The 140,917-nt window shown below is 49.1% G+C and overlaps 2 protein-coding genes across 3 annotated transcripts; both read left to right on the top strand.

Moving 5' to 3' along the window:
• Positions 1 to 33,230: 33,230 nt before the first annotated feature.
• Positions 33,231 to 45,103, top strand: NPM1 (nucleophosmin 1). The gene is made up of 11 exons (XM_064724903.1): positions 33,231 to 33,386; positions 34,080 to 34,159; positions 36,911 to 37,030; positions 37,766 to 37,859; positions 38,578 to 38,678; positions 39,143 to 39,204; positions 39,653 to 39,707; positions 40,676 to 40,765; positions 41,639 to 41,740; positions 43,709 to 43,783; positions 44,755 to 45,103. The coding sequence occupies exons 1-11, from the start codon at positions 33,323 to 33,325 to the stop codon at positions 44,791 to 44,793; spliced, it is 882 nt and encodes a 293-aa protein (XP_064580973.1). The 5' UTR covers positions 33,231 to 33,322; the 3' UTR covers positions 44,794 to 45,103.
• A 10,083-nt stretch (positions 45,104 to 55,186) lies between these two features.
• Positions 55,187 to 118,607, top strand: FGF18 (fibroblast growth factor 18). 2 transcript variants are annotated; one of them, XM_064724924.1, is made up of 5 exons: positions 55,187 to 55,414; positions 55,692 to 55,728; positions 77,324 to 77,504; positions 102,456 to 102,562; positions 117,643 to 118,607. In XM_064724924.1, exons 1-5 carry the CDS (start codon positions 55,383 to 55,385, stop codon positions 117,907 to 117,909), a joined length of 624 nt encoding a protein of 207 aa, XP_064580994.1. In that variant the 5' UTR covers positions 55,187 to 55,382; the 3' UTR covers positions 117,910 to 118,607. The 2 variants fall into 2 exon arrangements, with proteins under 2 accessions (XP_064580994.1, XP_064580995.1); XM_064724925.1 differs by lacking the exon at positions 117,643 to 118,607 and adding an exon at positions 115,298 to 115,368.
• Positions 118,608 to 140,917: the final 22,310 nt, after the last annotated feature.

The raw sequence follows: 140,917 nt of genomic DNA, 5'->3' as shown, positions 1-140,917 counted from the left end.
CCGATTTCCCCGCAGTTTTCCCCAAACTGCTGTAAGCCCAGGAGCAGTGTATTCGCGGAGAACAAAACGCTGCTGCGCTCTTCAGGAGCCAGCTTTGTGACGGGCGAGGATCCTGCGCAAAGCCACGGCGTGCTGTAATGCCCTGTAATGAACGGCAGTGCCGAGTGGGTCCGAGCTCGGCAGGGACAGCCCAGGAGGTCCCCTCGCCACGGCTGCCCATGGGCTGTGCCACAGGCAGCGAGACTGAGCCTCAGGGCACCCCAATTTGTTAAAGGATTTCATAAATCACAACCAAACTTCCATTTCAACCATCTCAGCAGTCATCAAATAGCGGGATTTACGTCCCGGGAGCTGCCTTGGGCTGGCTGGTGTCCGTGCCTGGTGCCTTTGTTCCCGAGGAGCTGCCTCCAGGTGCATTTTGGGCTGTGTGAGGACGAGGGGCGCAGGCTCCCCGTGCATCCGCGGCTCCTACGGCAGGAGAGCGGGGGCGGTGCAGGGGCTCGACGTGCTGAGGGGGACACAAGCGGGGGTTCCCTCCAATTACTCTGCCCAGTTAATCCAGTGCTTACAGGAGCCTCAGGGAAACACCAGTTGGAGCAAACACAGGGTATTTGTCCCTGTGAATGAGAGCAGTGTTCCCTGCCGGCCTGGTTCGGGTGTGACAGGATTGTCTGACGATCCCTGCTGTGTCTCTCTGAAGGTCTGTCAACAGAGAGAGATGCCTGAAGGGACCTGCACAGACTTTAGACCCTACCAACCTGAGCCTTTTCATCCCAGGAATTGTAATTGTGAAGCATTTGGGTGCCCGGTGGAGGAGAGGACACATTTTTGGGGAGGGCTGGCTGTTGCCCTGATCCTGTTGATTGTCCTGCCCACATTTTGCACTTGGGCTGTGCAAACAACTAAAGTGGAGCTGTTGTGTATGGGGCATCCGTTTGACTTCCCAATTTCTGAAACACCCTTCTGGCAGCACCGGCCCTGCCAGCCGTGGGGGAGCACTGGGGAGCATTGTGTGTCTCTCACCCCCCCACTCATCACTAAATGCTCCTTTGCGTCCGTGGGAGACTCCTTAAGGGGCTCCAGTCAGCCCTGGAAGAGATCCGTGGTGTGCAGGCAGGGCGAGGGCAGCAGGAGCTCCTGCAGCTGTACTGCAGTGTGGCTGTTTCAGGGCAGGCAGTGAAAGTCATGATGGAGATGTGGTCTGAGAGTGCTGAAGATGCTGCACATCCCATCGAGCTGAGTTTTAATCTGTTGATGCTTGATGCTGCTATGAAATTGATAATTCTTAGCATTCGGATCTTTCCCAAGCAGCCTTAAATCTACAAGTGAAATACCTCTGTGAATTTATGTTTTGAAAAGCCCATTCTATGTACCTAAATTCCTCTGTTTGGAAGTTTTAAGCCCAGAAACACTTTTTTGAACAAGGATGGAAAAATGCAATGAGAATTAAGGATTATTGAACTGTCAGTGGGACTTAATTTTGGACAGGTTGTTTTCCAAGCTTTGCTTAATTGTTTGTGTGAATGATCTCCCGGGTAGGGCTGAGCAGCTCCGTGGGTGGATGCAGAAGGCAGAGCTTGGCAAACTGGAGGAACATCAACCATCTCCTCAGAGCTCCTCCTGCCTTTGCTGTGAGCCCCAGCCCAAAGCAGCCCCTGTGCCATGCCCTCGTGCAAAAACACTCTGGATAAAAATGGCTCCACAATTTGCCTCTCTCAGCATTATTTTGTGCCCAGGGTATTAGATGTTACAAAGTAATGCGTGGTGATCAAATCTGTATAGGCAATTCTTTTCCTAAATGGGCCCTAAAATCAATGGGTTATTAGCTCTCCTCCACTCCGTGATGAAAGCCTGGTCCTGTTAAACATGCAAACTACACAATATTCAATGGCTTGGTTTACAAAAGTGTTTTGCTCAGCTAGGTTATAATTTAGCTCATTTATAGATGACATAAATAATACTGAGATTTACATCACACCTCTGAACTTTCCTCGAAGCATTTATTTCTGCACCAAAATCACCCCCACTGCTGAGGAGTGATAATTTAAGGGCTGTGACTCACTCAGGTGAGCACTTGCTCAGGTAGCTGTTCCTCCTCAGTCAGTAGATTATGTGCTGCCAGAGTTGGACCAGGTGGGTGAAGTATTTTCTTCTGTGCAGGTGAGCATTTTTTGAGGAAGAGGTATTTGCACCCTTGGTTTAGGCTATTTGGAGCATTTCCCTTCAATGCCATGTGTTTCCCTTGCCCAGTCTTTTGAGTCTTTTAAGCTCCTATCTTTTTTCTGACTCAGCAGCAAAATAAATATTTCTACTTGGTGCCCACTTGTTTTTGGGTATCTGGATTTTCCTCCTGGTTGGCACCCAGGTGGCTTTGATGGGCAGAGATATAGTGCAGTTTGTGGCAGTTTGGCACCTATGTGCTTTTCTCCCCTTTTTGAGAGGGTCTCAGCATTTCTAAACATTTCACATATCTTAAAAATCTGTTGTTACGATCAGAGCAGTAATGGTATTTAGATAAATACTCCCATTAATTTAATTTAAGTGCAAGAAATAAAATAGTCTTCCCAGATCATTGTGACAAAATAAGCCAGCTGCCTAAAGGCATCTCTGCATCATTTATTCAGAACTGTCCACTTGTCCTTTGCAGGCTGTGCCCAGAGCTGGAAATGCTGGGAGTGCCACGCAGAGACATTGAGAGGGCTCTGTGCTCTTCAGGCAGCGCAGATGGAAGTTCCACACTTGTGCAGGAGGGGTGTGAGCTGTGCTCCACCTCAGCCCCACAAACTGTGGGATCACAGAATCATGGAATGGTTTGGGTTGGAAGGTGTAGGTGACGGGGGTCATGCACGGTAGGGACGGACGGAGACGAGATCTCTTTGAAGCCAAATCATATAACTTGTAGTTTATTACAAAGGGCGTGGGTGCAGGGCCCTGTTGCGAGCTGCCAGCCGCAGCTCGGAGCAGGGCCCAGAGAAGAGAGACTTAAAGTGTAAGAGAGTCAACGGCAAAGGTTTAAGAGCGGAGAGCATGTAGAAAGGAGGGGGTGAAGGAGTGCAGAGGGAAGACAAAGAGACAAAGAGAGAAAAGGGCGCGAAGAGGAGCGCAAGAGTGGGCAAAGACATAAGGGAGACGAGAGATAAGAAAGCGCCAAAAGAGAGCAAAAAGAGAGCAGAAAGAGAGCAAAAAGAGAGCGAAGCTCCCGTTACAACACAATAAATGGTCTTCAGTGTTGAATATGCAGATTCTCATTAACCAATCTACTACAGCATGCATATCTTATAGCATTTCCACACAACCTATAAGAATCACTACTTTACCATACTATGTTTATGTGTTAAACCCTAAATCTTATTCTTTGGGCCCCATCTGCCAAACTGCAAGGCCTGCTCTGACTCTTAGGCCTGCCTGCTTGCAGAGGGAATTGTTTCCTCCAGGGGGGATTACATTCAACTAGTCCCAACTAAGGTATCTCAAAGGTTGCTTTCATTTCAATCTCCCTTATAGTTTCTATATTCTCAAAATCTTTTGCCAGGCAGTCATATTTAAAAGGCTTTCTTGTTTCATCCTCCCCAACAGAAGGGACCTTAAAGCCCATCCCGTTCCACCCCTGCCATGGCAGGGACACCTTCCACAGCCCAGACTGCTCCAAGCCCCATCCAGCCTGGCCCTGGCCATTTTGGAGTAGGTGGTGTTGCGTGTCCACAGACTGTGCTTCACTGAGTGGGGCACTGAGCTTGCTGGGATGCTGAGTTGGGCAGACTCTAAACAACCTCACAAGCTCAGACTTTAGGTCATTCTTCAAAAGACAAAAAAAAAAGCAAATAGTGAAATCTGCCTGTGGATAGTGGATTCCAGAGATCTCCCATTAAGATCTGCAGTATCTACACAGATATCAAGGATGCTGAGCTGGTCCTTGATGAATGTTCTGAGCTGTGCCTGCAAATATTTTCCTCCTGGGAGTTCAAGGGACTGATTTTGCACCTCTGTGGAGCATCTCCCACTTCTGTGTGAAGAGGCAGAGAGAGCAGGACCTTTGTTATTACCAGCATGTGCAATTTGCTGGATCCTTCTCTGCTGCTGTGCCCAGTGGCAGGACCACAGGGATCAGCCCCAACTTCCTCTGTCCCTGTGCCTCCCCCTAGCTTGGGCCAGTTTGCTGGAATGGGTGGGTGGGAGAAAACTGCCCTGTCCCCAGCTCTGCTGCACATCTGAGCTCCCTGAATGAACCTCTGCAGCTCATCAGGTAATTCTGGACAGTGCACATTGGCAGTGAGATGCATTTCACTCCATGCTGTGACCAGTGTTCTCCTAAATGAACTAATACAAGTAGGAAGCAGTGCTATGGTGATTGGTGTGAGCCCTGTGGCCTGGTGAAGGTGCTCACATTTAGCAGGAGGTTGAACCATCTGGTCCATTGTCTGTGTGCCTGAACCTCCAGCTCTCTGTTCAGGTGAATCTGCATTCTTGTATTTCTTAATAGGGATACCAGGTATGATCTCACTGCCTTGGTTTTATTGTCATTCATCTTTGGACTGAGCAGCAGCTGGACAGCGGGGATAAAATTCATACCATGGCTTGCCTACAGAAGTACTAGGCTTCCTCAATCTTTTGAAAACAGAAGGCCATCAACCCCTGCCAGACTCCTTAAATGACTTAAACTCAATGCCACAAGTGTTCCAGAATGCCCAAATGATCCCATTAATTTGGCATCCAGTATATGCTGCATTATACATACCGACTTCCATTGGCACATGCCACATCCAATCCATTAGTTGTGCACAAATGCACTTAAGTTTTTTATTGCTCTTAGTTTTGTGTCATCAGCAAAGAAAGGTAAAGTTGATCTTCATCTAAATCACTGACATGGATTATTGCAATTGATTACAACAAAGAAAGAGCTTTTCAAGTTTCAAAGTTATGTTTTCCTTTATTTCCCCAAGTAGTAATCTGTACTGTTTAAGTTATTGCACAAGAACCGTCTCAGTGAGAGCTGCCTGTATTACATTCCTTGTTGAGAACATTTGTGTGCCAGGCTGTCGTGATTCCCCAGCTCTGCGCAGAACTTGTATTCCTTCTGGTGGCAGAAAGGCACTCGATGTTCTTCACTCAGTCCAGACAGAGAAGGAAGAAGAGGAGCATTAGCTGAAGCTAATATTTGGGAAGTTGTGTTTTAATCTATGATTAGAAAAATCCTATTTTATTCATAGCTTTATCCACCATTCTTCCCAAGCTTAGCCTCCTAACTGGACTAGTGTGTTACCCATCTCAGGACACTTGTGACACCCGGGTATGCAGAGACCAGCACACAAGGGAAGGATGTGACTCAGCTTCACAGCATTTTTCTGACTAGTCATTTTGTACAACTGAAAAAAAATGAGGGTAGCTGTTGATCTGTCCTCTCAAATCATCCTGCTTGCCCTGTGCCTGAGCTGCTCAATGCACTTGGGCCCTGCTTTATAGTTTGATGTCTCCCAGCATTTACACTGTGCCCTGGTCAGGCAGAGACTTGCACCCAAACTAATCTTTGCACAGCTCAGGAGCCTTGTTGAAATTATGGGGTTAAAATCACCTCTGTGTTTGTGAGAGTGATCCCTCAGCTGGAATTCGAGGTGCTGAACTCCCAGGTACTTCCACAGGGCAGTGGGTGCCAACATGGCTGTGAAAGACCCTCTGCATCTTCAGGGCAGCCTGGCAGCCCCTCTGCTCTGCTTGTCTCCAGTGCTTCAGGTCTCTTCAAAACTCCACACCAGCTCTAAGGGCAGCAGTTCTTAAACATGACCCTGAAACTTAACTGAAGGACTAATTATTAGTTAATAAAGCTTGTGGTTTATGGACTGGAGTGATAGAGAAGGCTGGCTCAGTATGGAGCTGTTAAACACCAGGGCTGCTGGAACGTTCAGCAGTTTTTATACAAGGCAGAGGGCCAGCCCTTCAGAGGGTGTAAATCAGCAAAGATCCATTAACTTCAGTGCATCTCCCCTGCTCTACATCAGCTGAGGACTCGGCCCTGAGAGCTCACTTGGTGGAATAATGTAAAGATATTCCAGCCTCTTGTTCCCCTGCACACGCTGTTCCCATTACTGGGATGGGAGCAGCCTGTGGGCAATGCCAGCCGCAGGTGGGCACGGCTGGTGCCAGTCCTGGGCTGCTCCCACCAGGGCTGCTGCCCTCTTAGGCTGCTCCTGGCCTCCAGAGAGCCCATGCTCTCAAGTAAAGAGGGAAACCAAAGCAAAACAGTTAATAATTAAAGAAGCCTTCAACTCCCTTGGACTGGTGGGATGGAGCAAGAGCTCCGAGGGCACCTGTGAGCGCTGGGCCTGTGCTGTGGGCCTCACCAGGTGGGCACCCTGCCAGGAGGGCATGAGACTGCAGTGGCTGGACAGTAGCTTCTCTCATGCCATTGCTGCAGGTAGGTATGTCATGAACCATGGCCTGAGCTGTGTTTCCCTTGGACATCTGGAAAATAGGGAATTTTAGCACAGCTAAGATGTTTCTAGATCTGGACAAAAGGTATTCCAAGGGCAACCTGAGATGAAGCCTCCTGACTGCAGCCCACAGGCAGAGGCTCCAGGTTGCTCCTCCATGCCAGCTCTTCTGCTGCCCCCCCAGATGTGCCCAATTCTGGCTCTAGCAGCACAGAGAAGATGGGGATGCTTTAGCTGTCACAGAGCTGTAGACTGGGAAGAGGAAACAGCGATCCTTCTAGATCTTTCATCAAATCCCTTTTCTTATGTCTTTTATACTGTTGAGGTTGACACATGGGCAGGCAGGTGGATGCATCTGCAGGGTGATGTGTAGGAGATGGTTCCTTCACAGGCAACAGAGAAAGTGTGGTAATTAATCTTGTTTTGGTTCTGGCACCTGGGGAGCTGCAGTCCTGCGCCCTGCATCATGGATTACCCTGATCTGTGCTCCTCAGCAGAACTTCAAAGCAGTACTGAGTCATGCTTTTCCTGGAGTTTCTAAAACTACTCTTTTTCATCCTTGTGACATGTCTTCTGTGGGCATCCTGTCTCCATACTGCCTTTCTGCTCCTGGCTGAGGCACATGTTGTTGTCCCTCAGGTCACAGCCTGCCTGTTTCTGGTGTTGTGCAGCTCCCCAGCCTTTATTTTCCATCAGCTCTGGCAGCTTCTGAGCCCCCTGCTCCCAACTTTCCTCTCTGCACAGGTGCATGGTTGCTCTCTGCCTGGAGCCAAGAGACCCCCTCAGCATTTCAAGGCTCAAACGGCACTCTAATGTTGCTCTGTTTTCTTTTGTAGGGTTGGAAGGGGAAAAAAAGTGGGCTGTTGCTTCTTGCCCAGAGAAGCTGAGATGGGTAATTGATTCTGAAAGCAGTTTGCACAGTTGGGGACTCGCTCGCTGAAGCTGTCGTGTTGCACTGGGGAGCTTTGCCTCTCGGTGCTCCAGCGGAGCAGCTGTTGTACCCAGCATTGCTTCCAGACTGTCATGGGCTGCGGAGGTTCCGCTGTCCTCAGACTGTTCATCAGGAATGCTTTCAACTCGAATTTGTCCCCTTTATTCAGCAGGAGGTCAATGGTGGACCTGAAAGCCTGAGCAGGGAAAAAGCCTTTTCCACCCTTTCTAGGCTGAAGTATTTTGGAGTACCTGAAATAAGTGAAGTGTTCAGGATAGAAATGCTTGCAGGACCTTTTTTGGAAATCTGAAATGTGATCCTCCTCTAAATCAAGGGTAGAAATTGTAGGGGTTTAGGGGTTTTTTTCTGCCTTGTCATGCTCGTGGCTTTCCTACATTGATCTCTGTGAAGCTGACCTCTGTCTGCAGCCAAGTGCTCAGAGGGGAAAAGATGTACTTTGCTGCATGGAGGAGCTGGGGTGAAACCACTGCCCCTTCTGCCTGCCAGAAGGAATAAGGCAAGAAAATAAAGCAGCCTGTGTCCCTTCCTCATGTCAGGATTTTCCTTCAAGCTGCAGGCAGTTTTCCAAAAACATTCTCAGATGGAGCTTCCAAGCCCTGTGTGACTGACTCTGTCAAACTGCTCTGAGGGAGATCCTTCTGGCACAAATCTCTCTTTCCTGTTAAAGCTTTTACCTCCCTGTGCTGCTCAAGGTTCACATGAACAACTGGTTTCCCCTGTTTGCTCTGCAGGGTCCCCAGACAGGTCTGCAAATGCCTTTGTCACACCACACACAGCAGAGTCTGTCAGTCCTTTGTCCATCCAGGCTTGTGGTCCTACAGATGAGACTTCCATGGGTGGGAGCAAAACCGGAGGAAACTGGGTTGATGTGCACAGCACAAATCACTGTTCACTAGTTCAGATGGAAAAAAGAGACCCTCCCTCAGTCTGGTCCATCTCTGTTTACTTCTTCTTCCTGACTTGCTTTGGATGCCAGGCCAGATTCCCAGCTGCAGCTGGAACACCTCCCACAGTGCTGGCTCATTTTCTCGGAGGTGTTTGTTGCTTTGCTCTTGTCTTCTTCTCCAGCCAAGACTTTTCCTTCTTATCAATTCAAATTAACAATGGAACAGAGGCAGAAATGCACGAGGTGTGATCCACACTCTGACCGCATGGGTTGTGCCACTGGGTGAGGTGAGAAAACTCTGATGGGTTGAAGGGGAATGGAGCACGAGCTGGTGGGACTGGAAGGCAGGAAGGGATGGAAATGTAGCAACTGGGAAAGCTGCAGGGGGAGATCAGAGAAAGGAGACATCCCTGACCTCTGAGCGTGCACAGAAAACTGAGAAGGAGGGGGAAAGCCAGGAATGAACAAGAGCAAAGCTGGAAGTGGGAGTGATGGAAACACCTGGGAGAGAGCAGGGGAAGGGCTGTGCAGAGCTGCAGTGGTGAGGAAGAGACATGAGGGTGCCTGGAGCAGCGGGAAGCTGCGCCGTGGGGCTCTGCTGGACTTTCAGGCGGAAAAGGATTTTTTTGTGTGTGTTTAAAACCTCAGTGCAGTGGGGCTGTATGTGAGCAAGCAACCAGGTACTGCCTTAGAAATGGAAATCGCTCGGCATGAGTTCCTGCTGAGGGGCAGGGAGGGAGTGCACAGTGCACTCGCACATAGCGAGCACTGGGACAGCTCCGTGGAGAAATCACCATCCCACTGGGCAAGACAGAAAACAGCAAACAGGGTAAAACTCGGCAAGAAGGACCCAAAAATCCCGCAGAATGCAGTAAGCAGGGGTTACGGAACAGCTGAAGAAAGTGGGTGGAAGCAAGAGAGAGAAATGGGGCCCTCGGAAACGCAGGCGAGCCCCCGGAACAAGGGGAAGCTCCGAGAAGCGGCTCCAGCAGCGCCTCGCAGCGAGCGGCTGGAGCACGGCCGGGCGAAGCGGGGCCGCGCTGCCCAGCCGACATCTGCTCTCGGTGACAATAGCACGGCCTGACAAGTTCATTGTGCCTCGGCACGGGGCAGCAGGTGGGAGAGGCAGCGTGTGCAGCCACCTGCTCGGCCGCCTGCGCGCCCGTCCCCCGCGGCAGCTCCGCCGCACCGAGCCCCGGCGGGGCGGCCAGCGCTGCCCCCGGGCACGGAGGGACACTGACACCCACCGATGCGGGCTGTGCTGCAGGAGGGCTCTTGAAGCAGCTGCGGAAGGGTCGAGCTCGTACCTTTTATAGGTTTCACTCGGGTAGAGAGCAGCATTTTTTTTTTTCTTCATCCCAAAATAATAAATCTCCTTTAAGATAATTTTTGTGTCTGGAATTCAGTGACGTGTCATGGAAGGCTCAAACATGTATGAAAATAGATGAGGCAAAAACAAAGCAGCCAAGCCAAATCCTACACCTGTAACTCTTCCTGAACCCACCAGGCAGTGGGAGAGCTCAGCTGCTCCCAGCGCTTGGCTGGTGCCGCCTGAATGTCATTAGTGTACAATAGGGTTTGATCGGAATTGGCATCGCTCTTGCCAGGGAGTGAATGGGCTGAAAGCGACTGAAGCAGCCGAGGATGCAGCCCTCTGCACCGAGCTCAGTAAGTACTCGAGCAACAGTCAGCTTTGGCGTAGAGGCCAAAGTGAATTCTGAATAACACCAATAAACTCGGACTATGTACTCCCGATCAGCCCTGTCGTAGCCCAGGCAGACCCAGGAGGGAATTTCCCCCTTCTCTCTGTTTAAGTGCCAGGAACAGCAGGGTCTGTCAGATTCGGGGCAGCATGAGGAACTCGCTGTGTCGTGATGTTTGCTGCACAGGTCTTTTCGGAGCTCTTCGACGATGCCTCGTATGCTGGGATAGAGCGTTCATAGAGCTGTTCTGATTTACTGAAAATCTAGCTCACGGGCCCCATTTCACAATCCCATTGGTTGCCAAATGTTTCAGTGCACGTTTCAGTTTGAGTTTTCATCTTCATAAATGCGTGCGTTCGGTTTGGCTGGTGGCGGGTCCAAAGGCTGGTGCGGAGCGAGCGCCGGGCGGGAACGGCTGCGGCTGCGGCGGCTGCGGCTCCCCCCGGGCTCCGGCTCCCCCCGGGCTCCACCCGGGCTCCCGCTCCCCCCGGGCCCCGAGCCCCCGAGAGCGGCGCTGCCTCGGGTGCCTCGGGCTGAGCTGCACACAGCTGCAGGGAGCGAACACACACCCGAGCGCGCAGATCCTGCTTCTATGGTGGCATTAAAATAGCAGGCTTGCTTCTAGCGCGACAGCCAAACCCCCCGCTAATGGGGAGGGGAAAGAGAGGCTGGAAATGTTGCTGTCTTCGTGCAAAAGCCAAGCTCCACGTTGCTGTTTTTGATGCCAGATACGGTATGGCCGAGCTGGTTTCACAGGAACCAGCTGTGAAACAGGAGCTGTTCCTCCTGCTGGGAGCCCGAGGGGTGCAGCATCTTTCAGGGGGGCACAGCCTGTCTGTCCGTCCTCCTGTCTCCCCATGCCTCCCGTGTTAAACTGCTTCTAAAAAGGACTGCAAGGCTCGCTGCTTCAGCCGTGCTTGCCCAGCTCACGGAGTACAGCACCTGAGTTCTCTAATTAAAAATGTATTTCCAGATTTCAAGGGATCTCAGGGTTACACGCTTTTTGGTACCAACCTCCGGCGTTTTCAGATGTTCGCTCAGAACAACAGGAAGATTTAAACGGGTGTTTAAAAAAAATCAGCCTTAGGTATTTAGAGATTTGCTTTTAATTATGAAGAGTAAATTAAAATGTAGTTGTTCCATGGCAAGGTCATCTTAATTCAGTGTCTAATTATACAGGTATTAAATTTCTCCCAAATAAAGCCTTATTTGAGCTAAGATAATTCGTTTAAATAGTAATCCAGTCTTGAATGAAATATCCCTAATGATGAACAATCGATTCAAAATTTAAGTACTTAATCACAGCCACAATAAAAATTAATATATTGCTCCTAGTTTTTTTGTTTGTTTGTTTTGTGGATTTGGTTTTGTTTGTTTGTTTGTTTGTTGTTGTTTTTGTTTTGGTTTGGTTTGGGTTTTTTTCCCCTAGATTTGTATAATTCTAGCTTCTAGCCCTTGGAACCAATGGCACACTTGTTTACTCAATGCTGCTGAGTCCTATACAGGAGACTCAGGTTTACATCACCTCCTGGCTTCTCTTTGTTCAACTTAACAAACTGCTCCCATCCTCTGTCTTTACTTCCAGAGGGATCTCTCCCGCTGGAAATGTACTTTGCTGGAAGCCAAGGCAAAGTCCTGGAGCAGAGGATGTTTCAGGAATAAGTGTGATGCTTCCCTGCTCCTCCCATATTCTCTTGAACAGCTTCAGGTTTTGTCCTGTGGCTCTTCCAGTGGCTGAATTAATCTTGCCAACATCGAAAATTAGCCAACAGTCTGTTATCAGAATGGCTTAAATTTGGCTCCCTAGGAAATGATACAAGTGACCTTATTTTATCTTGGGATGGTGTGAAACCACATCACAACCCAGAAATTAGTGGGGGACAAATTGGAGAGCTGAGACTGCTCCCAGCAGCTCTGAGACCATGAAGGAGTCGTTTTGGCAGTGTGGGATAAGAGCTGTAGTTAGATCTTGATTATGCTAAGTGGCCAGGAGCAAAATAATTAAAATATAGATATTTGCTTTCTCCTGAGTTCCAGCGTTAACAGCCCAATCTGCCAAGCAGGGCTACTTCATGTGTCAAGGATCCTGGATGTTTCAGACATGGAAAGTCTCAAGAATATTAATCTCTCTTATTCTCGAGACTCGGGGGTAGTCTGAAACCAATTAAATTAAAGTTTAATTCTTGAGCTGGATTTGTTCGCCAGTTCCATGAGCATACGCGCGGCGCCTCAGGGTAAAGCCGAGTCCGGATGTTTTGTGCTGCTGGGCCGGGCAGGGAGCGGGGTCTGAGCTCGGGGCGATACCGGCCCGTGTTCCCCGGGCAGGGGCTCAGAGCTCACCCGGGCCGGTCCCGTTCCCTGGGCAGGGGGCTCAGAGCTCACCCGGGCCGGTCCCGCTCCCGGGAGCCGCGGCGGGGCAGCCGGACCCCGGTAACGTGCGGGCTGCAGCTCCTCAAAGGCGCTCTTGTCCTGCCTCGCCAGAATTTATTGGTGCGAGGGCTGCTAAGGGACGGCTCTGAAAGCTGCATTGTGGGGCTCTGCCGCCGCAGAGGGGCGCGTTAATCGGGCATTGTGCGGCCCCCGAACCCGACATGCGCTGCCGGCTGGGAAAAGTTCGCAAGGAGAAGCCTTGTTCCAGCCGCGCTGCTCCGCTGATTTACGGCGGCTCCCCTGAGCTCGGAAGTGCTGCGACATTCCCCACTAAATAGGGATGTATGAACGATTCTCTTTCCCTCCTCTTATCCGCTCTTCCCAAACATGTAAACTCTGAGCAGGCTTTATTCTTCTTCAATGATCATTCAATTGTCTCCAGACTGTATCTTTTGGTAAATTTATTGCTGGCTATTTAAAAAAAAAAAACACAACAAAACCCCAACTGAAATGCATTTTGCATATTAACACGTAACTCTTGTTCCTGTCTGCTCATTTTGGAAATGGCTGTATTGCTTTTATCAAGGAAAAAATGGCTAATAAAATTGGCCTCAGCACCGTTGCTTTGCAATTCTTATGAACAGTAAAGTGCCTCTTACAGTCATTGATGTTAAAAGCTATTTCTAAATTATGGTGCCATTTATTATCTCTAGTGTCCAAAGTAAGTTTAAATGATGCTTATAATTCATGTTTTACCAAATTTCCTTTTCCCCCTGAGGATACCTCTGATTAACTTATGCACATTTAAGCGCTTTTTAAAATCTTCTTTTATTGCCATTATGCTCTGAAAATCTCAGCAATTCTCAAAAATGGGTAATAAACTTGAGATAAAATGCTGCAGTTTTAGATCAATGCTGACATATCACTGTGGTGATTTCTTCAGAGCTAAAGTGATAATGCTTCATATTTACAGAATATATACTAGGTTATTACTGCAGTATTACCATTTTGTTCTAAGATGAAATGAGTAATTTACCAATTTATTAAACAGTTACATTTAAGTATTGCTTAGGACATTACCACACCAATCTGTTTACTTAGCTTGAAGAGTTACCATTAAGAAACCCTGTTTATTTAGGTAAAATTTGTAATGATCATCCCCTTCATTAAGAAACTTATTTTTCTGCAAGCCTAATTGCCTGGAAATTAGTTTCTCCTTATTTACTATGGTGAATTTTGCTAAGCCAGCTAAAACCATCACCCTCACAAGAAGTGCTGGAGAAATTAATAATACATACATGGAACAGTTTTAATTAGTATAATACCAAATGTTAATAAAAGATTTATGATCCAGTTAAAAGTTCTAACGATCACAAAGGAAAAGGGCTGAAATGTGGTGGTGGTGATCTGTTAAAAATAAACAAATGCTGCCAAACTCTACAAATTGAGGATAGAGGAGATGTTTTACTCTTCTCCTGCCCTTATGTGAGTCCTGGCTCAGTGATATGTAAGGTCAGGCTCTGACCCCATGGAAAGCAGAGTAAATCCAGAATGGCAGGAGGATAGCCGTGGGGGTTATCCTGTGTGACAGCAGGGCAGGAGACACCCAGTGCAGGGGTAGAGACTGCATTTAACTCAGCTGGTGCCACTGCCCTGGAAGCAGCCAGCCCCAGGTGCGTTTAGCAGAGCTCCAGCACCACTGGCACAACATTTTAGCCCAGTTCTAGGAAAGTAGTCCGTGTTCTAAGTAGCTCAGAAGGCCAGTGGCAGAGGATGCAAACAGAACCCGCTTGGGTCCAGCCAAAGGCAGAGGCAATAAGCAGTGGCTGAATTTTCAGAGATTATTTCCTCAGGAGGAGCACACGGAAAAGCCTCTCAAGTGCCAAGTACCTCAGATGCACCTTGCAGACAGAGGAGCCCTCAGAGAGCCGGGCTGGGGAGGGAAGGCACCACAGCATCCATCCAACACTGAACATTGGAATGAGCATCTCAAGTGAGAGACCCTCTGGAACTGTATGGATGGCGTGGCTGGGAAAGGAGCTGTGTGGGGGGACATCAAGGGACACTGGTCACTGCTGAGACTTGCTCTGAGGGTATTTAGTCAGATTAGATAAATTACGATCCTGCCTTAAACCCCCTAGAATGTGCCTGGGGGGCACATCTCACTGGTGTCTTCAAGATGAAGCCCCAAAATGTGATATTGGAAACATGAAGATTCTGAGCAGAAATGGATATTGCTTGCTTGGATTTGGGGGATTTTGGAGTAGGAACAAGTGCTGTGATCTTTGTTGTTTTCTTGAATGTCTCCTGGACTAGTCTCCCAGCAGCACTGACAGGAGTGGGACTTCTCTGGCACAGTTTGGGGATACTCAAAGCCAATATCAGAAGCCAGCCTTGTGCTGCATCCCATCAGGGTGCTTAAGCACAGACGACACGAGCTGGATCTCCCTCCCTGCATGGTGCACAGCAAATGCCTTACCTAGGGCAAGTACCTGCACATGCCAGCAGTGTGACTGACCTGAGGGGCAGCAAGGGCAGAGGAGAATGCTCATTCCCAGCAGATTTGCTCCAGCTGAAGTCCTGCCACTGGAGGATGAATGTGTAGAATGTGTAAGATCACAGAATCACAGAATTAACTAGGCTGGAAAAGACCTTTGGGATCATTGAGTCCAAGATGAATGTCTTGCTGCTGGGGCTGGGCTTCCTTGCTGCATTGAATGAGACCAGTACTCCAGAACAAATAATTGATGGAAAAGTTTGTGTCAATTACAAAATTGGATGTCTTATCCATGTCACAAGCTTTGCTTTTGGAGCAGTAAATGGCTGAGCAGTAGCAAACCAGGATCACTCTGTCATTTCCTTTTGCCAGTGTGCTGGGCCAGGCACAGCTTGGGAAGGGTTGGTGAACTCCTCTCGCTCCTCAGCAGTAAAAGCCTTCATTGCTCAGGGTGCCAAGCCCTTCCCCTTGACACTCAGCATGCTGGAGTGGATCTGCACTGTCTACTGGGGCATGTTTCCTTTTTTAAATTTCCTCTTAGGAAGTTCCCTGTGAAAAACCTGAACTGGAGTCCCAGGATGAGTCCTCAGTGTTGCCTGTGCAGCCTAGGATGTACTTCCTCTCCCCTGGAGAACAAATGAATGTCAAGAAATTTACTGAACTGTCTGGGCAATGTGGAGATTTTATTCATTCCTAAACTTCAGCATGTGACTTTCCTTATTTGTTCTTTCCAAGGACAGAAAAGGAAACACCATATTTATTCTTGCTAATGTAGCAATATTGATTAAGTCATAAAGCACATACAAATACATATTGACTCGCATTAAAGTATCTATCACTTACTACTTGTTCCTCAATAGCACTATAGTTATATTAAAAAAATGCATTAAAATTGGCATTACTTCAAGGAAAGTAGGATCAGCCATCATTATTAATGTTAGGTTTTAGGTGGGGGGAAAAAAGCTTTAAAGAGGATGCAAGTGTTAAAAATGGAAACCCACCTCCCTTTTCCCTAAACAGTGCAGATACTTCTGGCTGTCCCAGCCATTTGTTCCCAGGTGCTGAGCTGTCAGGTCAGTACTTTGGTTGTGTTGGAAAACTTTGCTGTGTATGATGTGCTGCACAGTGGGACGAGGGGTTGGATATCCCTCAGTATCAGCACATCCCAGCAGAACTGGGGGCTGTGGCTGTCCGTGGTTGGAAGGGGAGGGCAGGTCTGTCAGAGCACAGTGGGCAGCCTCCTGCCTAAAGATGGGTTTGCAACTCATCTGCTCCCACTAAACTGATGTTTAACTGATGTTAACCTAAATTTATAATTGAGATCCTCACAACCTCCATTTAATTCTAGAGATTCCTCCCAGTGCTGTGCTCCCTGCTTTTTGCCTCCCAAGTCTCCCAGGTGCCAGGATTTTGGCAGATGCCAAAGGCTGTCACAGATAACCTCACTCTGGCTGTGTGCAGCAGGCTGCATCCACAGGGACCCCGAGCAAGGAAGAAGCGTGGACAATGCTGCCATGTTTTCCCACTGGTAGCCATGTGCTTCTTCTCAGAAGCCAGAGTGCCCCTTTTCCCTGGCTCCAACAATGACATGAGGTGGTATGGAATAGCCTGACCAAAACCAGGTAAGAGAGCTAAACCTCAGTTCTGGGAGTATTAATAGGGCAGAAATTGCAGGAAAGGCACTCAGTTTCTCTTGGAGGGAAATCAAGCATCTTTGGACATCGAGGCTGTGTGACTGATGAACACACCAGGCTGATAAGGAACTGAGTGCACCCAGGCTCCAGGAATCTCAGGGGCCTCTGTGGCTGCTCCAAAGGAGGAACATGGCCATGGCAGGGGGGTGAACAGGAGGTGGGTGGGATGGGCTGGGCTGCCCCACTTCTCTGCAAAGCCTCCAGGACCTGCAATTGTGCTCCAGGTTGATTGTGCAGGGATTTAAGGATTTCTGTTCGTTTGAAGAAGCTTGGTCTGTATGAAGATCTGGCCACTGCTTCACACAACCTGGAAGGTTGTCTGAACATGTGCTGCCTCCTCACGTACAGCACTAAATTAGGGAAACCAGGAGAGAAATTGTTTTAATACCCATATATCTTTTTTGCAGAACATGTTCACAGCCTTTTCTGTGTAAAGAAAAACTCCAGCAAAATACTGTCCACATGGCTATTTTATGCTTCTGCCTGTCTTTTCTTCTCTTTATAATTAGCCTAATATGATATCTGATCCCTGCTCTTTTTAGTGTTTGTGTGCCAGTCTGACAGCCCTAGTGCTGTTATTTCTTAGATAAGTTAATCACTTCTTAATGACTGGACAAGGTATCTTTATTTAACTGCATAAAGAGATTTCACTTTTCCCGTTAAGATGTGACCACTGGTTTATGTTTTGTTAATGACATGTAATGTTGGTGTGAGGCTCAGGTGGTACACATGTGTCAGAGAGGGCCTGGGTGTCTGGTTTTAGAGGCTGTGAAAGGGGTGGGGAGGAGGAACTTGTTCTCTATTAATCTGAATTTATTAGGAAAGCCCTCCTGTGAGCCTGGCTAGCTGCTTCTATGGCTTCACGGCCCAGCACGTGGGCCACAGGTTGTTACTGCAAAATCAGGGGTGGGTTTAAGTCACCTCACCTCCCTTGTGCTTATGGTTGAACACATACACAACTGCTTATTTGTAACATAATTTAAGTGCTTACTGCAAGATTGCTGTAAGATTATTATATTCTTATAAACAAGCTAAACATATCCCTAAAATGTGGAAGCACAAGGAATGGTGCTCATTTAGATCCATGAGTGTGCAGTGCATGCTGGCAAGGTGCTCACGGGAGCAGGGCTCTCTGTGCCGGGCTGGTGGAAGCTGGAAGATGCTGCTGGGAGCAGGACTGGGCAGAAGACAACTGAATTTAAAAGCTTGATCCCCATTGCCCCAAGATAAAGAACCCAGACACAGAATGGGCTGTTCACCATTGTGAAAAAATGGGCTTTCAGGGTAAGGTATAATCTGTAAAAATGAAAGAACAGAATGAGGCCAATGAGAATAAAGCAAAGCATTTATCTGAGCCCCAAGAAGTTATTGGAGATTTGTCCAGGAACAAGACTCCCAGCACATCTGAGCTTAGAGCTTCTGAGTCCTCCTGCTCCAGCTCCACAAGCCTGCAGATACAAGGGGGGATAGGTTTGAACTGGGTTTATCTATCAATTGTCTTTGTACATGTGCTGTTGAGTTCTGGATGCAGCTAAGCTCACTGTGGGGCTCTGAGACTGCCTTTCTTTAGCATCGTTTAGAGCAGAGCTTGTGGAAGGCAGCAGAAACATGAGATGCTCCAGCCCCAAAACCAGGTGTGCTGGTACCTTCTTGGGGCTGGGTCCCCTTCTGGGCCATTAGAAGGAGTAATCAGATTGAAGCCAGGCCCTTTAAAGCATCTGAAACTGGTCTGCCAAAACTGAAGGCAGCAGAAGCCCTTCCCTTCTTTATTTGAAAATTTTGTCCCTAACATTTATGAGTATCTTAAAGCGTATCTTTATGAGCATCTCGAAGTGCTCAGCAGGAAATCTGTATACCTGCCTGACAAGAAAAAGGCAGGCCATTCCCTGGAGTTTTAATTTTACTGGCTGCTTCTAATGTCAGTCTTATCAAAGATGTCTTTTCTTCCTCGGTAGCATATTCCAACAAGAAACTAAATCACAAAAAAAGCTTCTGGCTTCTCAATTTGTGGGCTTTTACCTCCACCTATGGTATGTTTACAAGAAACATTAATTGCTGGAGTGTTTGCTTGCAGCACAGAAAGAGCTGATCCCAACATCTTTGAAAGCGGGGTCCTGCTTTGCTCCACAGCCTGGTCCTGGGCTCAAACCTGGACCAGGCTGCAAACCAGACCCTGGAGCTTTGGGCCTCCAGGCTGGGCCTGGGCAAGGAGAAGCAGTTGGTGAGTCACTGCAGGGGAGCACAGGAATCATTCAGCTGGATGTTTGCAAGTGGGTTGTGCATGCACAGAGCAGAAATGGTGCTGTTTGGTCGGGTTTGTGAAGGTTTCACACCTGGAGCAGTGAGGGTGCTGAAGTGGTCTGAGTGTGAGCAATGGAAATTCAGTTCAGAAATAAAAAATTATATCCTAGCTGAACCCTGCTAGGGGCACAGGAATGCAGTGGCAAAGGGGAAAAACATCTGATAGTGATGTGTACTGTAAGGAGCTCTTCAAGGCAACAGAATGGGGAATCTTAGGATGTTTTCAGGCTGCGCTGTTGCAGAGCTGTGAGCAGGGCTGGAACAGCCCGTGTCAAAGCCACCCCCACCCCCTGCCTGCCTGTGTGTCAGGAGCATTAATTCCCTCTTTGGAGATCGGAGAATGGGGGTAGCAAGAGGTCAAGTGGCTTCATTAGGCCCCGGAGCTCTGGCGGCGGGAGCTGAACGCGGACGTGGCGCGGCGGGGGCGCTTTGTGCGGCTCTGGCCCTCACGGGGCCGGGCCCTCACGGAGCCGGGCCTGCAGAGCCCTCTCGCCCTCATCGCGCTTGAACTCGCACTGCTGAGGGTTTCTGAAGGGGCTTTGCAGGCTCCAGGGGTGGCTTTGACACCTCGCCATGGGGGATCCCTGCTGGGGACACTGCCCCTGTTCGTGGTGGGATTCGGCCTGCCCCCAAATCCCGCAGGGGCACAAGGAGCAAGAGGCATCTCTGGGCAATTCTGGCATCAACTGCAATAGTAATAACAATTAGCAATTATGCAGAGTTATACGCCTTTGGTGCCTGTTACAGGCATCAGTGAAGAGTTCTGTTTCTGTTTCCTACTTGTAGCTGGCCTGATCTTGCATTTTAATGGCAGATGCTCTGAGATAATTAGAGCGGCTGCAGATGAAGCCCGGGGCTGGTTTGCTGCTGCTGCAGTGTGGCACGGCCACTCAACCTTCCCAGCCCCCCAGTATGTGCCAAACCCTCGATGGTTGAAAGCCACGCGTCATACAGCCTGTATTATGGAGAAGGAGGGCAAAAAAAGAGAAACGACTTCTGCTGCCCACAGCAGAGTTGTGCTGGGGTCCATTGCTGGGTGATGGAGTTGGGTGGCAGGTACCCCTCTGGAGCTGTGGGGATCAGCGCTGCCGTGTCCTTGCCTGCTGTGCTGTCTGGAGCTGTGGGGCCCGTGGGGCTCAGCGCTGCCGTGTCCTTGCCTGCCGTGCTGTCTGCAGCTGAAGCTGCTGACAGAGAAGGTGGAAATGAGGGCTGGGAGGCTGCAGAGCTCCTGCCAGCCCGCAGCGCTCCCTCCCCGCCGGCGCCGGGAGCAAACGCGCTCTGCGAGCAGAGGAAACGCAGATCTGCGCTGCAGCTTCTCCTCCCTCCCTCCAGTTCCCAGAGAAAAAAATGGTTAATGTAATATTACATCAGATTGGACTCTAAGGAGCAGAAAGCCAATTTTGGGGGAATGTGAGCCAACCTACATTTAACTGGGATGCTGATATTTACTGTTGCAGTGATCTGGGCCTGTAGCATGGGTGAAGTCGCTGGCTGGGGATTCAAAGTCCAATTAGACAGTGTTAATAGAGGAGGCAGCAATGCTTCATTGAGAGAAATTACTAAAATTGTACTTTCAGGACAGTCAATTAGCTGTGTTTTGACAAAGCAACAAAAAGATGAAACTGAAGCCCTTGGAAAAAAGAATGAGAGAATTCAGAGGGAACATGTCTGTTTGGGGAATCCTAATATTTTTTGTTGAAATCATTAAGTGAAATTAAATACTATTTTAAACCAAAGGGATAGAATATCTAATTAAGATAGAAAAAAGGTTTGGGGAAGGGTATTGTTGAGGGGATTAGAGAAATGGTTTACAATTCATGTTGACTGAGGCGGGGCCCCCTGAATGTATTAGCTATGTTAGTAACGGGTATGGGGAAAATCTCTCAACAAGCAGATCTGAAGTTTAGGAAAGGGTTTCTTTAGGGTGACTCCAAGGCTCAGACTCCAGAGTGAAGTGTGGGAACGAAGCCAGGGAAATGAAGGAGATTGAGGACAAGGTGTGCTTTTGGAGCTGTGCTGGGTCTCCTGGACTGTGCCGTGCTCCCAGTGCTGCTGTGGAGTCGCTCCAGCAGCAAAGAGGCTGCAGGGCTTGGGGAGCCCTGGGATGGCCAAGCAGCAGGATCTGGACAGGCCAGGGCCCCATGGATGGTGGGGGAAAGGGAAGTGCTGCCATGCGAGAGGGCAGGCAGTGGCCCCATGGTACACCCTGGGCTGCAGGAGCCCGTCCCTGAGCTTGGCTGAGCTGCTGCCAGAGCCCTGGAGAACACATGGCAGGAGCTTGAGTGTCTCTGTGGGCTCACACACCCACGTGTGTTCATTCTAAGGCCTCCACCTCTGCTTTGCCATTACGGCTCCAGGACTCGGGCTGAGCCCAGTGTGCTCTTCCAGAGCAGAGGGTGGGTGATGGGCTGGGGTCCCTCCCACCCATTTCCATGATGATTTGTGAGACCCTTGCACACATCAATCCCTGGAGCAAAGCCCCAGTGCATAGACAGGGCTGGCTGGAACTGTCAGGAGGTTTCTTGGGCAGCTCCTCAGTAACCTGGGATGATTTTCCCATATTTTGCAGTCAGTGTTCCTACTCTTAACACACAGCTCCAGTAAAACTCTTCTGCCTAAAGACCTCTCTTTAAGAACTCCATTTTTGACTGATATCGTCCTACTGTTTAATTCATTTGATATACAGAGACAGTTAGTGAAATATGCATGCTATATTATATTAAAGAGAAATGTAACCTTCAATTGGTATCTGATGTGCACTTTGCAATAACTGCTATTAGTTGTCTATAAAACTCCTAGACATCATTTGATTTTATTACCATTATATTATTTTACTTGGGAACGTATATAGGAGGAGTGGTGATTTCAGGTCTTCAAGTGCTTACTGGGAAATATTTAACACAGAATGTTTTATTTATTAGCATAAAGAGACACAACGGATTGTTGGTGATTAAAGTGATGATACTGCTGCCATACTTGTCAAAAATATAGACCTAATTCAATAGAAAGGCGACAGTCAGTCTCCGTGTTGATCTATGCTGCAGCAAACTGCCTCCGAAAGCAGTACAAAGCCTGAATTGGCCTCTTAATTTTATGCTCTAGGGCATAGTATAAAAAAGGGAATTCTTTCTAAGTGCCTGTAATTGCATGTTACCAGAACCTAAAATATAAGCCAAATTTTTGAAATCATAAGTGTTAAGTTTTCCATTTCAATTCCTTCCCTTCCTCCTCCTAAAAAAATCATCAAAATAGAAAGCTTTAAAATGCCTCGCTATCCCACATCATTAATAAAATATAGAGTATACTCAGTCTTTAATTGCAAATGTACATTTTGAAAGAAAATATTTTTTAAAAAAATAACTAATTTTCCTTCTCTCCCGGGCATCAGGCACTGGAGCAGGGACCCGCTGGCCACACTGTACACGTCACACTCTGTTTGGCAGTGGTGCATTTCAAACAACAGCCATGTCCTGCCTGACTTGGCTCTGCTTGGGATGGGCTGGACCACTTCTTCCCTCCCTGAGCTGGAGAAGGCTGGGAGTTAGGTAAATCATGGAGGTGATTGTGTATGAAAAGGAGAGAGGCAGCCCCACAGCCCCCAGGTGGGTTTGGGGTCCCTTGACCCAGGCTGGTGATGTTGGGGCTCCTGCCACCTCCCAGAGGCTGAGTGGGTGTGCTGATGCCAGGGAGGTGGGTCAGCAAGGTGGGTCCAAACCACTCAGGTGGAGCAGCTTTCCACTGGGAGTCTGGAGTGGGAAGGGTTTGTGTCCTTCCTCTGCCCTGTGCTAAAATTGGATTCGCTTTGCACAGACACAAATCAGCATTTGCCTTGAAAAAAGTTCAGTGTATCTCCCCTGCCACCCTCCTTGCATGGATCAGTGTTTACAACTTCACTCCTCTGAACAGACAGCAGGGAAAAAAAAAATAAGATTAACCATTTTGTACACTTGATGGCTTCATTGGACAGGCAATAAATCAATGCAATTGAATTGAAGCAGATAGTGTTCAAATGCTATTATCTGTCTCTCTGTTATTGAGCTGGGATCCTTGGAATGACACAGAGAGATCCCTCCAGCTCCAGGATTCCCTTCCCTAGGAAACCTGCAGGATTTGACCTGCTGCAGGGCTCACCCGAACCCACTGGGCAGCCCTGCACTTTGCTGCAGATTTAATCCTTTCTGGGTTTGTGACTCAAACCTCCTCCATTCTGTGTTTGCTGCTCCATGGTTCAGTTGTTGCATACAAGCAGAAAATCACTCGAAGTGCTAACGCTGGTGACAGTGTGTGACACTGTGCTCATCCTGAGAGGAGAAGTCTGCTGGCAGAGCTGAGGGTGGCAATGCCGTGTGCTCCAGGAAGGGTTTCCAGAGCTGGAAGCAGAGGTTTTGATAAGTCATCTGCTCCTGTGTGTGTTTGTTGTTGCTCTCTAGCAGTAAGACCACCCAGAGAAGGTCTGGCTGCTGCAGTCTCTGCAATTGTGGCCATTTATTTATCCAGGCCTGCTTGGAGAGCACAGGGATTTTACCAAGGAATTTCCTGGTGCTCCCTGCCTGGTTCAGGTGACTGTATTTCCATAGAGTCTCAGGACAGATTATGGTACTGGGAAGTTTGGTTTTGCCGAAAATAAGAGTCATCTGTAACAGCTTAATATACCCAAAGGGCCAAATTTAATGTTGATTAAATTGGCCTGACTGCAGCAGAGTTGCAGGTAAGTTACACCTTCATAAAAGCAAGGTAAATCCAGCTAGAACCTGGACACTGCAAGGACTGAGGCTGAGTTCAAGACTTTGGCAATGTTTTGTTAGCACAATGTTGTGTTTCTCTAGCACAGGGTTCAGTGTTCGCAGGCCACGCTCCCGTGAGGATACAATCAGGGTGCTGTCCCCGGTGTTGTCCCTGGTGCTGTCCCAGGTGCTGTTCCCAGGGGCTGTTCCCAGTTTCTGACCCCAGGTGTTGTCCCCATTTTCTGTCCCCAGGTGCCGTCCCAGGTGCCATTCCCAGGTGTTGTCCCCAGGTTCTTGTTTCTAGTTTCTGTCCCCAGGTGCTATCCCCAGTTTCTGTCCCCAGGTTCTGTCCCCCCGGGCTCTCTGGCCCCAGGTGCTGTCCCTAGTGCTGTCCCCAGGTTCTATTCCCAGTTTCTCTCCCCCCGTGCTCTCTGTCCCTATTTCTCTCCCCCTGGGCTCTCTGTCCCCATTTCTGTCCCCCCGTGCTCTCTGTCCCCAGTTTCTGTCCCCATTTCTGTCCCCCCATGCTCTCTGTCCCCAGTTTCTGTCCCCAGTTCTGTCCCCCCGTGCTCTCTGTCCCCAGTTTCTGTCCCCGTTTCTGTCCCCCCATGCTCTCAGTCCCCAGTTTCTCTCCCCCCGGGCTCTCTGTCCCCATTTCTGTCCCCCAGTGCTCTCTGTCCCCAGTTTCTGTCCCCATTTCTGTCCCCCCGTGCTCTCTGTCCCTCTCCCGCCCGTTCCCGGCTCCGTGCCGGATCTGCGGTTCCACAGCGCCCTCTGGCGCCCGGAGCCCGCCGGGCCCCGCCGGCCCGGCCCTGCCCCAGCGCTTGCTTTTTAACCCCTTCATGCCCGAGCCACGGGCGGCCCACGGACCCACGAGGGGCCGCAGGTGCGAGCCCTGAGCCTGAACTCGGCTTGAGTCCCCGGGAGCTCCCAGACTTTGCATTAGTTAGGGAAGAGTTCTGCTGATCTGATGATGATTTCAGAGCCCAGAGCCGTGATGAAAATGGTTTCATGTTGCTACTGATGAGAAGACCTGGAGCACAGGGCCTTGGAGAGCAGGGGGGCTGTCTCAGTGGTGACACTTTTCTCGCTCAGTGGAGATCCCGGGCAGAATGGGGCTGCAGAACTCATCCAAGTATTCCAATATATTAATAAGAAACCAATAAACCAAAATCACCCTTGCTCTACATCCAGTGGGTTTATCTTTAGGTTGATACTCTTACAGAGACTAATGACATTTATATTAGCTGAGACTCTGATCTGTTCTTCATTACATGGAATGACTTTTTTAAAGGTCTATTAGTTTTGGAAACATAAGTCTTCAACAACGCTATGTGCTGTAAAGTAAAGCCAGAGGAACCTCTGTGGGCCAGAGGCCTCAGCCCCACAGGGAGGAGCAGGTGTGTTATGGGATGGTTCTAGGAGCAAGATGGTCCTGCAGGGACCTTGGACCTGCTGGCAGCAGGTGGCAATAAAAAAGTGTGCCAGGTCTAACAAATGAGTGTCAGAGACCCCCTCAGCTGACTCCTCTATGGCCAACATATAAATTGTGGTTTGCAACTGCATCTGTTTAGATTGTGTCTGATACAACCTGTTGTGGACACCACGGTGACCATGACAGCACATGGAAGGATGGCATTGTGGACCTCAGGGACCCTCAGGAGCTGATCCACTTGGTGTCCTGCTCAGCTGCAGCACTGCCATGTGCCACTTGCTCTGAGGGATGCCTGGGCACATGGGAGGTGTTCCAGCAACATGCCAAGACCAGAACATACAAGATGATGCAGGTGAGTGTGACACATTGACAGCATGTGGGTGTGACACAGTGGCAGCATGTACAAGACAGATAGGAACTCTTATTTTAATGTTGCTGTCAGCACTCAGACTTCCAAATTTTAGATGAAATTGAAGAATTTATTCTTCAGGAAGCTGGAAAGCCTTTCTGAAAGGAAGTTATAGGTTATTCTGAGAGCTAACATACCACAGGGCCCCAATCACTGGTAAATCCACTACCCTCTTTTTGAAAGCCTACATCTCCCAAACACGTACCATTCACGACCAGGTTCCCAGCTGGTTTGGGAAATGCAGAGAATTAAACATGGGGTCTGTGTGTTTTTCATTTGTGTCATCCAGGAACCAGGGCCCTAGGTAACCTTCCTCCAGGGATTAGTTTTCCCCACTATAGGATAGAGTCGTGAGATGAACATTGAGATAATTGTGTGAATATTTTGTCACCTGTCTTTACCTGCTGCAGATTATCACCAGCAGTACAACAGAGACTTCATCTGAAGTAGGTTTCCAATGCAGGTGACAGTACCGGCATGTAGGAGCCTCTGCTATCACTGAACAGCCTTGCACTGTGGGACTGCACCTGGATGGAAACAGCTGGCCAGAATATCCTAAACCTCTGCTCTGTGTGAGCAGCCTCAAAATGGACTCTGTTCTGGATGTGGGCCTTGCACCCAGCACTGTGGGGCCCACGGGGCTGGAGCCCTGCCTGGGTGCCAGGGCTGGGGACATCTGTCCCTGTGGCACCAGGTTATGCTGCGCGCTCTGCCAGCCCAGCCTCTCCAACAGTGCCTGAAGAAATGTGTGAGAGCAGACTAAGATTACAGTGATCTTTCCCCCAGAATATCTTCCAAGCTATTCAAGGATTTATTGAGCCACAGAACAGTGCCTTTTGCCTATTCTCCCTTGCTGCTTTTTCTTTTCCCATGAGCATGTCTGATGCTCATGAAATTCTGACGTCCCCAGCATCCTGTGGCAGTGACTTGCACAGCTCTGCTATGTCTTGGCTGAGGAAATGCCTCTTTATTTTTTTTTATATTTAATCTGACACCTACAAGTTTCATTTTATGTCCTCTATTTCTTGTATTAGGGGAGACATGAGGCACTTGTTTCTTGCTCTCCATGCTTCTTGTTATTGAATAGCCCTTTATTTTGTCTCTTTTTCTCCCAACATGCCTATTGCTACCGACAGTAGTCAAGATGGGGTTGTACCCCACACTCATACACTGACCTAATGATATTTGTTGTTTATCTCCCAGAGATCCCTACTATTAATTTTGATTTTTGATATTTGCAGTGCTTCACACAGACCATACAGCTACATATTACATCTCCAAACTCACCTGTGATCAGAGATCCAACCAGAGCTCATTATTTCATCTGTAAGATTTTCAAAACTGTAGTTTGAAAATGTGGTAAATGTTAATTTGTTCAGTAAATATCTTTGTCCAAAAGCCTGCTGAAGCTTATAAGCACATATATATACATATTGATATACATACAATCATATCAAACGATCTGCAGGTGTTTTCTGTGCAGGAGCCAGTAACCCACCCTGGAATGCTGCTGTGATGATAAAACCCCATACTGCTGCCCCAGCTGGTCACACTCATCCTAGCCTGCACAGTGGTTTCATACTGTTGCTCACATTAGATAAGCTCAGGGAAGTCCAGGAAATAAATTGATTCACATGTATGGCTTTAAATATACATCATGTTCTGCATGGATTTGGAATGGTTTTGAAAGAACTTTGCCAGGTTTGTCTCTGCAAATGTGAGAGCTGTGATCCACATCCACGTGTATAACCACATGGCTTCAGATTCCTGGTTTCCAAGAGTGTCCTCTAGCACAAACTGGGAACGTGGAACCGTTGTAGCCTAACAATCAAGTAGAAACACAAGAGCTTGCCACAGGAATCCCACATAGTATGGTTTTCCTGGCACGGCTTCCTTGATGGAGGAGGTGCTTGATGGATCAAAATTCCCCAGCAAGAGCAGTCAGAAACTTGGTGTCCTTCTGTTTCCTCCCCTGCAGCACCCTGAGCCTCCAAGATGCCCTGATGAAGCACCAAGGAATTGAGAGAAGGCAATAGTGAAATTTGCACATTGTCCCAGCTAGGAAGAGTAGAGGCACAATATGATACTGCCATCAACATGATACCCTTCTGCCTTTTTATCCACCACAGGGGCCCCAGAGACTCTTGTGGAGAGGGTGAAATGCAGCAGTGCAGGAGCAGGATGATATCAACTCAGAAACCTCTCCAGGCTTGTCTATGGATCCAGCAGATTTTTTTTTTTTGGTAGGGTATTTTGCAGGGGGTGTAATGGGAAAAGAACAGAAGGGCCCACTGCACTTTGGAGGTGTGGAGCTGCCTGTCTGCCTGTGCTCTAAGCTGAGAGATCAGAAATAATGTTGGCCAAGCTTTTGACTCTCCTGACATCTGTGCTATGAACTGTCCATGCCATTGGGACCCTGGAGACAAAATGGCACCTTTGACTGGTGTGCTTGAGGTCCTTACACATCATGGTGGCACAGGTCAAACATAGCAGAGACCCAAGGGAAGAATGAGAGGGATTATTTTCTTTCCCTGGGCAGATTTATTTTAAATGTGGAATCTGCCCAGGAGGGCAGGAAAGTTTCTCACTGAGCCAGATGGGGTCAGGAACACAGCTCTTGCATGTTTTCTGGCCTGGGATTTAGTTTGGATCCTGCCATCCCATCTCTGAGGTCTGTGACTGTGGCCAAGGGCAATCAGCCTCCCCATGCAAGACCTTCCAGCAAACAACCCTCTAGCAGGAAGGGTGCAGTAGGCAGGCATAGACAGGCAAAGCCCACCTGGGACACCTGGGGCGTGGATGAAACGTGAGAGAGGGCAGGCAGCCATGTAGGAAGCTGATCAGGGATCACTAGATGGTGCTGTCGACCTTGAAATGGGAACTGACAGTGCTGAGATGAGGGAACATCTTTCCTGAACTTAGAGCCAGAGCATCCTCACACAGCTATCAGAGTAACAGCATCCTGCATGTTGCTCAAACACCAAATGGACCTGCCCCTCTGGCCCTGGCAGTGAAGCTGTGGAAATGGAGCATAACAAACACAGGAAAATCAGGAACTGGACACGACTGTGCTGCGCCCCACTCTGTGGCGTTATATCTGCTCTTCTAGACCCTGCAGGAACCATGGGGCACAGGGACAATATTTCAAAGCTTGTGCTGCTGTAGGAGTAGATGTGAAAAGGGGCCACCAGAACAGGCTACTTTGATGTGGAGTACCAGGTGGTGTCTCCCCTCTCCACGGTCCTGGCTGCCTCTGGGTGGTCAGCAGAACTCATGTACCCTGGCAGTGATGCAGAACATATTTTTGGGGTTGAGCTCATGGGGTGTAACAAGCAGAGCAGTGCCATGGGCTGGCAGCAGGTACATATCAGTGAGCAGCAAATGATATTGCAGCTCATGGGACAAGGGCATCTGGCAGGGCTGGGGAAAGGACGTTGAGTGCATTCTGCCTCACCAGCCTTACACACACAGGGCTGATGGAGCTCTTTGCTGCCACCCCCTTCCTGCCCCGTGTCAGCCTCACCCACTCCAAACTCCTGCTGCTCCTACTGGGAGGTGGCCTCACCTTTGCGACAGAAAGTTTTAAAGTTTTAAAGTATCCTGGCTTTTCACCCAGTTCCAGTCAGGACAGGGTTAATTTTTGCAGTAGCCAGGAAGGGTCATGGCCAGATGGCCAAGACCCAGAGGTTATTCTGTATGGAATATTTAAAGAAAAGGGACAAAAAAAAAAAAAAAACCAAAACCATACACACACTAAAAAAACCACAAACAAAAAAACAACTGAGAGAGAGAAATTTCAGGCTATCTCAATTTTACTGCTGTGGACACTCGGACACTGACACCTGTAATCTATCTGTGTAACCTTACCTCTTTTCATCACTGCAATACCTGAGTGCCTCCCCTGCGGACATCCTGGCTCACCTGTCATTCCTCCCTTTTACAGTTGTATGTCTGAAATTGGGCCCTAATAGGAGAAGGATCCCCTGAAAGGTCTGTGCAAAACTATAGAAGAGATGGAGCAGCACCAGCTTGTGCTGCTATAAGCAGAAGCTGGGTCACCAGTCTCCCTCTGCTCCCCTTATGCAGCATTCTTTGGTGCTGAAGGACCTTCTGATGCAGCTCTTTATGCTGCTCTGCATGAATAATGTTCTACGGGCAAAGCTGGGGATGGAACAGGCACTACAGAAAGAGGGAAGATGAAGAAAATTTCAGCGCCACTTACAGCAGGGTCAGCAGCAAAAAGCAGACTGTGGGTAAGAAAGAAGACAACCAGGTAAGGATAGTCCCTCCATCACAGCTCCCTGTCCTGAGCTGGCTGCAAACCAGCCTGGAGGTGAAGGGCAGTTACAAACACAAGGCCAAATCCTCTCGAAGCAGCCCCAGGAGATGCAGCTCTCCCCTGTGCTCAGGGTGTGCACCTGGCACCCAGCAGGGTGCCCTGTCCGTGCTGCCAGCGCAGTGCCCAGCCAGCACTTTGCTCCTGCAGATACCCCCAGCTCATGGGGTGAGCACAGCTAACACCTGCCTCTTGCTGCCCTATCTGGGGATGGCAATGTGCAGCTAGTTCAGGCTAAAGTGAAATATTTGGGTTTTCTGGCGTGCAAGTGATCTTCTTTTGAGATCAAGAAAGGTGTTTTGATGCCAGTTAAGATTTTGGCCCTTCATTCACTGGGACAGAAACTGTTGGCTAGTGAAGGGAGGAGGAGCCCAGTGGAGAGGTTATGTGACAGCCACGGGACAGGGCAGCTGAAGATTATTTCGTTATGTCAGCATGTAAATTAAGATTGCATAGGAAATCTCTACTGTCTCTATAGCTTCTGATTGTTTGACTACAACTGCACTGTGGTTTTAACCATGCTTAAAATACAATTTCCCAAGTTTTGTAAAAGCTCACTAAAAAGAGAATTCCATTAAGGGAAGCTCTGATTTTCCCCTAGTTGTCCCTGTACAGCTGTTTCTAAATCACTTGTAAGCCTTTTCTGCCATGCTGAGTATTACACAGCATAGAGCCGAGCAAAGTAAAATGATCGATATTGTAATGGACTTCTCATCCTAGTACCATGGCAGAAATAATAAATGTCATGATATATGACAGCCCTTCTAAAGCCCTATGGAGCCAAATGAGATGCAGTAAGCATATATCTCCTACTTCCTACCCCTGTTTGGCTTCTCTGCGTCTGTCCTTTGTTTCCTCCCACATTTATTTCCTCCATAATGGAAGACTGTAATTGTGTTAAAAGTGACTCTGCACACAGGACATGCTGTGGTTGCACTGTTCCCTTCAGCAGGATGCAATCCAGCAGGGTGTATTCTGGAGCTGCAGTTTGTGAGCTGCTCAGTGCCCTGGGGGCAGGGCATTGCATGGGTTTAACCAGCAACCATGTCCTCCTGAGGGCATTACAGGTAAACGTCATTCACTCCCTGCCACTATTACTGTGTAGGATTCGCCTTCCAGCTCCTGGCTGACATCTGGGTCACACCATAACTTCATTTGAAATTTTGATACTAGTTCCCATTTTCAATCCAACCTGTTGAGGAGGATGAAACAAGAAAGTTTTTTAAATAAGATTGTTTAGCAAAAGATTTTGAGAATACAGAAACTATAAGCGAGATTGAAATGAAAGCAACTTTTGAGATACTTTAGTTGTGACTAATTGAATGTAATTTCTCTTAGAAGAAACAAAACTCTTTGCAAGCAAGTAAGCTTAAGAGTTAGAGTAAGCTTTGCAGCTCGGTAAATGGAGCTCAAAGGACAAGATTTAGAGTTTAACATGTAAACATAGTATAGTAATGTAGTGATTCTTATAAGTTGTGTAGAAATGTTATAAAATATGCATGTTGTAGTAGATTAGTTAATGAGAATCTAAATATTCAACACTAAAGATGATTTATTGTATTGTAACGAAAACTTTAGTTTCTCTTTTGCTCTCTTTTTGCACTTTCTTATTTCTCTTCTCTCTTATCTTTTTGCTCACTCTTGTGCTTTTCTTTGCGCCCCTTTTTTTCTTTGTTTCTTTGTCTTCTCTTTACACTTCTTCACTCTCTCTTTTCTACATGTTCCTTGTTCTTAAATTTTTGTTGATAACTCTCTTACACTTTAAGCCTCCTTTCTCTTTCCTTTACTTTGAATTGCAGCTAGCAATTCATAACAAAGCTTTGCACTTACGCCCTTTGTAATAAACTACAAGTTATACAACTTAGCTTCAAAGAAATCTCATCTCCATCCGTCCCTACCGTGCGTAACCCCCCAAAACTCCTACACAACCCAAACAAATGCCTCATTTGCATTTTTGCAGCTCTTGAGGCTGAGGTGTTTGATCAGTTAATGATGCCTCTCTCTGCCAGGGACACCAGCAGATGCACTTGAAGAAATCCACTTGGAGGGATTTCTGCCTCTGCTGCTCCACAGATCCCTGGGTGTATCTTCCCATAGCTGCCACTCTTCCTACCCTAAGGGCCACCCTCAGCAGAAATTACTTTGTAAAGATAATAAGAAATTAACCAAACCAAATGTTAGAAAATGAAATAAACACTTTGTTCTCTGGTTCCTTGTGAGACTTTAAGGGGAGTAAATCACAGAATCACAGAATATCCGTCTTCACTCATATGCTAAGCTGTGCTTCAATTTATTTCTGTACTTTGTTTTCACACACAATTTAACTATTATTGAATTTTAGTCAGCCTGTGGCACCCCACCTGAAACACCTCAGTGGACAACTTGCTCTAAAGTTAAGAGGACAGTAAGGGATCATATCCTGATGAAACCATGTGTATCCTGTGGAACTGCACTTGCTGTTTGCAAAGGGGCCAGCTTCATGGAAGAGTGAGGAAGGGGAAATCTTTCACAGGGTAAGTTTCACTTTCCCATTGTGACAGTTATTCTTCAGTTTGTCTCATTTTCAGCAACACCATTTAATGTTGTTCCTATTGTGAATGTGAATGAAGGTAACATGACTACAAGCTACACATTACAAATCAGTGGAGAGATAAGAGTACCAAGAGCCTATATCCTTTTATTTTTGCAGAGTAAGTGTTCAGGTAAGTGTGAGATTAGCACACAAGGGACCTGACTGTTGCAGATCAGCCCCGGGACACGATGACCTGGAATGTGTGGATGGTGAGCCCAGCCCAGGGCCGCTGATGGGCTCCCACCTCTGAGGCAAACAAGTCTTTCCAGCACTGGTAGCTCTACATATCAAATAACCCTGTGACTTTAAGGTTTGTTGTGACAGGGTGCCAATTCACATTAAAAAGTGGTTTGCTCCCATCACATCAGCTGAAAAGGAGGTTCCCACAGTGTTGTTGTCCCTGGCCTTCAGAGCCAGCGGCACAGGGAGCAGTAGCTCGGGGTGGGTGCTCATCCTAACGGGTAATGCACAGAAAGGGACCTGCTTTCGTTCATTCATTATTTTAGTCAAAGATGACATCAACAAGCAGCTCCCGTCACACAGCGAGGAGGGCACGTTCCACTGCAGCACGGCTCTCCAGCTGCAAGCCCTGAGCCAGGCCCGGGGCTGTGGCCGCGCCCCCATCGCTATCCCCACGTGCAGCGCGGCCCTGGAGCGGAACGCTGCGATCCCCGCCCATGGCTCTGCCCCGCATGTGATGCGGCCTTGGAGCGAAACGCTGCGATCCCTGCGGCGCCGGGGCGACCCCGGCTCCATAACGGCGGTCCCAGGCCCGGGCGGGGCCCGGCCCCCTCACACGGCCCCGGCCCCGCGACGCCCCCTGGCGGCCCGCCCGGCCCCGCGCGCGACCACCGTCAGCGTGCGCGCGTGCGCAGGAGCGACGCGGGGACCGAGGGACGGGCGCTCGGCTCTCGCGAGAGCACGAGGCTATATCAGCGAGTGGGCGGGCACGGGGCTTCCTTTAGTGCGCGTCCGCCCGCAGCGCAGCAGCCTCGCTCAGTCGTGCCTCAGCCCCGCGATGGAGGACAGCGCCATGGACATGGAGAGCATGGGCCCACTGCGTCCGCAGACTTTCCTATTCGGTAATGCTCGCCGCGCCACGCTCTCCCGGGGCCCGCTGGCCCCGTCGCCCCCGCAGGCCCCGGGGCCGAGCGCCGTGCGGGTGCCGTGCAGGGCCGCGGCCTGTGCCGGCCGAGCGCCGCCCCTCCGCGCGCGGGGAAGGGCCGAGGGGGGCTCTGTCGGGCCGGGGGCGCGCAGCGGCCGTTCCCGCGCTCTCGCACGTGGCGCGCGGCCCGCACGTGGCGGGGCCCGTCCCGCTTTGTCCCGCGCTTTGTTCCCGGTGCCTCCCGCCGTTCCTAAGGACGCGGCGCCCCGGCAGCGCCCGCCGAGCACATGGCAGCGCGGCCGGGGGCGGAGCACGTGGAGCGCCGCGGCCGCGCGCGCCTTGCTGCCCGTAGCTCCGGGGCAGGCCCGGCCGCCCTCGGCGGGCGGAGCCGAGCTGCCATGGCCCCGGGCACCGCGGCGGGCGCCGGGCGGGGATGGTTTGATTGAAACTGCTCGGCTCGAGCGGGCCTCGCGGGGAGCTGCGTGCACGGCTGCAGGCCGCGCTCGCTGGGCTTTTCCTCCCCACGTGTTCGCTCCGTGCGTGCCTGGAGTGTGCCGCTACTTCCCTGCAAGAACGAGGCCTGGAAGCAGCGAGCTGCCAAGTAACGGGTTAGCAAATACTTATGTCTTAAGTGAAACAGAAAGCTTATAATTGAATTGTTTTCTTACAGGCTGCGAGCTTAAAGCGGATAAAGAGTTTCAGTTTAAAGTAGATGATGAAGAAAATGAACATCAGTTATCTCTGAGAACGGCAAGTAGTGTTTAGCTTTTCCGTTTGAAATGTAGTGGTGTGCTGTGATGTTGAGTTTTTTACCTGTTATTTACTTCTCCAGTTATAATACCGGTGATAATTGTTACATAAATCTGTTTAAAATAACTATCTCTTACTGGCAGTGGAGCGTATTCTGTAATTTCAGCTACTTTCTGTATTGAAAACGTTTTTCCACTGATGTTTCATTGTAGACAGCAAGTAACTGCAAGACTGGAAAAGGTTAAAAATCAACTTACAGTGGGTTAGTAAGTATATGCTAAATGGAATTAAATGCTAAACTATACACTGAGGCATCCCTAAAACAAACAAGGCAGATGCTGCAGGAGCCGAGGGGGAAGGATCGACTTGTGAGAGTTATACATGGGCACACTCTTGTAGATTACTAGGAACTTGATTTTTAAGAATCATTTCAGTGTGTTCACAAACATAGCTGGGATTCTTTTTCTTTCCTAGAAGCAGATAATAAGTAAATCCATATAAGAGAGTAGAAGCTTTGTTTTGATTTATTGTCCTTGGTTTGCCCTCTCCAAGGATGTAACTGGGAAACCCCATCTTTCATTCGGACCAAGTGTGGACCATTACAGCCTCATTACATCTGACAGACTCCCAGGGAATTCCTGGATGGGTCCTTAGGTCTTTCTGGTGCCACACAAGTCAGACACAATATTTCAATGCTTTTGTTCTCGACTGAGCATGGTTTTTTTTGAATAGCAAAACAATAATGTGCCACATCCTAACAGGCAAGAAATTAAAGAGTTGTAGCATCTTTATGGCGTTGTGCTGTGTTTATTTAAATGCAAGGAAAAGCTTTTATACCTGGAAACAAGAGTCTTTAAATTGTGGACTAATTCCTACAGAATAATTGCTTCCTGGAGGTCACTTGCATAACAAGTATCTCCAAGCATTTCGTGCTGTTACTTAAAACATTTCTGTCTTAGCTATGTGAATCATGTTTTTCATCCTTGTATCTTATGAAAACTACAGCCTGGACTTGACCATGAGTAATTGTTTTTTAATTAAAATTCCCTTTGATAGAAGAGTATAGCAATGTTTAGGGCAAGTCCACATGCAGGTTTTTTCTGTCTGAATGTTTGTTATGCAGTTAAAATTAGTGATATTTAAATTGTATTGTTTTACTCAAAGCTCTTTTTCTTATTATATTTTCGAAATTACCTGTAGCATGTCTTCTGATGTTGTACTCTAAAGGATGAAGTAAAAATCCACACCACTGCTTTGTTGTTAGACTTGTGGGGGGAATGAAGTTTTATGTCAGTAACCTCTTCGCTAGAATTAAAGAGACTTTAAGACTTAAAAGGTGTGGGACATGGTTAAACCAAAAAAGACCTTATTGAGTAGAGGAAGGATTTAAAGAAAAGGTGTAAATGCAGCAAATACCTGGGGGCTGCTCTGTGCCCCCAGATCTGGGTCTTTACACCACCAAGTGTGGTGGGAGACTTGATCATAAACAAGACGGGGAGAAAAGGGAGTAAAGAGGAAAGGAGGAGAATAGATGCAGAGGAGGTAAAACTGGGATGAATTTCTGTAAATGTCTTACTAATGGCAGCTAAGAACGGGGATGGTCACTCCTTCATGACCTATTTGGTGTGCATTCCTTCAGTGTAGAAATTAAAGCATGTGCATGGATGCTTGACAAACACACGAGAAATCAATGAAAAATGCTGTAGTATTGAACTGGGGCAAATGACAGGACATGGTCTAAAATTTTTGTTCCACTAGCTGAGCAATTCAGTGTTGTTGACAACACATTTGAGAGGTGAGATCAGAGCTGCAATTTCACTTCTTTGCATTGCTAATAACAAAACTTGCCAGAAGTAGTGAATCCAATGTTCTATTTTCCAGCCTTCAGTCTGATACATCTTAAGTGTGGACCATTACAGCCTCATTAAAGCTCTTCAGCTCCTGAAGAATAGAAACTTCTGTGCCTCTGCCTGAAGTGTTCACACCCACATCTCCCGTGGGGGTTGGAAAGCTTTCTTTGTTTGGGCTTTAGGGAAGGAAGCACAAAGCCTTGTGCACTGCTGTTGGGAAAAGTTGCAGTACGAAGTATTTGTGGCTTTCACATCTCCTGCATGTACCCCTGTTAGAGGGGCCCAAGGTTCAGTGAACTAGAGTTTCAGGCCTCATCACTGTCTCCTTGCAGAGTTTTGACTCTTCAGAAAGTGCCAGACTCAGAGTAAGGGATCCAGGTACTTCAGTTTAGAAATGCCTTGGGGCAGCAGTTCCTAGTCTGGGGTGAATTACAGCAAAAGGCATGTGCGTAAATCACAGTATTCAGCTAAGCTGCTGGTAAAGTCCTCAGTGAATGTCAAGTAAGCAAAAGGTGCACAGTGTGGTAAAGGGAAGCAGTTGGCAGATAAAATGTGGCAGGAGGGGGAAAGCTATAGGTGTGATTCTGTAGAGGAGATAATGTGTTTATACTTCTCTCCTTGGACCAGCTGTGGAGCTGACTGAACTTGCCACTGCCCCTTTTTGGTGCAGCGATCCAGCAGCAAGTGACCTGATTTCACTGTCATCAGAACATGCCTGGAGGTGCCCCTTGGAAGTTTCAGTGTAGTGGAGAAAGGGTGTCAGCTTAGGATGGAGTCTGATGGAATAATTTGTAGTCAGAAATGCAAATTTCAGTATTTAATAATGCAGAATAGTGAATGAAGTTTAGAAGATTTAAAATATTTGAGATGCTCAGACTGTGTCCTGTTCTTGACTTCACAGGTTACTTTAGGTGCTGGAGCCAAAGATGAATTACACATTGTAGAAGCAGAAGCACTGGACTATGAAGGCAACCCTACAAAAGTAGTACTGGCATCTCTGAAAATGTCAGTGCAGCCTACAGTAAGTGCAGAAACTTAGAGAATCTACTGTAAATTTGGTCTCTAGTGAGAAAAAAGATAAAAATGGCTTGGGTCAGCTAAATTTTAGTGAAGCTGAACAGTGTGTTCAGAGAAGTGTCTGCATGTAGTAAATACATCTTTTTTGTGTCTGGTAGAGTGCTTGAGTCATGTGGAGATAACAGACATGTTCAAATTACACATTTTTTAAGCAACCGGAATTATTCATGCCATCTATAGACAGACAAGTCCAGGCATATGCAAGCAGATGCATCTTTAGGTTGTGTTGCTTTCGTTAAACCTGGGATGGGAGCAATTTATTTTTTCTGCAGGTCCCAAGCTCTAATGCCACTCTGAAGATGATTGCTCCTCTCGGAAGGGCATCTTGTTGTCATTTCTGCTATCTGGAATGTGGTTTGCCTCAGCTGCTGATAGTGTCTAGCTACACAATGCTGGGGCAGGTGGGATGGATGGTGTTCAAATTGACATTGCTGCTGAGTAAAAACAAATTGGTGTGCTTTAACTGGGATAAGCAAGGAGTGTAGTAAACCCCTGTGTGTGGCTTATTGACACTGAGCTGACCTTTTAGGACTGATAGAATTCACCTTTGAGAGGGAACTTGGAGCAGCTGTTAGCCATGGAGTCTCCAGCTGTTGATGCTGTTTCCACTGGGGTGGAATGTCTGTTAAATACACTTTGCCTGGAATATGCAGCTGAATAGCAATGCTTTGTCTCCCAGGTTTCATTGGGTGGCTTCGAGATCACACCCCCAGTGGTGCTGAGGTTGAAATGTGGCTCAGGGCCTGTGTACGTCAGTGGTCAGCACCTCGTAGGTACGTATGGCTGCTCACTGCTGTGTCCTGGCAGCACCTGCAGAACTTACAGGATTTGCAGCTGGTGCTGCAAGCAGTGCCTGTGCTGGTACTGAGCCTCTGAATCTAAAGGCACATCCTCAGCATAAAGGGGCTGTAGGGCAGAGGTTGGGAGGAGTGCTTGCATGCCTTGGCTTGCCACTTGGTTTTTGTATGGATAAGAGGCATTTGTCATCCTTGGAATTTCAGTTCTAATTTCTCCCTTAGAAATGAACGTTGGTGTCCCACTGTAGGCTTTCTGCTTATCAGCTGGGTGTGAGAAGACTGCCCATGAAATAGTTCTGGTTTTTACCTAAACTAACCCAGGACCGGTCTTCTCCTTTAGGAAACTCTCTTTGACGTTTCTCTACTAGTTTTCAAAAATGTCTCCTTAGGATTGGAGAAAACATTATTTTTGACTTTGTGTTATCTGTTGTACATGAAAAGTGTTCTGACCAGTGTGAGGGGTGGTAGTTCACCTGGCTGGGATTTCCCTATAGTAGTACCTGCCTCAGTTAGGTGGAAAATCTCCTAGTCAGAGGTTAGGTCACTAGTGGGAAGCTTCCTGATACCAATTCAGCACCTCAGCCAGGCCAAACCTACTCAATTGTGGGTAATGCTCTTTGTTCCTTACTAGCAGTCTTGCTTTATATTGTTAAGTGAGGTGAGGTTTTTTTACACTTTACCTTTGCTTTATCAGCGTTAGAAGAAGAACCAGAATCAGATGAGGAGGAAGACGATGCAAAAATTGTTAATGCTTCAGCAAAGAGACCAGCAAGTGGAGGAGCTAAACCACCACAGGTATATGGACTTGCAGTCACTTTGTTTGCAGCATTTTCTTCTTGTTTGGTATTAGTCCTGCCTCTAGGAAGAAGTAGTTAGATGCCTTGCTGTTACAAGTGGGATGGGATTATTTTGTACTAAATTACAGAAGGTCCCAAAATTTTGCTGAAGGGGTAGATAAAATGGCTACTTTTGTGGAAGTTCTGTCTCTTGTAGTAACTGCACGTTCTGGTATAAACATCAGTGTACTGCAACACTTCATGCTGATTAAAGCACTGGACTTTCCTAACAAGGAAAGGTTCCTAGGCTCAGAGCAATGCAGAGAACTAGTCAATAGCTTTGGACTTGGCAGCTGTAAGTTCCTGGGTTTAGCTAAAGTGATGGAAAGTAGCCTTGTACTTGTGCCATAGTTGTTTTGTATGCCAGTTGCTCTTTATTACCAATAAATGGTATCAACACTTAACAGACTTTCTTTCTTAAAGAAAAAACTAAAATTAGCAGAAGATGATGAGGATGATGATGAAGATGAGGATGACGATGATGAGTATGTATTCCTGTTTTGATAATGTGTTTTAAAATACAGGGCTAACTTTCAGAACATGAATTGTGTGACACAACTGGATGCTAAGTGAAAAAGCTCCTTTATCTTGGCTGGGGAAAAGGCATCCTTGTCTTACTTATCTCTACAATGCTATGTAAATTAATGTTCTTCAGATATGTTATACTGGGCTTCTTGTTACTCATTAACTTCTAAAAGTAGTAGTGGATGTCCCTAGGGATATATCCCTTCAGTATTGAAGGGAGGGGAGTGCATTTAGCTGCTTCAAAGGTAGTGCTTGCCCTAGCACTTAGCCATGTGTTAAGGTATAAAGTAAAGTTTAGAGGATTGCTTGCTTCCTTCATGAATAAAACATTTTATTGGGAGGGAGGGGGAAGATCAATTCCTAACGTGGATCTTGAGTTATGGTAAGTGACTTCCTTTTTAATTGTAGTGATGAGGATGACTTAGAGGATGATGAGGAAGAAATTAAAGCACCAATAAAGAAAGTAAGTGGCTAATCCTGTGATACCATAGCAATCCACCAGGTAGTCCCTTAAATCAATGAGCTTTATCACAGCTCTCTGGAATGTGTGAATGGGGGATGCACTAGGTTTAGCTCAGCCTGTGTGAAGAAGTTGTAATAGGGTGTGAAAACACTTCAGTGTGAATGCACCCATCCAGTCCATGTTCTACTTCCTTGGCTGCAAAGGGGTGACTGGGTCTTACCAGCACAGGGATGCAGCTGTCAGACTGGTGTGGGCCTGGATGGCTGTTAAACAGCAAATGAAATCCTGCTCAAAGGGGGTTGTGATTGGCAGTTGCAGTCCTGCCTGCTGTGGAAAGGAGCTGTCAGCGACTTCAGACGCAAAGGCTGTGAATGTGTGAGCCTGCGGCCGGGTTCGCTGCGGCAGGGATGGGCCGGGAGTGCTGTTCCCTCAGCCCTCGAGGGCCATCTGGCGGTGCTGTGAGCGCACTGCAGGGCAGCTGTGCCGCGAGGGGGGAGGCATTTGCTTGTTCTCACACTTGTGTACTTCAGCTTGAATTTTTGTGTTCATACCTACTGTTTAAAACCGGATATTTATAGCTTTACTTCACCGTGTGCTGTTCCCTCCCTACTGATTTGCCATAAGTGACAGTGCACAGTGGCCTGGTAATGAGTCTGAAACGCAGATTCCAGCCATGTGAGGTAATCTGGGGTGACTGAACAAAACTGTCCTGATTGATACAGGAATTGTAGACTCTGTGTCTTGGTATCATGTCCCATGCACATCCCAGACAGTATTTCTGGATGAAATGCCAAATGAGATAATAGTTGTGTTACAGAAAAAAGACAGCACTGAATGATGTAACAGAACTTGTTCCTGGGTGTGTTACTGTTGTGCATGAAGAGGTTTTCCTTTGTGTTCCTGTAACATGCTGTCTTGAGTTTACTTGCAGTTCATTTGACAGATGAACTTGTGTGCTTGCCTTTCAGCCTGCTCGTGAGGTTGCAGGGAAAAATATGCAGAAAGCAAAGCAGAATGGAAAAGACTCTAAGCCATCCACACCAGCATCTAAATCAAAAGTGAGTGAAAACAACTGAGTAAAACAAAGCTTTATTCTACTGGGGAAGCTAGTTTTTTGCCTAATAGTAACTTCAAACAACATACTAACATTCAAATTAGGTTTTTAGATCTTGATATGAAGCATGGTGAAGGTACTGTTCACTGCTTCATGTTTTCTGTGAAATCCTTCAGTGATCAGTATGTACCTACAACAGTCTGGATCTGAAATCAGACATGCTGTCCCTTGGGAATACTGGTAATTCTTTGGTTTGAAACACTATATCTATTGGTTTTGTGCAGCACCTAGTACAAGAGGGTGACTGCCAAGTGTGTTTCCACTGGAGAACACTGGAGGCTGTTTTCCAGTGGAAACACAGGAAAAGGGGCTCTCATGACAATGACCCACTGCAGGACTGGCAGTTTCCTTCCTTGCTAATGCAGTGTGATTGTGATGCCTTGTGCAGCTTCTCCTTGCTGCATGTTCTCTGACATGGTGCCAGGAGGGTTCATACAGACATGAGCATGGGATGCATGGCAGGACAACAATGAGAAGCACTGCAGGTGTGCCTTTTAAAGCATGACCTAATCTGGCTGCAGATGTGGAGTAAACTCTGAATCACTAAAAATTTTGGCTATTTTTGGTTTCATTTCTATTCAAAGAGCTGTGGAGGCACCTGCCCAGAAGCATGAGACACCAGCTGTGCTAACTCTAATAATTCCAGATTTGAAAATCATGATTTTTCATGCTTCTAAGGAATGGGAGGGAAGCATAAATTTAGGTTTTGTGACTGTCTAAAAACTGTATGGACTATCAGTGTGATAGCTAGTTTTATAAAATTTATCTTATATTCTCTGTAACTTTATGTGCAAGTTACTAATGAAATAATTTTCAGACTCCAGATTCCAAGAAGGATAAAACTCTAACTCCAAAAACACCAAAAGTCCCTCTGTCAGTAGAGGAGATAAAAGCAAAAATGCAAGCATCTATAGATAAGGTGAGTGTTTGGGAATGAAGTTTCTCAGCCTTTCTTTTACACTTCCACAGATGAGAAGAATTGGATGTTTCAATAAATGGTCATGATGTTGCTGATTCCTGTGCTGTTACTATGAGTGGGTGTTAATGTTGAAGCTCAGAGAAATGAAACCACATTTGCGGGGAAAAGCTTCTACTCAAGAGAAACAAAACCACTTTGTTTGTATTTTTCCAGTAGTGCTGATTAGTTTGGTATTTCTTGGTGAACTGTCTCTGTTGAAATTTTAAAAAACCCCTTAGGCTATACTTACTGTTAAGATGACTTCAATAGTGCATTATACAGTTTGGGTTGCTAAAGTAAAAGTGGAGTGAGTTCTTCACGGGGCTGGAATGCTTTGGTCTTGAAGCAGTATCCTGATGCTTGTAAGGCTCAGTAACTTCCAGAAGAGGGAGATAGGTGCTTGTGGTATGAGTTCAAGCACTGCTGCAGACCTGGAAGCTTTTGCTTTCTGCAGGGATCCAGGCTTAAATCCCTTCAGTGGATGCTTCACCCTTCTAAGGTGTCAGGCCAGTCACTTGCTCTGGCTGCTACCAGGTGTCAGTAGTGTTATTAGCAGCTATTCAGGTATAAAATAGACAATCCAGTTGCAGGCTGGTTGGGTGTAGCAGGTGATTCTTTACTTCCTGAGCCAGGGTTGAGGTTTGTGCCAGCCAGGGCTGTGTTGTGAGTATCCCTGTGCTTGGAGCACATGGGAGTGAGGGCCTGCCTCTTGGCTAGCTCACAAGTGCTGATGTGAGTGCTGGGCAGCATTGCTGGTTTGCTGATGGGGTTTTTTAATTCAAGATAATACATTTCTTAAACCCATAAAATGGCAAACAAACGTCACCTAAAGAATTAGGATCTTCTGCTTAGATCCATTAGTGTTTTGGGGCTGCTTTTTTCCAGGAATGCCAAATGAGACTAGAAGTGTTTAAATACAGGGTGGATGCAGAATGAGCAGTGACAGGCTGTGATGAGGATGGAAATGCAGAGCCCTGGCCTGTGAGCCTGGTGTGATGCATGGTGGGTCACAGTAAGCCAGGGAGGTGCTGTGGTGTCAGGAATGGCTCAGGAGCTATGATGAGTGGTGCTTGTGCAGGGTGAGCACAAGTGCCTGAGCTGCTCCCAGTAGACACATGCAGAGCAGCTAGCTGGCAAAAAGAGCTTTAAAATAAATTACCTGGTGCTGAAGGGTGCTTCTACAGGGAATACTGTCTAGCAGGGAACACCTAAGTGTGCTGTCCTAATTGACATGCAATATTTCAATTGATTCACCTGAGAAATTGGGAAGTATTTATTTTGGGACATGGAAAAGAAATCAGTGTCTCCTAAAGTAGCATGCTGTATTATTTTCCCTGGAGATACTAGGAGACAAGATGATGAACCTGTATGTATGATTTAATAACTGAATCTGCATTGTACATTAGAGCATGTGCAAACACAATTCCAGGAATTACAAGGAAATGTTTCCAGAACAGTTCTTTAATTTAGTAAAAGTCACATATTAATGAGTAGTGTATTAGTGAGTTTTAAAAGATAGGTGGAAGGTCAGTTCATGTTTTGCTTAAGAGAGCTGAAGTTAAAAATCTGCCTGTGAAGGGTGGTCTCAGGTTGTGTGTTGCAGTAAGAGTCCATAAATAAAGAATTTATTGTAATTTATCTGAGTAGCATGGGATTGTTTACTACAAACAGTGATTTTAAGTGGTGAACACTGTTATGCTCTTCAGCATCAGCAAAGAATCTTGGACAGCAATTCAGTTTGTAGCCACTTCTGTCAGAAATAGCTGGGCATGGTAGAAAAGCAAACTTCCTAAAATGGTTTAAAGCAGACTAGTGTGGGAAGTTGCCAGGTGAGTTCCAACTCCATGTATTGCAAAGGGTTTTCAGCATCATATGTTGAAAGCATTAAGTGACCTGCAGACCCTAAAGCTTGTTTCTTTTTCCTAATAGGGTACTACCCTTCCTAAGCTGGAGCCCAAATTTGCCAACTACGTTAAGAATTGCTTCAGGACGGAGGACCAGAAGGTAACAGGATTCATCACAGCTTGATAAAGTCCAAAAACTTTTATAACCTTGGGGATTCTTTTCCACTTTTTAATCTTTACAAGCTTTGGACTGTTTTAAATGGTTGCAAACCACAAACAATACTTCAGGTTAAATATATGGGAATGGTTTTAAGGGTTTTAGTTGGCTAAGATGGGAAAGCTAATATTTTATTGCATTTTTCCAGCTTTTATATGGTTGGTAAATTATCTCTTGCTTACTAAACCCACAGAATTTTCCTTTTGGCACCATATTGGCTAAGGAAATGAGCTGTGGTTTCCCTTGCTGCTGAATTTGGCCACCTCAGCCAGTCTGGTGTTCAGCCCTTTGTTGGGAGGGTGTCTGGGACAGCAGAGCTGTTTTGTGATGGAGATTATGGCATTCTTGCCACATTCTCTCCCAGAATCAACAGAGCTCTTGAAGAGAGCACAAGCCAAATTGTGATATCAGGAAGCAAGTTTCTGAATCAGTTATTACTTAACACAGACTAAGCTGAAAATGTGTCTTAGATTTCCCTATCAAAATTCCACCAAGTCAGTTTTGCAGTGACAGAATTGCTTATGCTTTCCTGCTTCCCTCAGTGGTTTGGTGTAAACTTGTCTGATGGACAAATTGATATGTTCCTGAGGGAATGTTGAAAAGCATCAGCCTCAGCTACTGGGCCTGCTGTGGCATTAGCCAGGGTGGGCAGCGTTCAGCCAGTATTTGCCTCACTGATCCACACCCATCCTCCCAGTTAACCTGCACTGAATTCTTACTATTGTGACCTAGTGGGAATAATAATCTTCTAGCAGAAGGATCCAATGTCATGCTTTCAACTTGATTTTTCTCTGAAAGGAATGTACTTTGGTTGCAATTTCTTGTCAGTATTTTATGAAATAAGTGGTGATAGTAAGCTAAAAATAATTTTTAAAAGTGGATTTCAGTTTCTAACTTTCTGTGTACACTTCCAGGTCATTCAAGCTCTCTGGCAGTGGAGACAGACTCTGTAAGAAAAGAAAACAGTTTAAACAGTTTGTTAAAATCTGCAGTCTTACTTCTGTAACCATTATTTGGCTGTTCTTTTTACAAATACTGAAAGAGCTTTCCCTCCTGTGTCTGATAAATGTCATCCAGATTACCTTGCCAAGAATGTGTTGTCCAAAATGCCTGTTTAGTTTTTAAAGACAGGACTCCACCCTCAGCTTCATTTTAAGTATGTATGGAATGTTTTGATAAGGCATGGTGGTGGTCAGACAAATGGAAATGGTGGGGAGACTAATTGTATGTGAAAGAAATAAAATTTAGTATTTTAATACAGTACTATTGTTTCTTTTTTTATGGATGAGGGTGATCTGCATACTGAACCCAGAGATAATTGGGCTTGAAAGTTCTCTGAGGAACTACCTTTGAGTATTTTAGCTGCTTCTCTTTAGCAAGTACACATAAACAATGTGTGTTGTCAGCTTCAAAAACAACTCCAGTTCCATGAGCTTTGGGGCTACGGAGCAGATGATTGGGAAGAAGACTGAAGTGGCAAGGGGGCTTTTTTCTTGTCTGAAAGTGAGCACTAATTATATAATTGCCCAAAACAGCCCTTCCTGCATCTCAGTTTCTGACCTGCTTCACTGCACTTTGGTTTATGGTTTCTCTCTAACTACTGGGTTTATAGGGCCTGGAACTGCACTTGTAAAATGCGATACTTTTGATCTGGGATTTGCTGGCTGTGCTGTTCCTCTGAGGAGCTGCAGAGTCTGAGGCTGCCTCCCATAATGACTCCTGTGAGGATTTTGTGGAGAGAAGAATTAGCTTGAATGCTGTAGGGTGTGCCTAGAGAGCTCACTGAGTTCAGAGCCTGTGGATAAATTCCTGGGAATGCTGAGACTGATCTCCAACAAATCCAAAAGTTTAGATGAGCAGGAAGTCCTCTCTGGTCCTCTCGCCTTCACATGATGCTCAGAGCCAGAGTTCAAATTTTGGGCCATTCTTGTTACATGAAGTAAAACCATCAGTGTTTGTAAGGGCTTTCAGGTGAAGGGAAGCAGGGATGTCTGTGCCTTGAGGATGAGACTCCAAAGCTCCTGTCTGCTGTCACATCAGTGCATGACTGTTCCACCTTGTGTCCAGTAACTGCAGTCATGGAGACTGGAGGAATACTCAGAAAACATTCAAACACTGCAATGGTAACTATCAAACTCTGCTTTAATCCTTGCTGTCTTTGGGAATTAACACAACTGACTTGTGTTCTCATAGCAGAAAACCCCCTAGCTTGAGTAACACAGGTTGAGTTTTCCCCACTTGAAGACTTGGCACACTTGGGTCCTGCAGCAAGTGGCTTTGCAAGACATGTGAACACACACAAGGTTGTGCTGATTGGGCATGGGGTCTGTTCTACTCAGCATTCTTTACAAGTTGTTTAGGTAGCATAGACAATTTGGTTTGCCACTGAATTTATTTTTTGATGTTTGCTGTTAGAAAACCCTTAGCTCCTATAGTTGAGATGCTGGGTGCAATGGAAAGCAGTGCAAGTCTCCAGAAGCAAATAGTTCTTTTGGGGAAAATAAAGCCAAGGGAAGTGCATGGTAGACAAGCAAAACTGCAAGTCTTGTGTCAAAGATTCGTTTAAGCACGAGTATAATTGCAGCATGTGAAATGGCAGAGTATAACGGTTTGAAATGCCTGTTTTGGTGGGGTTATGTCAATAGATGATGTCATATTCACAAGTGAGAGCAGATTTCCCTGGTGAAACAGCTAATGGCACAGACAGGCTTATTTAAGCAAAATTGCCCTCAATTTTGGCTGAAAGAAGTGAAAATTGTACAGTAATTTCAGCAAGAAATTGCTAGCCAGTAAAATACTCTGATTGCTAAAGTTTTAAGAGAAGCCAGGGTGTTGTCTGTCTGTAGGTGACTGACCAAAACAGGTCTGGGGTGCAGCCATGCTCTGCAGAAGTGTTGTGGGGGAAAGGCTGAGCCTGTATGGGCAGCTAAAGGAAATCACTGCGGTGCTGGTGCTGAGGTATAATGTAGGTCAAGTTGTCAGCTGCTGTTGAACCTCCTGAGGCATCTTTGAGGCACCCTGGTGGCAGAACAATAATTTCACTTGGCCCTGGTTGGGTCCTGCACTGTTCTCTGCCAGTTCATGGGGTAGTGAGGGGTGGTCACTGCCCCACTTCTGCCTGTGGGGCCTTTTCCCTACCTCTGCTGTTGTGCTGCTCGCATCTCCAAAGCCAGCTCCTTTTGGGACTGGCTATCTGGTGACTCTGGATGCAGCTGTATCCTCTTGGACGTTCACGTGCAGCTGCCAGTTCTTTCACTTTGAACAGAGCCTCAAAGTTTGATTTTAAAATAAGCTCAGACATGAAAATACCTATTGAAAAGACAAATAACAGATGTGGGTTTTTCAAGTACTGTTTTTGACTTTCTGCAGTTGAATCATGTTCTTGCCATGGCAATGATGGCAACAAAGCTGTAGTGTTTTGATAGCTGTGTTGGGGGTTCTGAGCCTCTGTGTGATCCTGGTCCTTGAGGATGGCTTATTTGAGAGTGTGGAGCTCTGCAGCCAGATGCATTGCTATTTCCTAACACTGTGATGGGAAAACAACTTTACAGGATGATGAAATGCCTCTCCAGGTAGTGGTGCCTTCACCTTTCCTTTGTACGTGAATTGCCCCTACTGCTGCTTTTCCTGTTGCAGATCCTGTCTGTTCCAGCTTTTTTCATATTTCATTTCCTTCTGCAAGTGTTTCATTCCCTACAGTGAACAGGTAGCTGGTGTCTCCCTGTGTGGGACAAAGGGGAGGCCACGCAGCTGGGTGGGGGTGTGTGCTGCAGATAGAGCTGCTCCATTCAGATCTCTCTTGGCATCTTTCTCCAGAAGAGGTGATAACAGAAGGGCACCATCCTGTTGGGAGCTCTCAGTCTGTGCCTAATTCCTAAGGGTGTTCAAGAGAAATGTTTGTGCCCGCCTTAGGTCTCTCCTGTGATCCAGCAGACCTGCCAGAATGGCTTTCCAGAGTGCAGGGGCTATGATGAGTGCATGGCTCTTTGCCTGTGCTCAGCAATGGTTGCAGCCTTTGGAGAGAAGCAATTCAGGCATGGCTGGCAGCAGGGTGGGAGTGTGTGTGGGCTGAGGTAATGGCAAACAGGGCAGGATGGGTGGTGGTTCTGGGCTCCTTGCCACCCAGACGGTCCCTCAGGGGCTGAGTTCATGCTCCTACCCAGATAGCCCAAGCCATGTCCTGTCTCTTTTGCATGTGCATTACTGACTAGCAGCCAAACTCTCAACTTTTCCTTCCTTCTCTGTGCAACCAGCACCTAGATCCTTATTCTCCTCACTGTTTTCCCAAAAGGGCGTTAAAGACTGGATCCTACTTAGGAATGTCAGATAAAGCTACAAAAGAATGGGGTGGTTTGGAGCTCAGTGCCTTTATTCCTGCCCTTGGCTAGTGGGCAGTAGTTTCTGGCAAGCAACAGCAAGTGCAATTGATTGTGTTGAGTGAGGTTTGGAGGTTTTGTGATCTGGTATTTATTAAGGATTGCCTTGTCTGAGCCTGGTTCTCAATGTGAACACAGAGAGCTGAGTGTGTGTGATGGGGTGCAGGAAAAGTGATGCTGGATTTGCAGGTGTGCCTCAAGGGCCTGCCTTGTCCTCAGTTTGCAGGTAGCACAGGGAACACCCTCCTGGCTGCTCACTGGTTTACCTGCATGGACACTGTTGGGAACAATTCTGTGTTGTGGATCAGCTCTTCAGTGACTGGCCTTTGGATCGTCTTACATAAATGAATTTTAAGCAGTGCCTAATTGGGACCAAGTAAATCAGTCAAATATATCAAATGTTAATTAAGATGTGTGCTGTGGGGACCACATGTATGGCCTGCATCCAGTTGTATGAAGATGACTTTTGCTCTTCTCCTTTCATCAAAAACTTCTCTTCTTCCACCATTTCTGTCACCTCTCCCTGACCAAGCCATAAGAGCCTCTATGGGAAAAGAATCCTGGGAGAAAACAAGCAAGAAAGGGCAATGAATAAAACAAGGGGGGAAAAGGTGGCCAAGGGTCAAAAGTGAGAATGGGAAAAGTGAAGGCCCTGTGAGGGATGCTCAGCAGGGCACCTCTGACAGTGCCCACCCTCACTGAGCTGGCCGTGCCAGCGCCCTGTGCTGCTGCCTGGAGCCTTGTCCAGGACCCTACATGGCCACCACCCTGCTCGTACTGCAGATGGCAAAGAGAAGGAGCAGAGCTGGAGCTCTCAAGAGTTGATGTGCCTGATTCACCTCAAGTGATTACACTGGTACTAGAAACAGCCTTTGAAGGCAATAGAAGGCAATTTTGTTAGAAGGGTCTTGGAGTCTTACTCAACCAATTTCTGGGGGCCTGAAGCCTGCTGAGCCCCATCCAATTCTGTTGACTTACTGTTTCTCTTTCTACAATTTAGAGAAAACAGTTTTTCTTGCCTGTTTTCAAATTAAGCCTTAGGTTTTACATTGGTTATGGTTTTTCTTAATGAGTAATAATGGCAGGGAAAGTTAAAGATGTATTGTAGCTGTTGAGGTATTTGGCATTTCACCACTGCAGCCACCTTTATCTGTGCCTGTTCATGAAACTTTTCCCACCGCTCCTTACATTTGTCTCAAAGCTTGTAATTGTGCTATTTTCCCAGGAATGTCCTTGATGAAAGGCTCCTAGCAGCCCTTATCGTGCTATTTTGAGGCAGTGAATGTTATCTGGGCACTGCTTGAGTGGTAGAAAGCTGTTCCCTGGGTGTAAATGTGTGTGAGGACACCAACAACACTGCACAGCTACAGCTAATAAGTAAAGCTTCCAATTTAATTATAAGGCCACCTCTGGTGTTTAGGCCATTCTTCCCCGTTTCTTAAATATTTTTCTCATATTTTCAAGCCTTTCCTTCCAATTTTCTACATGGAAAATAGATTTTAATTCAATAATTGTAGCAAAGGGCAGTAACATGTAATTGGACCACTGAGTGCAGGGCCCTCAGCCAGTCCTTGTGATCTCCAGAGAGCACAGGACAGGGAGATTGGGGGATCTTGGCTTCATTTTTAGGGTCTTGAACTAGGAGAGATGCTTCTACTTGTTCCCTCTGACTTCATGATTCCAAATAGTCCTTTCCAACTCCTTCCTATTTCTACATCTTGCTACAACCTTCTTGCTTAGTCCTTCACTGCTCTTCAGACTTTTCAGTCTTCTGATCCTTTTCAGTTCCTCCTCCAGTCTGTTGGAGCAGCATGGCCTTTCCCTGATCTCTGGGAAAAGCTTGGACACCATGGCAAACATGGTGCTCCTGCATGAATCTGTGCCCTGTCTGGGTTGCTTGGCCGTGTCCCTGAGAGCCCAGCTGTGGCTGGTGTCTCATTGTGGCCATGGTGGAGAATGCTGATAAGAGCCCTGCTGCTGTACCTCCTCTGCTTGCAGGAGATGTTTGTGCATGCCCCAGGAGAATGGGGCTTCCAGAGATGTCTCTTTACTGATCTGTGACATTGCAGAAAAATGGCATTTTCCAATATTTTTTTGTGTAAATCCACCCATATGGCATTTTCTAAATCCATGCTCTGATACAGAGTGTGGCTACAGTTCCTCTTCAGAAAGATCAGTAGAAACACAGGTTTTCCAGCAATGTTTGCAGAACCTGAGCTGTCCCACAGCCCACCCTGAGTTCCTCCAGGGTCACTCATTCACTTGTGTCACCTCTGGGGCCGGTGACACAGGGCATTGAGAGGTGTGTGATGTCAGCAGGCAGTGCCTGCATCAGCCCTGCAGTGTCCCTGCAGTGTCCCTGCAGCTGTGGGGACAGGGGTGCTCATGCACACTGGGTGGGGTCCTGCCCTGGGGCAGAGGGCAGGAGCCCAGGGTGCTGCTGTGGGGAGGGATGGGTCATCCCACAAACAGGACTTGAGCTGGGGACTTGCTGGAGACAGCCTGATTCAGAAGACTTCAGTCAAAGAGGTTTATGTTTAAGAGCTGTTGAGCTGAAAAGCTCTAAGTTAAGGAAATATTAAGTTTTGAAGCTTAACAGCTTGTGGGGTTTTTTTTAATTTTTTTTTTTTAGGGAAAAGTGAAACCATAGAGGAATATAAATCCAAGGAGCCAAGCCCTCAGATTTAATGCAGTGCAAAGGCTGAAAAGTGGAATTTCCCACTGGTTTGTGTAGGGTTGTCTGCAGAGGTTGGCCTGTTCTTGCCTCCCTTCAAAAGCATCCTAGCAGCTGTCTGATGCTTTCAGAGGGGAGCTGCCATGCTCCTGGGCACTGGGACCAAGGCAGGCCCATGTCCGTGTGGACCCTGTGCCAGACACTGGGCTGGGGGACACAAGCTGGGGCAGGCTCTAGCTGAGGGGCCCTGGGCACTGCAGAGGGGCTGGATACCCAGGAGAGCAGGGTGTTGAAGCAACCCACTGGTCTTCCCCTTAGCTTGAGATGTCCATCATTGTCAGGGATTACCCTCATTGCTCTGCTGATAAAACACTGGGATTTGTTTATGAGTACGCTGGAGCTTTTAGAGGGATCTGAGGTTTCAGTCCCCAAATCCCATTGAAAATCCAAGGGGTGTTCCAGTGGAGTAAAACCTTTATAAACTCTGAAACCCTGCCTGCTGGATAATGCCTGCCTCTCTAAGGTTTCTTTTCTCTTAGAAAGTAATGATGCACATCAGAATAAGGGCTGTAGCATGCTGGGTTCTCCCTCTGCAAGGGGCCACGAGACATCCCTGTGGCTGAGAGCTGGAAGGGATGCTGCAGTTGCCTCTGTTCCCAAGAACTCCAAGCTGTGATAGCTGAATCCAAGTCCTGACTGTTCTTCACCATATTCCTTCTGCAAGACTGTGCCTGAATGTGGAGGAGCTGAGGCTGAAGTCCTGTCCTCCTGGACAGCTCAGGGTCATTTTGAGGTGGCTCTTCTGTCAAATGGCAGTAACTGCACAGCATCCCCTCCTTCCCTGAGTGTCCACACTATGTAGCAGAAGCGTTCCTTACCTTGGGATGAAGTTGTCTTTCTGTGTGTAAACTGGATATAGGCAGAACATGCACCCCAGTCAGTCTGAAAGTTGTCTTTCCTTTTACCAAGGCTTTCAGATTCAGAAAACCTCTTCAGCTGGATTCTCTGTAAGGAAAAGTTGGCTTATAGAACAACACAAGGCTGGAAATGCAGATAACAGGAGAAAACCACAGATTTGCTCACTGGCAGCAGGGCTGGGATGTAGAGCTGAACTTGGTCTTTGCACAACATTAGCCCAGGTTTTTGAGTTTAATTTAAATCTTGGTGTGCCAGATGCAGCAGGGCCAGATCCTGGCCATTCCTGCTGGCTTCTCTTTCACATTCCAAAGGGGTATCTGGGGTAGGAAGGCTTCCCATTCAAGCATGCTCTTAAGTCCTTGGCCCCATTGAATGGGCTCCATGCTCTGTGAAATGCCTGCTCCTCGTGGGATATGGACCAGTGGAGCAGGGCGAGGGAAGCTCATTTCACTGGGGGCACCTTCACTGCCCTGCAAGGGAAAGGTCAGGCTGCTCAAACTTTGATTTGAGCTGCTGAAGGGCGCTCACTAATCCAATAAGCCAGCGAGGGACTGCAGGACACAGCCTCAATTCAGGCATTTGCAAGGGTGAGTGGAAGGCAGTAACCCCAGGAGCTCCCAGGGTGTCCTGCAGTGCCCGCTCCTACCTGGCCCTGTCTTGGTTTATACAGTGCTGAGAACGTCAGGCTCTCAGGAGCTGCTGTGCCAGCCCTCACACCCTGAGCGTGCTGTAAGAAAAATAAACACCCTTAAAGGTTTTCCAGTGGGGAGCAGCTTCTCTGGCTAGATTTGTGCTGGGAATCTGATCACACTGGAGCCTTCAGCAGTGGAGCAACAGGTTTGGGTGTGGAGATTTTAATGTTGTGTATACACACACATACACACGCTCGTGTATATTCATAACAGCATGCTGCTAAATGATATTTCTGTTTTTTCAGAGACATGTATGAGCTGTCTCTTCTCCATTCTGTGCCCCCTCTGTGTTGTTCAAGACTGGTAGTCTGAAATTCACCCAATATTGGTATTATTCTCCAGGTAACTATTTGGATATTGAAGATTTAGGGGTTTTGTCAGACTACCGAGCACAAAGGATGGATCTATTTTAAAAAAGAACTTTTGTGATTACAAATACAGTAATTGAAAGAAGAAAACCCTCATGTGCTGTCTTTAAAACAACCCCTCATGTTGCCCTGGCAGTTTTTGCTGTTTGACATGACCAGGTCCTTCTGGCCTTGGGGTCATGGCTGTGGGGGCAGCTGTGCTACCAGCACGTGGCTCCTCAGCGTGCTCTGGGCCAGCATCACCTGGGATGAGTTTTTCCATGCCTAGCTCACAGCTCTGTTGTAGCTGCTGTAATTTTATGTGCTGTTGGGGCAATTAAAATGATAAATGTTAGCAGCAGCTTTACAAATTCCTTTTTGAGCTGTTCTTCCAGCCAGGTGCAGCAGACCTGGGCCACCTTGGGTATTGGGCAGAGCCATCAGTGGCCATCTGTGGAGCTTTTTCTTGGAGGGAAGTGATGGAAAAGCCTGAGGAGCAGTCAAAGCTCATGTTGACAGGTGACTGTGAGGCTTTTGGAGCAGTCACTGCCCCTGGCTTTGCAGAACTCCTGTGTGTGTTGGGCAGCACATACTGGAGTTAGCAAGGTGAGGGGCTGTGGTGGCCATGACCCTGTACCTTTCCTGTGGGGCTGAGCAGCACCTACTCACATAAGATGGCACAGGCTGGGCTTCTGCCACCCAAACTGCTTCCAAGAAATGAGGTACTGGTGATGATTAGGGATATATGGAATATTTTCACATCTAAGTTAAATACTATGATCTTGTGAGTCCCCAAATTCTGAATGGTTCCAGTGTAGGCATCTCGGTGAGCTCAACTTGTAGGGCTCGGGATGGTGGCTCTGATAGTCTTGGCCATGTGTGAAAACAGCTTTCAGCTGTAGCAAGGTGCCATGGGACTGCCAGGACAGGGATGCATGGGGCCTCTGATGTTGGTGACATCAGCAATTGAGAGCAGTTTGGGGTTTTGGGTTTTTTTTTAACTTGCAGATCCATAAGACCAGAAGTGTGAAGTCTGTTAGATACATCACAGACATGTGTTAGTGCTGGAAATTTTATAAGGACTTGCTTTGATCACTGCTTTAAAACTTAAGGTTTTCTGTGCCTCTTGAGCCTGAAACTATGGGCCGAAAAACCCTGTGACTTGATACCTGAAGGCTCCCCAGTGATGAACTCCAGGGATTAAAGATGTTGCTTGATTTGTGGCTGAGAGTGCCAGGGGAGTGAGCACCTCAGACCCTGCAGGGGTGGGAGCAGCTGGGCCCGACACGCTGCGCTGATGCACGCTGTTATTTGAGTGGAGAATTTGGAAAGCTCGGAGTCCTGAGCTAGGGTTATGTTCTCACTTAATAAGGTGTTAACTGACGCTGGGTGCTCTTTGGAGAGTTCGGCTATGTGTGGAGGTTAACGGTTCCTGGCATCGTCTGCTATGAACGAGCTTTCAGACAAGAGGAAAGAGTTACCACACGCTATCAGCGTGTGATTTTTTTTTTTTTCCTAAAAAAACCAAATCCCCAAACAAACAAAAAACCCTCCCCGAAGCTGAGGCGGAGGAAGCCTCTGGGCTTTCCCCGGGGCCGCGGGCGGTGCGGGGCGGCGGCGCGGCCGCTGGAGGGCAGGCGAGCCGTGCGGAGCGGCGCCGGCAGCGCCGCGCTGACCCCGCCGTCCGCGTCCCGCCGGGGAGCGGTGCCGGGCCCACGGAGCGGGCGGCCGCGGCTGCCCCGGCCCGCGAGGCGCCGCTCCGGGGCTGCCGGGCCCCGCTGCCGCCCGCCCGGGGCTCGAGGGCACGGGGCGCGCTCCTGCCCCGTGGGAGGTGAGGGCGCAGCGCCCCCGGGCAGCCGCGGCCCCCGTGCCGGTGAGCGGGGCAGCGGCTGCTGTGCCGGGCGTTCCGAGCCCCTCGCGTCCCGGGCGAGCGGCGGCGCCGCCCGCTCTGTCGGGCCGGGCAGGGCTCGGGGCAGCCCGACCCCCTCCCTCGCTTTCTCTGTGGAAAACGCTTCCCCGGGCGGCGCTGCCCGCGGCCGGGCGGTGCCCCCTCCGCGCAGGCGGTGCCAGCCCCGCTCCGCCCGGGCGGGTCCCGCCTCCCGCTCCGCGCCCCGCGCATCGCTATGCCGCCCGCCCGGAGCGCGCAGCGCGGGGCGCCCAGCGGAGCCCGGAGCGGGGCGCGGCGGCGGCCGAGAGGCTCCATCCGCCCGGCGGGGCTGGCCCGGCCCGGGGGGACGCGGGGGGGCACTTGCTGATGATCGGAAGTTACTGACAATAAGCACCTTCATCCCCCCAAAGGCGGAGAGAGGGAGAGGAGGAGGAGGAGAGACAGGGGGAGAGGAGAGCTGATGCCTGACGAGTCACTCGGCGGAGGCAGAGCGGGCGGTACCACAACTTCCCGGCGGCGCGGAGCGGCGCGGAGCAGCGCGGCGGGGATCGGAGCTCGCCGGCCGGATCGCTCCCATGTCAGCGCGGCGGCGGGGGACTGCGCTCCGCTAGCGACCAGCCGCCGGCCAGCCCCCTCCGCGCCCAGCGATGTATTCACTGCTCTCTGCCTGCACTTGCCTGTAAGGATTATGGCATATTTCTAAATATTTTTTAAATGTTGTTTAAAAATATTTTAATTTTTTTTTTTTAACTTTCATTCTGGAGGCTCCGGTTGCATTTTCCTTGCAGCCAGGTGGTAATGGGGACCTGAGCCTTTTTATAAGCAGAGCATCGCTCTGAACCCTTTAAAAATTGCAAACAAAAACAAAGAAAAAACCAAACAAAACAAAAATCAACTTTAATCATTCTACCGCATCATTTGATCTTTTGTTGTTTTTTTTTTTTTCTCCTCTCCAGATGTTTACATTTCCTGCTGCTGTGCTTTCAGGTACAGGTACGTGTCCTTTCTGTCCTCTCTCGCTTTTGGTTGTAAAATAGAAACAAAGGCGGCGTGCTGACCTCGAGTGCCAGGCAGGTTTGGCTGGGGCTTTCACTTGTTTCCCTCTAGTTTTTATAGCTGTGTTAAACCGAGCCCCGCACCAGATGCTGGAGTGTCACTTGCCCTGGACCGGGGCTTCCCCAGTGCTCCGCTCCCGTGCCGTGCCCCGCTGTGCTCTGCCGCCGGTGCGGGCAGGGGTGCAGCCGGTGCGCCGGTAGCCTGCCGTAGCAGCATCCTCTGGAGTGCATTAGCCTGGCTAATGATGTGAGAGGGAGTGCTGGACTCTCCTTGCACAATGTTGATTGATGCACTTGCCTTGGAAGAGCAGGCGCTCTCCCGCTCGCCCTTTTTTCCCATTTCTTTTTTTTTTTCGCCCCTCTCTTTTTTAAAATTTTCTTTTTCTTTTCTTTTTTTTTTTTTTTTTTTTTCTCCCCCTCTTCGGTAACTCACTCCCAAAAACCGATGCTTTGAAAAACACAAGTTTTCCTAGCCAAGAGAAGGAGGCTGCGTGCTCCCTCCCCATTATTCAGTAGAACGCCGTCCAAGTCAGCTCCAGCCTTTGATCCTGTCTCGGCAGGAATGAGGCCGTTGCAGGAACACCCTGAGCGCGGCTCTGCAGCCCAGGTGCCCCGGCTGGGGCTGGATGGCAGCTGCCCCGCTGCCCCGGGGGTTTTAGCACAGCAGGTGCCACTTGGGTGGCGCTGGCCCCTTCCCGCCGGAGCTGGGGGACACTTGTGACACCCTCGGCCCTGAGCTGTGCCTTGGCCGGGATTGCACCTGCTCAGCCTCTCCGGATCCGCAGCGGCAGCAGGGCATGGTCCTGGATGAGCACAGCCTTGGAGGGGCTCCATCCCTCTGGCCGAGCTAAAACCCGAACCGGCCCCATCCCCTGCTCTCCCACCCATCCAAAAAATGCCCGATCACATTTTTTTCCTCATCCCCTCCAAAAAGAGCAGCTCGAACCCGACACCAGCAGAGCCTCCGCTGGTGGAGCAGCCTCCCCGGCAGGAGAGGATCCGCAGCTGGAATGACCCTGCCGCTGGAAGGTGTTTGCTCTGTCTCTCCGCTGCGGGTTTTTTTCAGCCCGAGGAATCACAGGCTGCGCAGGGCTCGCAGCTCCGGAACCCTTTGCAGCGGGGAGAGGGTTTTTGCGCTTGTGCGGTAACTGAAGTTAATCAGCCCTCCAGCCCCCTTCCTCTCCCCCTCCCTTCGGTGCTTTTAGTGAATCAGAAAAAGTTTGGCTGGCTGCCTGGAAAGCACTTGCTAAAATCTGATCTCTTACTTCAGCAGCCTTAAAACAAAGTTATTGGCAGTTATATACAGTTGGAGCTTGCAGGCTTCCAAAGCAATAAAATAATAAAAAAAAAAAGAAGAAAGCTCTGTGCTCTGGTGCTATTAGAACCATACTTGCTACCTTTTGTGCTGATTTTGCAGCGTTTGGGGGCTGTGGGGTGGGATGGGCTCTGCGGAGGTGTCCTGGCCGGGCTGGAGAGGCGGAGGAGCCGGGGCTCGCTGGTGACACACGCACACCGAGCTCCTCCGGCGATTGGTGTGCGGAGCCAAAACATTAGATTAGTCATACTCGAGGGCCTTCGAGTGAGTGTTTACAGTATTAATGGTAGATGAAAAGATGTGAATGCTGTAAGTTTTTATTGCCCATTTTGTTACACTTTCTTTCTGGATTTATTCATGGGATTACATGTTTTGAGCCTGAATGGGACCAAGGGATTATAGGATTTCTTTAATAATGATCAGTTTGGGTAGGAGTTAGCCTTTGGTGAACTGGAGTAAATTAATGCATCACTTAGGTTTAATATTTATTTAGTCTAAAGGAAGTTGTTTAGTTTTGCTTAAAGGGCTCTGTGTTGTATTGGGGAGATTTAGGAGTTCCTGAAGGGGATTATATTCTAAGGCTGCCTTTTGCCCTGCGTTCAAGCCATGATCTGTGGCTCGTCCTGTGTGCTGGTCTTAGAATTACTGTGCTGTGCTGCTGCCTGGTACCTGTGGCTCTGTGTGCAGAGGTAGAAATCCCCCCAGTGTGTGTGGGGCTGGAGGGATTCTGAGACAAAACACCAGTTTGGGTATGCTCTGTGTGTTTTGTGGATCCTTGTGTACAGGGCTGTGGTGCATTGACGTGTGAGCTGCTGCAGTTCTGTGCTGGGGGCTCAGCTCTGGCCAGAAGCGTTCCCATAGACCCCAAGGCAGCCCTGCAGCCGCCAGGGATGATGGGGCAGGTGTAGGATCTCCTGTGGGCAGGTTGTGGCAGCACTGGGATCTCCTGTGGGCAGGTTGTGGCAGCACTGGGAAGTGTTGCCCAGCCCTGGCCACAGGGAGGTCGGAGGGTCGGCAGTTTCCAGGAGCAGGATTTAGAGCCCTGGACGAGTCGGGCTCCTCCAGGGCTTTGCCATCGTGTGACATTTGCGCCATGAAGCGCAGGGATGGACACGTGGTGGATCAGAGGGGAGCACTGCTGGAGCGTGGGTGCAGCACAGCCCTGGGAGCAGCCCTGGACCTCACAGGGCTGCCTGGAGGAGAGGTCAGTCACCTTCCCCTGCGACAGCAATGCCCCTGTCTTGTTTTCTTCTCTTGCCTCTTAGGAAGTCACTCTGATGCTTGGAGTTGCTACAGTTCCAAAGCAGGGACACTGGATATCCTTGCAGACCCTGGAGACAATAATTTATTTATGCAGGTTGTTCTTAGGAATGCTCTTTCACTGATGGTTACTGAACTCTCCCTCTATCACGTCTTTAGCATTTTTGGATTTATTCTCCTACCTTTTCACACTTCCAGGAGCAATTTCTCTTCCATGTGCTTTTTTGTTCTTTATGCCCCAGAGTGGTTTTGGGTTTCGCTTTGGCTTTGGAGTCAATCTCTGCTCTACAAGCAGGTGAGAAAGCCCAGAAGCACCTTGCAGGGTTGGAGGGGATTGCCCCATGCTGTGCTGGCTCTAGCAGCACCAGTGACCCTGAGGATAACAAATGTGGGGACATGAGATCTCAGAGAGCCCCTTTGCCAGGGCAGGTGGGGGCTGGAGGCAGCTTCAGTGTAAGTTGAGCAGTAGGATCCGAGGTTCTGAGTGCTGTCCTCGTTTGCAAGAGCTTGCAGCTCTTCTGTCCCTGAGCCACGTCAGGTGCATGGGCAGGCAGAGCACGGGGCAGTGCCAGCATGGGCTGCCCTGGCTGTGCTGCAGAGCAGAGGGTGGTCCTGCCCCAGCCCCTTCCCTGCCTGATCAACCTCGCCGTGTTCTCCTACACGGAGTGCATCTGTCTTAGATTATGAAGAGGTCCCTGATAGGGCCAAATCCTTTGCTTTTATGGCTCTTGTAGGTTAAGATCCAGCTTTGGAATCTGATCCAGAAGCAAACAGGAGGTCAGAGGAATGCACAAGGCTGCACTAGGCTATTTTCACATCTGCTGGTGTTGTGTAAGAGGAAGGTTGCTGTGTGCCATGCCAATAGCAACTTGTGTTTCTCCTAAGCTCCTGTGCAGCGACAGACAGTTATTGTTTGGGACATTGTAAAGTGAGACACAGAGAAGTGTTGCTTCCACACGTTCAGTGAGCCAGATCCTGCGGTCTGGCCAAGCCACACGCAGCACATGTCAGAGGCGTGAGCAGCTCCCTCCCCTCTCCCTGCCTGCTGATCCAGGGCTGTCCTCCCTGGGACAGGCAGACGAGTGGTGAGTGCCACCAGACAGCTCTGGGGACTGAAGCCAAAGCAGTTCCTGGTCACAACCCGGCCAGTTTGCCTTGGCTGGCCACTCCTTCTGTGGGTGTGCAGCAGCGCCAGAGCCACAGCTCCGTGCCTGCCCTGTCCTTGCCCTCCTGGTGACAGCACCAAAGGCAGGGAGCTGCACTGCACATCACCAGCAAGGTTATTCTCATGTCTCCCGTCCCTGCAGATGGGCACCTAGCTGCCCTTGTCCACTCTGGGTGGCACAGTGCCTGTCCTGAGGCACTGCCAAGGCTGTGTGTGCTGCCAGTGATGGAGCTCTGGGCATCCCCACATTGCTCCTGAAGCGCTGTGGGATGGGGCAGGTGGTGCCTCCGTGGGCTGCTCCTTCCTTGTGGTCAAGCCCTGCATGCCAAGAGTCCTTGGGGCCCAGAGCCCCCCAGGCTGGATGATCCCGTGCCTTCCCCTTCTGCTCAGCCTGGACTGGGAACACCATGTCCTCAGCACAGCATCCCTGTGCCAGTACCTGCCTCCTGCTCCAGGAGGATGGAGAAGTCATCCTGAAAAGGACAGAATATGGCAAATGTGGTCTGTGCAAGGCTGGGCAGCTCTCTGTTGATTTTTCGGATTGCACCTGCCTTGATTACTAGGCAGTGAGAAGAACCAGAGAAACTGTGTAAGCAAAGCCTGAGTCAATGAGCAGAGGAGCTCAGCCACGTGGAAGTGCTTGGCCCCATCATGGGCTGGAGCTGATGGGATGGGCCCTGGCTTTGGCTCCGTGCTGTGCTGGACTCCCAGTGGTGGATGCACAGTGGTGGTATGGCTCAGCTGGCCTGCAGAGGCAGGGTTCTGTTGTACATGAGAGCGTTTGTTCCAGTTGCAGATGCCCTTGCTCTCCAGGAAATAACCATGTGGCTTTCCACAAGGGATTTTTATTCCCTGCTGCTGACTCATTGCACCAGAATATGAAGTGTTGTGTCCTGAAGCTGCCCCATGTATCCTGATTCTGCCTCCTGAACTTTGGAGAGCTTGGGCTTGTGGAGGAAGAGGAGACACACTGGAGCAGGGAAGCTGAGTGGCAGTGGGCTGGTGCTTGGGCTGGTGTGTGCTGAGCTTCTCCTGTGGGAGGGGTGGGACTCAGCCTAGCTCAGGTGAGCGTAGCTGTGGGTCTTGCTGCTCACAGACGGGGATGTGCAGCCTGTGCCCCACCAGCTGCCTGCCCTGGGCACACCACGCCTTTGCCTCTCACTGAAGGTGCCCAGCCCTATGGGTTCTCTGCCACAAAGACCCCTCAAAGACATTTAGCAGGAAGATTTGCAAAGCTGTTTCCAGATTCTCACCCCAGCGAGGCTGACACAAACGTGAGCTGCTTCAGCATTTGGGGGCCTGCCTTTGCTCCTTGGGGACTCTGCTCTGCCCCCCTGCGTGAATGCAGTTTGCTTTTCCAAAGCTCCAGAGATGTGTGAGGTGCTTCAGAGGAATAGAGATGGACATGGGCATTGTTGAGGAGAGTGCCTAGAAGGACACCATGAAGTTCAGCTTTTAATTGGATGCAGTGTGATGGTTGTGTTGTATTTTGCTTTTGCTTTCCTTATTGCACCTGACAAGTACAAGACTGGATGGGGGCGAGGGGCGTGGGGTTTGGAGCAGTGCTGGGTTTGGAGTGGTGTGAGGTTCAGTGCAGTGTGGGATTCTGAGAGCTGCTGGGTTTGGAGCAGTGCTGGGTTTGGAGTGGAGTGGGATTCACGGGAGGGATTCCTGCTCAAACTCAGAATTACTTTTTCTTATAGAGTAGCTTGGCTGTAGCACACCAAGGTGGGAGAGAAAAGAGCAGAATGGGCAAAGGATGGCACTGCCCGAGCTCTGTGGCTGTGGCTGGCATGTGGGATGCAGCTGGTGCTGTGAGTGACTGCTGAGGGTGTAAGAGGCTCAGGGAGGATGAGCAGCACTGGGGGCTTGGGCAGCCACACTGAATACTTCATTTTGCTGTAAGCTGATAGCACCGAGCTGGTCAGCCAGGCCTCTCTGCTGTGTGAGACTGAGCTCAAGAGAGAGACTCATCTGGGACTGAAAATCATTATTGTGGATATATAAGCTGCTCCCCAGATCCTTGAGAGTATTTTTATGTATCTCTTCCTTTCCTTAGACTCTGTTGTGCTCTTTCCTCTTCTCCCTTGCAGAGCTTCTTTTGCTTTGTTTTTCCACAGATTTAGATACTTTATATTACGATAAGTGCAGGTGAAAAAATGTGTTCATGGAACATGATCTAAAAAGGGAAAAGAGGGATGGCTGCTGTTGGTGCCTGACAGGGATGGGGATACCTCGTGCCAGGGTCCCTGCCTGGGGTGGGCTGTGCTGGGGGAGCTGGGAGCCCTGGGCCCAGGGAGGCACCCAAAGCCCTCCTGCCTGTGAGATGCTCTGCGGCAGGGCACGGCCTTCCTGTGCTCTGCTGCTGAAACCAGGAGGCTTCCACCTGGGTACTTGTGGCCTGGAAGGTCCAGACATGATTGTTTTTCTTTCCTTCCCTGGGTTTTTGTGTTTTGGTCACCTGCTGTGCCATAACAGCAGGTACAAGCAGAAATTATGCAGAGCTGTGCAATGTGCTGCCTACCTAGCATGTCGCCTCTGTGTCCTGATGCCTCTCCAGATGTCCATGGAGGATTAGGCATCCTGCAAAGCAGCTGGAAGGAAAGTAAGAAAAAAACCCCCAAAATATAAAAGACCGTCTGGCTCTGCAAAAGTATTTTGCTGTTGCCATTCAGCAGCCTCGCCATAGCATGAAGAGAAAGAAAGGGGAACAGAGAGGAAGGAGGAGGCTTAGCCTGTCATGGTCTGTGTGTTTCCCTTTGTGCTACCTCCTCACAGCCCCAGGGGCTGCGGCGGGTGGGAGCCGGCTGCCAATCTTCCCCTCCAGGGCCGGGCTCTGTCTGCCCAGCCCCAGTGCTTCCATGTGGGGCTGGTTCCGGGCAGCGCTGCCCCAGCCCCTGCCGGCTCTGCCCGCACAAACAGCTGCAGCTCAGGCTGAACCACACGGCAGGGCCAGCACATCCTCCCCTAGGCCAGGCTCTCACACCCTGCTCCCTTTGCCATTTCATGGAGTTACTGTCTTGGTTCTGGAGCTCAGGGTGCAGAACAGCTCTGACAATGTCCTGCACATGGCTCCTTGCCTGGGCTGGTGCTGCTGAGTTTGCTGCTGCTGCTGCTGCTGCTGGAGGTCAACGTTGCTTTGGAGGCTGCAGGAGAAGAGGGGAAGATTTGAGGCTGTGGCATTGGGGTAAAAGGCCTCAAGTTGTGCCAGGGAAGGTTTAGATGGGATATTAGGAAAAAATTTCTTCAACAAAAGTGTTGTCAAGCACTGGAAGAGTGGAGCCACCGTCCCTGGAAGTGTTCAGAAGATGTGTGGGTGTGGCACTCGAGCCCCTGGTTTAGCCATGGGCCTGGCAGTGCTGGGTTAACAGGTGGATTGGTGATCTTAGAGGATTTTTCCAACCTAAATGATTCTGTGATGAGAAGTGGGCAGTGGGGAATGGCCCAGCACATCCTGCTCACTGTTGTTGGTGATGGACAGGAGATGGGGCAGAGCCCAGCCCGTGGGCTCACCCATGTGGGGATGGCAGCGGGGGCAGGCTGGGGATGCTGGCACTTGGCCCAGGCACACCCAGACCCTCATGGTGCCAGGCTAAGGGGCTGGATCTGGAAACAAGGAGGAGCTGGCATTGAGGGAAAGCAGGGCGGAGAGGGGCCGAGTGTGCCCTGTGATTCCTCTGCTCGTCTTTTAAAATCCAAATGGATGGATGATAAATCTTGGTGAAGGTCCCAGAGAAGTGCATATTGTGTGGATAGAAATGTTAGGATGCAGCAATTAATAGCTGATTGCTTTTCCTACAAGATATTCCCAGCACTCCTTAGTCCTTCCAGTTCCTTTTTCTCCTTTTTCTCCTGTATTTCAGATCCCTTTTTTCCTGCTAGAGTACTATCTTTGGCATAATTTTGAAGGACAGCTTGTTAAAAAGCTTTTGTATCTTTTGGAATACTCTGAGCTGCTCTTGCACAGAAATCCAGAATTACCAGAAAAAGGCAGGAAGCAGCGGTGAGCCTGGTCAATGGCTGTGAGCAGTGTGTCTGCTGGGTGTCTGCAGGCATGGCTGCTGGCATGGGAAGGCCCGGGAAGATAAATTAGGAAGTGGGTGAAGGACATTTTTCATAGAAGGGCATTTTGCTGCTTCTCTGGTGGTTTTTATCCATTTGAGGAGAGGGGTGGTCTGAAAGCTGGCAGTGATGTGACCACCAGGACTGGGGTCACTTCCCTCCTGTCATACCCTGGGCGATCTCCTCTCAGCACAGCTCCATTGCTTCTCCCACTGGAGTATGGGGTACAATCCTGGTCAAATAATTGGATTTCCCTTCCCAAGCTGGATTCAAACCACAGGTGGAATTGGACTGCATTGTAGGAACGAGCAGGGAGTGGAGTCTGTGCTGTTTCCAGCCGTGTTCCAGCTCTAACACGAAGCTGCTTTTGGCCCCCTTACTCTCCCAGGCTGGAGGGTTACGACCCTGCATGAGCAGCCTCAGTGCCTGGGTGTGAGGCTGCACTGTAGGACTGCACAGGGCAGGGCAGTATTGATTAGCTGTACAATAAATTGTGATGTATGTAGGTGCAGGTTTCTGACCCTGTGGTCGCGACCTTGCGGTGATTGGGAGCGTCCGGCCAGCTGAGATCAGACAGCGCCAGCAATCGATGGGGACAGCACTGCTGCTGCAGGGACAGCACTGCTGCTGCAGGACAGCATTGCTGCTGTAGGGACAGCACTGCTGCTGCAGGGACAGCACTGCTGCTGTAGGGACAGCATTGCTGCTGTAGGGACAGCACTGCTGCTGCAGGGACAGCACTGCTGCTGCTGCAAGGACAGCACTGCTGCTGCAGGACAGCACTGCTGCTGCTGCAGGGACAGCATTGCTGCTGCTGCAGGACAGCACTGCTGCAGCAGGGACCGCATTGCTGCTGCTGCAGGGACAGCATTGCTGCTGCAGGGACAGCATTGCTGCTGCTGCAGGGACAGCATTGCTGCTGCTGCAGGCACTGGCACCTTTGTCCCAGGGAGCAGGCAGTGCTTCAAGCTTCCCCTGCAATTGCACCTGGAGCTCCGTGCTGGGAGCTGGGCTGTGCCAGCCTGACCCAGGCTGTGGGCATGGGAGGGACTCTTTGTGTGTTTCCATTGGGATTCTCAAAGCTGCAACATCTCAGGCTGGAAGGGAGGAGTGAGGGCAGCTCTGGCCAGCATGGAGAGTGTGCCCTGCTCATCACAGAACCAGACTGATTTGAGCTGGGAGGGACCTTAAAGCCCACACAGTGCCACCCCTGCCATGGCAGGGACACCTCCCCCTGTCCCAGGCTGCTCCAGCCCCAGTGTCAGCCTGGCCTGGGTCTCTGCCAGGGATGAACCCCCCCGAGGCTCCAGAGCTCCAGGGGTGTTTGGACAGCACAGGGTGGGACTGGTGGGGTGTCAGTGCAGGGCCAGGGGTTGGACTGGATGATCCTAATGAGTTTCTTCCAATTCAGAATATTCTGTGATTCTCTGGGCAATCTGTGCCAGTGTGCGACCACCTTCCTAACATCTTATCTATACATCTCCTCTTTTACTTTAAACCCATTCCCCCTTGTCCTGTAATAAATGGGAACAGTCTGCCAGCAAGGCAGATGCTTGCTTTGTGCTGTTTATGTTGAAGGAGTAGGTAATAGGAATTAAATTGCTATTTAAATGTAGCAAACAAGAAAATGGAATTGATTTGCTCAGCTTTCATTTCTGGGAGCCTGATTTCCCCAGTGTGCACCATCACTGTGTGAGCCCAGACACCAAGCACCATCAGGGTCAGTTGTGGGGTTTCACTTCCCAAGGAGATGGTGCAAAGTCTGATGTGAGGTCAGCAAGGCTGAGCTGGCAGAGCTGCCCTGTGCTGGGTGGTGGCCCTGGGGGTGGCACTGAGGGTGTCCCCAGAGCAGGCAGGGACCGGGGGGTGTCTGGACGAGGCACAGAGCCCTACATCCCCCCAGTGCTCAAGGAAAGGCTCCTGGGGATCCCCAGCTTCAGGCCCAGTGTCTCATGGTTGTGTCTGCCCATTCTGCCCTTGTCTGGCCTGAATTTCCCCCCAGCAGCATTTTCCCACTGCTGGTGACTGGTGATGGATGGATCAAAACGTGTGGGGTTCTCCCTGGTACCCCCAGGCTGTGCAGGGATGCAGCACCCAAACCTCAGTGATTTTAACACCACTTTATTTTTTCCCTTATTTAAAATATTTAAAAAACAGATTTATTTTCCAAAACTGTTGAGAATTTTTCCCTGAAAATGGGAAACTTGCAATCTAAATTAATTAAAACCAAATGAGACTTTTCCCTAACTCAACAAAGCTGAAAGATAAGAAATCCTATTTGCCTGGTGTTTGCAGTGTAAATATTTCCAGGCAGAAGTGTGGCTAATAGAGATCAGAACAAATCTTCTATTAGAAAACAAACTCTGCTTTTCTTTTCTGGCCCTAGGCTCATGTTTGTTATATGGGATTTTGAAGGCAGATTGACAATTTGGTTTGGATTAAAGTCAACACATGGTTTATGCCATATTTTTGATAAGGCTCAGTAGTAATCTGATTTTTTTTTCCAGGCTGTCTTTAGTACATAAGTAGTAGACTTGTCCATTCCTGGGAATATTTTTGCAGTGAAGATACTGAAGAATTTATTTCTGGAGGGAAGATGAAATTTCTTGTTTTAAAAACTCTTAAAATCCCAAGTCAAGTTAAAATCCATTTACTGCAAGCTGTAAACTTGATGTGAGCTGGGCAAACTTCAGGCCATTTTATTAACTGATGTAGACAGTGTTTTCTTTAAATGCCTTTGGAAGGGCAGAGAGGAGGAGACTGGTTCATGCAGGGGGAGCAGAGCAGGTCCCTGTGCTTTACCACCAGCACCCAGTTCCCACCAGCAGGAGCAAAAACTGCCACCATTTGCCCCTGTATGTGCTTGTGAGCTCAGCTTCTTCCTGGGAATGACAGGCATTGCCACATGCTGCTGGTTCCCTCCTTGGTGAGCCCCAGAATGGCCTTTGGTTACCCTTGGGTACAAACAGCTGTGTATTTGTATGGTGTGGATTCATCCTGTTTATAAATAAGCTTCACTCTCCAAAGTGAGTGTCTCTTTGTCATTACTGTGTTTCCTAGAAAGAAGGTAGGGGAAAAAAAGTAGAAAAATTGGGAATGGCTGGGAATTGCTCTCTGCCTTTGAACTCTGTGCCTGGAAACCCATCTGCAAAACCCTGGGCCTGTCCTCACTGGAGGATACACAGAACTGGTGTGGCTCATTCTGTGGCCACCTCCATCTCTGATGCCAGCGTGGAAACTTTCAAATGGGATTATTTGATCAGGATTAAATGGCTCCCAGAGTTGTCTTTGAGGGTAACTGGTGCTGGCAGGACCCATTGGGTGATTGTTCAGTGCTAGAACTGGACACTGGGAAAGCTCTGACTCGATAGTGATGCTGAAAGCAAGTGAGATACCTGTGCCAGCTGTACATGAACTCCCTTGAAAGTGGAATTAGGGGAGCTGAATGTTGCCTGCATCTGCATTCATTTTGGCTGCCTGCAGCAGCAGGGTGTGCCCAGCCAGGGGCTCAGTGAGCTGTGCCCTGAGTGGCCCTGCTGGGACAGGGATGGGCTCAGTCCCTGTCCCTCAGCCCGTGGAGGGGTTCCTGCATCCCGAGGGCTCCGGCCTGCCATGGAAATGTGTTTGCACAATTAGCGTGGCCCCTTCCTTCCCTGGGAGCAGAATGGTTTATTGATTTCTGTGGCCCACTCACCCCCACGTATTCAGCAATAATGACCCTTCCACCCCAACTCTAAATCATCCCAGCATGCCTCGCCCCTAAGCCCTCTAATCTTTTTGGGTTGTTGTTGGTATTTATGCTCGTGGAGGTTTATGATCTGTCGGTGCTGGCTGCTGAAATGCTTTATTTATCCATAGGCTGGGCCACACAGGGAGCGTCCTTATTCTGGTATCATGTTCAGGATGCTGTAGTTAAGGGTTGTGTCAGCACTTCCATGCACAAATCTTGTTATTCAGGGGTTTTGCAATTCCGTGGAAAAGCAAACCAGCGACCTGGCACGGCAAGGGGAGGCTCGAAGGCAAACATGAAAGCCCAACAACCCACTGCTCATTTAGGGATTATTAGATGGGCAACCTTTTTCCTTGAGGAAAGGAGCCAGAAACATCCTCCTCCCTCGGTTTGATTTTGTGCAAAGAAAACCCTCTTTTGTGTGCTTGTGTTGGGGTCAGATGGGGAGAGCACAGTGAGGCAGGACACGGGCTGGGATCCTCTTGGATGCTTGGGAACAAACCTGTGGCTGGTGCAGAGCAGAGCTGCCTTGTCCTCAGAACGTGTGGCTGTGGAGAGCTGGGGAGCCACAGCCCTGGAACAGCAGGTGATGGGTTTTATAAATGTGATTTATGGCCCTGTTAGTGCAGGAGCTTGTGGGCTTATAAATTATTTGGAGATTTCTCAATGATAGAGGGAGTGTGGTATAAACAGGAGAGATAACAGGGCTTGAGAATGTATTTCAAAGGGCTTTTGGGGAGGGAGAAGTTCCATGACTGCTGGCAGGGATGGGGTGATCCTGGCTGTGCTGGAGGAAGAGCCTTTACAGACCAACCCAGCCAGCGTATTTTTTATTTCTCCCTGTTAATGCTGATGGGTTTTGTGGGCACTGCATGGACAGCCTGGAGCAGAGTTCATAACTTGGAGCAAAAATGCTCCAAGCATGGCCTGGGACAACAGACTGGGGCTGGCATTGAGGGTTCTGTGCAAGCAGAATTGATCAGTGCTCAGGCAGGAGCAGGCAGTGGTGAGGCAGTGAGGGAGCTGACAGAAAAGATGGAGAGACAATTTACAAGGTGATGCAGTGCCAGGACAAAAGGGAATGGCTCCCACTGCCAGAGGGCAGGGATGGATGGGATATTGGGAAAAGTGCTTCCCTGGCAGGGTGGGCAGGGTGCCCAGAGCAGCTGGGGCTGCCCCTGCATCCCTGGCAGTGCTCAAGGCCTGGTTGGACACTGGGGCTGGGAGCAGCCTGGGATGGTGGGAGGTGTCCCTGCCTGTGGCAGCATTGGAACCAGGAGATCTTTAAGGTCCCTTCCAACCCAGGTCATTCTATGACTCATGCTGTGGTCCCTCAGGAAGGGGACTCTGTCACAGAGGGAAATCAGGATACCAGGCTGCTGCTGGATCCCTTTGTTAGCAGCTCCGAGGCTGGTGTGAATGGCAGGGACTCCTGAGGAGGTTCCTTTCCGCTGGCACCATTCCCACAGATGGTCACTGGGTGTGACCTTGTCAGAATGAGCAGCAGTGGAACTGACTGGAGCTTAGTAAAAGATTTCCAGAGAGGACACTTGACAGAGGAAGGTGATGCTGGGATAATTCAGTCAGGTCCCCAGGTATCTCTGCTGAATCAGCTTTTAGAGAAGCCACCTCTCACCTGAGGTCAGGACTTGGGAGCTGCTGTGGGGACAGTTGGTGGCCAAGTCTCTGTTTTCTTTGCAAATGCAATGCAAAAAGGTAATTTGTGAGTTCTGCCCTGGTGTGCACTGCTCGGTAGTTGCTGTGTTTTACCCTAGAGGGAGTTGCTTTTCTGCAGTGGGAGCAGGGATCTGTGTTCCTTGGAGGATGTCAGGGGACCAGATGAGAGGAGCTCCCAGGATGAGCACGGCATCACTGCTGAGGTGCTGCCCCTGCAAATGTTTGTTCTCTTATGAGGAGGTTGGTCTTGGATGATCTTCCATCTCCTTCTGATGGCAGGGTTTTCCTGAGTATCCCTCGGGTTTTCCTGAGTATCCCTCACATTTTCTGTATCTTGTGCCTTTGCTCCTGTTTTTGTGGCGGTCTCAACTGGGCTGGCATCAAGCAGAAGAGCAGAGATGTCACCTTGAACCTGGCAGGCCCATGCTTCAAACTGACATTTTAAGTCCTTGTGGTGAATAACTCTGCCTTTTTCCAGGGTTTAGGAAATGCCTGACCAGTTTCAGGCTAGTGGGCTTGGGGTTTCTGCTCTGCCCTGCTGCTGTGGCCAAACAGGTTTGCAGCAGGAGCATCTCCCCTGGGGAAAGTGGAGAAGAGGTCAGGGGTGCTTTGAACCTGGCAGCTTTCTCAGTAGTTGGACTCAGATCCAATTGAAGAGGGGAACAAATTGCTGGTAAGTATTTTTAGTGGGTGCTGCAGCTTTTGTGCCAGGAACACCCCACTGGGAGCTCTGCAGCCCCACTGCTGTGGCCAGCCAGGCTCCTGCAGCCCTGGTGAGCAGCAGCACCCTCGGGTGGGGCAGGCAGCCCCTCAGCCCTGTGCTCACCTGTGCAGAGCCACCTGTGCTGGGCAAGGGTTTAATTCCTGCTTACCAGGACAGGTTATTTCAGCAGGAGTGCTTTCTCCATCAAGAAAATTTGATTTTTTGTTAAGGTAGGGGAGGCAGTTGTAGCATGCCAAGCTCCCCGGTCCATGGTTTCACAGGGGTTGATTGGGGCTGTTCTGCAAAGCCTGTTGCAGATTTCTTTGCAGCAACACCAATGCTGTGAGGAGGGACAGGGACATGAAATGACTTCTGAGAAGCAAACCTGTGTGTCCTGGAGTGAGCAGTGAGGACAGCAGCATGGAGCCTCTCAGGGATGTGGGGCCCAGCGTGGCCCATGGGAAGGGTGGAGGACGTTGCCACTGGTCAGCAGAGTGCAGGGGACATGGATGAGCTCAGATACTTCCAAGGCTGGAGGCTTTCAGCCAAGGCTGGAGTGGTCACACCTGTGTGGTGTCAGCCCAGACCTCCCTGGCAAGCCCTGGGCAGCGGCTTGGGGCGGCAGCGCTTGGCCAGGCGCAGGGGAAGGCAGAGGGACCACCCAGTTCTGATAAGGGCAATTTAGAAAGGAAGGGGAAGATTGTGAAAAGAGGGGCAAAGGGGCACAAAGGGAAGAAAAAACCCACCCCACTGCCGAACAAAACTGAAGATCAAGACTGCTGTTAAACACACTGCCTGTGAGGGAGGTCTCACCGTGCCTTTTCTAATCTAGAGCCAGCCAGGATTGTATTAACAGCTTCAACGCAATGGAACAAATTAATCCCTGATGTAATTGAAATCGGTGAGGTCTCACAATAGGTGAGTTTGACCCAGTGGGATAGAAATAGAACAAGTATTGGAATGAAGGAGTGAAACGAAGTCACACTGTTCAGCCATTGGTATTTCATTCCTAGAAACAAAGGCCAGACAAATGCAGAGAATACATGGCTCTGCTGGGCATGGTTGAAAGCTGCTCAATAATATCAAGCTTTGAAGGGATATTTCTGTGTGGAGAGGAAGTATATAGCAGAGATATAACAAGCATTAAAAAAGACAAAGAAAGAAAGGAAGAAAGAAAAAGCCCTGCTTGCTCCTTGCCTGATGGATAGCATGGTAAAATAATACCAGCTGTTAACTAATAATCATCATTATCATCAAGATATATCGGAATTGGAGAAAAATAAGAAAAAGAGTTAAGGTCTAAACTGTATTTCTGGAGACTGGAACTGTCAAGAGGCCATGGCAAGCTGTGGCCTCTCGCAGATCTCCCTCAGCTGAGGTGCATGAGGTTGGTTTGGCCCCTTTGGTGCTGCAGCCCCAGGGCACAGCTCAGGGGCACGGGGGCACCGGGGCTGCCCAGTGCAGGCAGCTGAGCTGCTGCTGCTCGTGGTGACAGTGTCAGTAAGGTGACCTGGGAGCTGCTGGCAGTGACCTGTTGTGAGCCAGTGAGGGCAGACAGGTGCAGGGGGAGATGAGAGGCAATGAGCCCCAGCTGGGCTCCTAAAAACCATTCATCAAGGCCGGAACCCTGCTCTTCCCCAGGATTAACCATTTCCCAGGGTGCAACAAGTTTAGAATCTCAGCGTATCACACGTGGTGCATTTTCACAGTTCTGGCTATGGCTCATTCCACCATCAAAAGGAGAAACTTAGTTTTCTTGAAGGTGGCATCATCTTTCTCTTCTCAAATACTGATTGATGGGCCATAAAACATTCATTTCCTCAAACTCTCAGGTTCCAGTTGTTTGGCACTCCCTCCAGCCTCCCTCCTGGTTTCCTACCAGGCTCAGTAACACCGTGCCTGCCATTCCAAGGCCGACAGATGCGTTGCTTTTGCAGTGGTGCATGGCTTGGACAGCCAGCGGCGTCTTGGAGCTGCTGGAAGTGTGGCTGGCTGAGTGATGGCTGAATTTCTCAGAGGTTGTGTGTTTCAGAGGGAACAGAGGTCTGGCACTGCCCGAGGAGATTCAATCTGCCTTTCTGAGTGCACAAGGCAGCTCTCTGGAGGAAAGGAGGCTTCGCTTGCAGAGCAGTTTTTGGATCCAAGTATGTGTCACCTCATGGAGCTGTGTCCCCTTTACAAGCCCTGGAAATGTGTTCTCCTTGGGTCTTATTTAACATTTCTGAAATCCAAAGGGATGGACAGGCTTGACCCCCGCATCACCCCATTTCCTTCTCCTTTTCCAGCTTTCTCACCAAAAAGGAATACCAAAAAGAATTTCAATGTAAATGCCATTGGTAAAGTTTTTTGTGGAATCTCATATCTGATCACTTTGAAGAGCCATTTCCACAGTGCTCCATGCCCTTTGTCACAGACTATCCCAAAAGGTGCACAGTCACCATCCATGGTGACATCTCCCACAGTTTAAGAGTGCAGCTTAAATTTTTGGAAATTTATTTTTCAAGACAAAAATATTTTTCCATGGGTATCAGGAAGAAACAAACACCAAAGCAAAGCTCTAAGTTCTGTTATTTGGAAAGGCTTAGCTCCATTTGGGGAATTCCGGCACTGTTGCACCATGGCCTCTCTCCCATTGAATATACAGAGCTTCACTGTAAAGTACCTTCTCTGCATATCTGAGCATGGAGCTGCTTTTCCAAAGCCAATGCTCCTAAAGCCACAGAAGGGACCACACCAAGCACTGCTCATCCTCTCCTGTCTAGCTGTGGGAGGCTCTGTGACACGATGGTAACAACATCCTGGTGGTAGGTTGACTTTGCAGTGAAATGGAGGAAAAAGGAGTGCATTGTGTTTCAGTGTGTGCTGAGGGTGGCTGTCATGGGGAGCTAGCAAATCCTGCTGTGATTTGTGTACAGGAATTCTGCCAAAGTCATGGAAGCAAAGTGGTTTGTTACTTGCCTTTGAGGGCTTGAGAGAGATCTGTCTTGGATTTCCTCTTGTTGACCTTATTGAGTTAACTTTCATGTGTTTAGAAGGTCATGGAGAAAATCATTAATATTAGGTTGATTTGATGGCTGAAAGGTAATAAGTATTTCCTGCTTATCAGATGGGGTTTGAGAGGACTTTGAATAGCCTGATTTGTTTATCTTTTGCAATCGGTATGGCCCTTAGCTAGAGGGATTTTGTATTCCTGGTTCAGCTGGGGGAATGACATATGGTTGAGTGACATAGGGAGCTCTCTATTGAGTGGTCTGTAGCATAAATAGCAAAACACCAGGAAATTCTCAAGTCCAGCTCCCAGCTAACTTGGGTATGCTGTGGGCCTTGGACATCTCATGCTGTAACGCTTTATGACACGAACAATAACAGATTAACATCCCCCGTTACTGGAAAGCTTGAAATAGAAAAATCCAAAGTGCTGGAAGTTGGTTGGGTGGAAAGCCAAATCCTGCAGACGTGGCTTGGCACGGCCAGGCTTCCATTGACCTTGGCGGGGCTGGGATTGCTCCGTGCACAGGAGGCATCTGTGAGTGCAGAGATGGGGCACAAGCCGTGCAGGGCTGACATCACAGAGCTGCTCTTGGAGCTTTTCTTGGATTAATGCACACTGAAACCTTAGGCTGCATCAGCAAAATGGTCCTTCCCTCACCCTCCATCTGGGATTTAACAAAGAGGGCAGTCGTTCTTTAAGCTGAAGGATCATTGTAAAGCCATTTAAAATGAAATCCACTCTTATTTGAGACTCATTTGGCAAAAAAGCACATGAAAATCTCCCATTGTGGACTTGCTGGAAGACAGATGTAGTTTCTGGTTCCTTTGGCTGTTGGGAAAGGCGGTGGAACTGAATGCTCCACCTTGAATTATTGGGCAAGGACAACAGACAAGGGAGAGCAGCTTCCTTTCATGAGCAAGGCATTTCTGTTGCTTCTGGGGCTGGAGGTGATGGTTATTTTTAATGTAAATGCTGTTTATTCCCTTGTATGAACTTTGGATAGCCAACTGTATTTGTAGCTGGATATTATCACTGAAAGGTGATAAGTAGTGACAAATAAATAAAAAATGGATAAGAAACTGATAGAAAAGAGAGGCAGAGTGAAAATGAAATGAAATTCAATGCTCTGATTTAACAGCTGGAATTTTGCTGGTTATAAATTGTTGCCAAGGAATGAGATGGAGTTACACAAAACCACTATCCTGAGATGCTGAAATCATGCACAGACAGCAGCCCATGGCAGCTGGACAGATGCCAGACAGGACAGAGCCCTGTGTCCTGTGTCCCACAGTGCTGCTCAGGGGCTGGAAGGTGCACGCAGCCCTTCCCTTCAGGGACCTGTTGTGTGAGCTCTGGACCCAGGGTCTGTTTTGCTGCCTATATGGAGGTGTGGATGATCAGACTGAAAGGCAAAGAAGGGCCTCATTTTGTGTATGATGTGTTATGTGCAGTAATAGCATTTCAATAGTCAAGACAAAAAAGGAAAACTTGCTTTGGTGAACAGGAGTGAAAGCCCTTCAGTTTAAGTCACTTAGAGACATTTCTGCATTCAAGTGTATTTGAGGGTGAGTGTACTTGGTTTCAGGTGACCTCCCTGACTGAGTGTTGGCCATCAGTTGCCAAAGGAGACATATGTTACTAATTTTTATGAGATTTATAGAAGAGTCTCTCTTTTGGTATACATACATGGACTTCCTTATCTCAGAGAAGTTTGCTGCTTGAGGGAGTGTGCCCTGTAGGGAAGGGGTCCTGTGAGAGTGAATTTTAGCAACAATCAAACAAGTTTTATCTCATAAAGTCAACACTGCATGAAACTTTTTTTTGGGTACTGATATTCTGTGCTGCAGGCCAGATGCAGCCCAGGCTGGCATGGGTAATTCCCTTTGGCCACCCTCCAGCAGAGCATCCTGTTTCCACAGGGTGGTTAAGTGTGAGCTTATCTTTAAGCAGGTGGCTAAATCCGGGTGGTTTCACTGCTGCTCTTGCCACGGCTTCTGGCCAGGAGACAGCTCAGCTGCAAGGGGAGCCTGCAGCCTGTTCCAGGATTTCTGCCCTGGCTCAGAGCTGGGCACGTCTAGGGAAGTGCTGGAGTGATACAGGCTAGGCTGGCTGTGTTTCAGGGCCAGCATCACCTGCTGATTCCTGCATCAGCTACCTCAGCTCTTGGCTAAGGGTGGGGCCAGCCAGCTCCTTGGACAGGGGAAGAGGAGATGGCACCCCTGTGCAGCTGGTGCCCTTCTTGCAAAGGGAAGGGGCGCTTGATTAGCTGATCTCAGGCAGGACAGTGGTGACAAAGGGGTGTTGGTGACATGTTGGAGCTGAGCACTCTGCAGGATGCTCATGGGTGCTCCTGGGCCCACCGAGGCACTGCAGCTACAGCCTCTGCACTGTGAGTGCTCCAGAGACAATTAGAAGATAATTAAAACATGTTTTGGAAAACAGATTGCATTTTCTGTTGGGAGTTTCCAAAAAAGCAAAGCAACCTGCCCTTCCCCCCACTTCAAATCCCACCTGTTTTGGTTTTTTCCTAGAAAAATGTGAAATTCATTAACATGTGGTGAAAGCAATGTAATGACGTCATCTTGATTTAAAATCTGTTTTAAATCTTAAAATAATGGAGCCAGAATTTTAGCTGCCAATAGCCTTGCTTTGCGGGCACAAGGCAGACTGTCAGCATGACTGGAACCTTTCTGGGTTTGGTAGTTCAGCATCTTTTGCAACAATGGGATTTGAAAAGAAAGGAAGAAAAGACATTGCAAGGAGAAAAATAAATTAATATGATTTCTGTCAAAAGTCAAGTGCTGTGTGCTTCGCTCAGGTGTAGCTGTGGTGCCTGGGGAGGGCAGGGCAAGCAGAGCCCTGCTCTCTGCTGGCCAGAGCCCTGTCAGCATCCTGATGTGGCACCCTGCCATGCCCTCTGGCTAGGGGCTGCTCCTCCTCTGACTGCCCAGCTCTGGGTCACAGCTCCTGGCCACCCTGTTTTCTGGGAGTGGGAAATATTGTGACCCCTGTCTGTCACCTCTGACATCGCTGTGAATGTCCCAGCATTGCCCTGAGCCTCCCTTGCCCAGCCTCTGCCTGTGCCTTCAGCTCCCTATGGGCTTCTGACAGCCAAATCAGAGATAAATCACTTTCTCCTCAAAACATCAATACCGGAATCCCAGATTTTACTAAGAGCACCGAAGGCAATCCCACAGCATCACTGGGAACCTCATTGCTGCTGCTGTGCTGAGCTTGGGCTTTGGCCCAGGGTGCTTTCTGAAGGTCTGGTGCTCAGCAGCACTGCCTGCCTGAGTGAGCTTGTCTTCCTGCTGCAGGCTTGGGTGTCCCCAGGATAACTGGAAATGCTGCAAAGTTCTATTGAGGTTTTGACTTTCAGGCTTCACTGTATCTGCTGGTATGAGATGATGTGCAGGAGGCTGAAGTGGGGCTCTTTGGTGTGTTGTGGCCACTTTCTTTATGTGTTTTAGTCTGGAGTGGATCTGAACAAGGATTTATTGACCTTTTCCATTTTCATTGCCAGTTCCCTCCCCACACTGATACATCAGAACACTTTTGCTTGCAGGCCATGTTTCATGTCATTTGTTGTCCTGTAAAGTCTGCCACCAAAATGTTGCCCATCTGTGAGTTTGGATGTTGTGGTGCAAATGCTCCACAGATCATAGATGGACAGTTCATGGAGCAATTTTTGGGCCTTCCTGTTGTTTGGGTGTGAAGAGCTTTTTGGGTGCATGCTGCCCAGTCTCCCCTTTGGGAAGGCATCTTGAGAGCAGTGGTGTTCTTGGGTCCTCTGACCTTGGGCCAGTCAGAATGACTCTTTGGAAGGAAAAGTGGGACTCCTGTTTTGATATTTCTTGGGGATTTTAAAATAGGAAACAAAATGAAAAGTTTATGTTAATAATTTAAGCTGTAGTGAATTAAGGTTAATTTATTCCCTTGGCCAGACAAACAGATGAGGTGGCTGAGGTTGTCAGACCCCTGCTGATCACAGCCACTGGTGGAAAAGCTGGTTTGATTCTCATCACTCCTCCTGTGGCCCTTTTGAGGTGGACAGAAACACATCCATGGCTGGTGATTATGGTGTGGCTTCACTGCAGAGCAGAGTTGTGAAACAGTTAAGCTGTGCAGTGTACAAGTGTCACTTCTATTGTAGTGGACTTTATGCCAGTGTGAAGTTCAAGTCCAGACTGCTAAGGGCAACACAAAGAGTTTTTTCCCTTGATGTTTTCCTGCAGTTAACTCAGAGAATCAGTGCAGCTGCTGAAGGTGATGCACCAAGTCTCTGAGAAGGGTTCGGCTGTCTCCACTCTCCAGTTTGGGCCTGTGTAACCAGGTAGAGGCTGTGCATATGCAGTGGGGAGCCTAATTTATGATCAGCATGGCTGACTAGGATTTAATCAAAGCAGGGATGAGCAGAAGTTTTTATTTGAAAACTCCCGGTTTGATTGCAATGGCCCAGGTTTGGTTTGCTGTGGAGAATCAGCTCTGGGTGGCTGCTGACACTGCTGCCAAATGAAAGGCAGCCAAATCTGAGCCTCCCTTGGCAGGCCAGTCTGCAGTCCCTCTGCCCCAGAGCCTGTTGTGTTCATGCTCTGTTCTGCTCTCTCTCCCCACTTCCCACCATCCCAGATGTTTGCTGCTGAGGAGAATGTGGATTTTCGGATACACGTGGAGAACCAGACGCGAGCGAGGGATGATGTGAGCAGGAAGCAGCTGCGGCTCTATCAGCTCTACAGCAGGACAAGTGGGAAGCACATCCAAGTGCTCGGCAGGAGGATCAGTGCCAAAGGAGAAGATGGAGATAAATATGGTAAGAATATTTACTGGGATCCCCCAGACTTCAGGTCAAACGTTTTAATCCAGAGTGTTGTGCAAAGAACCTCTTGGGAGAAAAGTAATAAGAGCAATAAAAAACAAAATAAAAGGAAAAATAACATTTCCAGGTTAAGAACATGAGATTTATTTTGCTGGTGCTGCCTCCCAGCTGCAGGCAGTTCCCACAATACTGCCATGCCCCAATTTATTAGTATGTGGTTGAAGAAAAGAATATCTTTCTCCCCAGGCCATAAGCTCTCAGTGTGTTTACTGCAATTCATAAATGATACCTAAATTGGTGGTTGGGGAAGTCCTTTCCCCATGAACTCTTGGGCTCATGTTTGGTGAATCCAGCGTTTGAATGAAGCACTTTCTTCTTTTCGGGTGTGGGATATTTGGTTTAAACTGAAAGTAGACTTTGAGAGCTTTGAGAGTACCCCAGAGCTCAAGCTGAATCTCGAGTGTGTGGATCTTGCAGGAAAAACAGCACTTACCCTGTGCTGACAGCACATTCAGCTGTTCTTGTTGTGATTTGCACACAAGCAACATGCTGGAAACGCTGCTAGAGCCTGGGCTATGAAAAATGCTGTAATTCTAGTTCATTCTGAGATGATTTCTGCTGAGATGCTTTTACTCTAGTTGGCTGCTGGGAGGAGTTTAGGGCTGTTGAGAGCACTGGTCCTGTCCGTGTTTGGGATGTGCAGCCTGTGCGTTCCTGTGCTGCTGCAGAGGTGTGTGTGAGAGCTTGCTGGCTCAACCATTCGCATGGGATTGTCTGGTGCAGCACTGGTGAGGTAGAGCCGAGCTTCGAGGAGGGCAGGTCAAAATCTGGGAGCGGTTGTTCCCTCGGGAGGCCTCGGGAGGGATGAGGCACACGCTGAGCACCGAGGGCAGCCGCTGCCACTGCAGGTGCGGGAGGTGTGCCGCGGGAAGCGACAGCCAGAGAGCGCCGGGCAGGGAGGGAGTGACCCCCAAAGCACTTGTGCAGGGTCAGCCCTTCTCTCAGAGAAAGCCCTGCCCTCACGTCTCGTCAACCTTGCCCTTTGTCATTCCCAAATTTTTTCCCAGATATTACAGGAGTGAAAAGTGCCACTTGGCTGCTAATTATTGTGTCATTTTATGGCATTCATCCTCCTGAGCTCTGATGTGTAAACGAGGCGCTGGGCGCTGCCGCGGCCGCCCGGTGCGGCTGCTGCCCGCGGTGCCTGTCAGGTGCCGTGATGGAGTTTTCCTGTCGGTGAAAGAAGGCGGCATTTACAGTGGGTGCAGCAGGGAAGTGTTCCCGGGAGCAGCTGACAAGTGCTAATTTATGTGTCAAAGCCCATCTTGTCCCCTTCATACATATGCAATCGTGTCTGAACAACAAACCCCGCGTGCGGGAGCGCGCTCGTGGCCGAGGGCGCTGCTGCCATGACAGAGCCCGAGATTCCCGGCCGGGAGCTCCTGCATCCTTGACTGCCTCCAAACCCTGCTCCTGCATCCCTGCCTGCATCCTAACCCCGCTCCTGCATCCCTGCCTGCCTCCAAACTCCGCTCCTGCATCCCTGCCTGCTCCGCTCCTGCATCCCTGCCTGCCTCCAAACCCCGCTCCCCATCCCTGCCTGCATCCAAACCCTGTTCCTGCATCCCTGCCTGCCTCCAAACCCCCCTCCCCATCCCTGTCTGCCTCCAAACCCTGCTCCCCATTCCTGCGTGCATCCAAACCCCACTCCTGCATCCCTGCCTGCCTCCAAACCCCCTCCCCATCCCTGCCTGTCTCCTAACCCCTTCCCCATCCCTGCCTGTCTCCTAACCCCGCTCCCCATCCCTGCCTGTCTCCAAATCCCCGTTCCCCATCCCTGCCTGCCCCTCCAGACCCCGTCCAGCTCTGTCCTCAGAGCCTCTCAGCAAACGCGCCGAGGCTGCAGAGCCTCCTCGCCCCCAGAGCTGTGAAAGGTTATGGAAATCTGCTCTTGGTGCTGCTTGGCACGGAGCATTCGGAGCATGACAATCGGGGCGACAGTGAGGTGGGACACGGCGGGCCGGGATGGAACCACGCAAAGCTCCTGTCTGGGATAATGGAGGGGGGAGAGATGTCGGAGTTACTGGAGTGAGAACCATCTGTGTTACAGCCCAACCTGGACACAAAAGCAATGACACAGGGTTCATTATGTGCCAGGAACCCCGCCCCCTGAGGCATTATTATGGAGTAACCTTTGATCAAGACCAGAGAGAGGCTTAAACCGGGTCTGGGGATCTCAACAGTTGTAAACTTTTGATCCACATCTCCGTCCTGCCAGTCAGGTCTGCATCTGGAGGAGGACACCTCTCCTCCCTCGCAGCAGATGGCTGAGGGTCCCCCTGCCCTTCCCCTGCCCGTGACAGAGCCGGGCTGTGCCACCCTCGCAGATGGCACCGGCTCCTGCCCCGGCCCTGCTGGGGGAGCGCACGGCGAGGGCCGTGAGGGCTGGTGGCCTAAGGACTGCAGCTTGGGGAAGGTTTTGGGAGGAGAAACACGTCTGAGAAATGTCTGAGAAAAGGCAAGAGACGTGGGCAAAGTGCCCGTGAGCTGCTCCAGCCGTGCATCCTCTCAACAGCCGGGTCCAGTCCGGAGATGGTGACATCGGGCAGGGCCACGCCGGCTCAGGGCTCACTGTGTCAGGGCGAAGGTCCCTGGTGCTCATCATCAGCCCTTTAGCACCAGCCCGTTTTAAGGATAGCGGAATAAACAATGTTTTAACACCTCTTTCCCGTCTTCCCTTATATTCACAATAGTGTCCAAATGTTTCTTTTTTCCCTTTTTTTTTTTCCACATATCCAGCTTCCAAATGGGAGGGTTGTCCTGCCTTTGAAGGGAGGTTACTTTTATTGCAAGGCTTATTGACTTCTGTAAAACTTCTCACCTCTTGGTTGCAGAGAATGCCCAGAACAGAAGGGAGGTGGCCGATCTCAGGCAGGGAAGTTCTGCTTTCCGAGCAGCCACCCCAAGTAGAGCAAAATGAGCAGCCAGCCCTGGTCAGGGAGGAATGCTGCTGCAGGGCTGGGGGACCAGCCAGAGGAATCCCCTTGATGGTTTTATCCAGGTGTGTAAATGCCATGTGCAAGGCAAAATGCATGCTCTGCAATGCACAATTCTGCTGCCATAACAATTCCAGTGTGTAATTTTTGGTTTATGCATTCTTTGGGGCCAAGATCTGGTTGTGTGTGTCAGATTATTAAATGTCAAATTAAGTCAGTTAATAGAATTAATTGAGTCGATGTAATCCATTTAATCAGATGGATTTGATCCCTTCTCAGATGAATTAGAATCCATTAACAGATAAGTCAATTATTGGACTAAATTAAATCTAATAATAATGCCTGCTGCTCACAGCAACACTAATTAATCTAAATACACTTACCTATCTCCCAAGGTTGTTTTTTTTAAAGGCTTAATTGATGTTCCTAAAGTGCTCTGAGATCTTTAGATAACAGATGATCTGTGTGAGCAAAATATTATCTCTTAACAGACTATAAAGTAATTAAAGGACTGATGTATATACAAATTGCATTTTTACTTTAATCCCTTGAACCTATTCAGAAAGAATTTGCACTGGCCCAGAAAAACAATATTTCTATTATAAGCTTACTATTGCTTTACAGGTTCCTAAGTGGTCCTTTCATTCAGAAAATGAAAGGATGAAAAACAACCATTAAATTGCTGACAAAAAAAAAAAAAAAAAGGACCTGGAACCTTTATAATCTACCTCCGATAAATGGTACAGATAGGGAAGAGAGGGATCAGTGACCTGAAACCTTAGATCCTTTCATTTATTTTCATTTCACAAAAGGCAGAAGACATTCTATCCTGTTTGTTCACGATCTGTGTATCCGGCGCAGTTGGGCAGGCAGAGCTCTCTTGGTTGGGTGAAGGCATTTTTTGCCTCATTTGTATTTCAGAGGTTTTTGGTTTAATTTGTTCGCAGTGCTGCTGTCCTGCGGGGCACGGAGCAGCGATAGCCATCAGCGCGGAGGTGTGAGAGCCCCGTGCTCCCCTCGGTGGAGGGAACTTTAATGTGCGGAGCGTGGGGGTGTCCCGGGGCTGGGCTGGGCACAGGGGCACATCTCTGATCGGCACCTCCAGGTGCTGTGTGCTCCGTGCATCCATTCCTCACAGCTTCAAAACACTCCCAGGTCCCTCAGGAGGTTACAGACCCTGTGCTTTATAAACCTGCCTACCGATAAGCTCTCTCGTCTACAGCGGGGAGGCTTTTTTGGGGCAGGGCACAGGTGGGACCTCAGCCCTGGGCACTGAGGCGGTGCCAGCCCCTGGAGGCTCCCCCGGCTCAGCGGGGGCGGATCAGAACCCCCGAGGGACGGGTTTGGGTCTTTGGGTTTGTCAGGGGGGTCAGGAGGGGACGGGAAGGGGAAGGGGAAGGGGAAGGGCGCTCTGGGCACAGACATCACGCCCCACACAGATGCGCTGCTTTGGGTGGTACGGGGACAGCAAGGCGCTGAGGCAAACGGGTGTCACTGCCCGGGGCCGCTCCAGCCCTGCAGCCTCCACCTCCTGCCCTGAGATGCCAGCGGACCTGCCCACGGAGAGCACATTACTGCTGTCTAGACATCAGCCACACTCCATCCTGCCAGAGATTTCATTTGTGGTAGAAGTGGGCTCTGTTCCATGAGGAGGTGTAATATGTGTGGAAAATATTATAGCAAAATAGCCTCCTTTAATTGACTCTAAATTTTGCAGGATTCCTTCCTAGGTTTGGGTAATCTGGTGCTCTCCAGAATTAATGGCTGACATAGCACTTCTTCGGGCTTGGCAGCCTGACAGCTAATTTAGAACTCCCTAAACTCATTTCACTAATGACTCCCATTTGTTCTATCTGAAAGCCTGGAAACAAATGCAAAATACCAGTGCCATTGTCCCATCTTTAGCAAGTCATTCTTTCCCTCAGTATTTCTGGCACCTTAACAGCAAGCTGCCTTGGGAAATCTGATTAACCCTTTCCCTTCCTGGAATAGTTTGAATCAATTTTGATTCATCTCCTGAAAAGAGCAGGAGTAAAAAACTAAACTCATTGTGGCTGGAAGGCTCAGAATTTCTGTGCAAGAAAGATAAGAGATGTAGTCCGAACATCAATTTGGATTTGTGAAATATCGCTGTATTTCCGCAGTTTTTCCACATGTATTTCCAAGCTGCTTTTCTTGCCAGGAACAGGTGCATGCAAGGTTTTGTCTGTCAGTGCAGCTCAGCCCCAAATCCCGCATGAGCTGGGATCTGCCTTGTAATTTATTGTGCTGACCCATCAGAATGGCTGTTTCCCATTTTACCGACGTATCGCTGCCTCCAGTCTCTTCCCATTACAGTTTTGACATCACAACAAGACAAATAAATTTTTTAAAAGACCTTTTATCTTCTAAACCATTTATTTTCACTTACTTAGCCCGGGGGCAGAGCTGACCTCAGCGCAGGGGATGATCATTCACCATGGCAGCTGTACAGTCAGATGGGTCCTGGGGACAGGCCTGAGCCAAGCAGCCTTTGCCCTCCAGCTGCTGTGCTGTGGCTCTGGGCTTTTCCCTGCTTGCCCAGCAATCCCTGAGAGCTGTATTATATTTTGTTCCTTAAAACGTCTCCCCTTTTCATCTGCAGTGGGGCAGTGGTGAAACTGTTCCTTGAAAGCAGATAGGGATGAGCTGAAGCTTGAGGCAGCTCAGGGTTTTGCTGAGCCAGGAGGAGCATCTGTGTGAGGCAGAAACCTGAGCTGGGGCTGGGGCTGGGGCTTCCAGCTTGCTCTGGGCAGCGAGGACTCCTGGTTGCCCTCACCTTCCTGGTGGCTCTGAAAAGTTCTATTTGAAACACTCTGTTAGCATCTTATTAGCATCTGTATATTGAAGACATTTTCTGGTTTTATTCTGCCATATTCTGTGCTCGTGCCAGGGTGGGGAAAAGCCTTGCTTAGGCAGGATGAGAAGTTTGAGAAAAATCCTGGCCTTTTTGATTCATGACAAACCTGTTTTGAACAATTAATTTGTCGCCAATTTCCTTTACTTTTGATTTTGATAGCTGCTATCCTGAGCTCCTGCTGCAACCAGCATCACACCTGAAGCCCAGTCTGCACCAGTCCTTGTTTTGTACCTGCATAACAGCAAAGCCTTACGTTTATTTTCCCTCTGACACTGCACTGATTTTAGATTTCCCTCCTCCTGGATCTTGAGATAGCTTAAAGAACCTTGACTTTCCTTTTAACTGTGTGTCTGTACTTCACAAGTCTCCACAAGCACTGGTCAGGGTTTGGAAAGCATAGGCCTGTCTGTCAGCAAATATCAGAGACTCAGAAATAACGAGGAGAGGTAATTTAGGGATCTGCTGATAATTTGTCATTTTTAATTCTTGTGTGGAGTGGAAAGTGAGCTACAAAGTGAAAAATCTTTATTTGCATGTGAGTCATAAAAGGGTTTTTGTTAACAGTTTGTGTGTGTGTGTATAATTCCGCACTGTGATTTAAGTGTTCCCATTAGAAATGCAGAATAGGAAATAGGATCCCATCTGTGAGCAATTTAAGAGGAAGTGAGACAATGGAGTCGATTGCTGCTTCAGTTTAGATAATCAATACAAATATTATTAGTATAGTGATTTATCTTCTTAGACACTTTATGAAAATGTGAATGCCAGCCCCTGAAGACAGGTCAATATGATGTTATCTGCTCCTGCCTTGCTGTGTTTATGGTGCTTTCCCATGAAGGTCAAGCATCTGCTTTGTTAAATGTTCTTCCCTGGCTCTGATGAAATAACACAGAAACAAACTTAGGGCTTCCCTTTCTCCTCCATGGCTCCGGAAATGCTCTGTGCTTGTCAGTATAGTGATTACTTCTGTCTGAAATCTGTACTGGGGACTGCTGCGGGGACACTGGGAGGTGATCTTCAGGGTCTTTCCAACCCAAATCATTCTGCAATGAAGTTCTGGAAGAAGTTTGCATAATTTTAAGTATATTTCTAGGCCAGGAGTGATTCTGTCCACAAATGCTGAGAGCTCCATTGGGTTTACTGCAGTTGTTTTGTGTTGGTGCCTGTTACCAAACCTTGTTTTGTGCTCTCTGAGGTTTTCCCATGTCTAAGCATTTGGCCAGTCATTGATTAATTCAAGTCGGTTCTTGGGGCGCAAGTAAAAGTACCCTACAAATAGTCTGCCTTTCCAAAAAGGTTTTTAATTGCCTTTACTTTGAAGAAGAAGGAAGGAAAATATCGTCAACAAATGCTCTTGTACATTTTGCTTTGTGTACATTCCCATACATGATGTCAAGTGGCCAAAGAATTTTTTTCCTTCACAAGAAACATTTGGAAAGAATGAGAAATGTCAATAACCCTGTTAAAAACTGCCTAACTAAAGACAGGATGGGGAATACAAAACTTGATGTGAAGATTACACTTCTCCTTGAAGTTATCATGGAACCTCACTCGCCTGTTGTTTGAGATTCCTAAAGTCACATTCCTGGAGACTCATGGTGGTGTTGGCATTGGCCACTCACTCACCTGCAGCATCTCCTACTCCAGGAAGGGTGATCTGGGGTGGTGGAACGCTGGGGCTGGACCCTCCAGACACTGGACACAGAAGGAACTTTTGTTCCTCATATATAATAAAGTAGCATGAATTTCATCATCTCAGTGTCCTCATGTGTCCCTCCCCAGCCCTGAACCCCCTCAACCCACGGTGTGCCAGCAGGATGAAAGCTTTGCAGAAGGAGAGATGCTGAGGAGACAGTGCTAACGGAGACCACACTGGTAGCCTGGGTAGAAGTAATTATTTGGTGCTTTGAGATGCTGTGAGACTGTTCCTGTTTTCAGGTTGGGGAAAGGTGTTAAATTTATAAAAAACAAGGCACTTCAGTCACTCGAATTTCACCTCAGCTCTTTGAAAAAACAGATAGTCAGGAATTTCCGCAGCTGCAAGGTGGAGCACAGCAAACATTAACAAGGCCAGTAGCACTGCCTGGCTGTCTGCAGGAACAGGGAAGAGCCCAGGCCCTGCAGAACTGCACCGGTGTTCGGCAGAAAGGTGAAAAATAACGAAGATGTGAAGAGGAGAAACTGCTGATGCATGGTGCTTGGAAAGCTGGAAGAGTCCAGAAAGGGAGCTGAAAATACCCCCCAAAAATGACTATCTGTGGCTTGAATGAAATAGTGTCCGATCAGCATTCAGAAACCGCTGAATCCAGGCCGTTCCAATACTGGCATTTTCCAGACTGCTTGCCAGTCGGATGCAGAGGAGAACACGTGTGGAGCGTCTGCGGTCGCAGTGCTCACAAGAAGTGGAAGGTGAGCTGGATGTAAAGGCAGTGAGAAATCCCAGTAAAAAATAAGAAACACCTACTTTTCTTCCAGTGAGGAAGTGTGGGGCTGTTGGGGTTCAAGGGAGCTGCACTCAGCAAGCATCCCTTTTAATGAGCTGTGTCAGCAATAAATAGTGTCCGCTTTGGTCCCTGAAGAGCTTTCAGTAATTTTGAATGCCCATAATAGACAGTTCATGCTTTCATGGTGAACATAGGGGCTGAGACCTTCTCAATATATCCTGAGCTTTGTGTCCCTGAGTTGTGCTGTAGCTGCCTTGGGGATGTGTCTGTCCTTTGCTGATGCTGCCTGGAGTGGTGGAGCTTGGAGCGTGACTGGGTAGTGCTCAGATATTTTTGCCCTTCTCTCTGTGAGCTGAAACGTGTGCCTGGAGGCCTTCTCCTCTTCTGCTTTTGCAGCTGCCAAAAAAGGTGCCTTTCTTCCCAGAGCAATACGAACAAAACCCCACCATGCACTGTGGCCCTGCCTCTTTCAGCTGTGATGAGTTTTGGGTGTTCTCCAGCAGTGACAGCAGCTGTGCTGGCTGGAGGGGTCTGGCCCCAGGTATTACTGTGGAGAGGAGTCCTTGTTCTCCTGCGCTGCTCAGCTGCTCTGGGCTTCTCTGGTGGAGCAGAGAAGGAGCAGACATTGCTCCTGAGCAGCTCGATGGTGATGTGAGCCTTTGGTGTTTGACCCACATGGTGGGTGACATGCTTGGGATCCTGGCTTCGATTTGGTGTGCTTTGGTTTGTATCTGATGTACTCAAGTGCTTTTGGAAGGACAAGCAGGAGAGGAAATGGCTGTTGGAATGTGAGAGGGGAGCTCTGAGGTACTTTGTGAGAGGGATGTCACCCCCAGCCTCTGGAGGCTGTGAGGACCTTACAGTAGAGAAGCAGCATGGAAGGGCTAAGAATAGGATGGCATATAAGCACCAGATAAATCTAAAAAGTATTGTCCAGGTGTCCCCAGTGCTTGGCCAGGGACAGCTGCAGGGGTGAGTGCTGAAACAGACTGGGGGAAGCTTCAGGCTCCTGATGTCGAATCACATACTTGGTTAGTCAGAGGGCGAACCCTGCAGCTCCCAAAAGCTGGTGTTGTCCTCTTGGCATCAGTGATGTAGGCCCAGGTTCCAGTGCCAAAGGAACTCGCCTAAAGGTAACTTCAGCACAAATCCCTAATAAGGTTTCTGCTGGTTGCATGGAGGGATCACAGGGCTGGATCTCTGTTACAGCCAAGGCTTGATTATCCTTTTTCCTACACTCCCGAAACTCCACCGACTTCAACAGAGCCATTCCTGGAGCTCCTGTGTGAGACTGAAAGGAGATTAAGTGCCCAGCAGTGCCTCCCATTCCTCCTGTGTCTTGCACCTTTGTTCAGACCTTGCATTTCAAACCATTTTAGCCGGTGGGAGGCAAATCAAAGCTGTTAGGTTTGAGCCGGTGACAATGGCCTGGTGCTGTGTGGTGTGCCCAGCCCCTTGCCTTTGTGCAACGTTTGTGATTCTTGCCTTTATTTCATTTGCTTCGGCATCTGCATTTGTAACCGTTTTTTTCAAGTGAAGTTTCTGACTGGTGACTCATTAGGAGTAAATAGGCAAAAGGATATTGACTTTACACCTACTAATTTGGGGGTGCTAACAAGCACATGTAAGAGCTTTATAGTCACCGGGTAAATTGTCCCACCTGGGGGGGCTGGAGGAGGGGAGATAAAAAAGGATTACAAAGCAGCAGCGCTTTTGTTTCTAGCTCCTAGCCTTGGCTGTTCCTGCTGCTACTGGAGCTGGGCTGGACGTTTGATGGTCACCACTGCCGGAGCCTGTTCTGAGCTTCCCCAGGATTTCCCAGCACCATTGGACCCATGTGGGCACGGGACTGAGATCCTAATGATAGGATGCTAAATGTGTCCGCTCGGAAATGAGGCGGCCTTCACATCGCCCGAGGGAACAAACCCTCATTCCCGTGGTGTGAGTGCAGGCCGGCCGTGAGGCAGGTGTGCTGGGCCTGAAGGGCGGCTGCAGACACAGCGTGGCTTGAGCACGGCCCAGCAGTGAGGGATGGGTGCCTGTGGCCTGAGCACAGCCCATAGGGGCTCTGCCAGCACAGCCCAACCGTGAGGGATGGGTGTCTCCTGGCAAGTGTGACTCCCTGTGCCTGTGAGGGCACCGGGGCCTCATGGTCATGGCCGGGGACAGCTCACTCTGCTGGGTTAGTGCTCAGCCCTGCTGGTGGTGCTGGGACCCCTGTCGGCTGCAGATGTGTCTGTTCCTTTCCAGCTGTGCCTGTGACACACTAATGCCACCCTTAGGTGTGCTTAGGTCAGGATGTCACTTGCTCAGAGTGACCTGTTGCAGGGTAGCTGGAGCACAGCTGAGAAGTGAAGGTCCCCAGCCCTGGTGGTCCTGCTCGAAGCAGAGGGTTGAGCTGGGTCACCTCTTGAGAGCCTTCTCAGCCTGAATGAATGTCTTGCAACACTGATTGTCAGAATAGAACTGGCAGGTAAAGCCATTGGTGATCCCTTTCTCTGATTTTCCTTTGGATGCATTCAGAGGGACCCTTGGGAAGTGACTTTTGTGGTTTGTCCCCATTTGTGATTTTTGTATTGAGATTTTTAAGAATTACATTAAAAATTGGAGATAGGCAAAGTTTTTCATCCTCCCACTTTGGTCCTTCTGCCCTTTTGCTCAGCTTGGGGTGACCTCCTTGTGTGGAATGGATGATACCATCTGCACAAGGGTGTGTAAGCTGTAGTTTATCTCAGAAGATGTGTGCTGGGGAGGGGAGAGGCGTGCTGTGTACCAGGGTGAGACCCAGCACTCATCTCTGCTCCTCTCTGGACACAAGCCTGGTGTGCTGTGTGCTCGGAACAGAAGGAAGCCGTCCCCACTGGCTGTATCTGATGTCAGGCTCCCACTCAGTGGCTGTGACTTCACCCTCACCCCTTCTCCTCCTCTGTGCCTGACCTGGCTGCATCCAATATCTGTCTCTCAGCAGGAGAAATCTGAGGAAATGCAGCAAACTTCAGCTCCTGGGGCTAAACTGTTGTGCTCTCTAACAGCAAACTGTGTTGAACTAATTGACAACCAGCTTTAAACATACCCCAATCAAGCAAGCGCATTGATTTATTTTTTCCTCTCTTGCCAAGCACTAAGCAGCTTCCAGCTTGGTTTCCTCCCCAAGAAGTGGATAACTCATCTATTGTGTAGTAAAACTGATGGGCAGTGTTGACTTCTATACAATCTTTTCAGTATGCTTAGGGAGGAAGGAGTTCTTATGCTTCTATGAATGTTTGACCACTTAAAAAAAAGCAAAACAAAAAAAAGCCCAACCCAAAACCACACACAACAACAAAAGATGATCCATTTTCTCTGGATGTCTTTGAAAGAAGCTTAGTTTAGAGACAGACTGGAGAGAAAGGCTATTGATTTTGTTTGACCTCCAAAGAGACTGCGGTCAGTATATTTTCCCTGTTGGAGGTGGTTCAGGGCTCTGAATTTCCGTGTCAGCGTTTGTATCCTGAAGCACGCTGAAGCTTTTGCTGCTTCTTCAATAAATAGCAAGCTGTAGGGAAAGGTAATGCTGGAGTAAATTTATTTCCCTTTGGATCTGCCCTTCCTTTCTTTTTCTTTCCTATGTAGCTTGGTCATGTTGCTGATGCAGCATTTACAACCTTTTTCATTGAATGCTTGCAGGTTCGTGGGTTATGATGAGACTACAAGCATAGTTTTGTAATCCCTCTCTTGCTTTTTCCAGGGCTGAGACAGGTCCTTTCCCAACCTCTTGCCTGCACCAAAAAGGAGCAAAATACCTTTCTGTGTAGAGTAATAAATGTTCTAAAAATTGCCATCCTCTCTTCTACCCTGATTATTTTCAACCTTTGCAGAGGAAAGCCTTCCTGATTTTTGCTTAGGCTCCTGAAGAGAAACAGATTATTCTTTCTGGGAACTTGGTTGTACTGGAAGTGCTCTGCTTGGTACAGGTCTGTGTAGTTTTGTAGATGTTCTTGTAAAACGGCTTATGAAAACTGATGTGCCCTTTCTCTGGTAGCCACCTACCAAAGGATGGCTTCCAGAGATGGCAATACCTGTGGGATAAGTCTGTTGTCAGGTCTAAAGGAGCTTCTTGGAGCTCCCTGTGAGATGAGCAGTGCCCATAGGCATCTCTCCATGCCAAGATGTCAGCTGTGTTATCTGTGTTATCACCTCCTCATTTAACAGAACGCCTCACGTGCTGTGGGTTTGGGGTGTGTGCTTCAGCCTGAGTGGCCACAAGTTCAACACAGGCAGTTTGCTGCTGTCAGCACATCAAAGGGCAGCCTGATAAAGCTGCCACAGCGTAATCGAGTCATGGCAGAGAGTTGCTGATGTTGGGTACCAGCTGCTGAGCTCCCCTGTCGCCTTTGCCAGAAGGAGCTTCATTTCTAACCCACACAGACAGAGCTTCTTCTTGGAATCCCCTCTTCAGAGGAAGGGTTGGTCTTCCTGCCACTGCCAGCCTCACCTCTGCTTCTGGCTGTGCTCTGGGTCAGGGTGGAGGCTGCTGCTGCGGGTGTGTGAGCCCTGCAGTGTGTGTGGGCTGCTGACAACTGCATGGCACCAGTTTCTAACTTAAGCACTCCATTGCACTGAGAGCAATGGCCCAGTGCATCCCTAAAAAACGAATGGCTGAGGATTTATATGTGCACCCTGGGCCAGGCTGAGGCTGCAGCCTGTGTTGCATGTGTAACGCTGCTGAGACCCCAGAGCAGGACTTTGAGAGTTCCCCAGAACCTTTCACTGCTGTCTTCAGCCAAAAGCCCCACTCCCCACATCTGAATATTCAATTACATTAGCCCCTTGCAAATGGCTCAGCAGTCATCTCCGGGAGTGGTGAGAAGAGAGAGCTGGAACTGTTAAGCCTCTGCACAAACATGAAGGCCAGGAGCTGATGGGAAGAGCTTGTGGGAGGGGGTGCATTTGCAAACAGGTGTCCTCCTGTTTGCACTGGACCACTGAGTAGGACAGAGCAATGCACAGCGGCTGCCATGAGACAGTTTAGTCATATTTATTACTAAATTAATACAACAATTATTATAATTATTGTACCAATTTATAATTATTACTTATAATAATATGTACAAATAAACACAAACATTTTTATTAAATTAATACAACATTCATCAGTGCGCTGCTTGCTTTGGAAGTAAGTAGTCCTGAGCTTGTGGTATGAGCACAGGCTGGGCTGTTAGGTATTGCCCACCTCAAGGTCATCATGAAGCTTTGTTAATTAATAAGCAAGAAGTTTTGCTCGGAGTCCTGAGCAGCAGGTGATAGGCCAGCTGAGCGTGTTGCTGGAAGGATAGGTAATCACAGGGAAAGCAGCAATGCTCTGTGTTACCCTGTTGCAGAGGTTTTCAGCGTGTGGTCAGCAGGACATTGTGATGATGGATCAGAAATATGACAAATTCTTGTTAATGATCAACATCAAAAACTAAGAATATGTAGAAAAGCAAAGATGTCCTTGTGTCCTAAGTGCCTGTAATCTGCTTCTCAGAGCTGGGTACCAGAATATCCCTTTGATTCTCAAAGGTAATTGCAGCTCTTAATTAGCTGGAAAAAAAAAATTCCCCGCAGCCTGAGATCTTGCTATATAAATTATAATTAACCCCTTGGCACTGGAAGTTGAGATTTCCTGCCCCCGAGCACAAATGCAAAACGCATTAGCAGCACTTGACATCAGGCCCCGAGCAGCCAGGGGTCAGGCTGCCACCCCAAAATCCAGCTGCACGTCCCAGTGCAGCGGGGAAATGGCAAGGAAGCCACAGGAACCCAGGGGGAAGCTCTAAATACACCATTTGAGGGGCTTCGACCTGCTTTCTTTTCAGGGCTGCAAATGTCCCAACAGGAAGGACAGCACAGAAAAAAACAAATCCAACCCTGGGGAAGAGGTGGGAGCGAGAGAGGAGTGGATTTGTGAGGCGACATGGCTGGGTGCCCCGCCGTGAGAACGGCGCTGGCGCTGCCGCCCCACACACCTCCAGCCCGAGCATTGTCTGGTGCCAGACACACTTGGCTGTGCCTGTTGTGTGCAGGGCTGGGCCACCCACTGCTGTCATTCACCAGCATCCTGCTTTTTTGTCTCCTTTTCATCGCGCCTGCTGGGGGATGAGCGCTAACTCCTCACACCAGAGGTGACCTGTGCTGCAGTGCCAGGTTGGGCAGCTGGCGGCAGGGAGGTGACAGCACGCCTGGGGGATGGGGGCTGCCCCCGCCTGTCTCCACCTGTGACACTTCCCTGCCTGCTCCCTGCATCCACACTGTGACCCCAGAGGAGGGCCAGGCCTGCTGAGCACCTGGAAAACCACTCCACAGAGTCACAGAACAGTGAAGGAAGGGAAGAATGGTTTGGAAGGGATCGAAAAGGTCAGGTAGTTCCCCACCAGGAACTTGCACTGAAGCTCCTTAGTCCGTGTTAGCTGGTTCCTTTGCTCCTTTGGGGTCCTGGATGGAGAAGTGGCTCCCTTCTGGCACAGGTCAGGCTGCAGCTTTGTGCTGGGCTATAAAGCCCTTGGAGAAGGTGGTGTTGGCCAGGGGCTGTCTCTTGTCCCACCACTGTGGTGTGTCCTTGGGTTGCTCTGTTCTGGTGGTGCTGGCCGTGAGTGTCCCAGCAGTGGTTGCTGAATTCAGGTGGTGGCAAACATGGGGAGACTTGGTCACCTTGGTGGCATTTGAAGGTGGCTTTGTCCTCCCATGCCAAAGGTGAGGGCAGCCTGGTGCTCAGGCTTGGCACACAGATGCCTTGGCCAAGGGCTGCCTACAAATTCTCAGGTCTGTGTAGGTGTAGGAGTGGGCAATTCTCTGTGCACTCCAAAGGCTGAAGAGAGATAACAGAAAGGGAGTGAGAAGGTGTCCTGGTGGGGAGGAGGGATGTGCTCTCTGCTGGAGGGTAGTGAGTGTTGGGAGGAGCTTTGGGTTTGTCCTCTGTCTATGAGTGAATTCTGTGCCCATTGCAGAGCTGATCACAGAGCCCTCCAAGCTAAGTGAGCTTTGTCAATCCCAGTTTGGATGGGTGTGGGCTGCACACCTACAGCAGAAATGTCCCCTGCCAATGTGGCACCCACACCTCCAGGGATCTTTTGCCATGCAGGTCCTTGGGGCCACCCCTTCAGGGTGGGGAGAGGAGGGCAGGATGGTCCATCCCAGGGAGAATAAGAAAGAGTTGAGAGAATTTTGGATGGAAACAGGGGGCTGAGTCTGAGCTTTAAAGGTAGCCTGAGTCTCTAGATAAACTGAAATAAATAACAAATAATATAATATAATATAATATAATATAATATAATATAATATAATATAAATATGAGATTTTCTGCTGTCAATGCTGCTTCTCTAAACTTAGAATGCCCCTCCCAAAAAAGCTATTGGAGATATTACCTCTTTGCTGCTCTTGATAATGCCACAGATGAGGACTGGCCTAGTTCTGTACTTGACTTATTTTTTATATTAAGATTTAACATGGGATCTGCTTTTCTTAATCCAAACACTTATGGTTTGAATGCAGAATTATATTTGAGATTTTTAAAGTACCTTTATTAAAACATAAAACTAATTTTACAGTTCTGACAGGTCTTATTTAAATACCCAGTGCCAGATGCCTTTTGTCCCAAATGACTTCAGGAAAGAAAAAAAAAAAGACTTTTAAAACTTCTCATGCAATTAAAATGCAGTAAAAGGGAAGTATATAGTCTTACATATGCTGAGGACCAGGGGTAACAGTTTAAGAGAAGTCCCGTGATAAATGTTTCCAAAAATAAATACGTGAAACCAAAGGTGTTAAAGGGAGAGTTAATGTGATACCTGATTTTTGGTGGTCGTTGCGCTATTTCTGTTGCTCATGCCCTGAGAACAGTTGTAAGAATTGTGCCGTGTCCGTAGGGAGAAACCTCTCCAAAGGGGGTGGTGCAGAGGGCTTTTCTCCATGCTCCTTCCCCTGAGGCACTCTTCAGGGTGCAGCTGGTTCCAGGTGTCCCCATGTGCTGTAAGAAGATCATTCCTTGCCTACATGTTTTAACCCTTACTCCAAAATAGTCACACTCTTATATCCTCTGACCCAAGAGTGACGATTTTCTGTACTTCATTTAATAATAAGTTATCTTTTATCTGGCAAAAGGGAGCTTCAGCAACACAAGCATTAAGAAGTCAGGCATCTTTGAAACTGTGTTTGTGACCATGTCTAAGAGCAAATCCTGCTTAAAATCTTAAAACAGAAAGGAATTTTCCCTGTGTGCCAGAACATTTTCTTCTGGTAGGTTGTGCTGCTGCCTTTGCTCCTTTGGGTTTCAGAGCCACAAGAATCCCACTTAAAACACCAGAGCATCCTGCAACCTTATTTTCAGCATATTTTTCACTTGCTGAAAGAAGTGAATGTTACAATGAGTCCCTTTGAGAAAATGCATAGACACACTTCTACTTTGATTCATAAAATTAATTATCCTAATTTCAGCTTTTACTGGTGCAGAATAAGAACCCTGCTTGGTAGAACTTAACATCTTTGTGTATTGGGCATGTCTAATAATTCAAGCTGTACTGCAGATGCTTGACACATTTGTCCCGATCAGCCCCTTTTGGAGCACTCACAAACACAGCAGTGGAGCCTGGACAGGCTGGCTGCTGCAGTGGGTGAAACCAGCTGGGTGTTGGGATGTGGGAGAGATTTATGTGTTTGGGACTCCTTGGAAGGAGGAGGTGGTGGTGCTGACATCACTCCTGCTTCATCCCTGGGGATGAGCAGCCCGCCAGCAGCTGCCTGGGGGAGGTGGGCAGTGCTGCAGGGTCCCTGTGCTCTGTCCTGAGCTCCTGGGCACACACAGAGCAGCTCTGCAGAGACACGAGAGCACGTGGGTTCCTGGGCTGGTCATTCTCTCCTTATTGTTATTTTTGTGTACACCAGTGTTTTTATTGGGTCCAGCTGAGACTGGAAACAAGAGAGTCAAAATACCTTCCTTGGGGTTTGTTCTTGCAGTAATTCTAACCCTCTGTGGGGACGGGAAAGGTTCACGCTCTTTCCAGACCTGAGAGACTCCTGCGCTTTGGATGCGTTTCAGTGAGGAGCTCAGGGCCAGGTTCTGAGGTCGTTGTCTGTTGGGCTTGACTGTGTCAGTAGGAATTTATTCAAATGAGAATGATCAAAGACATCAGGGTTTGGCCCTTTATTTTTCATTTTAGGTGCTTTTTCAAGCATAACAGATCTTCTGAACTTTTTTGAGGCTCATCCTTAGTAATTCCAGACTCAGAGCCTGGCAGCTTGTCAGGCAGTTTTCCTGCCTCTGTAGAAATACTGTCCACTTGAGCTGTGCTTGGAGGCAGCGGGACACCCTGGTGAGATAGAGGAATTTCTGTGCTAACATTCTGAACGTTTCTCTTTCCAGGCTTATTTCTTAGTCATGGCAAGTTTGCAGGTGGCAAAGTTTGGGGCAGAATTTGTTCACAGCTGTCCCCGCCCAGGCGTTTTTAAAGCACACAACCTACCCGCCTCCCTTTTACTGAATCTTGTCTAGAGAAACTTATTCACCATCGTTGAAGCAACTGCCAAAATATTTTTAGTGTCTCTTATGGTGAATTATGTATAAAACATCTGCAAGAGGTCAAGTCTGATTCCCACTGCTTAGTCCTGTTTTCTTAGATGTCCAAAAGGGTGCAGATGGCTCCCTGTTAGAATGACAGTATTTTGCATTCATTTCTCACATGGCTAAGGGATGACCAGCCTCTGGGTAGTACCAGCCTGGGCCAGTAATGTGGTACTTACAGCTCCAATGGGGGGGTGTTTCTGTGTGTGTTTATTTTTGTTTATCACAGAATTACAGATTCAGGGATTTACTAAAGTTTTATTTAAGTTGGACAAAAATCTCTTAGACCTACCTTGGCATTTATTCTGGTCTGATTCTGGTCTTATATCTGTTGAACTCTCAAACAATTTTCATATGTGTAGGCTAATAAAATACCTCAAATTAGCACATTTTCATTTAAGCTTCTTGCAAGATGTGGTGACTAGAGTGAGTTTGTAGGGACTATGTTTGGAAGCTTTGTCATCTTATAGGAGCCTGGCAGTCTGGGGAAGAGGATTGTATGTTTTAGAACCTCCTTTTTACCTTGATAGTGCCATTCTGGCATAAACAACACATCTCTACAGGGTGGGGAGGCAGAATCTGCCTGAGATGCTTGGGGAACACCAGCTCAGCATCGTCTCCTGGCTGTGTTTTGTTAGCTACTGCTGAAGTGGCAGGGGAATATTTTGGGTGGGCATCCCTGCAGGTAAGAGCTTTGCAATGGTCCAGGCCAGGTTGGACAGGGCTTAGAGCAACCTGGTCCAGTGGAAGGTGCCCCTGCCCAGGGGGTTGGGACTGGCCGAGCTTGAAAATCTCTTCCAACCCAACCACTATGTGATTTCATGTTTCTAGGAATGGTGTGTCAGTGATATTAAATAGTGGAGAATGACACCAAAGAGCCTGAGAGCGCTACTTTCTGTGCTGACCATCCCGGGCCGTGCGGGCTGGGCTGACTGCAGCACAGCGTGTCCTGCCTGCACAGCTGGGCACTCGGGCTGGTGTGCTTGGCACCAGCACGGAGATTCCTGCGTGTCTTGGCCCCGAGTGCCGCGGCCGAGCCCAGGGAGCGCCGAGGGACAGCTCAGAGCGCTGGATGTGGGACAGGAGCCGCCCGGGCGTGAGGCGGGGCTGTGGCAGCGGCAGCGCCCAGAGCAGGGCCCGGAGGCCGAGGCTGCCGCGGCTGCTGCGGGTGGAGGCCCGAGGGAAGTGCCAGGAGGGGAAGGGGGCTCCGTGCCGGGATCCTGCACCTTCCCCTCGGGCTGGGCAGTGGGCAGCACCCAGCCCTCGGGGTGGGCAGTGGGCAGCACCCAGCCCCCGGGGCAAGCTGTCCCCAAAGCCCGTCCCAGGCTGTGCTTCCACCCCGCCGCCGCTGGCAGAGGCGGGACCCTGCGGCCTGTAGGGTCTTTATCAGCACTCGAGGCACTTCCGATGTGTGTGAAGTCCTTTGTGTGGAAGTATTTACAAGATCAGGTTGCTGTAGTGGAAATGGCTTTGAGGTCTTTGCTGCATTATAGATTTTCTTCAGATGTCTCCCATGCAAATATTTAACCTGTCTGGTTCCTGAGAGCTACTGAGGCAGTTGTGCGGGTGGCAGGTTGTGTCTGCAGCCTGTCCTTTGTGCATACAGAGCCCTCACTCCTGCTTCCCTTCCCACCCGGGATGGGGCAGGAAAACTTGCCGGGCGGGACCTGGCACTCGGTGAACGTGTTGGTGCCCTGAGGACCGTACACCCCAAAAAGTCTTTGTCCCCAGGTGCAACAGTTAGGGTGCTGACCGAGTGAAAGTTACAGCGTTTAAAAGAAATCCTCATTTAGAGTAACAGCATCTTTCAAATCCTGGGCAGGACTGGGAGCTGCTCACTGGGCAGCCTCTGTGCTGACACCGAGCACTTTCCTGGCTCCTGAAACACAGTGGCTTAAAACAGACAATATCTGGAGCCTGGGTCTCAGAGCTGCTCTTAGTCTTCCTCCCACGAACATACCTTTTAATAATTTGATGTGCATATGCTGTGCTCAGGAGAGACAGGATGAGCTCAGGGCAGTGGTATGTGGGTCAGAGCACCAGCCTCACTGATTGGGGTGGTTACTCCTAATTTGCACCTGAATATTTGAGAAGGGAGCTGGGTTCCGTGGATTATAACTACTAAATACCATTCAGTTTGCAGGACTATGCAAGCGTGCAGACAAAACTTAGGGATGCAGCCTTGATTCCCTCACTGGGCCAAAGCCTGCAGGCTTCATTAGTCCTGCCAGGCTTTACCTAATTTTGGTGTTATTCCCTCATCATTACATCATGACTGTGGAGACAGGGTCATTCTCTCCTATGTTGTGGTCGTGGAAGGGATTCATGTGGTTTTGGTAGGGGTAGGCAGTGTTTGAACAGATTTCAACTATTTCAAGCACTGTTGCCCATGCTGGGAGTCTCAGGAGAAGATTCAGTCTCAGCAGAGTGGATTTTGCTCTCCCATCAGATGTGATCTATGCACTGTGAATGATGGGAATGTCCTGGTTCACAGCTCCAGGGTAACAAACTAGGAAAGCTGCCCTCCATCCCAGGTGCTGTGCTCCCAGCCTCAGTGTGTCAGTGCATCCTCTTCATTAGCTGGAAATGGTTTCAAGTCTGAGAATGGTTCCCCTGACTTTTCAGAAAAAGAAGTGCAACCAAAGCAACAAAATCTTTGTCCCCTCTGAGATCCTTTTCCCCAGTGTCTTGCCAGCTGCAAGGTGCCTGTGGACAGTGTAAGCAGCTGTGTTCCTTCTCCCTGTGGCTCCCTTTGCAGGGGTTTCACCTGAAAAAAACACAAACCAGTGGATAGACTTGAAGTATCTATTCCTTCTGCACCCTTCTTGTGTTTTCCCCTTTATCTCTTTCTTTATCTGGACCTGAGGATTTTGTGATTGGTACTTGTAAACCTTACACTTCTCAGATGCCCTCTTTCTCCTCTCTTTCCCTGTGCTTTTCTGGCTCCTGTCCTCCCACTCCCAGGAAATATCTGAAAGATAATTTGGCATATTTTCTGCCACCTTCACATATCTCCCTGACTTCATGTTTTCTTAGCTGGTAGATAGCTTTTCAACATACATATATATATATGTATATATATATGTAATCCTTTTCACCTAGACTTGTGAGGAATTCCAGTCTCTTCCAGTGGGAGTTTTCAGGAAGGTTTAGGTTAAATGGGCCAATAAGGCAAAGCATGTAGCAGGAGATCTCACCCTCTAAAGACATCTTTTCTCTTTTGCTCTTTATTTTATTCCCCTGGAAAATATATCAGAATATCTAGCTGTCAAGGAATTTAAACAATAACACCTGATCTGAAGATTGGAGCACAGGACCTTTGAAAATAAAGATTGTAATCTCTGTGTGGTGTGTCCAGGGACAGATGGGGCTGGAAGTCGGGGGTGCTGAGCAGCAGAGTGCTGTGGGGCTGCTGCTCTGGCATGGTGGCTCTCATTTCACCTGAACTCTCCTGTACATTCTCTTGGATTTTCTCTGTCACTTCCATTGTGCTATGGCATATCTATCACAGGACAGGACAGCATTCAAGTCCAGTTTGAATTAATGTAAATGTGTTGGCTGAGCTTTTCTCCTGCTGTGTGTGAGTGGAGGGGGAGACATGAGCAGCCCCTGGGTGCTGGGTCAGCCTCCACCCCCTAGGAACTCTGGTTGCATCCTTCAGGGCTGGGATTCATCCCAGAGGATTTCAGATGTGCTGTTTAAGGTGCCTGTCCCTGCTCCTGAGAGAACTTAGGGAGATGCCTGTTGCGCAAGGCAGCATCAGGTGTCAGGGGTGCTGCAGACCCCTGGGTTATAACCCACCCTAGAGCTGCACTGATCTCTCTTGTAGAAAAGAGGGTCAGGGATCCCTAGAAATAACATGTTTCCTACATCTTAAGACTCAGATTTTGCAGAAGTGGGAAACCTCTGTGAGGCCTTGGCCTCTCCTAGGGCAGCTCAGGTCACAGCAGGGATCAGACATCCTCTGCTGCACCTCCTGGCCTCTGTTCCCACTCCTCAGCACGGGGTGCAGGCTGGTCCTGGGGGTTTGGGCTGGCTCTCAGGGCCCTGGGATGGATGCTGCTGTGTTTGCCAGCACAAATGTCTCCCTGGATGCCTGCTTATCCTCTGGTGCTCAGGCTGTGCTGTGGCACTTGCCTGGGAGGAATAACCTCCGTAATTGCCGTAACCTCTGCAGCCTGCAGGAAAGGTGACTTCCATCTACTTCTAAATTATGACATTATTTTATTAGATCTTTAAACTTTAGTTAAATTTTTTATTTAAAAAAGGGGAGGAAGGTATCATATTTTAATTAGTAGCGGTGCCAAAGGAGTCCTAGATTAATTATTTGAAATCACTCCATCCAGATGGTTTTAATTTTCACAGCAGGGAACCGGCATCTTTTTAAGGTGATATTTTTCAAATTAAAATCAGCTTGGATATTAGTCATACTGGCTGCAGAGTGAGGGGGTGGGGAGCATGAGCCAGTGTGCCCCGTGCTTGTCCCTCTGAGCAGGGGCTGCCACGGGGACCTGCGTCAGAGGGGTGGGAGCTGCTGCCAGTCCCGTGGGACCACAGCTCTCATGTGGAGGATTTTGTCGGTGTTAGCTCCTCCTTTGGCTGGCCGCAGCCTGTATCTCATGTTCAGTCACTCTCAGCAGCTTTTTACTCTCAGGCTGGAGTGGGCAGGGAATGCCTCGCATGCTCAGAGGGAGCTGTGCTCTCCTGTTCTGGCCTGTGTGGAGCCCTGTCTGACCCCTGTGCTGGGTGGGCCCACACCAGTGTTCATGCCCGGGTGGTTTGGCCACTGCACATCTGTGGGCAGCTCCTTGGTGCTCTGGGTGTTGGCCATGGCTCCTGGACCAGCCTTTGCTGGCTCCACAACCTTTGCCCATGTGCTGGCTGCTGGACTCCCACTCTGAGGCTGACCTCCATCTTCTGGTCATGTGAGGAGAAGCCCTTTCAGAATCACCTCTTTAAAGGCAGACAGTCCCACCTTTGCTGTTCCCTTGTCTGTTAATGCTGCATTGCACCTGAGCAGCCTCCCTGAGCTTCCTGGAGCTGTAAGCACTTACCGGGTTCCAGCCTGCCCTGGAGGAGCTGGCCTGGCCCTGTGCCATCACCCCCTCCTGGCTGGCTCACCTTGATAGCCTCCCTTTGAGGGGTTATTTCTGGCTCAGGGCCCTGCCTCACAGAAGTGGTCACAGGTTGGATACTGCCCTGGCAGGTGAAGGGACAAAGTGGGCAGCACCCAGTTGTTGCTTCAGGCTACTCTCCATCACAGGTACCTAAACCCATGAGGTGTTTCTGAAAAACTTCCATAAATATCCATATCTGTGCATGATTGCAAGTGATATCCTGCTGTAATACAGACATAATCCCACTTGCTGTCAGAAAGCAGTTATAATTTAAATATCCCCTGTGATAACAGGTTTAACAAATAGATCTAAATAAATGTAAGCAGCTAGTAACTGGAAACCCTTGAACTTACAGATGTGACTGAGCTGTGAGGGGAAAATTGTTTAGGGCCCTTGTGAGTTCAAGGTCTGTGATATTTGCACTGCTGCAGAAGCCAAAAGCTGACTTTACAAGTGGGAAAAATATTAATGTGTTTAAATGAAACAAACTCCTATTTCTATCCCCATGGCAAATCCTTACAATGAACATATTTGCTCTTAGAGGGCTTTAAAGTTTGAAATATGAATGCCAAAAAGAATGTGACTTTTTGCAGCACAGATCAAACATTCTCCAGAGTTTGGCAAAAGCTGTATTTCTACGGTGGGGCTCAGCACTCACAGGCATGAGTATTTCCAGAGCAGGAGCGTGGAGCTGCACTTGCTGACACTCACACATTCTTGCATTGTGTTTCAACCATGTCTCCTTTCTCCTCCTCCATGGCGGGGATGGATCTGAACCAAAATGTCCAGTCTGCCTGTTCCTGCCTCTCTGGGGAAATTCCTGGAATCTGAATCTTGAGCATGACTGGAATTTGTGTTTAGATTAGAGATGGAGTAAAAGGCTGGGTTTGGATCTGTCTGGGGTTTTGAGATGATGATGATGATGATGGCAGCACGCTGCTTGTCTGGGTGCCAGCCTGACCCCTTCTGCAGGTACAGCTGTGGCAGAGCAGGGCATTTATGGAGATGCAGCAGGAATCTGTCCTCTACCCTGGCTTCTGCTGCAAACCAGCTCTGGCACCAATACCCTGCAAGACACTGAGATTGGCCACATTTCTCCCAGCTAGAGCTGGACACCTCAGTCTGGTCTGCCAGAAAGAAATTTCTAACCTCCTGGATGCACAACAAGGCATGGAGGACATGTGCAGGGTGGGTGTGCATCAGACAGAACAAGCAGTGCCAGATTTCTCCCTGCTGGCTGTTGTGGTGACCTTCAGGAGGTCACTGTAATGTTTTGCACTGGAGTGTGTGGCTGAACCACTTCTGTGCAGGGTATGAAGGCTGCTGGCTGTGGGGAAAGGATTTTCTTTCTCGTCATGCTACTCTTTCATCTTCATGAGAATAAAATCCACGTTTTAGCCTCCAAGAACCCTCCTGCAGCATGAAGGAGAGCGTTGTCATTGGAACAGCCTGCCCGGGGCAGTGGTGGCATCACCATCACCAGAGGTGTTTAAAAGCCATGTAGATGTGACACCTGGGGACAGGGTGTGGTGGTGGCCTCAACAGTGCTGGAGGAACAGTTTTGCACTTGATGATCTCAGAGGTTTTTTCCAACATAAGTAATTCTCTGGTTCTATTAACACTGAGCTAATATTGCTGGTGATGGTGGAGTTGGTGTGACAAATGGAGCCCACACGTGTTATATTGTGTTTATTGTTGGTTATTCTGTGGTTAAGCAGCTTTAAATCTGGGGTATCTGTGTGGGAGTGACTGGAGAGGTGTCAGTCCTGCACCGAGCCACGAGCTCGGCCCCTGGTGCTCCCTGGGGCTGTGCCCTGCAGGGCACCTGGGCATGGTGTGGTCCAGCTGGGCACTGGGACAGTGCCCAGGGACTCTGCACCCTGTGCCTTCATGGACCACATGGGTAAATGCTTTCTTTTCTTCTTCCTTTCCAAGCCCAGCTTCTAGTGGAAACAGACACTTTCGGAAGTCAAGTCCGGATCAAAGGGAAGGAGACAGATTTCTACCTTTGCATGAACAGGAAAGGCAAGCTAGTGGGGAAGGTAAGTGTTTCCTATTAATTCATCTGTAATCTGAGTGTTACCTTGAGCAGCTTCCTCAAGGCTGTAATGCTGTGTTTGAGCCCTGTCTGTCAGCCTCAGATGAGGAGCAGGACGGCGAATGTGGGGTTTGCAGGGAAGCTTTTGCTCTCCCAGGGGTCCCCCCACGCTGCAGAGGAGCCCTGCAGCCTCACAGGGCTCTCCAGTGCTGCTGCAGGTGTGCTTGGGGTTGTGCCTCATGTGAGGTGTCACCTTAGCATCCCAGTGCCACGGCCACCTCCACAGCACCTTCCTCACCTGACCTTTCTTTGGGGGGACATTCAGATATGAATTTCCCCCAGAATTCCTTTTGGGAAGAATTCAGAGTAGAAGGGCAGGCAGAGCACTGTGCTGTGGTTTGTGCTGGGCAGCAGAAAGCTCCTTCCTGCTCTCCAGGAGCCAGGGACTGGCATGGCACAGCCAGGGCTGGAATCTGAACATTGGGGGTTGCCTCCCCAATGGAAGCATGTAACAAATTACATGTTATTAACAGTGTGTTCACCCCTTCAGCCCAACTTGTGTGCTGAAGTAGTATTTTTGTAGTTCACACAGTCCTTCTTTATTGCTGGAAAGGCTGGAGGCTTGCTAACCAGGAAGAGGCTTGTGCAAAGCTGAAGTGCCATCAAAAAATAAATGTCAAATAGAATATTCCAGCCTTCTAACCTTGGTTGCGCTCACTTTGCACCTCCAGGAGCTCAAATCGAGCATCTTTGTGGCTGTGAAAAATGGAAGCAGAGTTTTTTTTTAGTCAAGGCAGTGAAAGCCATGCTCCCAAACAGAAACCAGAGATCAAATGGCTCTGATGAAAAAATGTTTACTGTTGTGGTCCCAGGAGTGACACCTGTGGGACACTGCCTTTCCTCTTCCACTTGTGCTTCCTTGGGGATCAGATGCTCTGTGGAGCCTAAGACCAGGTTATTTGCTGCTAGCCAAGGCCCTGTGCCTGACCTGCTTTGGAGCTTCCTGTCGAGGCAAGAGGCATCCAGGGCACTGCTTCAATCAGGGGGAAATGGAAATTAGCACTCTGAGAGGGCTGGGGCAAAGCAGCCAATTGTCTCTGCTTCCTGCACTTGTGTTACCACCCTGCATAGGACCCCATTGTTTGGTCTTGGACAGGGAAATTATTTTAACTGGTTTTAAACCATGTTGGATGCTTTTGAAGGTTGCATTGGACACAAACCTACCTTAGATTTTTCTGTGCCCTAATTTTCCATCCTTTAAATGTGATCACAGCATTTTCCGCAGATCTGAGCATTTTCCCCAGAAGTGTTGTAAGGATAATGTTGTTAATGTTTATGAGGTGCTGATGCCAGTCATGGAGACCTTAGAAGCACTCAGGTGGGGTAAATTGAGCACAAAATCTTAGAAAAATCCTTTTCCTTCAGCAGACCTTGCCCCAGGTGAGTCAGCAGTGGCACAGGGCAGCCCACAGCCTTTCCTGTTCTGAATGGAGTGGCCAGGAGCATCTTGGCAAAATCAGGATGCTCCTGGGCACTCAGTTTTTCCAAATATACCATATATTTATATGGAGTGTGTATTTAAGGCTCATCCCTTGATTTGGCCCACTGGGCACTGAGGCAGGACACTTGTTTCACTTGTCACCTTTCAGGGAGTGTGAACCTCTACCCACTTCCCCGTATGCTTTTCATGCTTTTCAGGGTGTTAAGCTGGCAAATGTTTTGTTACAAAGAATAAATAAGTCTGTTCTTGTAAATACTGCTGCCCTCCCAGCCCAGGCTGTGACAATTTCCCAAAGCAGCCGAGCTGGGCTGGAGGGAAGGCGACGCTGGGCAGGAAAATGTTCCAGACGTGTTGCCCATATTAACAGCTCCTCATGAGCAACAAAAGAAAACAATAGCATGTCTTCTTGATACCAAAGAGTGTGGTTTTAATTAGTGTCATGGTTTCAGCTCTCTTTGTGGCAAGAGTTTGAGGGAATGCGTTTTAGCCTGAATGCTCTAAACAGCCAGTAAACCCCAAGGAAAACATGAGATAAAAGTTACGCCTGGGCTTATACAAATATTTAAGTTCAGTCTGGGGGTGGAGGGGAATGAAGCCCATGGAGTGATTGTTCCATGGTTGTCCTGCTATGTTCATTTGGCAGGAGAGGAGCCATGGGACCAATCCGGGCCTGTCCTCTGCTCGTTTCCAATTGCCTTGCACTGCAGAATCCCCAACCAGACCAGCACATGCCATCTGGCTTTGTTCTCCTCCTCACTCAGCAATTTTGGATCCCCCCCAGTTGAAAATCTGCTTTGAATTTAGCCCCTTTTGTGTCCCATAATCACCTACAAAGAGTGCCACGGTCAGGAGCAGGTTGTTGTTCTCAGCTGGAACTCATGATGAACACAAGAGCTCCAGAGGTGGACAGGGCTTTTCCCCACCTTGGAGCTGGCTGTGCTGCAGGGAAGCAGATTAACCCCCCGGGGGTGAGAAGAGCAGCCTTTGTGTCCTTGTTTCTGATGATTTCCCAGCAGAGCCCTCGGATGGAGCCTGCTCAGGAGCCCCAAACCTTGTGGGTTTTGCCTGTCTCAGGTGCTGCTGTGTGTGTCCACAGGCAGCAGTGACCAAAGGGCTGGGAGCTGCTTTGGGCAGGCTCCTGACTCTGTTAGAACAGCAGCTGCTGCGGTCACTGGTGTTCTGGGATGCTTTGGAAAACGAGACAGGGGATGTGTTGTACAGCAGTCACTTCTCTGTCACAGGTAAGCAGCACCTGGGGAAAACAAACTAGAGTGTGTTTTTTGTGGATTCTTGGTGCTGTTTTGAAGAAGGCCCAAGAAACATTTAAATTTCTTTCTTTTTACTTCTGCCCATCTGTTTCTTAGACCATGGTGTTTTGGAGCTATATAAAAATTGTAGGTCCTGAGTTTTCTGGTCTTCCTGAGGTTTTCTGTGGACCATTGAACTTTATTATAAAATCACAGAATTTTTGGGGTTGGAAGGGACCTTAAAACTCATCCCATTCCACTCCCTGCCATGGCAGGGACACCTTCCAGTGTCCCAGGCTGCTTCAGCCCCAGTGTCCAGCCTGGCCTTGGGCACTGCCAGGGATCCAGGGACAGCCCCAGCTGCTCTGGGCACCCTGTGCCAGTACCCTCAAAGCAAAGAGTTCCTTCTTTATATCTGGTACTAATTTATCTTCTTTTAGTAAAAGCCATTACTCCCTGTTCTACTGCAACAGGTCCTGCTAAAAGGTTTGTCCCTGTTTTTTTTCACCTTTTTTAAATACTGAAAGGCTGCAATAAGTTCTTCCTAGAGCCCTCTCTTCTCCAGGCTTTATGGTGGAATCACACTATGGTGGAATCAGGAGAGAGATGAAAATATGAAAATTCAGAACAAGAACGCCAGCTGCTTTTCTGAGAAACTTTTTTGTCTTTAAAAAAAATTACTAAACCTGTTTATTTATATCAGGCTTTTTACAAACACAAGGGGAAGAGGACTCAGAGGTGCAGTTCTTCTTCAAAGGAGAGGCACAATGTGACTTGTCCACTTGTGACAAGTCATCTAGAACACAACAACTCTGAATATTGGCAGTAATTCACTGTTAGAGGCAAAGAGGAGCTGATGGTCTCTTTGGAGGTGCTCTTGAGCTTCTAACTGGTTCTCCTGGGGAGTCCTTCTGTGTTTTCTCTCTCTGCCTCAGCTTCTCTTATCTCATGCATTTGCACTGAGATGGTTTGTGTTTGCTGAAGGCTGGCAAGGGTAAGTCACTGAAGTCTCCCAGAGTGAGGAGCAGCCTGGGCTGAGCAGGTGGCTCTTACCTGAGCTGGGCTCCAGCTGCTCTTGCTGAGCCTGTCCTTACACACATCCAGCTTCCTAGAACTGCAGGATGCTGCAGAGATTGCCTTTCCCTGCCCTGTGCCATCCTCTGCCAGGGGAACATTTGCAGTCAGGAGTCTGTGTGAAGCCTGAAGCACCAAAGGATGGACAGAGCCTGCCTTTCTTTTGGGCACAGCCAGGGTGGGTGGCTGCTGCATGGGGAGCAGAGCAGAGCATCTCCTGAGCCCAGCACTGCCTCCAGTGAAGTTCCCTGACACCCCCTGAGGGATGAGGCAGTCTGGTCAATGCTGGTGCTCAGGCTGCAGCAGGTATCTGTGGGGAGGGTTCTTCACACTCCCACCTTCTCTCAAAGATCCTCAGTGATATGGTGTCCACACACTCCCAAAATCATGGTAGTATTGGGGGCATATAGGGGCATTATTTTTGTAAAAGCATTTTAATGGGTTTGATTTTATTCCTCCATTCTCTGAGCTGAATGTGAGCAGGGGCAAAAGCTGTTTGGTGAAGGGTAGGAGGCTGTGGGCAGCTGTGTGGCTGAGGCAGAGCTCCAGACCGGTGACAGATCCTTTGGGTGCCTCCTGGGGATGTGTCCCTGGCACCACGTCTGCAGCACTGGGGCCCTCCCAGCACCGCAGTGTTGAGCTTTGGCCCCAGGCACAGCCCAGCTCCTGAACAAAAGCTGTGCCAGCCAAAGCCTGGCTGTGCCAGGGCCACGCCATTGGCACAGGGGACAGGAGGTGTCACGGCCAGGCTGGCCACCAGTGCCTCTCCCAGCCTGGCCCGCACCACTGTGCTGGTGCCACTCACAGCAGAGACCTGCCTCTCAGACACAGCATTTCTGCTGGTGTGATAACTGCTTTCCAAGCCAATATATTTCTTAATGTTACCAGAAAGTTGCTAATACCATATGGCAAGGCTCTCTGTATTTTTGCAGGACAACAAACAAATTGTTGCTAGATGCCAGACTGCTCTGGCAGAGCTTTATCACTGATGCCTGCCAGCAGTAGCCTTTAGGGGATAGTAATAATTTGGAGTTGTTTACATTACAGCTTTAAAATAGGGGTTTTCTTGAGGCATGTGTGTGTTTAGTCAGGAAAGTTGGCTAAAAAAACTCTTGACAGCATCAAAGACTGAAGGTGCCCACTGTGGCCTGTAAATGTGCTCTTGGCCCCTGAAACCCTCTAGCCCCATGGCAGAAGGAGCTGTGGAGGCTTCAGCAGGAGCCTCCCTGTGTAGGGAAGGAGACTCACCTGGGTGGGAGACACCCCAGGATCCTCCAAAGCCTTTCTGCGGTACCTGGAGCAGGTTTTCATCAGTTGGCTTTGGCTGGGAGTGAGGTTAAGCTTTCTTGAAAAGCTGTCTTTGAAAAGCTGCTGGTGGAGAAGCAGTTCCTCACTGCAGGGCCGGGGGCTGAGGTGAGGACACTCCAGGATGAGCCCTGAGCCCAGTGCCCTCCACATGCCCCAGTCCTGTGTGACATCTGGGTGCCAGTGCTCCTGTGCCTGCCGTGCCAGGGCCATCCTGGCAGCCAGGGGTGCTGTAAAGGTGTCAGGAGGTGTGTGGAGAGGGCAGGGGCACCCCGGGGTTGCAGTTTGGAACTCTGGTGCAGTACATGAGGTGTTTGCCCTCCTCAGCTTGTATATTTAAAACCACACCTAACTGCATCTTGGATTTGGGGCAGAACTCTAAGTTTCACTGGAGTTTGATGCTTATCCAGGATTTTTCCAGGAGTTGCTCAGTATTCGGGTTGCTTGAAAGGGGCTTGTAAAACCTTACATTTTTGAATGCTGAATTTGCAACATAAACATGAGCAGAATTGGTGGGGTGTCAGGTTTAATAGCACGTGTTTTGTGGATCTCTCTGTGACATGCTCAGCCATAAACCATTCCAACTTGGCATCTCATGCAAAAGCAGAACTTGACATGGCTTTTGCTGGGGATCAGATCTCGTTTGGAACTGCAGTCTGGGTCTTCACTCTCCTGTGAGGTTTTTTTTTAGTTTAAGTCATCTAAATAAACACATGCACTGGACCCTGAAGCCAAGCAGCTTTGGACATTGCCATACTTAGGACAGGGAGACCTCATCCGGAATTGTCTCAAGTGTCCAAAAATCTGGAATCAGAGCCTGCAGGATTGCAAAGGTCTTAAAAACAATGAGATGACAAAACCACTTTTATTTCGGTTGGGCCATCAGAATCTTCTGCATTTACCTGATCAGGCTTTTTTCCCTGCAACCTGTGGAAAAAAAAATGAATTATTTTTCTGAAAATTTAGAAGCTGAGAGTCTCATGAAATTAAAAGTGGAAGTGGAAGCTAAACCACCCTCCTCCATTTTCAGACCCCAAACTTCATTGAGAAGCTGGAGATGAGCTGCAAGAAGGGACCTGAGGGTCCTGGTCCATGGCCAGTTGGATCTGAGTCAGCAGTGCTCTGGAACCAGGAGGGACATCCCTGTCCTGGGGACACCAGGGGCAAGGGAGGGATTGTCCCGCTCTGCTCTGGGCTGGGGCAGCCTCACCTCCAGTGCTGGGGGGGCAGTTTGGGTGCCCAAAACTGCTTTTATCTATATCTGAACATCTCCAGTTAAGCTTCTCAGCACAGCCGTAATTCTTCAAGTGTTTGCTCTGAAATAAAGCAAACGGTCCTTTTATTAAAAAAAAATAAACATGCTTCATAGTATTATTTTTATGATAAGGACTCGCAGGTACTCTGCTGGGGACGTGAGCACTGTGTGTCCTGGCTGTGTCAGGGCACCAGAGAGCTGTGTAACACATTTACAGGTTTACTGTGTTTCCTCTTTAGGAAATGTCATGTTTCCTTTGGATATTTCTAAGAAGTCCCAGCTCTCACTCAGACTAAGCTTTGCATAGTCAAGGTTCACTTGCAGCCCAAGCTTGTAAGCTTGACCTCTGAATGGTTTCCTTATCCCATGGCTGGAAGGTGTCCATGCCCTTCCAGGGAAGAAAACCATCTTCTTGAAAGCTGTGTGATAATTTAATTTAATCCTTGCTGTCCTCAGGAAGCAAGTGTCACCATAAAGCTGCTGACCTCCTGTCCCCTGTTTTGTGGTGGCTGCAGCTGTGTGTCCTGGTGGACTATTTCAGTTCCCTAAGGTTTAATGTTAATTAAAATTACTGATGGGGATCCCTGAGCCCTGGTCATGCCTTGTCTTGTCTGGGTGGAGAGGGTGCTGCTGAATGCATCTTGTGCTGACAGTTACCAAGTTGGATTTAAATGCTTTCCTCACGGCATTTCATCTCCTAAGTGCAATTTTTTGTTGGTCTTGAGCATCTCTTAAGCTGAGGGTGATGTTTCTTCTAAGCACTACTTAGCAAATACATGGATGTATTTAACTGCAGGAAGGAAGGAAGCAGTGCAGCCTTGTCTCTCTCAAATGGGTGCAGCTGAGATCACCTTCAGGGCACTCCTGCTCCTCAAGGACTGTTTCTCCTTGGCTTGCAGTTTGGTTTTGGAGAGGAGGTGAGAAGACAGAGGCTATTTTTGCAGTGGAGAATAAAACCTGTGCTCTAACAGTAGCAAAAGAGAGTCTATTTGATATGTCAGTTACAGAACTATATTTAAGGTCCAAGAAAAGTAGATTCTGCTTAAATACATTGTTGTTCTTGAGATTCTCTTGCCTTATCTTTTGGGTACCCAAAGATATATGAAGTTTTCCCTAGGGAGGACAAGTCTCAAGCCTTGCATTTTTTGCATAGGGATGGAAGTTGGTCACTCACAGGCTGGAACAAATCTGGATGATAATTTTTTATGGATGGCACTTGATTTGATGATGGATTTCTCTCTTTTCTTAGTAATATGACTTGACATGAAGAGAGCTAATGCCATCCTGCATACAAACAATGACCTTTCTGGTTCTAAATTCCTCCCATTTAAGCTTGCTCCATGGAAAGTGGTGTCACTACTGGAATCTTGGCTGGATGAAATTGCATTTGTTTGAAATGATAACTTACAGTAAGTGTGCATGTTTGTTTAATGTGAATAAATCTGGGACAAACACAACTTGCTATGAGGTCAGCAACTCTTCTAGTCTTGTTATCCTGCTCCACTCATCATCTACACCTGGGTTTTAAACAAATTTTTAAGAAAACATTTCCTGCAGCAACACAACTCTCTGTATCACAGAATCACTGAGGTTGGAGAAGCCCTCCCAGACCACTGAGTCCAAGCTGTGCCTGGTGCCCACTTTGTCTCCAGCCCAGAGCACCTCCAGGCCTTCCTTTGGTACCTCCAGGGTTGGGGACTCTACCTCCATGGGCAGCCCCTTCCCATGTTGAACAAATCACGCCTGATGCCCAGCCTGGATCTCCCCCAGGCCTGAGTCTCTGTCCTCTCATCCTGTCACTTGTCCCCAGAGAGAAGAATGACCCCCACCTTGCTACAATTATATATTGAATTGAAGCCTACATGAAATATACTGCTGCTCTTAGATGGCTTTTATAGAAAGTTCAGGACTGGCCTGTGGAGGCTGGAAATGATTGCTGGAAAAGAGCTCCCAGCAAAGCTCAGCAGAGCCCTTCAGCAGCAGCTTGTGCTTTGTACAGAGGGGTAAAAACACCTTCCCATCCCTTACCACGTGCAGGCCCTCCCAGCTCCCATGGAACTGGACCTGGTGGGTGCAGATAACAGGAGATGCCATAGATCTGCTCAGATATCACATCTGAAACCTGCCTGGGGATTCACACCTCCTGAAGAGCAACAGCTTCCTGCTCCAGGGAACCTGCAGCTTTGAGTTTCCTACATTTTCTCTTGGTTTAATAAAGTTCATTTAAAAAGCAGTTGATACTTCTCCTCATTAAGTACATGCAGCTCTCTGAGATGCAGTTACGAATGTCTGTCAAGGAAATGTGCATCTTTCCAGGTGAAGCCCCCTGGTTTGCCCTGATTCAGGCTGTGGCCACCCTGCTGCAGTATTGGCAGGAGCTGTGGCAGTGACGGAAGGAGCAGGTGAGGAGGCCTGTCCTGGTGTAACCCCAGCCTTGCCTGGTCCAGCCTACAGAGCTTCCCTTCATCTGTGTCCTCCAGTTCATCCTGTGACAGAGAGCTCTCCCAGCAAGGTGGGGGTTACTGAACTTAGTTAGAAAAAGGGAATTTTGGAAGGGAAGGTGGAAGGAAAGAAAAATTTTAAACTGTTCTCTTCCTTCCTCGGTTCCTGCAGCTTGTGTCTGACACAGACAGGCACAGGGCTCTGCCAAGCCTGCATGTCCTGACCCACACATTCAGGACCATGCCCATTTTTGCCTGTTTTGGGGAGGGATGGGGTGTTCCCAGCACATGGGGGCAGCTGGGGGCAAACATGGGCCGGGCTGCTTTGGAACGGGGCCTCTGGAGGGAGATGTGCCCTCCACGGAGCATCTCCTCCGCGAGGTTTTGTGTTACTTCCCTGCCTCGTGAATGCACTTAGATGTCCTGTATACATAATTAACCTCTCTGCTGTGCTGGCAGACACTTTTATTGAACTGCCCATCATGACTCCTAAGTATTTTCCTCGGAGGATTGTGCAGGTTCAGAGGGCAGAAAGCTGGAGGAAACGCGCATGAGGCTGAGTGGCTCTTGGCAGTTATGGATGCAGCTTCCCTGATTTACAGCCTGCTCTAGGAGCAGGAATGTGCATTTGGGTCAAGAGGTGTCTCTGTGGTCAGGATGCTTTGTCATAAATCCAAGATGCTGAGCATCAGGATGATGCTGATGGATCTGTCCTGATAATGCCATAAAGTGCAGGGGATGGCTGAGCACTCAGGCTCACTGCTGTGAGTGAGCAGGTTCTGCCACCCCAGAACTGTGGAACTGTGGGCTCTGGCAGGGCTGTGCTCACCTCCCCATCGTGTTTTCTGACCTTCCTTTAGAAGGGGTGTGTGTGTGTCAAGGGAGAGAGGGGCAGTGCTAAAAGCTGTGACAGTAACCCTGCTCCTGTATTGCCTCCTTCCACTTGGGATTTTCCAAGTCATGTGGAGCAAGTCTAGAGGAGGCTCCAAGCACTGGCCCTCTGGCTTTGAGCTGAGCTTGTGCAAAACTGCAGAGATGGAACTTCTTGAAAGCCTCCTGTCTCTGGCCACTGCTGGGGGATCAGCTCTGTGGCTGCCAGGGGTTATCAGTGGTGTTTGGGGCACCAGCCCTGGCTCCTCAGCTGGGCATCCTTCAGGAGCAGCTCACAGGGAGTGCTGAGCCGTGCTGCTCCTAGAAACCCAAGCCTTCTCTGCTGTCACTGCTGTGAAATTTAGGAGACACAAGATGGGATTTCGTCCGTGTGATGCAGTGGGTGAATCTAACAGTGTCATTGTCCGAGGGGACTTCAGCAGCCCTTTGAAATGATTGCTGAGCTCAGTGGGTGTGCCTCACACCTGGGGGTGGCATGAAAACCAGCACAGTAGGGTACCAGGGCTTGGGAGCCCCCTCTGTGTGCCTGTGTGTGGAGGGAGAGAGAAGGATGGGTGCAGGAAGGGTCCCTTTTCAGCGGTTTTCCTTGTAAAAGCCTGGATGTGTGAACCTCTTGGAAACCTTTTGCTTGGGTGGTAGCTTTCCCTACTCCAGGATTTTTGGGAGGCGGGGTCTTGCTTCCCTCGCAGAGGGAGATGCTCTCCATTGTACGGAGGGCTGGTGTCACCACAGTTTGACTTCGAGCCTGGGGGCTGAGCTGCCGAAAAGGTGATAATTAAACCAGAGCCTCAGCCCCCTCTCACTTGGAGTGCTGAGACTCGCTGTGCCCTGTGCCAAGCCGGCATTTCTGGGATGTCACGGACGCGTTTGGTGGTGGTTGGGTTTTTTTGTTATTTGCAGCACATTACCAGTCGCTCACCCAGACAGCTCCTAAATACAGCAGCACTTGAGGAGAGGAAGTATTTTAACCTAAGCTTAGCTAACTCCGATCTTTGCAAACAGAGAAACTTCTCCGTTCTGGAGGCTTCTCTCCCCGCTCCTCGCTGTTACCCCAGCTGCTGCCGGAGCTCATTGTTGCTGTGAGAGCCGAGGGAAGTTTGGATTTCCCGGGGCCAGATTTGTGAAGCGTAAATGAGAAAACCTTTCCCGGCCCCGTGTGCCACCCAGAGCTGCTCAGGTGGCTGGGCTGGCTGCGGGGAGCGCGGGGGCTGCACCTGCTGATGCTTTGGCTCGGGCTGGTGGCACAGAGCGGCCGCGAATCCCTCCTGAGCCGCAAGCTGTTCGTGGCAGGAATGCCTCGCTCCGAGGAGCTCTCCTGCCACGACAACAAAGAGCTCTTTGATCCTTTCCATTTGGAGAACTTAAAACGAGAAAGCCAAACTACAATAAGACCAAGTTGGGTCATAAAAGGAGAGCAGGAGCACCAAAGCGCTCCGGAGTGTAATTGTAGAAGCAGCAAATGCTTTGGCACTTAATTCTGCTTTAGTGTCAGTTGAACATGTTTCACGTTTAAGACTGGAGAGCCCCTCACCAAATGCTCTGCACAAACAATCCGGGGCTGCTCCTCGGTGTGCTCGGAGAGCCCCGGCCCGGCGCGGCCCCTGCGCTCGGCTGGCTGGAGCGGGCTCACGGTGAGAAACCCTCCTCGAACCCCTCAGTGCAGGGTGAGCCCGGGCTGCCGCTGCTGCAACCCTGCCCTGCACAAACCCTGGCACCACCCAGCTCCCTGCCTGTGCTGGGCACTGCCCCAGTGCCAGCGGGGCTGCTCCCCAGGCCTGTTCAGGAGATGCTCTGCTGGAGCCAGCCCTGGGCGCTGCTCAGGCTGCGCTTTCCCCTCGCTCTGCACAGACCTGGGCCACGCCCCAGAGCTTTCCCTGGAAGGTGGCATTTAGATCAGGCATTTTATCAGAAATTTGGCTAACAGATACCACATCTTCCCAAAGTTATTGGACTGTGTTTAAACAAAAACATGCTCTGAATGATTTCTTTGCAAAGAACTGACCTGCCAGGTGGCACAGCCTTGTTGCATGGCCAGGCAGCAGCCCCTTGGCCAACCCCAACAATTTGGTGTCTGACTTGCAGAGAGCCTTTGCAGGAGCAGGGTTGTGCCTCTGCTGTGTCCTGCTCTGAGCATGGATGGAGCTGCTGCCAGTGGGATGATGAGGCCAAAAGGCAGGAGCAGCCAGTGGGGCACATGAGGGGCACAGGAAGCCCTCATTCCTGCTGTGGAGGGGACAGGGATGTGGGGCTGGCTGTGGGACTTCCTCTGTCCCGTGGCCAGGCCATTACACTGGGCCAGACAGCCCCTGTGCAGCTCTGAGACTTTCAAGAATTTCTTTACTGTCAAGAATCAGTTGAAAACACAAAGCTCTGTGTTTTGGAGAGTGAGGGCTCTGCATGGCCCATCCCTGTGTGTATGAAATGTGGCTTGGCAGCAGCTCCCAGCTGCGTTGGTGACAGAGGGTGCAGCCCTGGGTTGGTTGCACCAGGAGCTCCTGGGGAAGGGTGAGCCTGTGGCTGGACCAGGGAGTGATGCTTGGCTAAAGCTGTCTCCCTTTTCTCTTGCACCCCCCTCTCTTTGGAGGAGTGAGGGGATGGCTGACCGACCCCCAAACACCCAAGAAATGTTTTGCTATGGCTCAAGTAGGAAACTGATTAAATTTTAAATGTTGGGCACCTGATGCTTAAAAATTACTGAAAACCCTCACAAATTGATTTTTCCCCTAATAGATTGCTGTGAGTACAGTTCTTCATGGTGTAGGTAACTTGTGTGAATGATTTATCCTGTTGGGGATTATAAAAGAAACTGTAAAATTATCTTGTCAGTATTTGAAAATCATTTGTGTGTCTGTGACGTGTCTTAGCACATACAGGAATGCTCTGTTTGGGGAAGTGAGGTCCTTATCCTGATTTATCTCTAGGTACTTGTAAATGCTGCTGTAATTTCATGTTATCAAACCATTTAGCTCTTCCTCTTCCAGAACGAAGTTATTTTATCTCATGCACCTTGTTTACTTCAAATTAGCCCTGAGGTTGGCCTGAAGTTGCACCTTGTTATTCCTCCACCTCCTGTCTCCGTCTTAGGCTCTGTCGGCAAATTTGAAGGTATAAGTAAATACTTTTTTGTTATTAATAGAATAAGTTCCCCCCTCCTACACACATGTTTTCTTTTCATTCCAGTCTTCATTTTCCGTGAAAAACTGACATTGCAGTAGAAGCAGAACCCTCCCAAATTGCATGAAAAACCCTTAAATCTCCTAGCAACAGGGTCAGGGCTCAAATCCAGTCCCTTCCCACGAGCATGGGGGAACAACCCTTCCAATTACCTGCGGTACGGATCCGGTCGGTTCATAGGCACCTGGCTTTGGGTGGATTTGAATCCCAGCCATGGTATTGTTTAAAAATTCTCCACTCACTGGGGAAGGGTTTGTAGTGGGCTGGGCCCTGAGAAACCTGGAGCTGGTTTTATGGCTTCCCATTGAATTCTGGTGGAACCCTGTGGTGTTGATTGATTTCCCCCTTTGCCACTCATGTGGCTTTGATCAAACCCAGGACTTGTAGAATGACACCCCCAGGAACTGGAATCACTGAGCTTTGCCCAGTTCTGCTGTTCATTAAAGCGTTTGTGAGCTTCCAGTTGGGGATGGTAAAATGAGGACCTTTGTGCCTGTCCTGGATGGAGACTGCTGGTCCTAAGGCAGAGCCCCTCTGCAGGCCCTGGATTAGATCTGTTGGAAGAGTTGCCAGAATTTGCCCTCTTAATGAGACCTTCCCTGGTGCCGAAAGCCTCGAGGTGCTGACTTCATAGCAAACATCACCTTCTGTCACATAGATGGACCCAAAGCTCTGCTGAAGGCATGGAGTCCTGGAGGAATGGCTGGCTCTGGGGGCTGGTGATGACCAGCCATCCTGGCTTTCCTCTGTTGCTGCCTCCTTGTTCTGTGCCTGATGGTTCCCCTGTCGTGTGTGTTTGGGGCTCAGGGGTGCAGGGAAGCCTGTGCGGCATGGCCTGGAGGGGTTCCCTCCTGCTCCATGATTCCCTGCCCTTCCACAAACTGCAGCAAACTCCACAGGGATTGTGCAGCACATTTCAGGATGGCTGACTGGAAGGGCAGGCTGAGCTGTCCTTGGGGGAAGGATGGTGACCATGCAAGGTTTGGCTGCTCACCCCAGCCTTGTGCCCAGAGGGGCCCAAGCAGGGGCTGGGGGCTGAGCAGCTCACGCTGCTGCAGCTTCCCTGCTCCCCCAGGTAAAGTGTTTAGTTTGGTGGGCAGGGTTTCATAGTAGTATATGTAGGCCTGCAGGTCCAAAAAACTCATCTGATATCAGTGGGAAGCTGCATTGGGCTATGATGGAAATCCTTCCTTTGAGTTTGCTGAGCTTTAAATGAAGTCCTGTGTGATGGTTTATATCTACTTATCCTGTCTCTACTCCTGAATATCTTCTGATGCATAAATCAAATCATGTGACATTCTAAGTACAGTTCCAGTGACTCAGCACTTAAAGGGCAAAATGTTTTCTGGCAGAAGGTTATGGTTGAGAAGAATTTCCTTTATGCTCAAGGACTTGAAGATGCAGTTGTGTGATGCTGTCACTCCCTCCAGTGCTGCCTGTGCTGGGTGAGAATCCTGAATGCAGAGATCCTTGTTCTGCCATGTTCAAAGCCCAGTTCTGGGTCTGGTAGGATCTCCAGGCTGAGCTGAGCCCAGTTTGGCTTCAGGGCTCTCCAGGGTCCCAGGCACTGGAGTGGTGCTGGGGACCCCAGTGGCTCCAGCAGCCCTGGAGCACCATGTGTGGTCCATGTGCCAGGGGTTGCCCTGGGATCACATGGAGGAGAGTTTTAAAACTGCTGTGGAGGCTTAGACTGAAGCTTGTCATAATTTTAGTGGGATTTGAGTAGTTGGGGGTGAAAGCCCATGAGGTATTTCAGGAGTGAGGGGTAGAAGGGGAAACGCTGTTGTTTGGGCCATGTGAGATTCTGGGGTTTGGTTTTTTTCTGACTAAGTATGATGTTTCCCTGGCACGAATTCAATTCATCCTCTCTCCCTAAGGGAAGAAAGCAAAGCTGGATGTCTTGCTTTGCTTGCAGTTGAAGGCACTGGACTGGATAAACTTAACTGTTGTCTTTGAAAAAGTTTTCTCCCCTTGGATAAGAGCATTTAAAAAAAAGAAATTATGACCTCACGCTTTCATGCTTTAAAAAAAAAATCTATTTTAGCTGATGCTTGTTATGGCTCTTATTAAGAATGTTTGAACCAAAAAAGAGGTCCAGATGTGATGATTTTATTTATGCCAAATTGGGTTTTGGTCACTGAGCTTGCATTTGGATTATTTATTTTTTCTTTCTTTTTTTTTTTTTTCCTTTTTCAGCCTGATGGCACCAGTAAGGAGTGTGTCTTCATTGAAAAAGTCCTAGAAAACAACTACACGGCACTGATGTCTGCAAAATATTCAGGCTGGTATGTTGGATTCACCAAAAAAGGGAGGCCACGGAAAGGGCCCAAGACCCGGGAAAATCAGCAAGATGTACACTTTATGAAGAGATACCCAAAGGGGCAAATGGAGATACAGAAACCTTTCAAGTACACAACAGTCACCAAGAGGACTAAGAGAATACGACCCACCAACCCCAGCTAAACAGACAAAAATAGTGTCACAATAAGAAACCACAAAAAGAAAAAAAAAAAAAAACTGCACCAGAGGAATATTTTTACATTAAAAATAAGGAAGAAGCTCTATTTTTGTACATTGTGTTTAAAAAAAATAAAAATAAAAAAAATTAATAAAAGACTAGATGGCAAATGCTGGGGAAAGCTGTTCGGGATTTATTGTGACTTGAAAAATGAAATTAACTGCTCTATTTAAATTGACTTCTTGTTGTTGATGACACACAGGTGCTTCTTTTGCTTTTTTTTTGGAAAGGACAACTTCTCAAGCATATCCCCAGAGGGAAAAAAAAAATTATTAAAAATAAAGAAATAAAACCAAAGAAAACCCAAGTTCTTTCCCAAAGTTACTGAGACCCTGCCCCGCCAAGTGCCGGTTGCAGTAATGTATTTATTGCCTGCCCGCCCGCCAGGCCAGGCGGCGGCTGCGGGGCCGGGCCCGCGGAGCTCTCGGCGCACCGACCCTCTGTACCCTCCTGACGACACTGGGAGTCACGGCTCCGTGATCCTGCATCCCGCTCACTTCTGGAGAATGCTGCTAACTACATTCAAGTGACTACAAGATGACCTAGTACACCAATGATAAGGGAATATTTTAAAACCAGCTATATTATATATATTATATATATATAAGCTATTTATTTCACCTCTCTGTATATTGCAGTTCCATGAACCAAGTATTACTGCCTCAACAATTAAAAAAAATTATTTAAAACATATGTACATATTTTTGCTGTTCACACTTCTTTCCCCTCCCTGAGTAGTGTTTTTTAAATGCATATTTATCCTTTATGCGAGGCTGGCAGGAAATGTTCGGGGCAGTTTCCGCACTATAAACTTCATTGCTGATTCTGTAGTTCCTCCTGTTCCTTAATACCATCTTCCTCTTCCTCCCTGGTTGTTGCCACAAGGAAGGGTCTCAGTGGAATGATGGTGGTGGGCTGAGTGTGAGGGAATCCACGCCAGTGTTTTTCAAGAGCGGCACATTTGATACCTTGCAGTCCAAGGAATATTTCCTAAAGCTGTGGCCAAGCAGAAAGTAAACTGGAAAATGAGTATCTGACTGCATTAACACATACTTACGTGTGGCTTGTGGTTCCTTCATTAGAGCTTTTAGAGGGGTTCTTTCTTTCAGCTGTTTAATTCAAAATTGTGCCTTTTAAAACTTGCCCTCAGCCAGATAAATCCCTCTTCCTTGTCCTGCATGGTTCACCTAGCTCATCCAGGAACTTGTTTCCTTGGTCAGTCCAGCCAGCTTTCCTTCCAGGAATTTTGCGCAGGATATGGATGATGTAAAGTGCCCCACAAACTGAAAATGACAAAAAGAAGCAAGATGAAATATCTGACCTCAGATTTTAGCTGGAATGCTGAGGGAGCCCCAGTGGAGTTTTAAGGAGAAGCTTGCTTGGCTTTTCCTTCTCTCTGTCTGCAGACATGGCTACATTCCCTGGGTACAGCCAGGGCTGGAAATGCTCAAAGCCACTAAGAAAGATTTTCTTGTTAATCAGGAGAATGATTCTCCCCAGAACAAGCTTTCCCAAGATAACTTTGAGAGCTGCAGCCAAATCCTGCAGATCAAAGCTGTTTGGGAGATGGGGCAGATAAGCATGCAAGCTTGAGGATGCTTATCTGAACCAATCTCCAAACCTTGCAAGCCTGAAGAAAAATGAGCAGTGCTAAGCAGGGTCACTCCACGCTGCTCCAGGAGGAGCTGGGCAGCTGTGCAGGTGATGCCTCACGCCTGCTGGGCATGGGAGGTCACTCAACAGGCCCTGTCCCAGGGCATTACTGGGAGCTGCTCTCCTGGGGCACCTGGAGACAAGCACAGGAGCGGGACCCAAGGGTGGAATTGGTTGGTGGGGGCTGGAAGGCTTTGCCAGCTTTGTCTCCAGATTGATTCATGTGGGAAGGATTTGGGGAAAGTTCAGAGGAGTGCTGGGGTGGAGGACTGGGAGCAACTGGAGATTTGCTGTGTTAGTACCTCCAAGAGAAGACACCCAGTCGATTTCCAGAGTGAGAAAGGTTTTATGGGTGCCTTTCTTCTCCTTGAAATGTTGCCATGGCCCCGTTGGTTTCACTGTTAGAACAGGGTTTATTTGCTCCTGGAGAAATTCAAAGGGGTGGGGGCAGTAAAGGCTGGAGCAGTGTGGGCAGAAGGGATCTCCTCTTCCAGATGAGGCTAGGAGCAACCAGGGAGGATCTGCTCCCCGTCCCACAATGGGAAATTGGCACATTGGAGTGAGGGGTCATACAACTGGCATACAACTGGGGCCTCTGCCTCTCATGTCATCGCTTTACAGGAGTATTTCCTGGACAGCAGTGGGACAGGTTCCTCAGGCTGCAGAAAGGCAGTGTGGTGAGGAAATTGATGCTCACCTGGATTAGATGATGCTGGAGGGATTTGTTGGCTGATGGTGCTCATTAAGCGTTTGTATTTGAACATCTGCTTTCAGGCTTTATTAACAACAAAAGCAGGGGCAAAGATGAGAATTCCCCTTCAGAGGACCTTCATGTTGGACAGAAGGGTTCTCTGGGTAGGAGACATTCAAAGACTGAAGAGGAATAGGAGGAATCCATCCTATGCCCAGTGAGGGACAGCCCTGTGCGTGGGGTACATGCTACTCCTGCCTGGGCTGTGCTCAGGGGTCGGGCTAGGAGCTGGTTAGAGGTGACTGTCAGCAGCCCTGCTGGACAGGTCCCTTTTTGACATCCAGAGCAGAGAAAGTAGCTTGTCTGTGGTGTTTAACCTAATTTTGTCCTTTCATAAAATCTTCAGTCACCCTGAATATGAGCTGAGATTTCCCATGGAGGCTTTGCATTTGATTTACTTTATAATTGAAGATTGTTAATGAGGATTTAATTGCTATTCTGGGATTCGCCTCAAGAGCGAGGGACGTAACACCCTGTGATGGCATTAATGTGCATGGAGCTCTGAGCGGTCACACTTTAACCAGTTCTCTGCTTAACTGGCATTAATACAAGTGTATTGGAGATACTGCCTCAGAAACACTGCTGGATTAGTCACTCTGTTTTGATAGCTGAGATCAGAGAGAGGCACGGGCTGCTGATGCCAGGCTGGCTTTGTTGGGCACAGGAGCCACTGAGCCCAGGAGGGAACTTTGTGGATACAAGCTTTTTGAGCATGTTGAGCGAACCAGAGCCGTTTGATGAAACCTTCTGGGTGCTGGATCTCTTGTGCTGTCCCTGTGAGGGTGAAGGGTCAGTGATCACAACTCAGCTAGGCCCAGTGTCTGGTCCAGGCAGGGCAAACCCTCCACCCCACAACCGACCATGGTGGCGCTGTGTTCTGCCTGCAGCTTACCACTGGCCAAGAGGACAAAGAGTGTCCTGGTCCCTGTGCCTGTGGAAGGTGCCTTCCAACCCCCTGCCAAGCTGCCCTGGTCTTCCTGCCCCCTGCCACAGAGCTGTCAGTGGGTGACTGAGTTCACATCCCTGCAGCTGGAGCCCCAAAGCTGGTGCGGTCTTTCCTTCTTAGCTGCAGAGTTGTTCTGTTCTGTGTCTGCAAGTGCCATGGCAGGCTCTGACCTGAAGTGCCCAACAGAGCCTGATCTGTCCCTCTGGGCCAGCAGCTGGCTTTTGGCAACAATCCCTTGGGAGCACAGGCATGGGAAACCTGTGCTTGTTTCCCTGTGCTGTCCTTGCAGTCTTTAGCTCAGGATCACCCCCCTGGTGCTGGGTCACACAGACGGTTTGGATGAACTTTTCACAGATGTGAAGCAGTGGGGCAGCCTCTTCCAGGAGCATGTTTGCAGATTTAGCCTTGCCCTACTGCACCTGCCCAGGTGTAGCTTACCTGTGATAGAAACTGATCTCTTCAGCTGCATCTCTTACACATCAATATGTGTGATATCTGTGCAGCTGTAATTATAACAGCTTCTGGGAGCATGGCTGATCCATCCTCCAATAAATGTCATGAGGTGGGACAAGGGGAGAAGGAAGCAGTCAGGTCAAAATAATGCAGTTTTGGGAAGGGGTGCTGCCCTAGTAGTTAAAGGACAAGAAGACCCAATTTCTGTGTCCCTGGCTTGTGGAGTTAAAGCCGTAATCTGAACAGGCTGGATGTCCTCATGCCTGTGAGCCCTGTGTGTCTGTGGGTGGGTGTTGGAGCGGGGCAGAGCTTGGGGAGGACCCTAAAAGTGCTGTGAGGCCTGAGCTCAGCCCAGCCTTGCCTGCTGCATCGCCTCAGTCTTTGCAGCAGTTTATTTACCTGCTTATGGAAACATGGCAAGGTGGAAGTTAGCTCTGGCTTAGGCAAACTACCAGCCTAGACCAGCTCTTGAAGCCAGGCTTGACAGGCACACATGTAGCCATAGGGGTGGTGTTCTGCACCATGTGCCTGGTGATGCCTATCAGCTTTCCCTGATTCTCTGCTCAATTTGGTGTCTCTGTATTTTCACAAAAGCAGTGGAATGGGAGTTCAGCCATGATTTTAGACTCCAGCTGGAGAAGTTGGTCTTTGTGTTGTTTAGAAGAGTTTGTCCACCAAGGAAGATCTGACTGAGCAATTGCAGTCAGCTCTAGTGGGACAGGTTGGGTAACAGAAAACATGGGTTACTTTGGCTCCCACAGCAGACTGTTGTTACCATGCCTGCCTTTGAGAAATAAGGTTGGGATAGGTGAAACGTGTATGTGAAATAGGGAGTGTGTGTGTGTAGTGGTGGTTGGGCTTTTTTAGGCCATTGCATTACTCTGCAACACAACACAGGTATGTGCTGTTGCAGGAGGAAGAGGAGCTCTGTGTGTGTCTGTACATTCCCTCAAGCACTGCTCAGCCATGCTCATCCAATAGAGGGAAAAGGGTCACACAAAGCAGGGGTGTCCCCTGGAAAAACAGCTTTTCTCTGCTGTCCACTCTCAAGGTATTAAACACCGTGGGTTGTGTCTGCTGTGAGGCAGAGCAGGTATATTCCTATGCAGAATTTCCTGATGCTGTGCCAAAGGGTGGAAGTTTATACTTAAGATTCACAACAGCTGTTTAAAGTGCCTATGTCTTGTGCCAGCCATACCACCTGAATGGCCAAGGGATATATATAAAACTTCAATTATTTTTTGAATGTTTGTTGTTATTCATTTGGAGACAGATGAGAGGAGATTCCTCACAAATGATGTAACCTATGTAGACTGTTATTTCCAACAGTGTGAGCTGAAAAATTAGGGAGGAAAAACCAGGTCAAACTGAAACTTTTCCTTTTTTTCTTTTTAAGTGAGGCAAAGTTCTGAGTGGAGTGATTTGGGTTTACCAGAGACATTTAATTCACTGTTATTAAGGATTTATTTACTTTCTTTAAATACATGTGATTTCATAGGGGAAAAAAAGAGAAATAGAAGTTTCAAAGGTAAAAAACAATTATGTGATGAGTAAAATAGTCTCCCCTGCCTATTTGTCAGTTAAAACTGATGTGAGCCCCCCACTGAACCTTCAGTCCTTTGGCAGTTTTCTGTTGCTTTAGCAAATGCTGCCTCTCACCACTCACTGAGTCCCTGGATGGAACCTTTTCTGGAGCCCATGGATGGGTGCAGAGCCCAGACCTTCTCCCTGTCCCACCCACTCCTGCTACCCTCCTTCTGCCTCCCCCCCTTTTATAAGAGGCTGAATCCTGGCTGATGGGAGCAAAGCTCAGAACACTGTTTTCTTTCTCCTGTGTCATTTTAAGTGCCTGTGTTAAGGTGCCAACTGAAGGAGATCTACACTGTGAGCATCCTCCAGAGTCCCCATCCCTCAGCAGGGTCTGGCACGTGCTGGGGGCTCCGTGGCCATCAAGACCTGTGAATTTAGTGGTTACTGACACAGACAAGCCGAGCTGTGAGATCTGGGCTCGTAGTCACCAGTCCCTGACTGTTTGTTGTGGGTGGGACTCGTTTCTACTCAGAAAATTGTGGAAAGTTTAGTCCAACCAGTGCAGCATGAAGGTGGCTGACACCTGCCTGGGCAAGGGCTGATTCCCAGCCTTGGAACAGACTAAAGGGTAGCTGTCTGTGCATCCCAGTGGCTGCCAGGCTGGAGGACCCGTGGCTGAGCCACAGGAAGCATAAGTGAGTTATGCTGGGCTTGGAAAACAACCGGTTGAGTTTCCCAAGCCACATCAAACCCATCTAAAGAGAGATGAATTGGTCTGCTCAGGCCTAAAGGATAGAAAACACTGCCTTTGTTTTGAAAAAAACAACCGCAGCGGCCAGGAATAACAGAAGACGTAACCGCAGCAAAGCCTCTGATGGGAGTTTCCTCCCGGGTGAAGCAGCGCAGGCATCCTGAGGTTCACGGTGTGTTCTGAGGGATGTCCTGCATGCAGGACAGTGTGGCCCAGCTGGGGGAAGCACTGCAGGTGATGATGATGTTCCCCTTCCCAGCTGAGGGCTTCTTCCTCCCTTGGAATGTGTTTGCAGTGGCTTGTACAATCCCAGTCTTGGAAGAGCCAGTTTTTTTCTGCTGAAGAGGAAATTCTGAACCTGCTTTTGTCCCCAGTGAATACAATGAGCCATGGCAATCATGGGAGAAATTTGTAATTGAGAAATTTTACCTCAAAACTTTGCAGCTTGAGGATTCAGAGACATGCCCCATTTTGGGGTACATCCCTATGACTACCCAGGAGAGAGGTGCCACCAGAAACTCTGGCATGGGTGGATCAGTGAGGGTGCAGAGAAAGGTTGTCCCAGTGTCGTGTGAGGCTGTGCAGAGTCAGCAGCCCCTGCGGTGGCCAGTTTGGAGCTGGATAGGAGCAGAGCCCACCATGGCCAGTTGGAAGGTGACCACGGCACAGGCCTGGAGCTGCTGCTGGCCAGAGGGATTTGTGTGTGAGGCAGGAGGGAGCGGCCAGGAAGCAGAGGGAAGGCATTGGTGTGTGAGGGACGGGCCATGGCCCAGCCAGCAGGGCCTGAGTTCCTGGGAGGTAGTACGTTACTTTGATCAGATGATCGGATTTGCATGAATCAGAATGTAAAAATCTTGGATGGGGTTTACAAAGGAGTCTAGAGAAATGAGCTGCTCTTTATGTGTGTATCTGACACGAGCACAAAGTGAAAACCTTTCCACTCCTTGGTGGGACCATTTTCCAAGGAGAGACAGCTATGTGGAGCTTAGATGTTGTTCACAGCCATGGCAGGCTTTCGGGCTGTGATCATCTCTGCTCGAGAGCTTTCAAAAGGATAAAATGAGCCTCCTATTATGAGGACTGAAAATAATCCTAAATGAATAACACACATGCAGCTTTCACAGGCACACATTTCTGAGCCATTGGAAATGTTGGCACATGCAAACAAATAAAAACACATGTCCCAGGCCTCTGGTTTTCATAGATGCCTGCATGCCATGACATTTGGGGGGTGGCATTGCCAAGAGCTAATGAACCAGATTCCTGGGCTTGACTTGCAGAGCTGGCTTGGGGATGCAGGGACAGAGAGGGAAGGTCTTTGGGCTGGGGACAGGCTCTGGGGACCACAGCACCACAGGAGAGCCTGCATGGGGTGCCTCTGTGGGGAGGGCTGATCCCCATGGGGCAAGGTGGGCAGTGAGGAGGCTCTGAAGCAAGGTGTGCAATGGGGAGGCTCTCTAGAAGCAACCTGAAACCAGGGATCTGAGACCCAACTCGTCTGGAAGGCAGAGGTGATGGAGAGCAATTGCTTGGAAACCCACAGCTGATGGCAGTGCCTGAAGCACTCCCTAGAGAGAAAGTCTGGGTGAGTTGCCTGTGTGTGACTCCATCTGATCTTAAAGCTGCCATGACAGTGACAGTGGCAATCACCATCAGAGCCAGCACCAGCCCCTGGGGACCCTGAGGGCGAGGGATAAGGACCCTGCATCTGCCCAGAGCTGGCAGAGAGCTGGGCTGGTGCAGGCTGTGCCCTGCAGAGCAGCTGGGTGATCACACAGCTCCATGTGCACCATCCGTCTGCCTGCCTGCCTGTCTGGATTCCTTGGGAAAGGTAAAACACCGTTTCCTGCAGGGTCAGATATTTTGGAGGGGGAAGAAAGCAATTTGTGGCTGTGTTGTCTGCCTGATCAAAAGTGTTACCGGACTGAGCCACACAATGTGCACTCTTTAAACCGGTCCCAATTAGCCCTTCTTGCTAATGCTGCGTTTCATTCCTGGGAGACTGCACTGGGAGAGCTGTTATGACTTTGTGATTGTGCACATACCTTTATGTGCTTTCATTCTTAATCCCCTTTTTGCAGAAGCCAAAAGGTCTTCCAGCCAAAAAGGAAATCAAAACCTTTTGTTGGCTGCTTCATAAGAATTAAGGGTGGGATGAAGGTTGTAGCAGGATCTTAATTAGCCATTGTAAATAACGAGAGCGGCAGTGCCTGCAACCATATACCACCTTGGGTTGAGATATTGTCAGACCACACAAAGCTAGGTGAATGGGCAGCACAATGGCAGATAAAATTCACCCCGATAACTGCAAGGCAAGGCATGGCAAAGAATAATTCGAGCTGTGCCTGCACTCTGTCGGGTTCCATGTTAATTGTAATCATTTATACTCACAAAATGAGTGCAATAACAGCCACTCTGGGGTTTTTTTTTTTTTTTCCCCTCTTTGCTGTTGAGAGAGTAAAACAAAATCTGAGGATGGTTAAAGAGAGGGATGTAAAATATTCCCTAATTCCTGTCTGCTCACAGCATAGATCCGCAGGAGACCCTTGCTAACACACCGAGCTTCTCTCTGGATACCTGATCTCAAAAGGGGATATAGTGGAAATAATAAGTGTTCAGAGGCTGACAATGAAAATACTTAGAGGCCTGGTGAGGGAATGCTTTATGTAGGTATTGAAAGGACTGTGCCTGCTTCATTTAGAGACAGAAAAGTAATGAATAGTCTAGACTGCAGAGAAAGTAAATTGGGATCTCCCACTCACCTGCCCTCCCAACACAGAGAAATTCAAAGAAAGGCAGCAAATGTCAAAACTGCTGAAAGAGAGGGGTTCTTGACTTGGGGAAAATTAACATGTAGCATGGAAATTAGCTTTGGGCTCAGACAGTGGGAGCCTGGAGAGCAGCCCCAGAGGGGCAGGGTGTTGGGCAGCACACCCCCCTGCAGACTGGTGCTTCACCCATCCCACCCAGTGAAAACCACTGGGGTTCAACCTTGTTTCACCTACGTTAAATAGCTCTGGAGAAAGAATAACTCCACATGTGTGGACTCTGAGTCCTTGCCCTGTCCTGTGTCACAGAGGCCTGCTGTTCTCACACTCCTGTGCTGCCTGAATGAGCAGCAAAGACGCTCCATGATGACCTTGCAGGACACTTGTATGGTCCATCCTCACTCTTTTACCTTTCCATCCCCACAAGAAGCTCCACAGGCACCTATTTCCAATGAGACCTTTGAGACCTTTGCCCATGTGGCAATCCTGGTTGCATACCCTACCTTGCCTTTTCTCTCGGTGCTTTTTAGATTCCAAGGCCCTTCCTGTGTCAAAGAGGGACCATCCCATTTGCTCACCATCGAGATAGCTCCAGTGTGGGATGTGGCAGGGATGTATGGCCGTGTGTTGCATGGAGTTGGAGAGGAGAATTTTCCTACCACTCCACAGGGTGACCCAGACCTTGCCCAGCCCTCGCTGCCTTTCACATCAGCCAGCCAGAAAACTGAGCACAAGTGGTCCCATTGTGGAGGTGGAGAAGTTGGGATTACTTGTTTTTCTTGAACATGGCAACTTTTGTTCTCCATGTTTCACAGCCTGATCCTACAAGTTCCTTGCACACCTTTGGGCTGAGATCTTTTGTGGCCTGGAGGATTTAGGTGCTCAAGTCTCATCTGTTTGGCACCTTACAGCCAGATTTCTCCCGTGATTTCAGAAGGAGATCCTTGCACATGACAGGCCCTTTGCTCTGGGAATCTAAATGGCTGCATGGCATGGTTTGCTGGGAAGCACCACAAACAGCTGCTGGATGGGAGTGAGTCTGGCTCCAGAGCTCTGGGCCCTGCCATGGCTGGTGTCTTCTCCAGGAGCAGCAGGGGCTGGGCTGGGCAGCGCAGCTGTGGGCCTGGCCCAGCTATGAGCCCAGCTGTGAACCCCACTGTGGGCCTGGCCCAGCTCTGAGCATAGCTGTGGGCCCGGCCCGGCTGTGGGCCCAGCTGTGAGCATGGCTGTGAGCCTGGCTGTGGGCATGGCTGTGGGCTCAGCCCAGCTGTGAGCCCGGCTGTGGGCCCATCTGTGGGCCTGGCTGTGGGCCCAGCTGTGGGTCTGGCTGTGGGCTCAGCCCGGCTGTGGGCTCAGCCCGGCTGTGAGCTCACCCCGACTGTGGGCCCGGCTGTTGGTCTGGCTGTGGGCTCAGCCCGGCTGTGGGCCTGGCTGTTGGCCTGGCTGTGGGCTCAGCCCAGCTGTACATGCTGCTGGCAGACACTGCCGTGGGTGGTCTGAACACGGCCCAAGGTGCCCTAATCTCTGATCTGCTGCAGCAGCCAAATGATTCAGGGCTGGAGGTTTGCTTCGTACCTGTGCAAGGTGTGAACCCAGACCGTGGCCTGTGAGACAACACAGCAAGGGCAGACCCTCACTCTTTCCAGGTGGCTCCTCCAAACATGGGGTGGCTTCACTCAGGTGCTGGGGCCACCTGCCAGCAGCTGAGCCACAAGCTAGCAAAGCCCTTCTTCCTCTCAGGGCATCACTCTCCAAGGGCAGGGAGCAAGCCAGATCCCACAGGCAGCTCCCAGCCACCTCAGGAGGCAGGGATCGCTCTCAGGAAGTGACTGACTTGGCAAATAAACCAAAACCCTGCCCTTGGGTGGAATTCATGACATGTAAATTTGTAGGTGACTTCTGTGTAGGGAGGGAGCAGTGATGGAGTGAATGCCTTACGATTATGCTTCATTAAACACCTTTCCACCCGAGCCAAGAGGTTCCTACACCAGAGCAGCAAGCAAGCCTCTCCTGGCAGCCTCACAGGGGAAAGGGCCACACTGCACCTGGGACACAGACAGCAAGCTCCAGGGTGGGTTTGGCTGTGAGCAGAGGGGAGCAATGACACCTGAAGCAGCCCTGCTGGTGGGGTCTATCCTGCTCAAAGAGGTCAGAAAATCCTTGCTCCAGGAGGAATTACCCCAAGTCCTTGAAAATGGCAGAAAAAATGGATCAAAGGAGTTCACAGGATGAAAGATTAAAAGTCATTTGATATCCAGAGAAGTGGTGGTGGGTGCAGGTGAAAATGTGACTGTGGCTGGAGGTTAGAGAATCAGGGGAGGGCTCTGCCTCTGTCTGCTGGCAAATATCTGGAGCATTTTGTTCTGTTATCTTCTTTTGGGGGTGCGTTATCAGCTTCACATCTGCCAAGCAACATCTCTGCTGTTTGAAAGGTGTAGCTGGTTCCTGGGCAGGCAGTGCATCTTCCTGGAGGGCACAGGGACACCCACTGGAGAGCTGGGTGTGCTGGGACGATGGGGGGGACAATGTGAACACCCACCTGCACGGGAGAGTGCAGGCCTCCCTCTGCTGGGGTCCCTTGCTCTGCTGGATCTCAGACATGCATTCAGTGTCCTACATGGATATCTGGGGTAAATTGAGTCAATTATCTCCCACCATCTCTGTTGAAAGTGGTACTTAATCCTTTCCATTAAACCTTTTATCTGACATTAAATGGTCATTAGTTTAAAAGAAGAAAGTTAAGCTGGCTCACTTTCCAGATGGAAAAACCTATATAATTGCAGTAAAAATGCACCAGGGCAGGTACAAATAACATTGTTTTAGGGAACAAACAAAAACCATCATCAATTTTGTATTCGTTATTTTTCTGGGCAAATGAATTTAAAAACCAGAATATCTGGCTTGTAACTTGTGGGCACGTTATTGTGTTTACTGCTAGACCTTCCTGGAAATTTCCCGAGTTAGAAGAAACATTTAAATTATAATCAGCTACACATTTCTGGTGGGAATCTTTCCCAGTCATAAATAATAAGGAAGTCTTTAGGCTGATGAGAAGGAATTTAGTTTCATCTCCCCAGTGTTTTCAGTCAAACCCAGGAACCCAAGACCCTGCTGCTCTGGGAGTAAAGAGGGATGCTGCTGGGGATCCAGGCATCATTGCTCAGGCTGTGGATGCAATGGAGAAAGCAGGAGACCTGACTCACCTGCCTGTCCTTCTCCATGGACTCATCGGCTGTTTGTGTCACTAAGGAACAAGTCTTTGCTCACCTACACCCAACACCTACAACCAACACCTACACTATTCCACCCTGGAGGAGCTCGGGTTTTCTCCCAGGGCTTCTCTAGCCAGGAGTCACAGAATCACAGACTAGTTCAATTATTAAAGCTCATCCAGTCCCACTCCCTGCCATGGCAGGGCCAGCTTCCACTGTCCCAGGCTGCTCCAAGCCCCATCCAACCTGGCCTGGCACACTGCCAGGGATCCAGGGGCAGCCACCTCTGCTCTGGGTACCCTGTGCCAGGGCCTGCCCACCCCCACAGGGAACAATTTCCTCCTGCTATCTAATTTAACCCTGCCCTCTGGCAGTGGGAAGCTCTTTAAAGGAGCAGGAAGAGAGCCAGACTTGGTGGGAGCTGCTGGGAGAGTCAGTGCCCCTTTGTGCTCTGACCATGGTGTGACCCAGGCAAGGATGGAGGGTGCAGCTGGGGCCTTGGAGAAGCTCCCTCCCCACTGTACACCAGTGACCACCTGCCCTGGGCACTCAGGCACACCCTCCCTTGTGCCTGGTCCTGGCACCACCTCAGGGACACCTTCACCAAGGCCATGCTGAACCTGGGGCTGGGCTGGGATGATTGAACAAGGACTAAACATTAAATCAGGAATCAGCCAGGGGTCTGGTGAAATATGACTGGGAATTTTGTCCTTTGTGCCTTGGAAAGTACAGCTAAAGGAAATGGATAAAGTTTTGCATTTTTTAAACCTTTTTTTTCTTGAAAAATTCTTTGTCTTTTTCCAGCCTAGAAACAAAATCTAAAAATATTGAAAAGTGAAAGAATGCATTTCAGGTCCCAGGTTTTCTGCTTTTGACAAAAAAAGAGGCTTCCTTCAATGCAAAATTTTTGCTTACCTGTAAACGTGTGGAGATTTCCAGCCAGCTCTTACACTGATTACTCAGTTCATAAGATCTGAAATGGCAGTGCTTAATTTTCCAATGGTTAACAATGCATTGCCAGACCCTCTCCTCCTGGCTCCAGCCCTGTGGCACCCATGGCAGGGCAGCACTGTGCCAGAGCAGGGGACCAGGGAGGAGGTCAGCTGCTTGGTGAACCAGGGCTGTGTTGACATGGCCAGTCCAGCTCTTGCCATCCAAATGTTTGTGACCAGAGCAAGGTGTGCAGTGACCTCCTTCCCAGGATCCATGTGCTTGGTGCTGGAGGCATCATTTCCAGGAAGCAATCCTGCTCCTTGTTTAATTTACTTCTAAATTATAGATTATGTGGTCCATGAGCCACTGCATTGATGCTGTTGAATTTACAAGGGGCGGATGAAGTTCCTGCAGTGAAACTCTCCTGTGGCTGTGGGAGCTCTATTGTGCCCCATGAGGTCCTGCTGATTTTGGGGAAGGTTTGTCACCATGTAAGTGAGTGAGAACTGACTCCATTCTGTAGGCTGGGTCTGTTTTTGCATGTGGGTGCTTTACTAACAAGCCACACGCCCTGGCTGTGGCTGCCATCGTGCGAGCGGGTTATTTGCACTTGTTTGAGCATTTTGCTTATGCTGGCAGGAAGCACTCCCTTCCTTGCTACCTGCTCTGCTGTGTTTGCCATAGCCAGGGAGCTGGCAGGACCAAAGGCTCGTGGAGCTCCGTGTACGTCCCAGGAGCTCAGTCCTGCCAGGGTTTTGTGGCAGTAACAGCCATGAAGCAGAACAGCCATGAGGGCAGGAGCGAGAGCAGCCCCCGTCCCTGCTGCTGCTGCTGCCCGTGGCTGCCAAGCTCTGTGTCGCACTGGGGTTTATTGAGGCTGTGCTTTTTGGGGCTAGAGGTTTGTCCAGCATTTAGCACATCAGGGGCTTTGCATGAGAAAAGTCATGGTAACTGAAGAGCAGGACAAAGCACGACAGAAATGACGAGGAGCATGAGCCCCTTCCCTGTACACAAGAGCTGCTGTGAGAGGCTCCTGTTTGCATAACGAAGAGCTCAGCTTTTGCTGTCTGCCTGACTCATTTATGCTTTTCTGCAGCTCTGAGCCCCAATCCAGCTAGACTTGACATTAGCAGATGCCAAATGAATATTTGCACAAATGTTCACCAGAGAGTTTTTATGCCGCTCCCTCCCTCAAGGTGGCAAGTGTGGGTGTGGAGAGCTGCCCTGCCCCTGTTTGCGAACATGTCCCTTTGAACTCCCTGGCGGGGAGGGTGAAAGAGAGGGGAAAAGGTTTTCCAAGCAAGAAAATAAAAATAATTAATAAAAAAAGTCACCTGAACAGGTTCCAGCCTGTGTTATTTTGTTGTTAACCCAGAAACCTGTGGATACTGAAATCTGGGAAAGGAGTGGAGGAATGGAAACGGCCTCAGTAAAGGCGGGAATGTGGTGAGAAAGAAAGCAAAGCCGAAAAAGCCTCAAATCATGACTTTGCTTTTTTGATATGAAAATTAGACACATACAAATTAGCTAGGAAATAATCCTGTTTCTTTCAGGGTGTTGGGGGAGGAGGAGGCATTAACCTTAGAAAGGGAGCTCTCTGGCCACCCCAGGGAAGGTGGGAAGTAAGTGTCGGGTGATGTGTTGACTTTAATGCAGGAAAGGAGCCTGCTGCCGGGAGCAGCACTAATCCTGCATCTGCCTTTTGGGCTGTGGTTGTTAACATCCTCCTTTGTCTCCTGGACCTGAGGGCCCCATTCCAAGGGGTGCCCACACACTGTCCCGGGCACATGGGCCCCTGCAGTGGCTGGGAAGGGCAGAAGGGGCCAGCAGGGCAGGGGTTTGCAGCTGAGGAACCCAAACCTGCTCATCTGGAGGCCGCCTGTGCTGGGCACAGCAGCGGGTGCTTTGCCACACACAGGGAATGGCAGGGATTTGGTGGTGGCTCCCGTGGGAGCAGGACAGACCCTTCCCACAGCCCCTCAGAGGCTCAGGTGGGAGGCAGGATCCAGCCACCTTTCCCAGCCCTCCTGAGGCTCCAGCTGGGTTTGCCACGAGCCTGGGAGTGGGAGCGGCAGCGAAACGCCTGAGGATGGAAGAGTTAAGCACACCCTGGCAGCGCTCCCCTGCCTCCCCTCCCCAGGCTCATCTAGCAGATGGGGGAAATACTAATTATCCCCGAGTGAGTGGTAGCTGTGTGCTGAGGGTGATGCTGTCCTGGAGCTGTGCCACGCCGCTCAGCACGAGGCAGCACTGCCAAGGGAGCGGGGTGAGCCCGTCCTGGGTGACCCAGATGCCACCAGCCTGGCACGAGGATGCTGCAGCAAATCCTGTGTTCAGGAATCAAAGCAAGGGCTGGAAGTAGGCCTGGCTTTTCCCATCCTGCCGTACCCTTGCTTTGGGCACACTGATATCCCTAATTCTCCCCAGGAATTCCCAAAAGAACAAGTAGTTTTTAACCACCGCAGTTGGTCTTTGCAGGTAACTGGAAAGCTGCTCTGGCAGAGACTGTTTTGTTAAAAAACAAGCAAACAAACAAAAATCCACGAATTTAGCGTGTCTAAGATGCCAAAGGTGCCTTGTCAGCAGGCAGCTTGTCCCTGGGGTTTGCAGGGTGGAGAGACAGGTGCCAGTTGTGTCTTTTGAGTGAGGGTCTGTGTGCCTGGCCCTCCCTTCTCCCCCAGCTCCCTCCCACCGCTCCGGGCTCTGCAGATGAAAGCTGCATTCCAAACAAAGCATTATTGATTATTATCCCCTCGAATTTCAGAGCGGGCTTGCATTTCATGTACATGCCACAGTCCATGGGCTTGCTGGAATAAATAACACATGGGAGCTTGTTCATATGCCGAGTCAATAGGGAGCTGTCGGCTTTCATGCGATTTCACACATTTTTTCAGCTAGCTCAGCAATCCAAATGCAAAAATCCAGCAAACAGGGACATCGTGTTTATTTCTGACAATCCCTGGAGAGGACTGTATCCATAAACCAATGAATGGATTACACTCATCCATAGATGATGGGGTTTTTTCCATCTGTGACAGATATAATATGGAAAATCTCCATTTAATATCTGATCCAAGAATAATTCAATACAAGTGAGTAATATAAGTTAAAAATGCTATAAGTTCTGCTTAACTCCTTCAGGGAAGCTGGTGGAATGGAGCTTGTGCATAGTATCTCCTCTCAGCAACCTGACATCTGTACAACCCTGAGGAGCATAGCCTGTGACCAAGTGATCAGGTTTGGACCCTTCTGAAGGACACCCTAAAAGCCTGGCTGAGAAATGAACAAGGGGTCTGAAAGGCAGAGGTTGTAGGTAGATCTCAGTCAGTTTTGTCGTGATGGTGTTGTGGAATAGTCCAGAGTCCTGGAATTAGAGAATCACAAAATTATTTGAGTTGGAAAGGACCTTAAAAATCCCCTTATTCCAATCCCCTGCCATCGCAGGGCCAGCTTCCACTGTCCCAGGCTGCTCCAGCCCCAGTGTCCAGCCTGGCCCTGGGCACTGCCAGGGATCCAGGGGCAGCCCCAGCTGCTCTGGGCACTCTGTGCCAGGGCCTGCCCACCCTCACAGGGAACAATTCCTAATTCCCAATATCCCGTCCATCCCTGGCCCTGGCAGTGGGAGCCATTCCCTGTGCCCTGTCCCTCCATCCCTTGTCAATTGTCTCTCTCCAGGTTTCCTGGGGCTCCTTCAGGCCCTGCAAGGCCACCCTGAGCTCCCCCCAAAGCTTCTCCTGTGCAGGTGAACAATGGCAGCTGTGCCAGCCTTTCCTCCCAGCAGAGCTGCTCCATCCCTGGGATCATCCTGGAGCCTCCTCTGGCCCGGCCCCAGCAGCTCCAGCTCCTGCCTGTGCTGGGGCAGCTCTGCAGGTGGGAAATCACCTGAGCACAGGGACACAGGGAATCCCCCCTGCCCTGCTGCCCACACTGCTTTTGATGCATGACATTGATATATATAGAAATATATACATACACATGCCTGTGCATCCATAAACACTTACATACAGGCACACACAGGCACACCCCCATTGCACATACACATACACATACACATGCACATACACATACACATGCACATACACATACACATACACATACACATACACATACACATACACATATGTGTGTGTCTCTCTGTATTCACTGGTAGCCTCCCAGCATCCCAAAGCTTTTGTCCTTGACCCAGTGACGAGCAGGAGAGGAAAGGCAGCAGATGGGTGCAGACAGAGAGCGAGCGCAGGGAGAGCCGAGCCAATATTGCTCACTATGATAGACAGTGGTCTTAGCACACCAGCAGCCTAATGCAATGTTTCTTGCTGTCAATTTTTTGGTGGATATGCTGGCAACGGATGGATTTAAGGAGGAATGTGAAGTGTCAGAGCTTGCTGCTGTTTGCAGGGATCTTCCTGGTGCAGAGGAGGGCACTGGGGCCCATCAGTGTCAGCAGAAAGGAGCAGGCAAAATGACTTATTGCTGAAAGTCCAGCTGAATTTAATGTATGTTTTACTTGCCTGCCTGGAGACTGGTTCTCCTGCAGATAAACTGGGAATGAGACCTGGGTCTGGCTGTGGGCAAAGACAAGGAGAGCAGAAAAATAAGGTTTTGCTATTATGATTGAATTTTGTATGGGATAGACGTTGGGTAACATTTCCCCTTCTCATCCTGCCTATCTGCATTCTGATATCCCTGAGTACCCTACCTTGTCCTGTCAGCCATGGTCTCCAAATGACTGTGCAGAATTCAGGAATATTTTGGAACATATGTTCCCCCACCTCTCTGGGGCCAAATATTTCCTTCCCCCCCTGCAAATACAAGGGAGGAAGTAGCTGATTAATACATTCATTACTCATTTTTGGTACAGCGCAGTCCAAACATCAGGTATAGCCCCTGATTTTTGTAGTGAGCACATTATACACTCCCTGAGCAACAGCTGTGGAGCACTTGGTTCTTGAGAAATTAACTCAATTTTGTGTCTTCCCTATAAGCAAGAATTATATTGTCATTAGTGTGAAGTAGATTTGGCTAAACCTGCTGCCTTGAAGATGCTTGTTTATGGTTAGAGCCCTGCCAGCTCTGGTGCTGAGGTTTATGGAGTTGTATAATGTTTGTGTGTGTCCCTGTGTCTTTACTGTTCTATCAGTGAGCAAAGAAAGAGGAAATCAGATTTGTTAGCAATAAAGTAGTGTACAATAGCTATTAAAATAGGGTAATTACATAATTAGCACAGTAGTGGTAACTCACCCAGCATGAGCAACAGTAAAACAGGCCCCTGTTTCCCTCGGTCAGACTCGAGCCGGGACCCTAACAAAACTTCCAAAATGGTTATTTAGTGGAAACACACACGAAAAACTTAAAAGCTATCGTAAAACTGAGAAGGGAGGCACAAAAAACCACAGGGAAGCCAAACACTTTCAAAGAAACAATAGTAAATTAGGTGTTAAAGATATAAAAGCCTGTTCCCTAACAATTTAATTAGGTAGCATGTCTGTTACAGACATTATGCTGCTAGTTTTGGAACCCATGGCAGGGCCTCACAGCTCTCAATTCACACTAGCCCCCAAGAGAGGAGTTTGTTATGAAGGACTGATGTTTTTGCTCTACAGAAAAGTGTGATGGTAATCAAGTGAAAATGGCAGGTAGCACAAGAAATTACTATTTTTCTTTGCAACTTTCCTTTACATATATTTACAGTAATTAAAATCCCAGTTTGAAGAATAGTTCTGGTTTTAATTAGCACCTGCTTCAGTTTCATCTGAGCTCATTCCCTTGAAGAAGGATCAAAACAACAACACTTTCCTGAAATGAGCTTGAGTTTGAGCAGTGTGAGATAAGGCTGCCCCAGCTCCTGTCCTGCCTATAGGAATGGGGCTCAGCTTTTGCTTGGTGTGCAGCTTTGCCTGTGGTCTCCTTAACTGCTCCTGCAGCCAAGCAGTATCTCTCCTACTTGAGAGTGAACCTCTTCTTGCCCATCTGAAATCTGGCTGGTGGGATTCTGGCTCTACCAGAAAAAAAAGGAATCCTGGTGGCTTTCATAGAGTCATAGTTTTGCCTGGGCTGAGACCACTGTTAGTGACTTTTAAGATAAATTTGTGAGGTGGAGTGGGGACAGGAGCGCCAGGGGAGGAAAGGGTTTTGCTTGTTAAAATCCTCCTGTTAAATGGAAGGGACAGTCCAACTGCCCCAGTGTTGCTCAAAAAGTCACCCCATCACTGGACACTGTGATAAAGCCTCTGCTTTTACCTCTGAGGCTCTAAAGATGTGGTTTTTTTCTCTTGATGGCAAAGAGAGTTGCAATTAATGACTGCTGTAGAAAGAGAGTGATCTAGTGGGAAGATTCTCCCTAACCTCTTCTCAAAGGTAGGACACTCAGCAGTAATTCCTGCTGTGCTCAGGGCAATTTTTAGGGATAAAGTTTCCATCAGAGTGTTGCTTGATGGTTTGTTCTTCCATCACCTCCCAGCAGTGTTTATACACAGGAATGGAGAGGCATCACAAGCTGAGGTGTCATTTATTTTTAGTGGAGTTTCTTTGCTTAAAAGTAATGGCATGTCCCTGGTGGAGTTAACCAAAACAAGTGAAAAGGTCCTCTCATAAGCTCCCAGTTGGTTTGCAGGCTTTGCCTGAACCATCAGTCTGATTTTATGTCACCCAAAGGGGAACGTGCTGCCCTGCCCTTACACCACCTTCATGCTGCCTGCACCCCTCAGCACTGCTGCTCATCCAGCAGATCTCAAACAAGTGGTGTTGTCAGCAAACGAGACCAAGCCCATTGGAGAACTGTCTTAGCTCCCTGCAGAAATGGGAATCTTCAACCACCGTTCAGTATTTGTCCACTCCAGGATGCAAATGTGCAGGTCCACTCCAACACTGCCACTGGAGGAAAAGTCAGATCTTCTCTCTTTCAGAGCCTGCACAGGGAAGTGCAGGAGCTGCTGGGCTCAGTGCACTCCAGAGAGGGGTGACAGCTCTTCTAGCATTTTTTGAGGCTTCTAAGCCTTTCTTACCCCTTTGCACTTCCAGATTTCTAATGCTGTGCTCAGCTGGGAAAGGGAGGAGCACTTCAAAGCGGAACAGGTCTGCTTCAAGCATCTCTTTGTTTCTGAGGGCAAGGAATGGAGGCAAAGCAGCTCCCCTGAGGAAGAGCTGCTCCCCTAGCCCAAGCACAGTCCCTGTGTTTTGGGAACATGCACCCCTTGCTTTGTATTGAGAGAACGAGCCTGGGCTAAAGAGGCACTGCAGGGGCTGGGGCTGCTCCCGGAGCCGAGGGCACCGCTGCAGGCAGAGCTGCCTTCCAGTGCCAGTGACCAGCAGGGTGGAATGGACGGGCTCCTCTGACCCCATCAGCTGCCCAGCTGAGCTGCAATGCTCAGAGAGCAAAGATCCACTGACTTCTCTTACTCTGGTATCCATGTCCAAAATTTCTCTCCAGGCCAGCGAGATTCCACTTCTCCTCCCAAAGTAGCTGGCAGCAGCTCCCCTCCCCGGGGAGCAGAGGCTCCTGCATTTCCATGTTGTTGTGTGTGTTGTTTGCAAAGAGCTTTGGAGTGAAATCTTTCTCACAAGGATTTTTTTTTTATTAGCACTTCATTGTTTTTTCAGGGCTGGAAACATAAGCTCAGCCATCCCGATGCTATTTTGGACCTCACACCTCTACTTGACCTAAGAAAACTAAGGACAGCTGCAAAAATACAAACAAATAAATAACTTAGAGCACTGGATATGCTTTAAACCACTAATGAGCTGAGCCTAACAACCCCCCTAGGAGGCATATGTTAATTTATATGTTTTCATTAAGTCTAGTCTTCAGCTTCCCGATTTGTCTGTGCAGTGTGGCACAGGGTCCTCAGTGAGCAAGGGAGACAGAGCTGGGCCTAGAGTGTTGGAGAGAGCTGGAAACAGAGCATTTTCTGCTATTAAACATCTGCTGAAAAGGACAGTGACAGTGTTGGGGAGGTGTAATGGGATGCTCTGGTCACTGCATGTGCACAGACATCAAGCAAAGAGCTGAAAGAATGCCCATAATGGTGCCTGGTGGGGAGGAGGACAGCACAGATCCGCAGGGAGCTGCCTCAGCCCTTGGTGGGACTCGGGGCCAGGGGCTCTTTGCTGCCAGAGCTGCAAACCCCTGCCTGTCTCACTTCACTTTCTTCCAGCTGAGCTCACATTTCCCACAGACAAGTACTGAAATTGGGAGAAAATCAGCCATTGGAGAAGGGGACGGTAATGTTCCCCCTCATTGCTTCTTGGTGTTACTGGATGTCAGCGGTTCTGGCATAAACAGCTTGTTCCCCCTTTCGGGCTCTATTTTCCAGCTCGTTCCTGTGAAGCAGCAGTTATTCGTGACTTCACTCCAGATCTATTGCTCTGGGATTTGGGAAGTGCTGCCACTCCCTCAGCCCACATCGCTGCTGTGGGGTGGGGAGAAGGAGAATTGGGGAATAAACAGAGCTGTCACCTTGCACAAAGTGGCAGATGGATGTGCTTGCACTGCCCAACCCAGCTGCAGCCCCGAGTGGGAGCCAGGGCTATGACCAGGGCCAGGACACGCAGGAGCTGAAGGAAACCATCGCCTCCAAGTATAAATAGCAACATGAGATCCTCACATAGCAGCTGAGATAGGAAATCACTGGACACATCCGTGCCCTGCAGCTCCTCCTCCGTAATTCCTGGAGGCTAATGCTGTGTGTTGGGTGGTGCAGCAGCAGGGTCAGTGGCTGGTGAGGCTGCTGCAGCCTGTTGTGCTCGCCCTGGACTCTTTGATCCATGGGAAATCCAACTTGTGCTCTTCCACAGGGCAGATGCAGCCACTGGGCTTCAGGCCTGAGTGGTCTAACCTATGGAGGCAACGCTTATGACCAGGGGGCAGTTGAGGGGGATGTTGAGATGATCAGGGGTGTGTTGAGATAGCAGAGGGATACTGATAGAGAAGGGAGCCAGCAGTGCTCATTGCCCAGCCCCACTCCAGACATTGGTGCTGTGCTGACAGGCAGCAGAACAGAGTCCACGGACTCCAAATGTCTCTTTGATTGGAGAACTGAGATGGGTAAAAATAGCAGCTTACTGTTGAGGAAAACTGCTTCCTGTCTGGGCCTGATTTCATCGCCCAGGCCAGTGCAGCTGCAAAACCACAGCCTGGCTCTGTCACTTTGCGCTCTGCTTTCACATGAGATCCAATCTCTGCATTTCAGAGGGGCCTCTGGTCCTCAGGGCTCTGCTTCAGGGTACCCAGCCTCAGATATTTGGGGCTCCACATCAGTCACGTTTGAAATACACTGTTTGTTTATCTGCACTGGACTGCCCTGAGAGGCTTCCTCACTCTGCTAGGAAGTTCCCACCCTGTTTTACTTATGATCTAACCTTGCAGTTTGTAACCCTCTGGCTGGGAATGGGCACCCATGAGAGGGAAAACTCACTGCCCCTGCTTTGTGTTGGGACTGTGGTCATTTCACAGCTGGACTCGTCTCCAGCTGGATGAGCAGGGAAAAGGCTGGAGGGAAGGGGAGAGAAGAGCAAGTCACAGACTGGACACATTTCTCTTGAATGGGATCCAAAGGCTGTAACCTGCTTAGGTGCAACAGAATGCTGGTGAGTGTAGGAGCAAAGGCTGAGGGAACTGGAACCATTTGGTCAAGATCAACGAAGCTGATACTTTAAATTGTCTTACAGGCCAGGTTCCTCATCTCTTAGGACTGTAACCCTCAGTTTGCCTTGCAGAGGTGAAGTCATTTTATGGGTGATCTTAGAAACTGCCCCTGGAACATGATTGAAGCCTTTTTTGAGGCAAACAATCCCATGGGTGCTACTGGATTTCTGGGATGGCTCCTCTAGAGAAGCGTGGAACCAGTGGTTTGGATCACGTCTCATCCTGCCAGCTCATGCTCCTCTGTCTTTCTGCAAATGACTGTCACCCCAAGGTGCCACAGCCTGCATGGTCACCCATCCTCTTCCTGCCCTGC

The sequence above is a fragment of the Zonotrichia leucophrys genome, chromosome 13 (genome assembly GCF_028769735.1).
Source record: "Zonotrichia leucophrys gambelii isolate GWCS_2022_RI chromosome 13, RI_Zleu_2.0, whole genome shotgun sequence".
Classification (NCBI taxonomy): domain Eukaryota; kingdom Metazoa; phylum Chordata; class Aves; order Passeriformes; family Passerellidae; genus Zonotrichia; species Zonotrichia leucophrys.
This window is presented reverse-complemented; position numbering and strand designations above follow the sequence as displayed.

Coding starts and splice junctions, on each gene's coding strand:
- NPM1 (XM_064724903.1), top strand. CDS start 33,323: ATGGAGGACAGCGCCATGGACATGGAGAGCATGGGCCCACTGCGTCCG. Junction 39,205..39,652: donor GATGAGGATGACGATGATGA/GTATGTATTCCT, acceptor TTTTAATTGTAG/TGATGAGGATGACTTAGAGG. Junction 40,766..41,638: donor CACCAGCATCTAAATCAAAA/GTGAGTGAAAAC, acceptor AATAATTTTCAG/ACTCCAGATTCCAAGAAGGA.
- FGF18 (XM_064724924.1), top strand. CDS start 55,383: ATGTATTCACTGCTCTCTGCCTGCACTTGCCT. Junction 55,415..55,691: donor CTCTCTGCCTGCACTTGCCT/GTAAGGATTATG, acceptor TCTCCTCTCCAG/ATGTTTACATTTCCTGCTGC. Junction 102,563..117,642: donor AAGGCAAGCTAGTGGGGAAG/GTAAGTGTTTCC, acceptor TTCCTTTTTCAG/CCTGATGGCACCAGTAAGGA.